General features: G+C 44.2%; 4 protein-coding genes and 1 gene segment (V, D, J or C); 3 read left to right on the forward strand and 2 right to left on the reverse strand.

Moving 5' to 3' along the window:
* Positions 1-21,487: 21,487 nt before the first annotated feature.
* On the forward strand, positions 21,488-48,591 carry LOC106488036 (T-cell receptor alpha chain constant-like). The segment is given in 5 exon segments: positions 21,488-21,521; positions 45,001-45,264; positions 45,727-45,774; positions 46,982-47,087; positions 47,585-48,591. Coding segments are annotated over 5 exon segments (468 nt in total).
* On the reverse strand, positions 42,437-55,472 carry DAD1 (defender against cell death 1). 2 transcript variants are annotated; one of them, XM_067316804.1, is made up of 3 exons: positions 55,170-55,472; positions 53,701-53,851; positions 42,437-42,758 (listed from the first exon to the last, which is right to left on the reverse strand). In XM_067316804.1, exons 1-2 carry the CDS (start codon positions 55,420-55,422, stop codon positions 53,721-53,723), a joined length of 384 nt encoding a protein of 127 aa, XP_067172905.1. In that variant the 5' UTR covers positions 55,423-55,472; the 3' UTR covers positions 42,437-42,758; positions 53,701-53,720. The 2 variants fall into 2 exon arrangements, with proteins under 2 accessions (XP_067172905.1, XP_013802335.1); XM_013946881.2 differs by lacking the exon at positions 42,437-42,758 and adding an exon at positions 52,966-53,164 and having other exon boundaries at positions 55,170-55,470.
* Positions 55,473-64,801: 9,329 nt separating this feature from the next.
* On the forward strand, positions 64,802-65,743 carry LOC106488037 (olfactory receptor 6E1-like). Its single transcript, XM_013946869.1, has one exon. The coding sequence runs from the start codon at positions 64,802-64,804 to the stop codon at positions 65,741-65,743; it is 942 nt and encodes a 313-aa protein (XP_013802323.1).
* Positions 65,744-83,195: 17,452 nt separating this feature from the next.
* On the reverse strand, positions 83,196-84,152 carry LOC106488038 (olfactory receptor 14A16-like). Its single transcript, XM_013946870.2, has one exon. The coding sequence runs from the start codon at positions 84,150-84,152 to the stop codon at positions 83,196-83,198; it is 957 nt and encodes a 318-aa protein (XP_013802324.2).
* An 8,122-nt stretch (positions 84,153-92,274) lies between these two features.
* LOC136995597 (olfactory receptor 6E1-like) lies at positions 92,275-93,216 on the forward strand. Its single transcript, XM_067316805.1, has one exon. It carries the CDS (start codon positions 92,275-92,277, stop codon positions 93,214-93,216), a length of 942 nt encoding a protein of 313 aa, XP_067172906.1.
* Positions 93,217-143,881: the final 50,665 nt, after the last annotated feature.

The raw sequence follows: 143,881 nt of genomic DNA on the forward strand, positions 1-143,881 counted from the left end.
TCTCGGGGAGGAACAAGGAACTGGTGGCAGCCCCATTTGGGAGGAGCGAGTGGTCACTGTGTGAGGCGAGAGCTCTTTAGCTGTCTCTCAAGCTGCTCTGTGGAGAGGTGATTGCCTTGCCTTATCGAGGCTCCTAGGTACCTGGGTCTTTGTGACCGATCAGTGGGTTTTGGAATGAGTTATCAGCCTGCCAAAATAGCGTTTGTTAAGCTTCGATACCCGCCCCGCCCCCCTTTCTTTGTTCTTTTTTCTTTTTTTTTTAGGAACTGGGTTTTAATGTAGTAACTGGGAAGCCACCAATACCAGCTTTCCTGAGGTCATCATGCTGTTTGCAAACAGCACCTCTCTGCTATAGGCGGTTGTTGTAAAGCAGTAAGCTCCTGGGTGAACTATGGAGGAAGTAGCAGAAAGCTCATCTTTGGGAAAGGCACAGAACTCTCTGTAAATCCCTGTAAGTGCTGGAGATGATTGTTTTCTTACCTATCCACCTAGGCACATGGGCTAACACCCAGAAATAGGTGGGTCTGGTTTCCCACTTAATACCTTTCAGACCTGTTTAGATCGGGATTTCTGTGGATAGGTCAGAGAAAAGTGAACAGAAAGATGCTGTAATTTGGAGCCAGCGGCACGTGGCAAGGGTGAAATCTTTTTTTCCCCCTTGATCGCTTTGGAAGAAGTCAGATACTTGTCTGGAGCAAAAGTTGTGCGTGGTTTTGGTTAGCGGTTGTGTCACGGTGTGACTTCGGCATCCACCTGGAAAGTCACCTTTGGCAGAGGGACAAAACTGACAGTGAAACCTGGTAGGTAGGAACCCAGCCTGAATAAGGAAGGACTGGAGAGCATAATTCCCCTTCCCGGGGAACAGCCATCAGCTTTCCGCCGGCTCCTTTAGAACTATCTGCATAAGACGTGGCAGAGGATCAAAGCTGGCCCTAGGTTTTTTGTTTGTTTGCCTGCTTTTTTCACTGTGGGCAACAGAAGTCTGAGCTTGACCTTGCACTGGGGGCAAAACTCATTCTAAGGCCACAAAGGTATTGGAGGTGATGGGGAAGCAGAAGGACTTTTGCTTCAGAAGCAAAATTGGACTCTCCTGGAAGGGTTACTGAGAGCTAAACGCCTTATTTCACTTGGGGAATTTTCCAAAATGAGTCAGTGCGGGTTCTGGAGCAATGCTTAGAATTGTTTTCTGGGCAGCTGGCTTGGAGGTCGACTGCCCTTTCTGTAGATTAGAGTGAGAGAGTCCACCTCCATGGACCACATGCTGGCAGTGGCTTTCTCTCCACGGAGAATGAACAGCTCACCCCGTTAGAGCTTTCCAGGCCTGGAGAGAGGAATCCCACCCCAAGTACTGCTTTTGTTCACCTCTGTATGTTCCCAGAAACCTCCCAGACCTTCAGGGACACTCACTGTCTTTCTGCTTCCACTGCCCAGAACCTTGTCCTGGTTAATCTTCTGAAGCTCCCGGTTGTTCCTCTGCTGGGAACATTCTCTTGCCTTCCGCTCTGTTGCTCCTACTCGTGGCTGCAGATAGGCTTCTGTCCACGTTTTCAGTCTTTGAGAAAGCCAGCTGGGCTCTGTTAGAAACTGGTCTGCGCAGGGAGGGAGTTTGCGTGCGTGTGTTGGGGGGAAGACATGGCAGTCAGAAAAAAGAAAGGTATTTTGGAGTGTGCCGGAGGGTCCGGCAAAAGAACTGTGCTTTTAGGGTTGATCAAAGGCTGAAAGTGGAATTTTGCTGGTAATCCCCGCGTCTTTTCTCTGCATGGAGAAAGGAGAAAGCTTGCAATCAGTGGTCATCTCCATCAAAGCTGGAAGACATCCCTAATGAGGAGAACCTCTAGGGGAATTCCAGGCTAGAGTTCCCAAGGAATTAACTTGGGAAGACTGTCTTAAAAGAAATGTCAAGTGAGCAAGCCCACAGCTTTGGAGGTAATAAGGTGGTGGAGGGGAGAAGTGACTTACAGGGTTTTTGCTGTGAAGCCAAACACTGTGTGAATAATTATGGAAACAAAGTCATCTTTGGAGGTGGAACTCGCTTAAGGATAAGACCAAGTAAGTTTTAAAGCCCTTTTCCACTCCATTGTGCAGAAAAGGGAGATACACACGTTGATCCAGGGTGTGTTGTGGGTTTTTTTGTTTTTTTTGTTTTTGTTTTGTTTACAGTAGTGGTATGTTGTATGAATTTCAAGCAAGGTCTGCTAAGGTGTACTCTCATTTATTCACTTCTTTCAGTTACCTGCTTCCTTCCTTTCACTTTAAAAGACACAGGTTTTAAGCCTTCCTGCTTGGGAACGGCCCTTGCGTGCCATGACCGTCCCTGTCTGATGTGGGGCGGGTCAGTTTGCTCTCTCTCGTACAGCTCGGGGTGGTTGCCCGTCGAAGTGCAGAAGAAAGGCTGAACGCTCTTGGCTGCACCAGAGTCCTATCGGTCATCACTCCGCTAGATGAGCTTCTCTAATGGCAGCTCCTTAGCTTGCAATTGGTTGCTGTAACAGCTGTAGTAGTTGAACAGCTGAAACGGTAATAGTGGTAACTGCTATAGCTGTGACAGGTGACTGTTTTCCTGCCACGCATGGAGCAGTTCCAGACTTTCTGCTGCTCTAAACTGAGGCAGCACCATTGATTCAGCCGCAAGGACACTGGCACGAGCTGAAGTTTCCAGAGCTGTAATTCGGGAACAGCCACCTCTGCTGGAGAAGTTCCTAGCCCAAGTGACCTAACAGGCGCTAACTGGGCTTGGAAACAGCTCACGTTGTATGGGTGAAGAGAGGGTAGATGTCCAGAAATGACCACTTCTCCGTAAGGCACCAGTGTGACCATCACACAGTGCAAGCCAAGGGGTTCCTTGTCTTGTTCTGCACGCCGTCTTACCAAGGCTAGTGCTATTCCTGGCTTTAAAAGGCTGCTTCCGATGGGAAGGAGCTCTTCTCCTGGCGTTTATTTTGTGGAGGGACTGGAATAACAGCTGATGGTTTTTGCTGTGGTGCGAATGGCTGTGTGAACACAGGAAACTACAAACTGACACTGGGGACAGGGACACGTCTGGTTGTGAAGCCCAGTAAGTACGCCTACTGCCTAGGTACCGTTATTTCTTTTGCTCAGGTATCAGAACTAGCCCTTTTAAATTCCCTGAGCAATTATCATTACCTGATCGTAGCGGGCCCATTCCTGGCTCTGAAAGGCTCCTGGATGCCCACTCCCTTTGCTGAGCTGGGCTCTGCTGTGTCCTTTTCCTCCAGCTTCCCCTTCTCCTCATGAGCAATGGGATCAGTCCATTCTGCCGGCAGAAGTCGGAACCATTGAACAGTGACTAAGTCCAGAAGACAGATGTTCTGGGTGTCTGCCCAAAGTATTCCACATCTGGAGGGCAAAGGCAGGGCTCGGCTACCCAAGGGCAAGTGCTGCCTTTCTCACAAAGGAGGTAGCAGAGCTTATGTTCTTGTTGAGATGAAAACCACTGTGTGAATTACAACAAGCTCACATTTGGAAAAGGGACACGACTTCATGTTTTGCCTAGTAAGTGCAGCCAGATTCTTGCAGTCTCTTTCTACTTGGGCTAAAGCTACGCACTTTCCAGCTGGCAGCTGGCTTCCCGGCTTTTCTCCTCTTAGGCTTGTGGTTCTGCAGATGCTGGCTTAAATGCAGTCCCCTTTCCTTCTGGACAGGCTTGGGTTCTGGCCGGAAGCAGAAGTCCCTATGAATGGGCTTTACAGCCTGTCAGTCCCATAGTGCTCTTGATCCCACAGACCACCCAGTGGGCTTTCTTCGCTTCAGGACCACAGGGGACTCTGAGTCAAATTCAGTGCTGTCTAGCCAGGCTCTGGATGCCCAGCCTTCCCAAGCGGTGGCAAGGTTTTTGTTGAGAGAGGAAAGGCTGTGCAAAGGTGGAAGCGGTGTGTATAGACCTGTCTTTGGCTCTGGAACGAGGCTCTTTGTTAGGCCGTGTAAGTCCTCCACCGGGCCTAGGATTTCTGTTTTCTGTGGGGTTTTTCTTTGGGTGTCTGAGAGCCACAGCGTGACTGGGCTCTTGGTAATTTATGTGTGAGCGTATCTAGCGACTGACTTTTTGTTTTCAGGCAAAATGCCATGGGGGGGGGGGGGGTCCAAAGCAGCCCTTCCTTGTTGTCAGTTTGCCTGGGTAGCAAAAACTGACTGCATGTCTGCGCCTAAATTTTAGGGACTGGGGGTCTCCACAAAGTCCAAGCAGAGGCAAGTCATGCTTTCCTGGATTAGCCCAAGGGAATTCCTGCCCCTGAGCACCTCCTGTGCAACTAGTCCTGTTCCAGGGGCGTGGGGAGGATCTCCGAGGCCAGTGCTTCCCACTTGGGTTTTTGTTGCAGTAGGAAGCACTGTGTGAACGATGGTGCCTACAAATTCACCTTTGGGAGCGGGACAAGGCTCCTTGTGATGCCCAGTAAGTGCTCTCTAAATGCGGCAGGCAAGCCTAGCGCTTTTAAAGTTGTCCTTGACCTCCAGGGAATGTGCTCTGTCAAGCCGGTTTTCTCCCATCTTGGGGGAGATCTGCCATTCTAACTGCAACCGGTGGGGTGGACTGGACTGGAGGAACCGCAGGGGAAGTTTGGTGGTTGCCCATCAGTTCTGGCCCCCAGCACCGGCCTCGTCTCACATAGCTAGGCTGTTAACTTCCACTCCCAGCCCTGGCATTCTCGGATTCTCCTACCCCACGTCACTTTTCTGGTGCCCCTCATGTCCTCGGCCGCAGTGGGCAAAGCCTTGGGGAAAGAGGGTGCTTCTGAAGTGGCTTGCTAGACTTTTTGCTATGGAAGGAAATGCTGTGTGATTACAGCTCCGGCTACAGCAAGCTTACCTTTGGCTCAGGGACCAGACTGTCTGTCAAACCAAGTGAGTGTTCAGCTTTCATGTGTCTCCTTTTTCAAAAGACCTTAAGTGTCCACTGGAACTCTATGTAGACTTAATTGTCATATATAGGATCACCTTACAGAGGACAAGGAGAACATACGAGCCAAGTCACTTAGTGCAGACGAGGTAAGCCAGCAGAGAAGTTTTGAGACAATGAACTTGTGCCCAACCCCCCCAACAAATGAGCGACCGGAGCTGAAACACGCTGTCATGGGTAGAAACGTGGCTAGGTGCAGCACTTTTGCTGTTAGAGAAATGTGCTAAGAACACCACACAGAGGTAGTTTAAGACAGGCAGACAGATCAGTCGTGAGCAGCAATAGAGGTGTGGTTTAGGACGGACGGACAGATCGATCGCCAACTGTCCAATGCCTGAGTGGGGCTGTGGAAGGCCAGGGTGGGGGTTCGTAGCCTGGGTTCAGCTCTGGTTCGTACGCTGCGATTTTTGTGTAGTTTGGGCAAGGCTCGGAGTATGCTTTGGTTTAAATGTCTCTTGATGGGCTAGCTCAACAGTTGTGCGCATTATTGTGATTATTATTTTTTTCCCCCGAACAAAGCCAGAGACAGAAAAATTGTGGGACATAATGCTAATTGTTTCCAGCCTGGATAAGGTGTGGACACTGAAAGGAACAGGAGGAAGTCTTAGGCCTGGTTGCGTGCATGGAAGATGGAATTGCGGGTGAACTGATAGTCAGAAGTGGAAGGCCTCTCCATAAAGCCAAGCAAGCGAAGTTACCCACCGCAGATGCAATTGGCAGAAAGGCAGCAGGTTTCCCTTTGAACCTGTGGACGCCACTTGCCCAGGGTGTAAGCGAGGAGACGTCCAGTAAAGCCAGACCAGGGACAGTGTTGCCAGCTGGGAGCTAGGTTTGTGTAAGGTGCTCTGCTGTTGTGAGAACATCCGCAAATTCACCTTTGGCTCAGGGACTAAAGTGACCGTCTGGCCAAGTAAGTGGGTCAATGTTTGCATGCTGCAATACCATCCGAATATTATTTCCCAATACCTGTGCTGCGGGAGCAGGAAGGGAAACAAGCACAAGCAAGAAAAGCAAAACAAAACAAACCCTCGTGCTCTCAGTGAAAGCCTTGTTTTGTTGTTAAGCTGGGAAAGTGGTGGAAAGAATGCTCTTTTTGGTTTCTCAGAGCAACACAAGACCCAGCCGTTCTGCCAGTGTGTTTGAAAAATCCCTGTGCCAGTGAGCGACTGGTTTTCTCAAAGGAGCCGGAGAAGTTCATCTCTGAATTTTACCTGGCCGTCCTCTCTGTGTTGTAGTCTCTGATGCAAATCCCACCTCCTGCCTAAGGAGTTCATCTCACTCCTTGCAAAATGAATAAGGAGGGGATTCAAGAGCGGGCTGATCCTGGGTGGTTTCTTGTTAGGCCGTGTACCACTGTGTGAACAGCAACGTGGCAAAACCCCAGTTTGGGCCAGGGACACGGTTACACATCCATCCAAGTATGTTTGCCTCTCCTGCTTCTCCATCTTATCCTCAGTCCTTTTGCTGCCTTTCCGCTTTAGCCAGTTTAAGACCAAACAGAGAAATCTGAGGAGCGGCTGGCAGAACAGGAGGTTTCTGACACTATTTGAAACGCTGTGTGTACGGCAACAGACAATTCACCTTTGGGAGAGGAACTGTGCTAATTATCAGACCCAGTGAGTATGGGGGCAGTGTCTCTTCTGTCTCCGCGCCAGCCTTTTCAGTTTCTGACTCCTGTCCTTTTCTTCCTCGCTAAACACCCGCGTTTTAGCCCCGGGCTAAATCCCATGGCCAGCTTGGACTGTGCTGCAGGCTGCAGCAGGTGAGGGAGAGGAGACCTTGTTATCCCTGGCTCAGTTTTCCAGGCCTCCGAGAATTTCAAGGGACATTCTGGGGAGCAGAAGCAGCGGTTTACTGTTGAGCTCCGCAGCACAGTGCCAAGAGTGGTACGGCCCGAAAACTGCAGTTCGGGATGGCGACAAAGCTGTCCGTTCAGCTGGGTATGTTGCGGAACTGTCCCTTTTGCCCCAGTTGCAGTGAGGCCGATCCCTATGTGCCATCCATGTGCATCTACCCCCGTTTTACTGGCTTCCTTAGGAGCTCTGGCCATAAATGGGGGGTGGTTACTTTGTGGATGCGGACAGCTTTAGATGGGTGGAAGGCCCTGAACTGAGTCCGGGGCTGCTGAGGGAGGATAAAACACTGCAGGTCCAATACGGCAAGTGGGAAGATGACATTCGGGGAAGAAGCATCATTAACTGTAACACCCCGTGAGTACTAGCATTAAGTCACCACTAGCATTTCACAGCAAAAGAGGTTACCAGGAGTCTGCTTTACCTTGGGGGTTTCCCCCCTCCCCCTTTTAAAATCTTGCGTGCTTTATGACCAAATGCCTTTTCCACAGCTTTTACCGACCAGGTTAAAAGCTACCGTCCAGACATGCCTACATCTGCTAGGGACGGGTCATTGGAAAGCCGCCTCTGAAGCCCGTAGATACCCAAACTTGTTACATTTCCCGTGGACCTGGTGCGCTTAAGCAGGCCTTTCGCTTGCACGGGCTTCTCAGTTCCGTGCCACTGTTGCCGCGGGTGAGATTCGTTCCTCATTTGCCCTGAAAATTATGAAAGGCAAGTGAACCGGGAAAGAGATTTTCCTTTGTTCCCAGCGGCAGCACTGTATTTGAGCCTGCTGTCAGACAGCTGTGCAGCGCCTTGAATCCAGGCACGTCTTCTGCGAGATCGCACGCGGGGCGGACAGAGGCGTTTTTGTAATGAGCTGTGTCAGCGTGTGTATGGTGTAGACAGAGTGACTTTTGGAAAGGGGACCGTGCTTTCAGTCAGAGCCGGTAAGTAAGCGACTGCCCTGGAAAGTGGAATTGCTTCATTTTTCTCTTCTTCCTTATTGTCTTGTGGGGAAGAAGCTTGGGAACCGAACTGTGAAGTTCTCCAGAGGCCCCTGGGACTTGATTTAGCAGCGTGCCCCACTGCTTTGCCCTCCTGTGAGGTACGTTAGGGCACCTAAGCTACCTGAAATGACCGATTCTCTCTCCCATCACTCACTCCCTTCACTCGCTTCACATGATTCTCACTCCCTTCACTCTAGGTGGGCATGGGTGCGGTAGATAAGGACACGTCAGATAGATACCTTTGGAAGCCTGGTTCAGTCCTAGCCAGAGTTGTTCAGGAGGCTGCAGCGAGGCTGCGGAACAGCAGTCTCAAAACGTGCCTGTGAGAGTTAGGTGCCTACAGCTCTAATGTTTCAAAGATGCTTCAATACCTACTTTCTGTAAAGCACCTAATAAGCTCCCTGCGTTTAGATGAAACAGTTGTGCATCTGCAATGTATTTTTTTTCCCCCTCTCTAAACACCGCTGATGCTTTCGGTGTTTAAATGTTTGAAACCTCTTTTTCCAAAGGTCCAAAAGCACTTGGGTTCTTTGGAAACAGTGTAGTTCCCCTGGGTATTCTTGGTGCTGCTCCGGCAGGGCTTGCTACAGACACTGGTTCTGTCCATCCCTCCGGATAAATACGTGAGAAGTTCTGACCCTTCGTGTTCCAGGGAGGGCCAACACGCTGGCCCCTTTGCAAGGGCCCAGCAAGTTACTGGAAACGGGGGGAAGTGCTGCTAGTTTTTGCTGGCTCCTAGATCACTGTGTGAGTGTTGGTGGGGGCAAGCTGACGTTTGGCCGGGGAACGGTTTTAACTGTGAGACCGGGTGCGTAGTGTGGCACAGCTGGGAAAAAGTGTGATTGGTCATCAGCCTTGGCAGATCTGAACTGGGGAGAGTGCTCAAGTTTGAGGCACACTGTTGTGAGTCCTAACCTCACTGAGGCTGACTGAGAATGTCACAACAGGCTGCCGTTGAACTTCTTACGTGCTTTCAAAGAGGCGGCTTGGACCAGCATGCCTGAGAACTCTGAAGGATTTGCAAGTGTCCAAGGGCCCCAGTTCCACCACAGCACAATAAGAGCCTATAAAGCACCTGCGCGGAGCAGGCACCAAGTCCTTTGGTTGGTAGGCACCCTCAGCGTCCGATGATTCAGCTGCTGGACAGCTTTCTCTGAGACACTTTTTCTGAGCTATAGCCTTGGCGCTGGTGTAGGAAAGAGCTGAAGGCAGATGACGCAGCATGCTTGGACCTGAAGGGGCAAGCAGGAGCTCCTCAGGGGTAAAACAATCTTATCAGGGGCCCAGTTGACCTGGGACAGTTGGGCATCATTCCTCCCACTCTGTGGATGAATCCCAGTAGTAGCCCAGAGGACAGCTGCGTCTGTGCCGAGTGAGGTTTTGACAGGGTGTGTTGCACCGCGTGCAGGACGCAGGAAGAAAGGTCGTCTCTGGGACTGGAACAAGATTTTCCGTGCGACCCCCTGCTCCGTTCTGCTGGGGAAAAGGGACTTAAAGGAGCCTGAAGGACAGAATGCACTACTGAATTCAAGGGTAGGGATGCAGGCAGTTTTATAGGCATCTTACCATCCCATGCACACCAAGCTTTTTCTCTCCCCCTCCAGAAGAAGCTTTTGGGGGGATTGAGGTGTGTCACCGCTTACTCTAAAGGCTGTTAGTCTAGAGGAGATCTTCCAAGGCACTCCCAACGGTGCTTAGAGATGCAAATGGTAATTTCAAAAGCTTGGGAGTCCCAAACCCAATTCTTTCCGAAGCCAGGGACCTCTTAACACCAATATGCATTTCCCATGACAAAGGCAAGGCTGAGGTTCTGCTGTCCTCCTCATTATGGCATTAGGTATTCTGCTGAGTTACGCTGAAGAGTGGTGGGAGACTCTGTACATTGTATCTTAGCATGCCTTTAAATGCAGTCACTTGCTGAGACTGTTTAGAAGTCTGCCGGGAATCCTTGCAGTGAGAGTCTGTTTTGCCAAAGACAGGCTTTCCCTAATCAATAGGCTGTCCATCTCTGGGGAGCAGCCATCCCCTCTCCTTTCCAGTCTCCCTATATTTCAGCCGTATAACACCAGGGGATGAGCCACTACAGTTCAGGTGGTCTACAGAGGTGCATGCGACATTCCTGCACACTAGTCAAATGTCCTTTAGAGACTGGAAATCTCTTCTCACATGTTCTGGGTCCCTAAAATACCTGTGGTGTTGTATTTAATGATGTTTAGATTTTAGAGAGCAAACCTAAACCTCTGAGGTCAGTTCGTTTGTTTGAAATGGGTACCCCCGCTTCTGCCTTGCTGGGAAGCTCCTCTTGTCAGCTGTGCTAGAAGGCTTCCTTGTTACGGGGGGATGAGACAGTTTGTGTAATGGCTTTTGTTGCTGTGAGTACCAGTGGCTACAGGTACACCTTTGGAGCTGGAACAAAGCTGACAGTAAACCCTTGTGAGTACTGTAAAAGCCATCCTTTACCCCCCCGTAGGGCAATGCAAAAATATCCATAACAGTAATGCGAGAGAGCAAATGCTAGGAAGTCTTCCTCCGAGCGTGCACAACCCTGTGCCTTTTCTCAGGGCACTGCAAAGCTGTGAGCAGCTGTGGGAACACACTGGGGAGAGGGCAGTAAGCTTGTCTTTGGAAAGGGGAGGAAGCTTTTGATAAAGACATATTTACAAAAATGTCGTGGGATTGAGAGAAATGCAAACATCTCAACACACGTAGACTGAGCAGAGTGGGGGGTGCCTGCAGGGGTTCTAATGCAGCACTGCAGTCTTTCTGGACACGGCCACTGTCTGGCGAAGAGAAGCTGTGTGTTATGCCGGCGTCTGGAGAAGGATGTAGTCGTAGATCAGGAATTAGTGATTTGATTCTGCCTTTTGTCATTTTTTTCTCTACTCAGCAGGGAAAGACACATGTCAGCCTCTTCAGAAGGTGAGACTGTTTCCTTTCTGCTAGCTGTAGGGTTGTTGTAAGGCTGTGTGGGGCTGTGGCAATCTACAGCGGCAGGTCTTGGCAAGCTCACCTTTGGACGTGGAACCAGACTTTCTGTGAAACCCAGTAAGTGCCTTTGTGATAACGGGGTTGTTGACTGAAGTCTCGGGGAGGAACAAGGAACTGGTGGCAGCCCCATTTGGGAGGAGCGAGTGGTCACTGTGTGAGGCGAGAGCTCTTTAGCTGTCTCTCAAGCTGCTCTGTGGAGAGGTGATTGCCTTGCCTTATCGAGGCTCCTAGGTACCTGGGTCTTTGTGACCGATCAGTGGGTTTTGGAATGAGTTATCAGCCTGCCAAAATAGCGTTTGTTAAGCTTCGATACCCGCCCCGCCCCCCTTTCTTTGTTCTTTTTTCTTTTTTTTTTAGGAACTGGGTTTTAATGTAGTAACTGGGAAGCCACCAATACCAGCTTTCCTGAGGTCATCATGCTGTTTGCAAACAGCACCTCTCTGCTATAGGCGGTTGTTGTAAAGCAGTAAGCTCCTGGGTGAACTATGGAGGAAGTAGCAGAAAGCTCATCTTTGGGAAAGGCACAGAACTCTCTGTAAATCCCTGTAAGTGCTGGAGATGATTGTTTTCTTACCTATCCACCTAGGCACATGGGCTAACACCCAGAAATAGGTGGGTCTGGTTTCCCACTTAATACCTTTCAGACCTGTTTAGATCGGGATTTCTGTGGATAGGTCAGAGAAAAGTGAACAGAAAGATGCTGTAATTTGGAGCCAGCGGCACGTGGCAAGGGTGAAATCTTTTTTTCCCCCTTGATCGCTTTGGAAGAAGTCAGATACTTGTCTGGAGCAAAAGTTGTGCGTGGTTTTGGTTAGCGGTTGTGTCACGGTGTGACTTCGGCATCCACCTGGAAAGTCACCTTTGGCAGAGGGACAAAACTGACAGTGAAACCTGGTAGGTAGGAACCCAGCCTGAATAAGGAAGGACTGGAGAGCATAATTCCCCTTCCCGGGGAACAGCCATCAGCTTTCCGCCGGCTCCTTTAGAACTATCTGCATAAGACGTGGCAGAGGATCAAAGCTGGCCCTAGGTTTTTTGTTTGTTTGCCTGCTTTTTTCACTGTGGGCAACAGAAGTCTGAGCTTGACCTTGCACTGGGGGCAAAACTCATTCTAAGGCCACAAAGGTATTGGAGGTGATGGGGAAGCAGAAGGACTTTTGCTTCAGAAGCAAAATTGGACTCTCCTGGAAGGGTTACTGAGAGCTAAACGCCTTATTTCACTTGGGGAATTTTCCAAAATGAGTCAGTGCGGGTTCTGGAGCAATGCTTAGAATTGTTTTCTGGGCAGCTGGCTTGGAGGTCGACTGCCCTTTCTGTAGATTAGAGTGAGAGAGTCCACCTCCATGGACCACATGCTGGCAGTGGCTTTCTCTCCACGGAGAATGAACAGCTCACCCCGTTAGAGCTTTCCAGGCCTGGAGAGAGGAATCCCACCCCAAGTACTGCTTTTGTTCACCTCTGTATGTTCCCAGAAACCTCCCAGACCTTCAGGGACACTCACTGTCTTTCTGCTTCCACTGCCCAGAACCTTGTCCTGGTTAATCTTCTGAAGCTCCCGGTTGTTCCTCTGCTGGGAACATTCTCTTGCCTTCCGCTCTGTTGCTCCTACTCGTGGCTGCAGATAGGCTTCTGTCCACGTTTTCAGTCTTTGAGAAAGCCAGCTGGGCTCTGTTAGAAACTGGTCTGCGCAGGGAGGGAGTTTGCGTGCGTGTGTTGGGGGGAAGACATGGCAGTCAGAAAAAAGAAAGGTATTTTGGAGTGTGCCGGAGGGTCCGGCAAAAGAACTGTGCTTTTAGGGTTGATCAAAGGCTGAAAGTGGAATTTTGCTGGTAATCCCCGCGTCTTTTCTCTGCATGGAGAAAGGAGAAAGCTTGCAATCAGTGGTCATCTCCATCAAAGCTGGAAGACATCCCTAATGAGGAGAACCTCTAGGGGAATTCCAGGCTAGAGTTCCCAAGGAATTAACTTGGGAAGACTGTCTTAAAAGAAATGTCAAGTGAGCAAGCCCACAGCTTTGGAGGTAATAAGGTGGTGGAGGGGAGAAGTGACTTACAGGGTTTTTGCTGTGAAGCCAAACACTGTGTGAATAATTATGGAAACAAAGTCATCTTTGGAGGTGGAACTCGCTTAAGGATAAGACCAAGTAAGTTTTAAAGCCCTTTTCCACTCCATTGTGCAGAAAAGGGAGATACACACGTTGATCCAGGGTGTGTTGTGGGTTTTTTTGTTTTTTTTGTTTTTGTTTTGTTTACAGTAGTGGTATGTTGTATGAATTTCAAGCAAGGTCTGCTAAGGTGTACTCTCATTTATTCACTTCTTTCAGTTACCTGCTTCCTTCCTTTCACTTTAAAAGACACAGGTTTTAAGCCTTCCTGCTTGGGAACGGCCCTTGCGTGCCATGACCGTCCCTGTCTGATGTGGGGCGGGTCAGTTTGCTCTCTCTCGTACAGCTCGGGGTGGTTGCCCGTCGAAGTGCAGAAGAAAGGCTGAACGCTCTTGGCTGCACCAGAGTCCTATCGGTCATCACTCCGCTAGATGAGCTTCTCTAATGGCAGCTCCTTAGCTTGCAATTGGTTGCTGTAACAGCTGTAGTAGTTGAACAGCTGAAACGGTAATAGTGGTAACTGCTATAGCTGTGACAGGTGACTGTTTTCCTGCCACGCATGGAGCAGTTCCAGACTTTCTGCTGCTCTAAACTGAGGCAGCACCATTGATTCAGCCGCAAGGACACTGGCACGAGCTGAAGTTTCCAGAGCTGTAATTCGGGAACAGCCACCTCTGCTGGAGAAGTTCCTAGCCCAAGTGACCTAACAGGCACTAACTGGGCTTGGAAACAGCTCACGTTGTATGGGTGAAGAGAGGGTAGATGTCCAGAAATGACCACTTCTCCGTAAGGCACCAGTGTGACCATCACACAGTGCAAGCCAAGGGGTTCCTTGTCTTGTTCTGCACGCCGTCTTACCAAGGCTAGTGCTATTCCTGGCTTTAAAAGGCTGCTTCCGATGGGAAGGAGCTCTTCTCCTGGCGTTTATTTTGTGGAGGGACTGGAATAACAGCTGATGGTTTTTGCTGTGGTGCGAATGGCTGTGTGAACACAGGAAACTACAAACTGACACTGGGGACAGGGACACGTCTGGTTGTGAAGCCCAGTAAGTACGCCTACTGCCTAGGTACCGTTATTTCTTTTGCTCAGGTATCAGAACTAGCCCTTTTAAATTCCCTGAGCAATTATCATTACCTGATCGTAGCGGGCCCATTCCTGGCTCTGAAAGGCTCCTGGATGCCCACTCCCTTTGCTGAGCTGGGCTCTGCTGTGTCCTTTTCCTCCAGCTTCCCCTTCTCCTCATGAGCAATGGGATCAGTCCATTCTGCCGGCAGAAGTCGGAACCATTGAACAGTGACTAAGTCCAGAAGACAGATGTTCTGGGTGTCTGCCCAAAGTATTCCACATCTGGAGGGCAAAGGCAGGGCTCGGCTACCCAAGGGCAAGTGCTGCCTTTCTCACAAAGGAGGTAGCAGAGCTTATGTTCTTGTTGAGATGAAAACCACTGTGTGAATTACAACAAGCTCACATTTGGAAAAGGGACACGACTTCATGTTTTGCCTAGTAAGTGCAGCCAGATTCTTGCAGTCTCTTTCTACTTGGGCTAAAGCTACGCACTTTCCAGCTGGCAGCTGGCTTCCCGGCTTTTCTCCTCTTAGGCTTGTGGTTCTGCAGATGCTGGCTTAAATGCAGTCCCCTTTCCTTCTGGACAGGCTTGGGTTCTGGCCGGAAGCAGAAGTCCCTATGAATGGGCTTTACAGCCTGTCAGTCCCATAGTGCTCTTGATCCCACAGACCACCCAGTGGGCTTTCTTCGCTTCAGGACCACAGGGGACTCTGAGTCAAATTCAGTGCTGTCTAGCCAGGCTCTGGATGCCCAGCCTTCCCAAGTGGTGGCAAGGTTTTTGTTGAGAGAGGAAAGGCTGTGCAAAGGTGGAAGCGGTGTGTATAGACCTGTCTTTGGCTCTGGAACGAGGCTCTTTGTTAGGCCGTGTAAGTCCTCCACCGGGCCTAGGATTTCTGTTTTCTGTGGGGTTTTTCTTTGGGTGTCTGAGAGCCACAGCGTGACTGGGCTCTTGGTAATTTATGTGTGAGCGTATCTAGCGACTGACTTTTTGTTTTCAGGCAAAATGCCATGGGGGGGGGGGGGGTCCAAAGCAGCCCTTCCTTGTTGTCAGTTTGCCTGGGTAGCAAAAACTGACTGCATGTCTGCGCCTAAATTTTAGGGACTGGGGGTCTCCACAAAGTCCAAGCAGAGGCAAGTCATGCTTTCCTGGATTAGCCCAAGGGAATTCCTGCCCCTGAGCACCTCCTGTGCAACTAGTCCTGTTCCAGGGGCGTGGGGAGGATCTCCGAGGCCAGTGCTTCCCACTTGGGTTTTTGTTGCAGTAGGAAGCACTGTGTGAACGATGGTGCCTACAAATTCACCTTTGGGAGCGGGACAAGGCTCCTTGTGATGCCCAGTAAGTGCTCTCTAAATGCGGCAGGCAAGCCTAGCGCTTTTAAAGTTGTCCTTGACCTCCAGGGAATGTGCTCTGTCAAGCCGGTTTTCTCCCATCTTGGGGGAGATCTGCCATTCTAACTGCAACCGGTGGGGTGGACTGGACTGGAGGAACCGCAGGGGAAGTTTGGTGGTTGCCCATCAGTTCTGGCCCCCAGCACCGGCCTCGTCTCACATAGCTAGGCTGTTAACTTCCACTCCCAGCCCTGGCATTCTCGGATTCTCCTACCCCACGTCACTTTTCTGGTGCCCCTCATGTCCTCGGCCGCAGTGGGCAAAGCCTTGGGGAAAGAGGGTGCTTCTGAAGTGGCTTGCTAGACTTTTTGCTATGGAAGGAAATGCTGTGTGATTACAGCTCCGGCTACAGCAAGCTTACCTTTGGCTCAGGGACCAGACTGTCTGTCAAACCAAGTGAGTGTTCAGCTTTCATGTGTCTCCTTTTTCAAAAGACCTTAAGTGTCCACTGGAACTCTATGTAGACTTAATTGTCATATATAGGATCACCTTACAGAGGACAAGGAGAACATACGAGCCAAGTCACTTAGTGCAGACGAGGTAAGCCAGCAGAGAAGTTTTGAGACAATGAACTTGTGCCCAACCCCCCCAACAAATGAGCGACCGGAGCTGAAACACGCTGTCATGGGTAGAAACGTGGCTAGGTGCAGCACTTTTGCTGTTAGAGAAATGTGCTAAGAACACCACACAGAGGTAGTTTAAGACAGGCAGACAGATCAGTCGTGAGCAGCAATAGAGGTGTGGTTTAGGACGGACGGACAGATCGATCGCCAACTGTCCAATGCCTGAGTGGGGCTGTGGAAGGCCAGGGTGGGGGTTCGTAGCCTGGGTTCAGCTCTGGTTCGTACGCTGCGATTTTTGTGTAGTTTGGGCAAGGCTCGGAGTATGCTTTGGTTTAAATGTCTCTTGATGGGCTAGCTCAACAGTTGTGCGCATTATTGTGATTATTATTTTTTTCCCCCGAACAAAGCCAGAGACAGAAAAATTGTGGGACATAATGCTAATTGTTTCCAGCCTGGATAAGGTGTGGACACTGAAAGGAACAGGAGGAAGTCTTAGGCCTGGTTGCGTGCATGGAAGATGGAATTGCGGGTGAACTGATAGTCAGAAGTGGAAGGCCTCTCCATAAAGCCAAGCAAGCGAAGTTACCCACCGCAAATGCAATTGGCAGAAAGGCAGCAGGTTTCCCTTTGAACCTGTGGACGCCACTTGCCCAGGGTGTAAGCGAGGAGACGTCCAGTAAAGCCAGACCAGGGACAGTGTTGCCAGCTGGGAGCTAGGTTTGTGTAAGGTGCTCTGCTGTTGTGAGAACATCCGCAAATTCACCTTTGGCTCAGGGACTAAAGTGACCGTCTGGCCAAGTAAGTGGGTCAATGTTTGCATGCTGCAATACCATCCGAATATTATTTCCCAATACCTGTGCTGCGGGAGCAGGAAGGGAAACAAGCACAAGCAAGAAAAGCAAAACAAAACAAACCCTCGTGCTCTCAGTGAAAGCCTTGTTTTGTTGTTAAGCTGGGAAAGTGGTGGAAAGAATGCTCTTTTTGGTTTCTCAGAGCAACACAAGACCCAGCCGTTCTGCCAGTGTGTTTGAAAAATCCCTGTGCCAGTGAGCGACTGGTTTTCTCAAAGGAGCCGGAGAAGTTCATCTCTGAATTTTACCTGGCCGTCCTCTCTGTGTTGTAGTCTCTGATGCAAATCCCACCTCCTGCCTAAGGAGTTCATCTCACTCCTTGCAAAATGAATAAGGAGGGGATTCAAGAGCGGGCTGATCCTGGGTGGTTTCTTGTTAGGCCGTGTACCACTGTGTGAACAGCAACGTGGCAAAACCCCAGTTTGGGCCAGGGACACGGTTACACATCCATCCAAGTATGTTTGCCTCTCCTGCTTCTCCATCTTATCCTCAGTCCTTTTGCTGCCTTTCCGCTTTAGCCAGTTTAAGACCAAACAGAGAAATCTGAGGAGCGGCTGGCAGAACAGGAGGTTTCTGACACTATTTGAAACGCTGTGTGTACGGCAACAGACAATTCACCTTTGGGAGAGGAACTGTGCTAATTATCAGACCCAGTGAGTATGGGGGCAGTGTCTCTTCTGTCTCCGCGCCAGCCTTTTCAGTTTCTGACTCCTGTCCTTTTCTTCCTCGCTAAACACCCGCGTTTTAGCCCCGGGCTAAATCCCATGGCCAGCTTGGACTGTGCTGCAGGCTGCAGCAGGTGAGGGAGAGGAGACCTTGTTATCCCTGGCTCAGTTTTCCAGGCCTCCGAGAATTTCAAGGGACATTCTGGGGAGCAGAAGCAGCGGTTTACTGTTGAGCTCCGCAGCACAGTGCCAAGAGTGGTACGGCCCGAAAACTGCAGTTCGGGATGGCGACAAAGCTGTCCGTTCAGCTGGGTATGTTGCGGAACTGTCCCTTTTGCCCCAGTTGCAGTGAGGCCGATCCCTATGTGCCATCCATGTGCATCTACCCCCGTTTTACTGGCTTCCTTAGGAGCTCTGGCCATAAATGGGGGGTGGTTACTTTGTGGATGCGGACAGCTTTAGATGGGTGGAAGGCCCTGAACTGAGTCCGGGGCTGCTGAGGGAGGATAAAACACTGCAGGTCCAATACGGCAAGTGGGAAGATGACATTCGGGGAAGAAGCATCATTAACTGTAACACCCCGTGAGTACTAGCATTAAGTCACCACTAGCATTTCACAGCAAAAGAGGTTACCAGGAGTCTGCTTTACCTTGGGGGTTTCCCCCCTCCCCCTTTTAAAATCTTGCGTGCTTTATGACCAAATGCCTTTTCCACAGCTTTTACCGACCAGGTTAAAAGCTACCGTCCAGACATGCCTACATCTGCTAGGGACGGGTCATTGGAAAGCCGCCTCTGAAGCCCGTAGATACCCAAACTTGTTACATTTCCCGTGGACCTGGTGCGCTTAAGCAGGCCTTTCGCTTGCACGGGCTTCTCAGTTCCGTGCCACTGTTGCCGCGGGTGAGATTCGTTCCTCATTTGCCCTGAAAATTATGAAAGGCAAGTGAACCGGGAAAGAGATTTTCCTTTGTTCCCAGCGGCAGCACTGTATTTGAGCCTGCTGTCAGACAGCTGTGCAGCGCCTTGAATCCAGGCACGTCTTCTGCGAGATCGCACGCGGGGCGGACAGAGGCGTTTTTGTAATGAGCTGTGTCAGCGTGTGTATGGTGTAGACAGAGTGACTTTTGGAAAGGGGACCGTGCTTTCAGTCAGAGCCGGTAAGTAAGCGACTGCCCTGGAAAGTGGAATTGCTTCATTTTTCTCTTCTTCCTTATTGTCTTGTGGGGAAGAAGCTTGGGAACCGAACTGTGAAGTTCTCCAGAGGCCCCTGGGACTTGATTTAGCAGCGTGCCCCACTGCTTTGCCCTCCTGTGAGGTACGTTAGGGCACCTAAGCTACCTGAAATGACCGATTCTCTCTCCCATCACTCACTCCCTTCACTCGCTTCACATGATTCTCACTCCCTTCACTCTAGGTGGGCATGGGTGCGGTAGATAAGGACACGTCAGATAGATACCTTTGGAAGCCTGGTTCAGTCCTAGCCAGAGTTGTTCAGGAGGCTGCAGCGAGGCTGCGGAACAGCAGTCTCAAAACGTGCCTGTGAGAGTTAGGTGCCTACAGCTCTAATGTTTCAAAGATGCTTCAATACCTACTTTCTGTAAAGCACCTAATAAGCTCCCTGCGTTTAGATGAAACAGTTGTGCATCTGCAATGTATTTTTTTTCCCCCTCTCTAAACACCGCTGATGCTTTCGGTGTTTAAATGTTTGAAACCTCTTTTTCCAAAGGTCCAAAAGCACTTGGGTTCTTTGGAAACAGTGTAGTTCCCCTGGGTATTCTTGGTGCTGCTCCGGCAGGGCTTGCTACAGACACTGGTTCTGTCCATCCCTCCGGATAAATACGTGAGAAGTTCTGACCCTTCGTGTTCCAGGGAGGGCCAACACGCTGGCCCCTTTGCAAGGGCCCAGCAAGTTACTGGAAACGGGGGGAAGTGCTGCTAGTTTTTGCTGGCTCCTAGATCACTGTGTGAGTGTTGGTGGGGGCAAGCTGACGTTTGGCCGGGGAACGGTTTTAACTGTGAGACCGGGTGCGTAGTGTGGCACAGCTGGGAAAAAGTGTGATTGGTCATCAGCCTTGGCAGATCTGAACTGGGGAGAGTGCTCAAGTTTGAGGCACACTGTTGTGAGTCCTAACCTCACTGAGGCTGACTGAGAATGTCACAACAGGCTGCCGTTGAACTTCTTACGTGCTTTCAAAGAGGCGGCTTGGACCAGCATGCCTGAGAACTCTGAAGGATTTGCAAGTGTCCAAGGGCCCCAGTTCCACCACAGCACAATAAGAGCCTATAAAGCACCTGCGCGGAGCAGGCACCAAGTCCTTTGGTTGGTAGGCACCCTCAGCGTCCGATGATTCAGCTGCTGGACAGCTTTCTCTGAGACACTTTTTCTGAGCTATAGCCTTGGCGCTGGTGTAGGAAAGAGCTGAAGGCAGATGACGCAGCATGCTTGGACCTGAAGGGGCAAGCAGGAGCTCCTCAGGGGTAAAACAATCTTATCAGGGGCCCAGTTGACCTGGGACAGTTGGGCATCATTCCTCCCACTCTGTGGATGAATCCCAGTAGTAGCCCAGAGGACAGCTGCGTCTGTGCCGAGTGAGGTTTTGACAGGGTGTGTTGCACCGCGTGCAGGACGCAGGAAGAAAGGTCGTCTCTGGGACTGGAACAAGATTTTCCGTGCGACCCCCTGCTCCGTTCTGCTGGGGAAAAGGGACTTAAAGGAGCCTGAAGGACAGAATGCACTACTGAATTCAAGGGTAGGGATGCAGGCAGTTTTATAGGCATCTTACCATCCCATGCACACCAAGCTTTTTCTCTCCCCCTCCAGAAGAAGCTTTTGGGGGGATTGAGGTGTGTCACCGCTTACTCTAAAGGCTGTTAGTCTAGAGGAGATCTTCCAAGGCACTCCCAACGGTGCTTAGAGATGCAAATGGTAATTTCAAAAGCTTGGGAGTCCCAAACCCAATTCTTTCCGAAGCCAGGGACCTCTTAACACCAATATGCATTTCCCATGACAAAGGCAAGGCTGAGGTTCTGCTGTCCTCCTCATTATGGCATTAGGTATTCTGCTGAGTTACGCTGAAGAGTGGTGGGAGACTCTGTACATTGTATCTTAGCATGCCTTTAAATGCAGTCACTTGCTGAGACTGTTTAGAAGTCTGCCGGGAATCCTTGCAGTGAGAGTCTGTTTTGCCAAAGACAGGCTTTCCCTAATCAATAGGCTGTCCATCTCTGGGGAGCAGCCATCCCCTCTCCTTTCCAGTCTCCCTATATTTCAGCCGTATAACACCAGGGGATGAGCCGCTACAGTTCAGGTGGTCTACAGAGGTGCATGCGACATTCCTGCACACTAGTCAAATGTCCTTTAGAGACTGGAAATCTCTTCTCACATGTTCTGGGTCCCTAAAATACCTGTGGTGTTGTATTTAATGATGTTTAGATTTTAGAGAGCAAACCTAAACCTCTGAGGTCAGTTCGTTTGTTTGAAATGGGTACCCCCGCTTCTGCCTTGCTGGGAAGCTCCTCTTGTCAGCTGTGCTAGAAGGCTTCCTTGTTACGGGGGGATGAGACAGTTTGTGTAATGGCTTTTGTTGCTGTGAGTACCAGTGGCTACAGGTACACCTTTGGAGCTGGAACAAAGCTGACAGTAAACCCTTGTGAGTACTGTAAAAGCCATCCTTTACCCCCCCGTAGGGCAATGCAAAAATATCCATAACAGTAATGCGAGAGAGCAAATGCTAGGAAGTCTTCCTCCGAGCGTGCACAACCCTGTGCCTTTTCTCAGGGCACTGCAAAGCTGTGAGCAGCTGTGGGAACACACTGGGGAGAGGGCAGTAAGCTTGTCTTTGGAAAGGGGAGGAAGCTTTTGATAAAGACATATTTACAAAAATGTCGTGGGATTGAGAGAAATGCAAACATCTCAACACACGTAGACTGAGCAGAGTGGGGGGTGCCTGCAGGGGTTCTAATGCAGCACTGCAGTCTTTCTGGACACGGCCACTGTCTGGCGAAGAGAAGCTGTGTGTTATGCCGGCGTCTGGAGAAGGATGTAGTCGTAGATCAGGAATTAGTGATTTGATTCTGCCTTTTGTCATTTTTTTCTCTACTCAGCAGGGAAAGACACATGTCAGCCTCTTCAGAAGGTGAGACTGTTTCCTTTCTGCTAGCTGTAGGGTTGTTGTAAGGCTGTGTGGGGCTGTGGCAATCTACAGCGGCAGGTCTTGGCAAGCTCACCTTTGGACGTGGAACCAGACTTTCTGTGAAACCCAGTAAGTGCCTTTGTGATAACGGGGTTGTTGACTGAAGTCTCAGGGAGGAACAAGGAACTGGTGGCAGCCCCATTTGGGAGGAGCGAGTGGTCACTGTGTGAGGCGAGAGCTCTTTAGCTGTCTCTCAAGCTGCTCTGTGGAGAGGTGATTGCCTTGCCTTATCGAGGCTCCTAGGTACCTGGGTCTTTGTGACCGATCAGTGGGTTTTGGAATGAGTTATCAGCCTGCCAAAATAGCGTTTGTTAAGCTTCGATACCCGCCCCGCCCCCCTTTCTTTGTTCTTTTTTCTTTTTTTTTTAGGAACTGGGTTTTAATGTAGTAACTGGGAAGCCACCAATACCAGCTTTCCTGAGGTCATCATGCTGTTTGCAAACAGCACCTCTCTGCTATAGGCGGTTGTTGTAAAGCAGTAAGCTCCTGGGTGAACTATGGAGGAAGTAGCAGAAAGCTCATCTTTGGGAAAGGCACAGAACTCTCTGTAAATCCCTGTAAGTGCTGGAGATGATTGTTTTCTTACCTATCCACCTAGGCACATGGGCTAACACCCAGAAATAGGTGGGTCTGGTTTCCCACTTAATACCTTTCAGACCTGTTTAGATCGGGATTTCTGTGGATAGGTCAGAGAAAAGTGAACAGAAAGATGCTGTAATTTGGAGCCAGCGGCACGTGGCAAGGGTGAAATCTTTTTTTCCCCCTTGATCGCTTTGGAAGAAGTCAGATACTTGTCTGGAGCAAAAGTTGTGCGTGGTTTTGGTTAGCGGTTGTGTCACGGTGTGACTTCGGCATCCACCTGGAAAGTCACCTTTGGCAGAGGGACAAAACTGACAGTGAAACCTGGTAGGTAGGAACCCAGCCTGAATAAGGAAGGACTGGAGAGCATAATTCCCCTTCCCGGGGAACAGCCATCAGCTTTCCGCCGGCTCCTTTAGAACTATCTGCATAAGACGTGGCAGAGGATCAAAGCTGGCCCTAGGTTTTTTGTTTGTTTGCCTGCTTTTTTCACTGTGGGCAACAGAAGTCTGAGCTTGACCTTGCACTGGGGGCAAAACTCATTCTAAGGCCACAAAGGTATTGGAGGTGATGGGGAAGCAGAAGGACTTTTGCTTCAGAAGCAAAATTGGACTCTCCTGGAAGGGTTACTGAGAGCTAAACGCCTTATTTCACTTGGGGAATTTTCCAAAATGAGTCAGTGCGGGTTCTGGAGCAATGCTTAGAATTGTTTTCTGGGCAGCTGGCTTGGAGGTCGACTGCCCTTTCTGTAGATTAGAGTGAGAGAGTCCACCTCCATGGACCACATGCTGGCAGTGGCTTTCTCTCCACGGAGAATGAACAGCTCACCCCGTTAGAGCTTTCCAGGCCTGGAGAGAGGAATCCCACCCCAAGTACTGCTTTTGTTCACCTCTGTATGTTCCCAGAAACCTCCCAGACCTTCAGGGACACTCACTGTCTTTCTGCTTCCACTGCCCAGAACCTTGTCCTGGTTAATCTTCTGAAGCTCCCGGTTGTTCCTCTGCTGGGAACATTCTCTTGCCTTCCGCTCTGTTGCTCCTACTCGTGGCTGCAGATAGGCTTCTGTCCACGTTTTCAGTCTTTGAGAAAGCCAGCTGGGCTCTGTTAGAAACTGGTCTGCGCAGGGAGGGAGTTTGCGTGCGTGTGTTGGGGGGAAGACATGGCAGTCAGAAAAAAGAAAGGTATTTTGGAGTGTGCCGGAGGGTCCGGCAAAAGAACTGTGCTTTTAGGGTTGATCAAAGGCTGAAAGTGGAATTTTGCTGGTAATCCCCGCGTCTTTTCTCTGCATGGAGAAAGGAGAAAGCTTGCAATCAGTGGTCATCTCCATCAAAGCTGGAAGACATCCCTAATGAGGAGAACCTCTAGGGGAATTCCAGGCTAGAGTTCCCAAGGAATTAACTTGGGAAGACTGTCTTAAAAGAAATGTCAAGTGAGCAAGCCCACAGCTTTGGAGGTAATAAGGTGGTGGAGGGGAGAAGTGACTTACAGGGTTTTTGCTGTGAAGCCAAACACTGTGTGAATAATTATGGAAACAAAGTCATCTTTGGAGGTGGAACTCGCTTAAGGATAAGACCAAGTAAGTTTTAAAGCCCTTTTCCACTCCATTGTGCAGAAAAGGGAGATACACACGTTGATCCAGGGTGTGTTGTGGGTTTTTTTGTTTTTTTTGTTTTTGTTTTGTTTACAGTAGTGGTATGTTGTATGAATTTCAAGCAAGGTCTGCTAAGGTGTACTCTCATTTATTCACTTCTTTCAGTTACCTGCTTCCTTCCTTTCACTTTAAAAGACACAGGTTTTAAGCCTTCCTGCTTGGGAACGGCCCTTGCGTGCCATGACCGTCCCTGTCTGATGTGGGGCGGGTCAGTTTGCTCTCTCTCGTACAGCTCGGGGTGGTTGCCCGTCGAAGTGCAGAAGAAAGGCTGAACGCTCTTGGCTGCACCAGAGTCCTATCGGTCATCACTCCGCTAGATGAGCTTCTCTAATGGCAGCTCCTTAGCTTGCAATTGGTTGCTGTAACAGCTGTAGTAGTTGAACAGCTGAAACGGTAATAGTGGTAACTGCTATAGCTGTGACAGGTGACTGTTTTCCTGCCACGCATGGAGCAGTTCCAGACTTTCTGCTGCTCTAAACTGAGGCAGCACCATTGATTCAGCCGCAAGGACACTGGCACGAGCTGAAGTTTCCAGAGCTGTAATTCGGGAACAGCCACCTCTGCTGGAGAAGTTCCTAGCCCAAGTGACCTAACAGGCGCTAACTGGGCTTGGAAACAGCTCACGTTGTATGGGTGAAGAGAGGGTAGATGTCCAGAAATGACCACTTCTCCGTAAGGCACCAGTGTGACCATCACACAGTGCAAGCCAAGGGGTTCCTTGTCTTGTTCTGCACGCCGTCTTACCAAGGCTAGTGCTATTCCTGGCTTTAAAAGGCTGCTTCCGATGGGAAGGAGCTCTTCTCCTGGCGTTTATTTTGTGGAGGGACTGGAATAACAGCTGATGGTTTTTGCTGTGGTGCGAATGGCTGTGTGAACACAGGAAACTACAAACTGACACTGGGGACAGGGACACGTCTGGTTGTGAAGCCCAGTAAGTACGCCTACTGCCTAGGTACCGTTATTTCTTTTGCTCAGGTATCAGAACTAGCCCTTTTAAATTCCCTGAGCAATTATCATTACCTGATCGTAGCGGGCCCATTCCTGGCTCTGAAAGGCTCCTGGATGCCCACTCCCTTTGCTGAGCTGGGCTCTGCTGTGTCCTTTTCCTCCAGCTTCCCCTTCTCCTCATGAGCAATGGGATCAGTCCATTCTGCCGGCAGAAGTCGGAACCATTGAACAGTGACTAAGTCCAGAAGACAGATGTTCTGGGTGTCTGCCCAAAGTATTCCACATCTGGAGGGCAAAGGCAGGGCTCGGCTACCCAAGGGCAAGTGCTGCCTTTCTCACAAAGGAGGTAGCAGAGCTTATGTTCTTGTTGAGATGAAAACCACTGTGTGAATTACAACAAGCTCACATTTGGAAAAGGGACACGACTTCATGTTTTGCCTAGTAAGTGCAGCCAGATTCTTGCAGTCTCTTTCTACTTGGGCTAAAGCTACGCACTTTCCAGCTGGCAGCTGGCTTCCCGGCTTTTCTCCTCTTAGGCTTGTGGTTCTGCAGATGCTGGCTTAAATGCAGTCCCCTTTCCTTCTGGACAGGCTTGGGTTCTGGCCGGAAGCAGAAGTCCCTATGAATGGGCTTTACAGCCTGTCAGTCCCATAGTGCTCTTGATCCCACAGACCACCCAGTGGGCTTTCTTCGCTTCAGGACCACAGGGGACTCTGAGTCAAATTCAGTGCTGTCTAGCCAGGCTCTGGATGCCCAGCCTTCCCAAGTGGTGGCAAGGTTTTTGTTGAGAGAGGAAAGGCTGTGCAAAGGTGGAAGCGGTGTGTATAGACCTGTCTTTGGCTCTGGAACGAGGCTCTTTGTTAGGCCGTGTAAGTCCTCCACCGGGCCTAGGATTTCTGTTTTCTGTGGGGTTTTTCTTTGGGTGTCTGAGAGCCACAGCGTGACTGGGCTCTTGGTAATTTATGTGTGAGCGTATCTAGCGACTGACTTTTTGTTTTCAGGCAAAATGCCATGGGGGGGGGGGTCCAAAGCAGCCCTTCCTTGTTGTCAGTTTGCCTGGGTAGCAAAAACTGACTGCATGTCTGCGCCTAAATTTTAGGGACTGGGGGTCTCCACAAAGTCCAAGCAGAGGCAAGTCATGCTTTCCTGGATTAGCCCAAGGGAATTCCTGCCCCTGAGCACCTCCTGTGCAACTAGTCCTGTTCCAGGGGCGTGGGGAGGATCTCCGAGGCCAGTGCTTCCCACTTGGGTTTTTGTTGCAGTAGGAAGCACTGTGTGAACGATGGTGCCTACAAATTCACCTTTGGGAGCGGGACAAGGCTCCTTGTGATGCCCAGTAAGTGCTCTCTAAATGCGGCAGGCAAGCCTAGCGCTTTTAAAGTTGTCCTTGACCTCCAGGGAATGTGCTCTGTCAAGCCGGTTTTCTCCCATCTTGGGGGAGATCTGCCATTCTAACTGCAACCGGTGGGGTGGACTGGACTGGAGGAACCGCAGGGGAAGTTTGGTGGTTGCCCATCAGTTCTGGCCCCCAGCACCGGCCTCGTCTCACATAGCTAGGCTGTTAACTTCCACTCCCAGCCCTGGCATTCTCGGATTCTCCTACCCCACGTCACTTTTCTGGTGCCCCTCATGTCCTCGGCCGCAGTGGGCAAAGCCTTGGGGAAAGAGGGTGCTTCTGAAGTGGCTTGCTAGACTTTTTGCTATGGAAGGAAATGCTGTGTGATTACAGCTCCGGCTACAGCAAGCTTACCTTTGGCTCAGGGACCAGACTGTCTGTCAAACCAAGTGAGTGTTCAGCTTTCATGTGTCTCCTTTTTCAAAAGACCTTAAGTGTCCACTGGAACTCTATGTAGACTTAATTGTCATATATAGGATCACCTTACAGAGGACAAGGAGAACATACGAGCCAAGTCACTTAGTGCAGACGAGGTAAGCCAGCAGAGAAGTTTTGAGACAATGAACTTGTGCCCAACCCCCCCAACAAATGAGCGACCGGAGCTGAAACACGCTGTCATGGGTAGAAACGTGGCTAGGTGCAGCACTTTTGCTGTTAGAGAAATGTGCTAAGAACACCACACAGAGGTAGTTTAAGACAGGCAGACAGATCAGTCGTGAGCAGCAATAGAGGTGTGGTTTAGGACGGACGGACAGATCGATCGCCAACTGTCCAATGCCTGAGTGGGGCTGTGGAAGGCCAGGGTGGGGGTTCGTAGCCTGGGTTCAGCTCTGGTTCGTACGCTGCGATTTTTGTGTAGTTTGGGCAAGGCTCGGAGTATGCTTTGGTTTAAATGTCTCTTGATGGGCTAGCTCAACAGTTGTGCGCATTATTGTGATTATTATTTTTTTCCCCCGAACAAAGCCAGAGACAGAAAAATTGTGGGACATAATGCTAATTGTTTCCAGCCTGGATAAGGTGTGGACACTGAAAGGAACAGGAGGAAGTCTTAGGCCTGGTTGCGTGCATGGAAGATGGAATTGCGGGTGAACTGATAGTCAGAAGTGGAAGGCCTCTCCATAAAGCCAAGCAAGCGAAGTTACCCACCGCAAATGCAATTGGCAGAAAGGCAGCAGGTTTCCCTTTGAACCTGTGGACGCCACTTGCCCAGGGTGTAAGCGAGGAGACGTCCAGTAAAGCCAGACCAGGGACAGTGTTGCCAGCTGGGAGCTAGGTTTGTGTAAGGTGCTCTGCTGTTGTGAGAACATCCGCAAATTCACCTTTGGCTCAGGGACTAAAGTGACCGTCTGGCCAAGTAAGTGGGTCAATGTTTGCATGCTGCAATACCATCCGAATATTATTTCCCAATACCTGTGCTGCGGGAGCAGGAAGGGAAACAAGCACAAGCAAGAAAAGCAAAACAAAACAAACCCTCGTGCTCTCAGTGAAAGCCTTGTTTTGTTGTTAAGCTGGGAAAGTGGTGGAAAGAATGCTCTTTTTGGTTTCTCAGAGCAACACAAGACCCAGCCGTTCTGCCAGTGTGTTTGAAAAATCCCTGTGCCAGTGAGCGACTGGTTTTCTCAAAGGAGCCGGAGAAGTTCATCTCTGAATTTTACCTGGCCGTCCTCTCTGTGTTGTAGTCTCTGATGCAAATCCCACCTCCTGCCTAAGGAGTTCATCTCACTCCTTGCAAAATGAATAAGGAGGGGATTCAAGAGCGGGCTGATCCTGGGTGGTTTCTTGTTAGGCCGTGTACCACTGTGTGAACAGCAACGTGGCAAAACCCCAGTTTGGGCCAGGGACACGGTTACACATCCATCCAAGTATGTTTGCCTCTCCTGCTTCTCCATCTTATCCTCAGTCCTTTTGCCGCCTTTCCGCTTTAGCCAGTTTAAGACCAAACAGAGAAATCTGAGGAGCGGCTGGCAGAACAGGAGGTTTCTGACACTATTTGAAACGCTGTGTGTACGGCAACAGACAATTCACCTTTGGGAGAGGAACTGTGCTAATTATCAGACCCAGTGAGTATGGGGGCAGTGTCTCTTCTGTCTCCGCGCCAGCCTTTTCAGTTTCTGACTCCTGTCCTTTTCTTCCTCGCTAAACACCCGCGTTTTAGCCCCGGGCTAAATCCCATGGCCAGCTTGGACTGTGCTGCAGGCTGCAGCAGGTGAGGGAGAGGAGACCTTGTTATCCCTGGCTCAGTTTTCCAGGCCTCCGAGAATTTCAAGGGACATTCTGGGGAGCAGAAGCAGCGGTTTACTGTTGAGCTCCGCAGCACAGTGCCAAGAGTGGTACGGCCCGAAAACTGCAGTTCGGGATGGCGACAAAGCTGTCCGTTCAGCTGGGTATGTTGCGGAACTGTCCCTTTTGCCCCAGTTGCAGTGAGGCCGATCCCTATGTGCCATCCATGTGCATCTACCCCCGTTTTACTGGCTTCCTTAGGAGCTCTGGCCATAAATGGGGGGTGGTTACTTTGTGGATGCGGACAGCTTTAGATGGGTGGAAGGCCCTGAACTGAGTCCGGGGCTGCTGAGGGAGGATAAAACACTGCAGGTCCAATACGGCAAGTGGGAAGATGACATTCGGGGAAGAAGCATCATTAACTGTAACACCCCGTGAGTACTAGCATTAAGTCACCACTAGCATTTCACAGCAAAAGAGGTTACCAGGAGTCTGCTTTACCTTGGGGGTTTCCCCCCTCCCCCTTTTAAAATCTTGCGTGCTTTATGACCAAATGCCTTTTCCACAGCTTTTACCGACCAGGTTAAAAGCTACCGTCCAGACATGCCTACATCTGCTAGGGACGGGTCATTGGAAAGCCGCCTCTGAAGCCCGTAGATACCCAAACTTGTTACATTTCCCGTGGACCTGGTGCGCTTAAGCAGGCCTTTCGCTTGCACGGGCTTCTCAGTTCCGTGCCACTGTTGCCGCGGGTGAGATTCGTTCCTCATTTGCCCTGAAAATTATGAAAGGCAAGTGAACCGGGAAAGAGATTTTCCTTTGTTCCCAGCGGCAGCACTGTATTTGAGCCTGCTGTCAGACAGCTGTGCAGCGCCTTGAATCCAGGCACGTCTTCTGCGAGATCGCACGCGGGGCGGACAGAGGCGTTTTTGTAATGAGCTGTGTCAGCGTGTGTATGGTGTAGACAGAGTGACTTTTGGAAAGGGGACCGTGCTTTCAGTCAGAGCCGGTAAGTAAGCGACTGCCCTGGAAAGTGGAATTGCTTCATTTTTCTCTTCTTCCTTATTGTCTTGTGGGGAAGAAGCTTGGGAACCGAACTGTGAAGTTCTCCAGAGGCCCCTGGGACTTGATTTAGCAGCGTGCCCCACTGCTTTGCCCTCCTGTGAGGTACGTTAGGGCACCTAAGCTACCTGAAATGACCAATTCTCTCTCCCATCACTCACTCCCTTCACTCGCTTCACATGATTCTCACTCCCTTCACTCTAGGTGGGCATGGGTGCGGTAGATAAGGACACGTCAGATAGATACCTTTGGAAGCCTGGTTCAGTCCTAGCCAGAGTTGTTCAGGAGGCTGCAGCGAGGCTGCGGAACAGCAGTCTCAAAACGTGCCTGTGAGAGTTAGGTGCCTACAGCTCTAATGTTTCAAAGATGCTTCAATACCTACTTTCTGTAAAGCACCTAATAAGCTCCCTGCGTTTAGATGAAACAGTTGTGCATCTGCAATGTATTTTTTTTCCCCCTCTCTAAACACCGCTGATGCTTTCGGTGTTTAAATGTTTGAAACCTCTTTTTCCAAAGGTCCAAAAGCACTTGGGTTCTTTGGAAACAGTGTAGTTCCCCTGGGTATTCTTGGTGCTGCTCCGGCAGGGCTTGCTACAGACACTGGTTCTGTCCATCCCTCCGGATAAATACGTGAGAAGTTCTGACCCTTCGTGTTCCAGGGAGGGCCAACACGCTGGCCCCTTTGCAAGGGCCCAGCAAGTTACTGGAAACGGGGGGAAGTGCTGCTAGTTTTTGCTGGCTCCTAGATCACTGTGTGAGTGTTGGTGGGGGCAAGCTGACGTTTGGCCGGGGAACGGTTTTAACTGTGAGACCGGGTGCGTAGCGTGGCACAGCTGGGAAAAAGTGTGATTGGTCATCAGCCTTGGCAGATCTGAACTGGGGAGAGTGCTCAAGTTTGAGGCACACTGTTGTGAGTCCTAACCTCACTGAGGCTGACTGAGAATGTCACAACAGGCTGCCGTTGAACTTCTTACGTGCTTTCAAAGAGGCGGCTTGGACCAGCATGCCTGAGAACTCTGAAGGATTTGCAAGTGTCCAAGGGCCCCAGTTCCACCACAGCACAATAAGAGCCTATAAAGCACCTGCGCGGAGCAGGCACCAAGTCCTTTGGTTGGTAGGCACCCTCAGCGTCCGATGATTCAGCTGCTGGACAGCTTTCTCTGAGACACTTTTTCTGAGCTATAGCCTTGGCGCTGGTGTAGGAAAGAGCTGAAGGCAGATGACGCAGCATGCTTGGACCTGAAGGGGCAAGCAGGAGCTCCTCAGGGGTAAAACAATCTTATCAGGGGCCCAGTTGACCTGGGACAGTTGGGCATCATTCCTCCCACTCTGTGGATGAATCCCAGTAGTAGCCCAGAGGACAGCTGCGTCTGTGCCGAGTGAGGTTTTGACAGGGTGTGTTGCACCGCGTGCAGGACGCAGGAAGAAAGGTCGTCTCTGGGACTGGAACAAGATTTTCCGTGCGACCCCCTGCTCCGTTCTGCTGGGGAAAAGGGACTTAAAGGAGCCTGAAGGACAGAATGCACTACTGAATTCAAGGGTAGGGATGCAGGCAGTTTTATAGGCATCTTACCATCCCATGCACACCAAGCTTTTTCTCTCCCCCTCCAGAAGAAGCTTTTGGGGGGATTGAGGTGTGTCACCGCTTACTCTAAAGGCTGTTAGTCTAGAGGAGATCTTCCAAGGCACTCCCAACGGTGCTTAGAGATGCAAATGGTAATTTCAAAAGCTTGGGAGTCCCAAACCCAATTCTTTCCGAAGCCAGGGACCTCTTAACACCAATATGCATTTCCCATGACAAAGGCAAGGCTGAGGTTCTGCTGTCCTCCTCATTATGGCATTAGGTATTCTGCTGAGTTACGCTGAAGAGTGGTGGGAGACTCCGTACATTGTATCTTAGCATGCTAGTAAAGTTAGAAACTCTCAATAAAACCCCGTATTTAGGTCATGTAATGAAAAAATGATTAAAGAGGGACCTGAGGAACTGAGATCATTTCTAGCATTATTATATGGGATTATTTACTAAAAATATCTAATATCTAGTTATTCCCAGGAGTTTGAATGTGGGAACAACTATTTGGCAATTAAAGGCTAGAGAAAATCTGTGGAAATGTTTATAGGTGTTAGCAGCTTCTCTCAGAGACAGACACATGGCTGACAGTATTATCCCATGCCTCTTCCCCATCACTTGCCTTCCAAGACCCACCACGTTGAATGAAGAGGCACATTTTGCAGAGACCTGTCACACAGTGCTAGTTCTGGCAGATGGGAAAAACTCACATGGGGGAGTGGAACCAAACTTCTCATTACCCTAGGTAAGCAGTCTCTTTTCTGAGTCAAGATGGACTAGATACAGATGAAACTAGAATCTAGCTTTAAAAATAACAGTGGTAGTTGCTCTGTAGAGCAATTCGGGTGGTTTTACTTTCCCCCAGAAAGTGGAAGTCTTTCTATTTACCACTGTGCCCTAAGAATGGGTCTATCTTGGGGACGGAACCAAGCTGAAAGTGAAACAAAGTAAGTGAAATACAAGAACACAGATGTGAAAAAAAATTTAATAATCTTTATTGAGCAGTGAAGGTATGATTTTGTCAAGGATGGATGTGGGAAGGGAATTGATTTGCGGATCATCCTTGTGGTATTAATGATACTACAGAGTGGGGAGGAGGAAGAATAACTAATGGACGTAGAGGTAAGACACAATGCACTGCAAGTGTATGGGTGCAGAAATGGAAAGAATATAAGGAAAAGTGCTTATAATCCTTGCTACTGGTTCAAAACTTGTTGAGAAGCCAAGTTGGGGTGGATACACAACTGTAAATGGACTACATTATCATTCATTGTATAGAAATTTATCTTCCTTGGATTTAGTAGAAGTCATGACACACATGAAGCACGGTAGTCTGTGAAACATGGGAGAAGAATCTGGTTCAAGATAATGCCACTATTTCCAAGGCACTTCCTTACAATTCACAGATCTGGCAGAGAAACTGAGCCCAGTATAGTATAATGAAGCAACCAGGGCAGTGGGGAAGTTATTTAGGATGACTGGAGTTGATAGGATTGTATAAAGTAGGTTTTGTTATAGCAAACAATACAGCATGTCTGTGAATACCTACCAAATTACCTTTGTCCATTGAACCTGGCTTGTGGTAAAATTCAGTAAGATTTCTGAGATTTGGGGCTTTAAGTTGCACAGTGGAAAAATCCAATCCACTTAAAATTGTAATAAAGGAAATATTTGCTAAGACAATAGCAAAATGTAGTTCAGAGGTAGGTTACTGCCTAAAAGTAATGACAGTAATCTCTTTGTTACTATAGTATCTGATGGATATCATAGAAGATGGCCTTCAGTGCAATTATTTAAATTTCATGAACTGTGGAGCTTTCCTATGAGAGAAAACTTAAATCTAGCAGCTGTTATAGATACATGCAACTTATTTTCCCAGTATCAATAGTTTCGCACTTGCAATATTTTGAAGTAAGCTTTGTGTCATGGTGTTTCTTACAGAAATCTTAGTAAACTCACATTTGGAGTAGGAACCAAGCTTTTTTTAACCCAGATATGTGAACTTGCCAAGTTAGGAAAATATAGGGTTTGAAAAATACTCACTAAAAACACTTTAGTCTGTTCACAGAATCACAGAATCACAGAATCACTGAGGTTGGAAGGGACCTCTGGAGATCATCTAGTCCAACCCCCCTGCTCCACCAGGGTCACCTAGAGCACATTGCACAGGATTGCATCCAGGCGGCTTTTGAATATCTCCAGAGAAGGAGACTCCACCACCTCTCGGGGCAACCTGTTCCAGTGCTCTGTCACCCTCACAGTGAAAAAGTTTTTCCTCATGTTAAGATGGAAGTGTCTGTGTTTCAGTTTGTGCCCATTGCCTCGCGTCCTGTCGCTCGGCACCACTGAAAAGAGTCTGGCCCCATCCTCTCGACACCCTCCCTTCAGATACTTATACACATTGATAAGATCTCCTCTCAGCCTTCTCTTCTCCAAGCTAAACAGGCCAAGCTCTCTCAGCCTTTCCTCATAAGAGAGATGCTCCAGTCCCCTAATCATCTTTGTGGCCCTTCGCTGGACTTGCTCCAGTAGTGCCACATCCCTCTTGTACTGGGGAGCCCAGAACTGGACGCAGTACTCCAGATGTGGCCTCACCAGGGCTGAGTAGAGGGGGAGAATCACTTCCCTCGACCTGCTGGCAACACTCTTTCTGATGCAGCCCAGGATACCATTGGCCTTCTTGGCCACAAGGGCACATTGCTGCCTCATACTTAACTTGGTGTCCACCAGCACTCCCAGGTCCTTCTCAGCAGAGCTGCTTTCCAGCAGGTCAACCCCCAACCTGTACTGCTGCATGGGGTTATTCCTCCCCAGGTGCAGGACCCTGCACTTCCCTTTGTTGAATTTCATGAGGTTCCTCTCTGCCCACCTCTCCAGCCTGTCCAAGTCTCTTTGAATGGCAGCACAGCCCTCTGGCGTATCGGCCACTCCTCCCAGTTTTGTATCATCAGCAAACTTGCTGAGTGTGCACTCTGTGCCTTCATCCAGGTCATTGATGAAGAAGTTGAACAAGACTGGACCCAGTACTGACCCCTGGGGGACACCGCTAGCTACAGGCCTCCAACTAGACTCTGTACCACTGATCACAACTCTCTGAGCTCTGCCATTCAGCCAGTTCTCAATCCACCTCACTGTCCACTCATCTAACCCACACTTCCTGAGCTTGTCTATGAGGATGCTATGGGAGACAGTGTCAAAAGCCTTGCTGAAGTCTAGGTAGACAACATCCACTGCTCTCCCCTCATCTACCCAGCCAGTCATTCCATCATAGAAGGCTATCAGATTGGTTAGGCATGATTTCCCCTTGGTGAAGCCATGCTGACTACTCCTGATCACCTTCTTTTCCTCCACATGCGTGGAGATGGCTTCCAGGATGAGCTGCTCCATCACCTTTCCAGGAATGGAGGTGAGGCTGACTGGCCTGTAGTTCCCTGGGTCCTCCTTCTTGCCCTTTTTGAAGACTGGGGTGACATTGGCTTTCTTCCAGTCCTCGGGCACCTCTCCTGTTCTCCAGGACCTTTCAAAGATGATGGAGAGTGGCTTAGCAATAACATCCGCCATCTCCCTCAGCACTCGTGGGTGCATCCCATCAGGGCCCATGGATTTGTGGGTGTCAAGTTTGCTTAAATGATCTCTAACCCACTCCTCCTCCACCAAGGGAAAGTCTTCCTCTCTCCAGACTTTCTCTCTTGCCTCCAGGGTCTGGGGCTCCTGAGGGCTGGCCTGAGCAGTAAAGACTGAAGCAAAGAAGGCATTCAGTAACTCTGCCTTCTCTGCATCCTTCGTCACCAGGACACCCACCCCATTCAGCAAAGGGCCCACGTTTTCCCTAGTCTTCCTCTTGCTGCTGATGTATTTGAAGAAGCCCTTCTTGTTGTCCTTGACATCTCTAGCCAGATTTAATTCCAAACGGGCCTTAGCCTTCCTCGTCGCATCCCTGCATACTCTGACAACATTCCTATATTCCTCCCAAGTGGCCTGTCCCCCTTTCCACTTTCTGTATACTTCCTTCTTCTGGTTGAGTTTTGCCAGGAGCTCCTTGCTCATCCATGCAGGTCTCCTGCCTCCTTTGCTTGACTTCTTACTCATAGGGATGCACCGCTCTTGAGCCTGGAGGAAGTGATGTTTGAATATTAACCAACTCTCTTGAACACTCCTTCCTTCCACTTCCACTCCACTTCCTTCCACTCCTTCTGTTTCTCCCTTTCATTCAGAATAAAATTATGTGTAAGAAATTTGTTCCCTAACTGTAATCAAGCAGAGATTTCCTGGTAGCTGCTGAGATTTGGAGATATAAAATAAAATAATACTAAAGCTAATCAGAAAATAAAGTAGGCAGTTTTTAAAGGAGGCCTGCAAAGGAGGGTGGGCATTTTATTAAACAAGGGGAGTGGAACAGAAAGATAACACAGACTGGTCAGACTCAATGGCAACAGCTGGAAGGCTTCTAGATGCTATCCGAAAAGTTGTATATGCGTGCACAGATTGACAAACATATGCTGCTAGGGTGTAGAGACAGATGAAAGAATAAACATGACTAGATGGTGGACAATAGCTAGATTAGTGAGTGTCAGGAATGACTAAGCAGGCTGAATGTGGCTGAAGGGAGCGTTTATTTCACCGTATATAGTGAGGAGGTGTCCAAAAACTTGCCTTGATTAAATTATTCCATTAGGCATCTTGCAGTCCCATGTTTATAAATCTTAATTCAGCATAGACTGTTACGTGCATACCTTTTTGCAAAGCAGTGTGTCACAGTGTAATACTGGGAGTTATGGCAAAATTGCATTTGGAGCTGGAACCAAACTTATGGTTTCTCCAGGTACGTCTGATTTCTCAGAGGTGGCTCTTCTTGAAAGTACTTTTGTTGCTTTACAAGGTATTTTGTGTGTCCAGTCTCTCCACAATATATTAAGAACAGGATTATAAATTTTGATCTGGTGTAAAAGCAAGCGACTTCCATGACAGCATATATATTTTTTCCCTTCGTTACTCCTGCTGATGAGCTGGTCAAAGCAGGTTTTGCATATGCAAGAATTTTCTTGGAAAGTCAACAGCAGGTGGGCTCCTAAATCCTTCCCAGACTAGCAAAAATCTTTGGAGAAGAGGCAAAGGGAAATGGTGAAAACCAGCATGGGCTAGCAAAATGAAGAGTGATGAGAACTGCCTCATAAGGTTGAACTAACAGGGCCTTTGCTAGCATGCAGATGTTAATTCCTTAAGATAATGAGGCTTCTCGTTCTGTGTTGATGTAAATTATGAATATGTATTTAGCTTTTGCGTTCACGATCTTGAGTAAATTGTTATAAATGGGAGACGAGTTTCTGTCTTATTGTGAAGTGCTATATAAATACTGGAAGCTCAGGATACAAGTTCATCTTTGGGAATGACACCAAGCTCGTAATCACAGACAGTAAGTGCTCAGTACTGGAGAATTATCTGGGCCTTCAACATCCACATGAAGTTTGGAGCACATAAGAAGTGAAGCCTGAACTGCTGGAGAGCAGTGCGACAAGTTTGAAAAGCTAGGGATGGAACAGATGTTCAGGCAGAGAGGAAAGAGGTTCATTTTTGAATGGCTTTTGTGAACAGTCGGAGAGGTGATCTTGATCAAAAAATAATTTTGTCTAGACAAAAAAGATTGAAAAAATAATGCTGTGGGTGTTGCTGCCACAAGACGGTCACACAATGTCAGTTTAAACAAATGTTTGTAATAAACTCATGAAGGGTAAGTTCATGGTTCATGAAACCCTTCAGCTCAAAATCCCCAAACCACTTATTGAGAGAGACTGTAGGGAACAGCAGAGCCTGCTCTCCCATGTGTGACCTGTTTCTTATATTCTTCCTCAAATAACTTGTAACAAGGTTGGGCAATACTTCCCTGGTTGCCCTGTGCTGACAGCTTGGAGGCACCCGCACATCAAAATTCATAATTCATAGCAGGAAAAAAAACAATGACAGGCAACTCCTGCAGTTGGAAAAATGGATAAACAAATCCAGTAGTCCAAGAAAACTAGGTCTCCAACATCTTTCTCTCCCAGCTTTGTTGATCAGATATTTTTGTGTACCTTAGAGAGTCTCTTCAAACTATGCACCATATTTTGAGGGCTGTGTACTGTGTAATACTGCCTAGGATAAAATTGTGTTTGGATGAGGGACCAAGCTCCTGGCTTCTGTGAGTAGGTTTCATTTCCCAAACATATGATGTATGTTTCTTTCATCCCTCCATCCCCCTCTCTCTCCACCCCCTTTTCACTGTTTCTGGAAATATCTGAAAAAATAAGAACTCTTCTTTTGTTTGAAACTCTTTGGGAAAGGAAAGAAAGAAAGTTAGATCCTGAGACAACAACACAGAGAAATGCATACCAAAAAGTATGTTTTCTACTTATAGGCTAAATGGCAGACTTGCTCTGGGGTCACCCTTGACTAATTCAGCTGGCAAATTCAAGCAAATAGGATAATGGAGTTTGTACTAAACCACTCACCATGAGGTGAGCTATGAAGTAACAGTAGATAAACTAATTTTGGGGAGGGGAAATTGGCTAACAGTGAGACCAAGTAAGTAAGGAATGATGGTGAAGAACAGAATTTATTTTGCAGGCGACTTTCTGGAAGCAATGAGATAAATATCGCAGAATCACAGAAGGGACCTCTGGAGATCATCTGATCCAAATCCTCTGCTCAAGCAGGGTCAGCTAGAGCAGGTTGCCCAGAACCATGCCCAGTTGTGTTTTGATGGAGAGAAATATTAAGAAAGAGTTGTGTGAGAGCTGATGACAAATGAAATGTTTGAAAGACATCATACAGCATACTGTTTGATAAAAGGAATGCAAAAAAAAAGGTTAGATAGAAGAAAAGGCCTAGATAGACAGATCAATCTAATTATGGATCTAAATAGAATTTCCTTTCATGGAGTATTTCATAGTTGAAAGTTCCATCCAAAGACCTCTGGATATTGTAGAGACCTGTACCATTGTGTGACTATGGAAGTAGTTACAAACTCACATTTGGGTCTGGGACAAGACTTGCAGTTTCACCAGGTTGGTTTTTCCTGAATTTTGCCTAATTTGCAAGTTTGTTGTAAACACACACTAAGATTTGCAGCTGTCAAAATTTTAGTAGACTGTGGTTTCATTCTAACCAGGGGAATTAATTCCAAGGCAGCTGTCCAAGCAGTGTTCCTTGAGGCAAGTGAAAGTAGACTTTTGCTTTTGAGGTTCTTCGGTCAGTTGTATTCCTGTAATAAGCTAAGACAAAACCCCACTCTTGCTTCTCTCTCAAGTAAGTCATGTGCATTTGTTCTATCCTAAGGGTAAATACATGTCACTACCCTTGACCTCAGGCAAAGTCATGGTTGATATAAGTCAGCTGAAGATACATTGAAGTACAAGAACAGCCATAGTGTTTAGAAAACATCCATTTATGGTGACTGTCACCATTTTATCTCATCTTTACTTGCAGCAGAATCCCACAAAGGAAGAGTGTACCCATAACTTTTTTTAATATTAGTGTTGGAATAGGAATTGACATGCTTTTTAGCCTGGGTAGTCTGATCTGTACATTCTGTATTATGCACAAATGCTGCAAGTGGGTTCTGTACATGATTGGGGCTTGAATACTGATTTGCAGAGCTGTCACAGCTACACAACCATACCTACTTCAGCTACCATATATATGAGTAAGTGAGGATTTATGAATCCTGAAGTTTGAAGGCTCAAATGCCTTCGTAATTCCCCATGAAGGTCTGATATCTAGGTAAGGTTACATTGTGCAATGGAAGCCTTGAAGAACATAACTGTAATCAAGTCAAAGTGGTTCTTGTAAAGTTTTCCTAGGTTGTGTGAATTATGGGGATGGAGAATACAAGCTCACATTAGGAAAATAAAATTTCCTGGTGGTCAAGCTAGGTGGGTAATAAATGAGGAAATCTTTCTTTAAGAGAAAACACAGACTGGAAGGCAGTGATCCTAACTATGTGGTGCATTTAACAGGAATTCTAGGTGATGTTACAGAGGAAAAAATGCGAAGATTTCTCTAGTGTTGCCCCAAAAGGTGCAATATGCAATTGTAACCAGTGAATGAACATTAGTTCATTTGAACTCCCTGTTCCTGACCCTGCTTATTTTCTGGTAGATTTCTCTAGTACTTTGAGAGTCACTTAAGTCAGTGTGCTTCCTCAATGTTCCTTTAAGCTATGCCCTAGTCTGGAACATCTGTCGATCTGGTTGTCAGGATGACATTTTTTTTTAAAGGTTGACATCAGTGTGCTGCCACGGGTTTGCGAAACTCACGTTCAGCTCTGAGACCCAGTTTATTGTTACCCCAAGTGAGTTTGATCTTTCTGTACTACATCAACACCAGGATCAGTAATCATTTGAACACAGAGTAGGTGGACTAGAGACTTTAATGGAAGCAGATTCCCAACTTCTTTTAGGCTTCTCTTCACAAAAATCATTTGGAATAGTCTTAGCATACAAGGACTGCTTGGGTATGGTGTGACAGTGATCCACAGCAGAAAAGACAGCTAGACAAGATGGTCAGGTTTCTTATGGGTTTCTCTTGATAAAGAGTTTACATAAGTTTAACAGTCACAACATGTTGCAGTCATGCATACATGCTGCAAGCAGTTCACACACTGCTGAATGCTACAAAATAAATCTAAGACTTTTATAGAGCTCTGGGCTATTAAAGTTTCCAGACTTCACGTTTGCATCTTTAAATGATAATTATGAAATGCCTGTGGGTTATTTTGGCTAATGGCTCAAAGAATGGATTTTCCATCTCTCAGCCTAAGAGCAAATGTTATGATGTTTTGGTTTTAAAATCCAAAAGTGAAGCCCCCTTCCATATTTGTATAAGTTAATATTACAGTGTGAACAGTCAGGGATTAGAAAAGCTGAATTTGGAAGGGGATTCAAACTTACAGCGATCCCTGGTAAGTCTCTTTCCTTCCCTCAGTTATATTTCAAAATGCTTTAGGAATCTTTCTGGAAAGAATCTGAATACTAGTCTAAAGTTAATTTCTCATTGAAAAGGAAGCAGAAAGGCCTCTCCAAACTTTGGCTTTTGATTGAAAGTAAAAGGACAATGTGACCGTAGAAGGAAACTAGTGGAACATTGTCTTTTTTTGAAAACTAGTAGCATTAAACCTACTTCAGCAAGGATCAGAAACTGAAAAGATGGAATGAATTTTCAAATAACTTCGTGTTTTATCCTTTGGTAGACAGCTTTCCCACATATTTGGGATGAGGAGTTATTGGAATATACAACAGGCATATTACAATAGGCATATGCAATATGGTAGGTAGGAAGTTATTGCAAAGGCCTCTTGTGAGGTGGGAAATTGGAAGACACAGTAAACTCATGTTTGGAAGACAGAGTAGATTTGAAGTCAACCTAGGTGAGTAAGATCTGGAGGATAGGCTGTGAAGAGGGGAGCAGTGTCCTCTGACTTGTGTTTCCAAATAGGTCTACCTTCATGAAGAATGAACATAAACTCTGGATGAGGAGGGAGGAAGGGAGGCTGAAAGAAAATGAACTCAGGACTATTGCTCTACAGGATGCTAGCGAAGATGAAGCAGGAAGCCTGGAGATATTAGGAAATGAGACAACATCAACAATTTCATAGGTTAATGACCATGCCATATCATTGACCTTAGCCACTGCTGAGGCTTGTCAGACAGTAAAAATGTGCGTGCAATAAATATGAGAAGCAAAATATTAGCCTTGGCAGGACTAACTTCATTATACAGACACCAGTGTCTGCATTTTTGCTTTAGGCTGAGAAGTTTCGGAGACACCTTGGGGTTCATGTTTAAGTCATAGTTTCATATTGCATCAAGAAGAAATTTCCCAGATAACTTAGACCATGGTATTTGCAATGATTCAAACTGGGGTGTGTGGGACGCTACAACTAGAAGACTAATTTTTGGAAATGGCACAAGGCTATCTGAAATCCCAAGTAAGTTGTTGAATTAAAAGTAACCATTAAATAGACTCAGAACAGGAAAGGATATGCTTTTGGTGCAAAACAGGCAACTATATCTGAGGCAATCCTATAAATGTAAGATTGAAAGTTCTTCTGATGCTTTCATATAACACAAGAAAGATCTACCACCTGCTTTTAGACAGGGAATTTGGACTGATTCTTTTGGTTGCTATTTGTTCTTTCTCATTAAACAAATGAGAACTTATTTACTGATACTAAATGAATAATTAATCTTTAATTCAGAAAGTTTCTTTTTTTCTGAATTGAAATTATCTGATTTTTTTTCTGGAAACTAAATCTCTGGCAAATAAAATTGAAAACTGGTTCTGGCAACAGAAGCCCACTCTGGTTTTGAAAAAAAACAAAAAAAAGCCATGTAAAAAATATTTTGCAAAAATGACAGAGGTTAGCAGAGGAAGCTAATGAAAAACCACTCCAAGCTATGCTGTTGTTGTTGTTTCCTAAGGCAGTTGTGATAAGCCATAGAATTTCATCCCATTCACACATGAGCTTTAAAGACTGGATTAGATAAGTAGAATTGCTCCTTCTGGTCCCCCAGAAACTTTCCTTGGCATCTTCAAAAGGAACAGTACAGGAGATCATAGTAAATCTCTCACACAGTTTAGGTAATGCATGAATAAATCCACATATGAACACAAGTAGGACACTGCCACTAAGAAATCTGGGAAACTTCATCCCAACTTCTTCTTAGCGGGAACTCAAGTGTAAGGCCAGGATTCATACTGTCTGGTGTTAGAGAACAATTTAGTCCATTGAACACTTGATTTCTCCTAGGATAATCGATATCTTCCTCTACTAACCCAGCTTAGGTTTTGCTTCAGGGAGAAATCTTCCCTTTCAAAGGTTTGTGAGTAACATCTTGAATGGTTTTGGTAATTTGACATCCCTGAGTGTAATTTCAGAGGCAATGGCAATCTCATTTTTGGGAGGAGGACCAGAGTTATGACTGAACCCAGCAAGTTAAACCACATATTCACTTGTGCAAGTACTGAATCTTGGCACAGGTACCTTATTCTTTGGGTGACTTGGCTGGGGCTGAACTAGGACCTAGCATCTTTTATCTGAACATCTTCAAATCCAGTGCACTGGGAGTCTAAGGTGGGAATCAAGTACCTAAATACAGACTTCTAGTGCTGCTGTAGACATCTAAGCATCCATGCAGGGCTGGCAGATATCACATAGGACCTGCAGGGGACTTTTTGGAACCTCCATTGGAGGCCAGCCAGCAAACATCACTAGATGTGAATGTTCAGTCATAGGAATTACTCCTTCAGGGTCAACATTAACCTATGAGTGTGTGTCGGGGCGTATCTTTCCTCTGAGCTGGGGGATAACTCCAGGTTGACTCTAGCCTGTGGAATACCACATGGCTTCGGTTGAGGAATGGTATAGAGGATCAAATTATATCCCACTGATTCCAGTCTGACCAGAGATTGAGAAATTTTACTTTGGAGGCAATGGAGACCGAGATGGATCAATACATAATCCAAGTTGTGTGTTAAGTCAGTTTAAGATTTCTACTGCACCTGCTTTGGAAAAAAAGGTACAGGTCTTGGTCTGATGTTGAAACAGGCTTCTGTTGCTCTCTCCCTGAAATCACCCTCTGAAGTTGGCTTTTTCTGTTGACTAGCCAGGAATAGCATTCATATATCTCCTCTTCTTCTACCTGGAAGATGTCCTTCAGTAAGGATGAAATTAGGCAGGTGGATGGCTCAGATCACTGAGCATCTACTCCTCAAACTTTCCTGTAAATTAAGAAGATCATAGATATCAATACAGCATCTCCAGCACACCCACCAATTCATTAAGACAGAATAACAGGAAACATGGGTCACAGCACTGTGGTTATAATAGTTGATATTTATCAAGACCGCGCTCTGCAAATTTTAATAGCAATGTGAAAATCTGCAAAGGAACTTATCAGAAAACAGCCTCTGGTGTTGAAACAAAGCCAGCAGTCACCCTGAGCAAGAATGAGAAACAAGTATGTTGCAAAGCAGTTGCTGCCGAAGCTGCCTGCAAAAACAGGCATTAATTTGTATTTGCTCAAGATAAAAGCATTGCACAGTTTGAAAGGAAACAAAACACCCTAATTTGGAGAGAGGTGGACATGTAGCTGAGCATTCACTGTAAGAGGGAAGCAAAGTAGCTCTATCAATTCATCCTCTTTTCTTTAGTATCCCTAATTAACTAACAATGACATCTTCTGTCATCTGTATTTTATGCAGGGATCCACTATCCAACTTTTCATCTGTTCTTGTCTTCCTTTCCCTAATAAATTACCACAGAATTCCAAAACAATAAGTAGGAATGGGGGTGGGGTGGAGTGGGGAGAAGGCAGGATATACAACATTAGGCCAAATTCTTCATGGTCAGGAAAGTGGCAGCCTTATTAGGTTTTTCAAAGCCAGAGCAACCTGGGATAGATGAACTGTAGTTCGTGAGAAAGGCCAGAAAAAGGACCACTTGGCTTTGTAGATGATGTCCTTTTGAGTTGACACCAGTAAATCATGGATATTTCTCTAAGGTGTTGACAGTTGGTAATTGAATAGACGAGAAACATTTCTCTCAGTGATGGAACTAGGAACCTATGCTTCAATAAGATTTTGAGACAGTTTCTAAAAGCCATACAAACTTTCCCAGCGAGAACTGAAAACTTCTTAATCTGGGAGCTGAACTACCTTTGCTGTTTCTATAATAATACTTATCAGCTTTGTGTGTGAGCAGGACCTAAGCAAACATTAATCTAAGCTCTGAAACCTACACAATAATCCTTTGTAAGTTTATAGATGTGAACTGAAGCTCAGGTTCAAACCTGTGATTGAGGAGTGCAACTGAAAAATGCAGCCAGGGGTTGCTCAGAGCCTCAAATATACATGTTGGCTCCAGTATGTCTTTAATCATGTTTTATCTATTCACCATTAGAGTATTGCAATACAGATAACATTTTATCATTGTGCATGAACAAAACTTTGGGAAAACACCTTCTTGAAGAATCAGAAGATTTTGAGAGTTGGACAAGAAGAAATGCGTGCCTGGGGTACATGTTTACCAAATTGAATGTGCAAAAAGTTTAACCACAGGTAGTGTTTTGAGATGTGTGGAAAATCCTAGTCTAACTGACTTGCAAGCAGAATTTGAAGCCAGAAAACAGAAATCAAAACCAGGTGTCTTAGATTTGCAGCCTTTAGTAACAAAAACCTTCTTTCACAGGGCAAAATTTAGCAGTTTCCCTCCCCCCCCAGCCCTGCCACATATACTACACTCTAAGGTGTCAGAATATAGTGAAAGCTTTATTTGTTTAATCTTTCTTTCCCTAAAAGGAAGCACATGTTGCTACTGTGTAATAGCTTTCCTTGCTTTTTCTTATAGGAACAGAGTTAGCTAGACTGGTAGTAAATGTGGACAACTTTAAGACTTCTTAGTTAATCCACTGTCCTTCAGTATTGGAGGTAGTGGGAATTTGAATGCCAGTGATGGATTTAATAATACATTTGTGGAAGAGAGGAAGTCAAGAGTAATGTCAGTGTTCTTCAGTAGCCCCACACTGCTCAGTCCTTTCCAGGCACATGTTTTCTCAAGTCAGTGAAGCAAGAATGGTGTGCTCTCTCTGCCTGTGTCATCTAGGACCCTAAATTCTTTCAGGTCAAGATCCAATAACAATCCCAGGTTGCATGGTAGAGGTGAACGAGCTGTTACAGAGAGGAATGAATAAGTCACACATGGACATCTAGTGTTTGGATGCTCAACTAAGTGTCATTAGAAATGCTCTAGGGATCCTGCCTCACCATTACCTGTGGTTCCAGCACAAATCTCTGCTGCTCCACTCTGAAAGCCTTTGATCTCTGAAAGTGTCTTAGCACAAGATGCCTATGATCAAACAACTTCTCACTGAGATCATGGAGGAACCTCCATACTTCAAGTGTCTGTAAATTAAGGAACTGCAACTGTGAACTGTCATCTCTCTCTGCTCTTCTCCCCTTCCAGATGTTATTCCATCTCCTTCAGTCTATAGGCTGACCTCTAAAGATGATGAAAGTTTGGAAATGTGCCTTATCACAGATTACTCCCCTGGAAACCTTACATCTAAGATGAATAAAACGAAGACAGATGCTGTTGTGGAGGTGGTAACATCTGAGAACAAACAGGAAGCAAGCTACGTGTCAACCTACTGGACCAAGAAAAATGAAACGCAGTGTGGCGCAAAGCACGACGGGTTTGGAGAGCTGGAAGGCGAGGATCCTGAAAGTGGTAATGTCATTGTGATATGTGTGCATGGGGCTAGGGATGATCTGTTCTCTGCACAATTAGTATGAGCAAGACTTGAACAAGTCCCACAAACCCTGCAGGCAATGCTGAACTATATTCCCTCGTGGAGGAGGAACGTTGTCCTGTTGCTTCTAAAAGGTTTTCTTTTACCCTCTTCCTCAGTGGAAACAAGACTAAGGGTCAGTAGATTGGTACAGTCACAGGAGAGAGATCTCAAAATCACATTGTGGAGGATATAAAACTTGAAGTTGCTTTGTTTGATGCAACACTAGTGCTTGATTAGATCTTATCCTAGACTTGCCCAGAAAATAGCAGAAGTGAGTGTTTATGGGAGGTGGTAATGGCTGGAGACTCTAACCCAACCCTTCTAAGTAGAAACATCTTTATAAACTTCTGACGAAGTCCGTTACTAATATTAATTAACTTTGTTTTTACTATCTGCAGGTGCCCGCACTGTCTGTGTAACAGGGGTGTCTCAACACTTCAGGACAGGTACGAACAAAGCATTTTAAGTGTAAAGCTTGACCTGATTAGACTAAAAGCCTTCCTATTTTGGCTAATATTCTCTTGCCCTCCCTGTTTGCAGAATTCCTGTTGCAGGAAAAAGCTCAGACTGTGAATTTCCAAATGGGTACCACAGGATTTAAACATCAATCCTGGAAGTCATTTGGTTTAATGTGGACTTCCAGATCTGAGCTGGTCATTTTACGTGACCACTGTAGTCAGTGGACATATATTCTAGCTGGGTCTTACCAAATAACCATTCCCTACCCTACAAGCTTCTGTAAAATGATTTAAGGCAGCTTCAGTGAATGTCTGCATTTCAGACTTCAAAAGAGCTGTTTTTATTTTTGGGTGCACAAACACCCAATGAACCAAAAGATAAGCAGGTGGTTTCTACTGCGTGTGTTCAGAAGCAATGTTGCAATAAAGACAAGGTGTATCTGAGCAGGCTCTAATTCAGCTCATTGTGGCTGCGGGCATATATTAGCCAGTGCTGAAGCCCAAGCAATTGCTGTTCCTGCTAGTTCAAAGCAGCTGGGCCTGCCTGTGCATTAGCCCTGTTTGCAGAATAGCTGTACTTTTGCAAACCTGAGGCCTGCTGAAAAGAAACCAGATAGCCAAATATTTCCAAAATACCACTTCAGAAAAACACTCATCAGTAAACTTCGCTGACTCAACCAATCTTTTCAGAGAGAGATTTTCAAAGTTATATATAAAGCGTTTTTTTGATAACAAGTTTCCACTTCCCAAATACAGATCAATGTATTTTTGGGTGAAAATGGCTTTGTCATGAAGACAAACATAACATCCAAACAGACTTTATGTTTTCTGAATAAAATTTACATTGCTTTCCCCCTGCCCCTCTTAAAGAAATACATGGGGAAAGGGAGGAGGCACTCTTCCAGCAACCTGGTTTCATAGCACACTGCTTCTAGCAATAGCTGGATGATTGGCATACTTGCCTATTGGAAAATCAAATAGTTATTGGATGAAAACATGGCTTTTGAGACATGAACTGGAAGGAATGAAAGTCTCCCACTGAGACAGTTCTGCTTACTGTCTCTTTAGCTATTCTAATAGCTAATTCTATCATGCACAGTGGAACAAGCTTCATTAAAAGCACTATTAAGTCTGCCTGGAAGTTAGAATATCTCTCTTCTCTGGTGACTTTCATTCTCTATTATTTCTTTTACAGATGAGAAGCTGAACCTGCTGTCATTCTCACAACTGGGCCTGAAAATAATTTTAATGAAAGGAATAATTTTTAATGTACTAATGACAATGCTTATGTGGAAAAAAAAGTGAGTGTTCACAGAGGGTGGTGAAGACTCTGACAGAAAATGTTTGGATCAGTGCAATAGCTATGAGTGATCCTCCTCTCTGTAATAGCTGTTTATGCAGTCTGTCCATGGACCATTTATCTACCATTAATTCAGTCCCTCCACTCCTTTGCAGATCTTTACTTGGCCATATAATTCTTTCCCCACCTCCAAGTATATTTCTATTTATCCCTCTTTATCTGCATGCAAATTTAACTTTTTCTTCTTTCTAGGCATATATCTCTCCTATTCCTACTTCCTTTCCTTGTCTGTCCTCATCCATCAGATTCATTCCCTGATCAATCTCCAGCCAGGAAAGTTTGATGCTTAGTGGCTTTAAGACCTCACACCTAATATGTTAGTTTTGGCCCAGTGTCCCTTTCTCCTCTTTCTATTGCCAAGACACACCCAGTCTATGATTATTTAGCTGTGACTGTAACCCAAATCATGATTTAATAAACTGTTATTTTTTGTTTCAGGAATGAAAGTAACCAGAGAGCACAGACTTGAAGTACCAAAAAAATTTGCTGAGATTGCTTTGCCGTAGCATCACGTGCAAGAAGGAACAAATGAATTTCTGTTGCAACAGATAACACTTGCTGTTTCTGTATATCATGCCAGCCATTATATGCTAAGTTGCTTTATTTGCATTATTACAAAGCTACTCAAAAATAAGCTTAAACTCTCGGAATTCTGCTCTCCTACATACCTGAATCATTTAGCATGTCAATTTTTCATGAAGCACAGATTGCTATTAATTATAGATTGTCAAACATCCCTTCTACTTGCATTAAAATGACCTGTACAATTTCTGCTTGGGGGAGCGTTGCTGAAAGCTGCAAGCTAAATATCTCTTGAGTGTGAATATTTCATATTTTGACAGCTTTCACATATGCATATCTTAGAGAGGACACTTCCTGCCCTGCCCCGCCACCCCTATTTCAGTTGCGAATGAAAAATTTTGAAAAACAAAGGAAGTCTCATTCAGGGTGCTGTGCATCGTGTCTTGCTGTCTTTTGCTAGATAGGAGCAGGGTATCTTTTTTTCCCTAAAAGATATGCTGCTAAATCTCCAGAAGTACTGAACTTAGTGAAATTCTCACTTCATTATCATAGAAGAAAAAAAATGCTCTTTAATATTTTTTTAATCTGTTCTTCCTTAACATTTCCTGAATTTCCACCAGCTTAATATTTGGCTTTGCGTTTACTACAAATACAAACTACTTCTGTTCTTTTTGTTTAGGTCTAACAACCTTAGATTTCCTAATAAGTTTTTCTTTTTTTTTAACCATGATATAAAACAATACTGAAATACTTATCTCTTTTTGTGTGTGTGCTCCTTAAAAATAATGCATTCATGTGAAATTTGCATGCTGCTAAGTCTTGAATTGTACTGCCAATCACTCTGATGTACTGACTTTTCTTCAAGCCTTTGGCAACTGTTAAACAATTCTTATCAATAATAATAAACTTGCTTGTCTTTTGTATATTTAGCTTGAGGAACTTGTTTTACCCTTCAGATGAGCTTTGGAAGTGATCTTAGCCTTTGGGATAAAGAAGGGAAGGGGTAACAGGAGGGACAAAATACAACTTTTCCTTCAGTCTGACTTGCCCACAGTTTGTGGTGGTGTGGTTTGTGATGGCTAGCTTGTTCCACTGTGGGGGGAATGGCTACAAACTTTCTTTTCTCCGTAAATCAGACACATTTTCTGACTGTATTCGGTGGGGGGGAAGGACAGCTTGGCTGGCCTGGAGGGAGGCAGAATGGAGGAAAGCAGGTCTCCTCCAAGAGTGGAACCAGTGCTATGTGGAAGAAAGGATGAAACATGGCTTGATCACACTGAGAGGATGAGGAAGTGATCCAGGTTCTTAAAGGCAGATGTCTAGTGCTATGGGGGATGTAGTAGCCTGTAGTATCCTGCTTCTAACTGTCCCCCATTCACAAGCTTCACTGGGGAACAAGGTGCCTGGTTTGTGTTAATGATACCAAACTGACTGGCCTGTGTCTTAAGGTTCAGCCTGTCATTGGGAAGATGAGAAAGGCATTTTCTTCTTTTGTGACAACTGTTTCTATCTTCTTCTGAAGCACCAGAGATTTCTCCGGAGGGAGAGATGAGAAGGGTGCTCTGAGGGAAACATGCACTCTCAGCAGGACTCGAAACTCACTTGTACCTTCACACCAGCGCCCAAATTAAGTGGCAGCAAAAACTCACCAGACTGGTAGGGATGTTTCTCTTTCACTGGCTATTTCTCACCCTACTGGATTCACAGTCATTGCAAGGGTCTCTGATTTTGGAAAGTCTAATGCTTCAAATGCTTTTAATCAAAAGCCCTGGTGCTTCATGCAGGAGAGTTTCTCTGTGTGCAGCCATTGCACAGCACATGCCAAGTTACCTACCACAAGATATGAGTCCACAGTGCTGAACAGCAAAACATCAAAATCTCCCTGATCATGTATCATGCTGTTGCCACCTGACCACTGAGTAGGTGGCCTGTCACAGAATGACAGAGAGTCACTAACCCCTCCTGCTCAGCAACAACTTCAAAATTTCCAGGCCTATTGCTCTCATTAGCTTAGCACAGATTACTCGGATTAGTTTAGCACAGATGCTGAGGGATTCATTCTCCTACCCCTTCCTTGGCAGAAGAGCCAGTCTCATTTTTCCCTAGCTGTAGAAAGCCCATGGGTATTTAAACTCCTAAATTCCAGTCAGCAAATGCTCTTGAAGCTTCAACTTTTTCGTTATTAGGGCTACTGCAACACGGAAAAAGAAAGCTTGATGCAGCTGTCTAGACCATTTTGGAGTTACAAGGCAATATCGGTCCCACTTTCACACACTCCCAACTGATTAACCTTGCTTTAAAAACTTCAGGGATGTGCAAGAGCAGTTTCCACATTCCCTTACCTTTTGCAACATCTTTTTATTTATTATCCATGCTAAATCTTTTTTGTTGCACTTCAAACCCACTCCTGACCACAGGGTCAAGAAGGACTGTTTGCTTGTAAACCTCTGTTTACACACCTCAATCTTTTCTCCTCCAGGGTAAATGACCCCAACTATAAGATTGGCTGAGTGAGGGGATGAGCGTATACATGAAGTTAAATGTGTTGACTGAAATGAATGTTAGCATGTGATCTCCAAGACACTGAATTTGTAGGTCTAGTTTGAAGATACTTTCAGATACTGGGGTTTCAGTCTCTCATCACCATCATCTGTGACCCCATTGCCCCTTTGTGCTTTCTTGTTTATTTCATAAGAGAGCAAAACCACAGTGGAAAATGAGGGCAGGAAAAAACAAAGTAGGACAGGAAGCAGAATGGGTCTCATGGCCCAGGCGGTGAAGGGAAAAGTATGCATAACAAGTTCCATGACGACACAACCGAGATCTGGGTCACCTTGTTCCCCTCAGCCCTATCGCAAAAACCGCTTCCTCCGGAAAGCGGAGCACAAAAATACAAGGTAGAGGGAGTAGGGCTGGTATGGCAGATGGCAGGGAGGCAGAAAAACATGTGGGAGAAGAGAGCAGACGTTAGACCACAAGCCAAAGTGGAACGGGGTTAAGACACCCTCCTTTCCTGCCCTCTCACCACAGCCTAATCTTGGGTGGAGGGAGTTGTTGTGGGCAGAACAGGAAAGACTGAGACATGTATAGTGTAGGTGGGGGAAAGGAGGGTAGAAGAGAAATTGAAAAGAGTGTTGGGGGGCAGGGAAGAAGAATTTAGTGGCATGTAAGATTTCTGCATTTGCTGATAGGTCTCTGTACCCCATTATATAGGCAATGAATCTATGCAGGAAAATCCTTCTACTTCTCCCTAGTCAAAAGAAAAAGGAGGAAAAAGCAGCATGCCAGACAGTCATCTCACAGTGGCAGGGAAAATGTTGCCATGGTCCATCCTGTCCACCTGTCCCCTATGTCAGTTCTGGCCCCCTAACTATGGGTTGGAGATGAAATTGCATCTTTTGTAATGGCTTTGTTGGAGAAAACACCCTTCCCTGCCTCTGCTACCCCTTATTAAACACGACTTTGTCCAAGAAACAACCTCTTGGCCTCTTTACAGGATGAACAGGGACCCTAACATGGAATTCCTAAAGAGCAGAGTCTGAAGATCCCTATAAATTTGGTGAAGCTCATTCAGGTGTGGAAGTAGCTCTAATAAGACCTGAAATCTTGGGCTGAGGTTATGGCAACCAGAGGCACTGAAAGTCAGTAAAAATCAGAAAAAACAAAACCAAAAACATTCAGAACATACTCAATTCTTCTTTTTTCACATGCTACTGTGCAGTTCTTACAAGTGGCCACATGGAGGCCTAGCCTCTAAGGTTCTCTCTAAAACAAAAGGACAGGGTAGACTGAGCTAGACAAACCCACAAGGAGGCACTCGCAGCTTAGAAACAGCAGCAGAAGGAATGGCAAAGGGGAGACCCTGAGTGTGTTCCTCCTCCTCCTGTGAACAAGTTAGCTCTGTCTGTCACCTGTCTGGCTCAGTGAGGGCTCTTCTTATGAGGAAAAAAAGCTCAGTAGCTCATTTACTATCTCTGCATGCTGTCCAGTCCCATCTCTGCTACCCTCTAGCACCCTAACATCAGTTTAGAGCTCATACTTTCATGAACAAATGCTGCTTAATGGCCTGAGGGAGCTAAGAGCTGGCACAAGTTCTCTGTACTCAGCACAGACCGGGACAGCATCCGTCAAGAAAAGGGAAAGCCCTGTGCCCTCAAACCTTACTCTTCAGAGTCTATATTAGGCAAGGGACTTAGAAGCTCCAGGTTTCAAGCTTTTATGGACTTAATGGCTGCAGCACAGCCAGAAGTGCTAAAAGGAAGAAAGGTGGTAAACAAGAGCCATAATCTAGTGCTGAGAAGCTGAAGCTATTGGACCCCATGTTTTATTTTCTGCATCTCAGCAGATAAGGATTTCTTTGCACCATAAGCTGAATACACATTTTACCTATCCAGTGTTTCAACTGTAGAACAAACCAGACAAGCGTGAAGCAGGATCAGCACAATGATTGAGCCCCACACCCTAAAGTAACACAGGTTAACTCTGTGGCCAAAGCTGGGGAGGTTATTGCTGGAGTTACCCCAGCAGCACATAATATCCCAACCTGTGCCCGTAATCTGATCCTTACAGGGCTCTAACTTTCCTGTCAGGGCAAAGGTGCAGTAGGCCTCAATGCAGAAGTCAGCCTCGGCTTAAGAAGGCAAAGGCCAAGAGCCAGAGCCATTGAGTTTAAGCATTTCATCATCCCTTAGAGAGGAAAGATTTTCAGGAAGGTTTATTCTGAGGAGTGGCCTTCTTCACAGAGCTGGAACAGCTTGAGTGCAGCTCTGCCCAAGGCACTGACACAGCTTGGCAGCTCTTTTCACCTGCGTTTATCAGCACTTTAGGCTGCAGAAAAGCCAACACTGTGCTAAGGTGGCTGTATCACTACCAGGTCATAGTGAGGCTGTAAGACAAGAATGGGGCATATGCCTTTGAGGGACATGGGAGGGCCTGGGGGGAGGGGAAGACAGATAATGCTGGGGATGTGCTAGAGGACTCCCTTGGCTCCTTTCCATTCATGACAGCTAACCTCAGTCTAAAATGAGTTTTCCACAGCTTTGAAACCTGGGGGCATTTTGGCAAGATGTTTTCCATGAGATAAAGGGGCAGGAAACACGGAGATGAAAAGTGTGGCTGACATATGAGTTTCCATGGCAACTTGTTTCCTGCTTCCCCCTGAAAGTGGGACACTGAAAAAAAAGCCTGCTAGGTAGAACGGCAGAGGAGGTGGGGGTAAAAGCAGGGAGTTGTAGCTGAAAGGACCTAGAGAGTCAGAAGAACCTCTGTATCTGTCATCAACAGGGAAGAGACAGCACTATTATGAAGGGCTTTATTGAAGGAAAGGATTACAGTAACTGGAATGAAACAGAAGACCCCTCCTCCATAGGAGAGTCTGTGGAAAAATCTTTACTCCTGCTTCCCCTTCTCCCACCAAGGAAGTAGGTAAGAGTCTGCTGGGGAAGAGCACTTCCCAGTGTGAGGCTTTGGCATCAGAGCACTAGAGGAATTCAAGACCTGGAAAGAGAGAAAGATAGCATGAAGAAAGTTTCTGCACAGGGAGAGGAAATACCCAACAATCTCCAATGATCTTGTGGTCCCTTGCAGCAGTAACTAGAGTACGCTCTCCACTCTCTAGCTTCAAACTCTCCCTGTTCCAAATTTCCTTTGCTCATCTGCTGAGAAACTTCAGGTTTGGACATTAGCCTTACCATGGCCTCCAAACAGGATCCACCCTCAGGGACAGAACCCTGAAGTCCCAGCTCCCAAAGCTCCTCTTTCAAAGGAAAAAGGGGAATTTCTCTTCTCAGAGAGAAATGTGTAGATTTCTTTCAGGTTAAACTGTCCTGTAAATGATAAAACCTGAAAAAAACACATACAAAACCAAGGAGCCCTATGTCCAAGTCCTAAATCAACCTGAGGACAATGACTTAACCGCATTTGGCCAAGAGGGAACCGGGAGCTAGGATTCCTGGATTCTCTGTCTTTCTACTCCAAAATACTAAAGCTGTGTGAGCTGAAGCTGCCCCTTGCACGGCCCCATGGGTCAGTACCTCATAGTATCTTCTAGAGCTCAGCCAACAAAATTGATAACGACAAGATGCAGGATGGTGTTGGCAAAGAGGAAATCAGCAAATGCCCGCTCCGGTGAAATGCCTTGGAATTCGCCTTTGTTCTGGGGGTTGATCTGGATCCGGAGGCACACTGTATGTCAGGGAGAGAGAATGAGACGTTAGGGATCAGAAAAGAAAGCTGTGGCAGGAAGCAAGGCCTTGCTGGGGCAGTCCACCACAGCCTGGGTCACTGTTCCACCAGGGTACTACAAAAAAAGATGACTCTACCTTTGTTACAGGGTGAGCAGGACACAGGCATAGGATATGCACGGGGCTGATACAGGCTCAGCTCTTCCAGACCACTACAATATAAGGGGTGGCCAAGTAGGTCCTGAGGAGAACAGGCTTACCATGAAATAGCACTGTCATGAAAACAACTGTGTGTTAAGTAGGGCAGTGCAGGAACAAGGTAGTTTTGTGTGTATTATGGGAGAGCAGCATCCTGAAACAGTTATTGCCAAGGGCTGGGGTCACCATGGGATCATTGTTAAGAAACGACACCAACACAAGATGCTAACTGGGAGGATTCCTTGACTGCCAGAGAAAAGCAGGGACACTCTGGGGTTGCTAAGAAAACTGGGGTGTGACAAGGGGGCAGGTTTTGCGGTGAGTTTTGGGCAGCACCCAGCAGGTTCACAGCATCTGTGGAACATCCTACAAAGAAACAGTCTGAGGCTTCTATGATTTGTCCTACAGCTGCTAGGCAGTGCCTCATGTTTGCTAGGGGGCCACAGCTTGGGGATGTTCTGTAGTTGCCAAAAACTGAGCAGTTGCTAGGGAACAACCTTTGAGGTTGCTAGGATGCAGAGATCAGCAGGCAAAACTCAATGTTCTAAGGTTACCAAGGAGAATCCCAGGCTGCTACACACAGCCATGAGCTCTAGAGATGTCTAGAGCTGGTCCTCTGTTTGTTAAAGGAATTTCATGGCTGCTATAGCAACTCCCTTGTTGTCAGGAAAGGTTTGGGATTGCTAGAATCCACAGTTACTAAAAGGATTTCCTGGCTGCCAGAAGAAATTCTGAAAGTTGCTAAAAAGATTCCCTAGCTGCCAGGGGAGGTTTGAGGGCCACTAAGGCTCTTCCCAGGTAGCTAAAGGCATTCGCTGGTTGTCAAGGAAGGTTTGGGGGTCGCTAATGGCATTTCACAGTTAGTGAGGGGATTCCATGGCTGCCAGGGAAGGCTTGGGCATTGCTAAGGGTATTCCCCAGTTACCATGAAAATTTGGGTTATTTCTAGGGGAACAGTTTGATCGCCAGGGCAATATGGGCATTGCCGGGGATTCCAAGGTCGCTACAGAAGGTTCGAGCATCGTTAAGGGGAGTCCGCAATTGCTAAGTAGATTTTGTGGTTACCAAGAAGGGCCGCGCGGGGGGAGGGGATAAGAGGGCGACTGGCCTGGCGCACTGACCGCCAAGGATGAAGCTGCCGACGGCAGAGATGAAGCCGCTGAGGAAGGAGTTGAAGGGGAAGGTACCGACGCCGAGGCAGTAGCCGAACTGGAGCGCTCCGGTGAGAAGCACATACAGCAGGTAGGCGTCCAGCACCTTAAGACGGCTCGGCGTGCCGCTACCGTACTCCACCAGGAACCGCCGCACCACCGAGCCGACCGAGCCCGCGGCCCCCGCGCCGGAACCGGAGCCAGAGCCCGCCGCGCCCGACATGGTTCCGCCGAGCCAGTAAGAGAAGGTGAGGTGGACGGAAAGGACGTTTACAAGCACTTCCGGGACACTACTATACAGCGCATGGTCACTATAATACTAGAGTTGGTACGCATGCGCAACTGTAACTGCGCTTCTACTTCATTTACTAGTGCGCAGGCGTATTTCCTATGCCAGCAAAAGGGCGAAACTCTGGGACACAGCCTACGATTATACGCATGCGCACGAGTACGTGCTGCAGGGGAGAGACAAAACGGGGATCTCAGCAAGCGCATGCGCCGAAGCTTTATTGCGCCACACCCCCCTGCGCTTTCCAAGACCAATGAGAGCCAAGCGGCGGGTGTTGCTAGGAAGAATAGAGAAACTCGCTGGCTGCTCCGGGTGCGCCCGTTCTGCAGCACAGGCGTGTGGCTATAGTGCGAACACCAGTGTTGCGACGCAAAGGCACCAGCACAACTGTAATGCGTTCATCCAGGGGACCCCATTCCCTCCTAGAATTGCACCCCTGAGACGCTACTGACCACAAGCAAGCACACCTGACCTCCCAGCAGCAGGCAGGCTAAATATCCAGTCATAAATCCCATATGCCATGGGTGGTCAGTGGCCCAGCAACAGTCATCAGCCACCATCATCTGGAGGGACAGGGGTGTCTTGCTGCCCGTTAGGGGTAGTTACTGCTCTACAAGAGGCTTTTGGGACACCAATGCCTTTGTTTGGGGGCACACTATTCTCATTCAGTGGAACACGAGGAGCAGCTGGGACCATTCTCCCCATGGAGGGGGCAGTCTGGATCTGGGTGTTTCGGGACAGCGCTGCATTTGGGAGGGGAGCATTGCAATCCCAGTGCTGCTCCTGTGTGTATGGGGTCCCATATATGACTTTTGGCAGGTTTTGGGGGTGTCTCATGCAGACGGCGGGAATTGTAACAGGCTGAAAAGGCCCAGGATCTGGAGATGGGGAGGAGGAAGGGCTTTTGCCAGTCTCACAGCTCTGGAATGTGAGTAATGGCCTGCTTATACACTTGGAGGTGCATGTGTGCTATCTGGGGGAGGCAAAGTCTGCGCAGTGGCAAAGCCACAGCAAACATCCTCCTGGCCTCCCACCAGCACATGCTCTTTCAAACCCTACTACTGTGTCCCTTCCTATAGACAGGGTCAGGCAAGGTGTGTGAGGTTGACTTATCCAAAAATGGCCTGTTTAGAGAAAAAACATCATAGACAGGAACAGAATATCTTGCTGGGAGATGCTTTGACCTCAGGTGACCCCAGCTGAGTGGGAAGGGAGAGACTCTGTGTGTGTGTGTGTGTGTGTGTGTATTTGGCAACTGTTTGGTGGAAAGACTGTCCAAATTCCTACAGCAGAGTAGTGGAAGCCTGGCCCCCTTCTCAGAGCTGGGAAAGACAAACCAGTGATTTCCTTAGTTTTGATTAAAAACTATTTTTATTTTTAATTTTTTATTATACCCCTGGAAAGGCCAAAGGAGCTGTAACAAGGATGAAGAGCAAAACGTGTCTCCTTCTTTCAGTTTGAGGGGAAAATAAAAGAAAAAAACTTTTCAAGAGACCCTATACCTTGCTTCTGTTTAAATCATTCCAGCTTTCCTGTCATTCTCAAACTAGGAATGCTCTTGATGCAGACAGCTGATACTCCCTAACAGGTTCCTGAAACAAAAGTAGGGTGGGGACTATCTCTTATCCCCTCACTTCTGACTGAAGTGATATTTGTGTCTCACTCAACCAACATCAAGGCATCAACCCTGTAGCATGACCCTTTGGAGCCCTGCTCCCTTCCAGCTCCCATACTTGCCCCCTGTGGATGTCTTATCTAAGGGCTTGTATGTCTGTGGGATGGGGATAGAAATTCCTCCAAAAAACAGCTTATATTTTTATGTGGTGGAGAATGGAGCCCTCTGTGGGGTAGACAGGGGAAGTGGGTACACATTCCCCTTTTTCATTTCAAGATATGCAGGGTGTTTCCCCTTTGAAGGGTGTGCTTGTAAGTGCTAGGGCTGAGCTGGGGTGTGTGCAGGTGCCCTATCCTCTGGTCATGCCCCCAATACTTCTTGAAGGGCTGTGGGGGAAGTGATTTGTCTCATACTCTGTTTTTGTCTCTAAGTCTCCTTTCCTCTACTGCCTGTGCAGCTCTCAGTAGCTGGGCGATGGGGCCTCTGGGTGCTGAACTTGGATGTCCTGGTCTCCCAGGAGATCCTCCACATCTCTGAGCTCAGTTTCTGTTGCTGGGAGGTAAGGATTGACAGAATGATTTTGCTAGGACATAGTCTGGGGGATTACCTTGTTTCCTTCTGCAGCCTCCAGTACCCTCACTGGTGAGAGTTCATCAGTCCCAGAGGGGAGTGTGACCTGAGCATGCAAGTTCTCCTGGCGATTCTATGCAGAGCCCAGGAGGGAACCTGGGACCCTTTTGCTTTGGTCACTTGCTCATTCTCTGGACATCTCTTGGTTCTCTGGGAATACTTGTTTGCCTAGGTCCCCTCTCTTGTCCAGCACAGCAGCAAAGGAGTGTCTGGGAATGGCCCCACAGCCATGTTCCCTGCTTCTTCATCCAAATGCCAGCACCTGTTGCTCTTGGGGAGGTCCCCCTGCATATTCACATATTCCCCCAGAATGAAGCACCTGAAACTCTAGGGGTTTCCTCTGCACCCTCCCAACCCCAGCCAGCTCTGTGCCACCATGACTTGGGCAAAGATGATGGCTGCAGTCCTGGGGCACTCCAACATCTTCATAGTGCTCAGGATTGCTGAGACCTGTAATAAGTTGCCTTGCTGATATGTGAAGAAAAACAGGCTGGAAGACATTCCTTTTCCTCAGAGAATGCCTGCATTCTGTGTCCCCTCCATAGCCCTGAAGAAGGATGCTTTGTGGGGAGTTAACAATTACTACCCCAGAACTAGACTGAACAAAAATATTGGAGAGCTACAGAATGGACATGTGAATTATAAAGTGGTGGAAAATTAGCTAGACCTCTAGGCTCAAAGGGTGGTGATGATCAGTGATGCAAAGTCCAACTGGTGGCTGGTTACTAGTGGAGTCCCTTAGGGATTGATACGGTGGCCAGTTTATTGTCTTTATACAGTTTATTGTCTTTACGATGGGACAGAGTGCACTCTCAGCAATTTTGTGGACAATACGAAATTGAGAGGAGCAGTGGCTGTACTGACAGGCAGGGCTGCTTTCAGATTGGCCTTGAAAGTTTAAGAAATGGATCAACAGTAACACCATGAAGTTCAGTAAGGTTTAGAGCAAAGCCCTGGTCCTGAGGTGGAATAACTTCATGCAACAGAACAGGCTGGGGGCTGATTGGCTAGAAAGCAGCTTTGCAGAAGACAGCTTGGGGCTTCTGTGAATAAGAAGTTAAGAGGAATCACTGAATAAACCATACTCTGGGCTGTCTTATTAAAAGTGTAGCCAGCAGGTTGAGGGAAGTGATTCTTCCCCTCTGTTCAGCACTTGTGAATCCCTGTCTGCAGTAGTGGGTCCAGTTTGGTACACCCCAGAACATGACAAACATTTTCATGCTAGAGCAAGTCCGCCAGAGGTGGGTGATGCAGAACAAAACACATGAGATGAGGCTGAGACAGTTGGGTTTATTCAGTCTTAAGAAGAAAAGGCTCAAGTGTGATCTTATTGCGGCTTTCAACTACCTTATGAGAGGGTATGTAGAAGGCAGAACTAGCTTCTTGGAGGTGCACAAGAGACAGGATGAGAAGCAATGGACGCGAGCTACAACAAAGGAAATTTTAATTAGATATTCAGAAAACATTTTCCACAATGTAGTTAAATATTGGAACAGGGCCCCTGAAATGTTGTTGAATATTTTGGAGATTTTCAGAACTCAGCTGCACAGGACCTTGAGCACCCTACTCTGATCTGGTTCTGCTTTAGGTGGGAGTTGGCCCAGAGATCTCCAGAGGTCTCTTCTAAACCATATTATTCTATGATTTATGATCATCTAATGATTCTACAGATAATGAGGCAGCCAGGTAACTCTCATCTTTTATACTTTTAACCCCCTTGCAAGTCCCACAGAGATTCTTTGCCCTTTTTTCTGCAACACCTTTTTCTCCTGGTCCCCTTACGTATCTCTCTGTTTTTTGCCTCTGTCCAGTGATGCTCTTCTCTAGAATCAACATTTATCCTGCACACTCGAGGTTTAATATCAAATATACTCTGTATTCCCCATGACTGAGTCAATCAATTTAGCAGCTGGGAAAAAATAAAGCAAAACAAAAAAATGAACAAAACCCAAAAAGCTAGCTATGCTAGCCTTAGTCCTGCCTGTCCTCTCTGCTAATATTAGTGTGTTTCCTTTACTGCACTTTTGATGCTGTAACTCTTATCCTCTGTGCAGGGAGTATGAGGAAACACACCCAAGCAGCACAGACATGTGCCTTTTGCAGGCAACAACAACAACAGACACTTCTTTTTTGTGGTCTATCTCATTTTAGAATTCTGCCACGGGGTGACAGTCACCTCACCATAGGTGTGTCTGGGTGTATGTCATGGGAGTATCACCACCTTGCCTTTCACGAATTAAAAAACTTAAGTACAATGAGCCAGGGCCAACAGGACAATGCAAACATTGACCCACAGGCCTTGGTACAGGTCATTGATCAACAAGTGACAGAGGAACAATACCTGTAACTGCTGGAAAGGCATACCATGATATCTTTGTGGACTGATTTGATTGTCAACCTGGGCCCACATCTGTCTATAAAACCCACAGTGACAGAGATGATGGGGGAGCCACTGGTACACAGGCACTCTGTAAAAGTGGAGGACCTGAGGCGGAATGATTATATGTTCATGCTGAGCTGCTACTAGCCCCCAATAGTGAGAGGTAAGAGCAGATGTCTCAATAGCATGGCCTTCCCAGAGTCCACAGTTCCAATAAACCTTGGACTGATGGACGCTGGGCATCTGTGGTGTGAATACTGCACTCTCAATGGGCCACAACATCCGTAATAGATCAAAGGACAGGAAGTGACAAAATCCTATGAAGTTTGAGTTATATATTGAATGACTCTCTGGCCAGCTTTCTCAGAAGAAATAGTACATAAAACTTAGTACAAGGTGAATACAGAAAAGCTGCTTTCATAAGGGTTAAGATTACTAGGACATGACGGTGATTGATTGGCTTGCACCATATTAGCTTTTATTCTAATTGTTTTGTGTGCAATGAGTGGGTACACACGTGAAAGCTTAATCTCTTTGCTCGCTAATGATGTATAATGCAAGTGAAAGTATGAGTGCATGTATGTTTGAAACTAGGTATTTGCCAGATGGAGGCAAGGCAAAAGCATGGAATGGAAAGGGAATATCACAACCTTGCCTTGATCAAGAGCTGAGTAGCAGACAGGACAACACAAACAAGAGCTGAATGTGATGAGCCTTGGTACAGGCCATGGATCAACAAGTGGCAGGAGAACAGTATCTGAAACTGCTGGAAAGGTATACCACGATATCGTGGATGATTTCCCACCATTGTTCAGAACTTCCTCATTGCAAAACATCCTATGGTGCTGATATGTTACTAACTCCAGTAACATCATCGAAGTAGAGAAACACATGTTACAAATAAACAGATAAACAGTCTGTAGTTTGAAGTCACCCTCTCTCCTTCTATGCAGAATGGTTAATGATCATCATCTTTATTTCCCCTTGGTGCCTGGCAAAGGATTTCAACCCAAATTATGAATTGCAGGAAGAGGGAAAGTGTTAACAGTCAAAACTGAGTTTTGAGTGAGGCCACATCTGGAGTACTGTGTCCAGTTCTGAGCTCCCCAGCACAAGAGGGATGTGGCACTACAGGAGCAAGTCCAGCGAAGAGCTACAAAGATGATTAGGGGACTGGAGCATCTCTCTTATGAGGAAAGGCTGAGAGAGCTGGGCCTGTTTAGCCTGGAGAAGAGAAGGCTGAGAGGGGATCTTATTAATGTGTACAAATATCTGAAGGGAGGGTGTCAAGAAGATGGAGCCAGACTCTCTTCAGTGGTGCCCAGCAACAGGACGCAAGGCAACGGGCACAAACTGGAACACAGGAAGTTCCATCTGAATGCGAGGATAAACTTCTTCACTGTGAGGGTGACAGAGCACTGGAACAGGTTGCCCAGAGAAGCTGTGGAGTCTCCTTCTCTGGAGATATTCAAAACCCGCCTGGACGCGATCCTGTGCAATGTGCTCTAGGTGACCCTGCCTGAGCAGGGTGGTTGGACTGGAAGATCTCCCGAGGTCCCTTCCAACCTCAACCATTCTGTGATTCTGTGATCTTTGCAGAACTGAGATTTGCAGTAATGCACATATGTAATGTCAGTTTGCCCATTGCTTGTCTCCACAGCTGCAAAACTGTCTGATTGAGAGGAGTGAGTCCTACTTTAAGTAAGGATTTGGGAAGCTGCATCTCGCTGACTTAGAAACTTATGTGTCTTACAAGTTCTTACAAGGACATGTTTTCTCCACTAGCTTTAGATCTCTGCTTTAGGATTCCATGTTAGTCACTTTACTCCTAATAGTGGTAATAGAAAGATGGAGATAGTGCCAAAGGGTAGTTTAATATTCCTTGTTCCTTTCTATTGTTAGTGTCTCCTGGCAGTACCCACACTGAGTAGCTAGGGAGCTTGATCAGTTCAGGTACTAAGTGAGGTGGAGTGGACTTGCTCCAGTTGTCTTGCACATGGGATGGAATAACCGTATACGTAGGTGTAGGCTGACCACTGAATGGCTGTGGAGCAATTCTGCAGAAACAGACCTGTGGGGTCCAGGTGAATGGCATGTTGAACATAAGTCATCAGTGTGTCTTTGTGACAGTGAAGGTTCACTGCGTACTGGGCCACATTAGGAAGAGTGTATGCAGCAGTTCAAGAGCAGTGAAAATTTCGTGCTGCTTGGCACTTGTTAGACTGCATCTGGAGAAATGTGTACAGCATGAAACCCCACAAGTGAAAAAACAGATGTCATCAAGCTTGTGTGAGTCTAATGGAGGAGTCAGAGCTAGACTTCTCAGAAGCACATAGTGAAAGAACAAGAGGTAAGGGGCATGATCTGCAGCAAGGAAATCTCCGCTGGACACAAGTGAATAACTTTTTACAATGAAAGTGGTGGAGCACTGGGAGGTGCCCAGAGAGGCTGTGGAATCTCCATTCTTGGAGATATCCAAGCTTACCTTGGACAATGTCCTGAGCAACCTGGTCCAGCTTTGAAATTAGCTCTGCTTTTAGCAGGGGTTTGGACCTCCAGTGGTCCTTCCCAGTCTCATGGTTTTCCTTTGGTTTGATTATATTCTTGCCGTTCCTTAAGATTTCAGAAGTGTTTCCCCAGAAGGTCTTTGGCAGATCTCAGTACCTAATTGGTCTCTGAGGTTTGAGTCAATGAGGAAGTACAAGAATGTAATATGCTACCACCATTATAAAAAGGAGCTGAAAAGAGAGGAGATTTATTTGCCAAGTGACAAATTAAATGGAGGAGGAAGGTCAGACATAGACCCCTTTTTGAAGCATCTTGGACTTTTGTGGATGTATCAGTAAATATTTGGAGTATTCCTTAAAGTTTGGGTGTGATTTTTTGGGGAGACAAGGAAAGGCGAAAGGGATAACGGTTTGGAAAACGGAATGGTTTAGTTTCCAAACTAAAGTAGAAGCTTTTAGATGTTATTCAGAGAGTTTCTTGTTTTAAGGGACCAGTCTCGGCTTCCAAAAAATGTCTGTTGTCTGTGGTATTAAAAAAGGATGTTCTAAGTTTTATGTTTCTGTGTTTTTGTTTTTGTTTTGTTTTGTTTTGGTGTAAAATGAGAAACAACCATGAGATGATGCTATATGTCCCTGTGTTTGCTGGAAAAAGAACACTGAAGGGGAAAGAGTTGATGGGAATAGTGTGATAAGGAAGGTAATAGCATCCTAGTTCATCTGTAGCCTTTTGTTAAACATATTGTAAGGAGCCTGTCAACAAGATAGGTTTGAAGAAGGAAAATAGAATGCCATGTTTTGTATAGGCTATGAGCTATGTAAGACGTATGCTTGTCTTCCCTGGAAACTCATTGTGCTAGTGGCCTTCTACCCCTCCTTCCCCCTAGCCCCCATTCATTTAGAAATATACTTATTGGTGGCATTGTGGGGCAGAAATAGCATCCAGGGTTTCAGGGTCAGATTTCAGAGTCAGGGTTTCAGATTCAGAGATCAAGACACAGTAGATAAAATCTGGGAGATCTGAGTGCAAGTACAACTGTGCAAAGTATGTCTCTCTTCAGGGCAAGGAGGCCTGGCGTCCGGGAGAGGAGAGAGGAGAGAAGGAAAATGCAGCTGAAACACCATAGACCGGACCTTGTAAACCTGAAAGAAAAGAGTGTAATTGAGGGGCGTCGCTGGATGCTATTTCTGCCAGAGTCTTCAGGTTGCCTTTCACTTCCACAAGGTAATGGCAATTGCAGTGGTGACTGTCGTAGTAGCACCATAGGGTAGTGCAGTAGGCACGGTGCCTTGAACAGTGTACAGCATGCCTGAGCTTGGGGTAGGATGTTGTAGGGTGGAGGAATACTTGGAGAGAAGTGTCACGGGGAAGAAAGAATTGCCATCAGCATCAGAGCTGATCCAGCGGAGCTGTAGAGCTGAGGGTAAACAAAAAACAAATAAACAGAATTTTTTCTGATACTTTTTCCCCTTCCCCCTCTTATATTCTCTCTTGCTTAGGGTAATATCCATGCATTTTTCTGTGCATTTCGCTTCCTTCTGTGGTATCCAGCCATCCTTCACTTTGCAGCATCACTTTTCTTCTGTCCAGCCCTTTCTCTATAGAGTCTCTCACTCTCTCTCTTTCCCCCTCCCCTCTCTCTTCCCACCCCTCCATTTTACTGCAGTAAATTTCTCTTCTGCAGTACTAATGTATCCATCAGCGGCTCTGTCTAATCTTCTTCTGTGTCAGTCTACAGTATGATTGCATTCCTCTGCAGTATTGCTTTTGAATTAATTTCAACTAGTAGGTCTTTGGGCACTTAGTCAAAGTACTCACTGTGTGCATTTTGCCTTTTCTATATTTGACGGAGGGTGAATGCTGTCATTCCATTCAAAGATTCATTCGTCCTCAGGTCCTAAACAGTTTTTGCACATGCACTTCTCTCAACTAATCCAGTGTGGAACCTGTATGAATCATTTTAACTGGGATGAGGACTCTGAGCTTGGGACTGTATTTACATGAACAAGACTGTTAATAATGTGGTTCCTGTGGCTGCTCCAGTCTCTCACGGGGGGTTCATTACTGGCATACCCCTTTTATGTCAGCAGAATCAGACTGACTTTTGTTCTTATGTTGTTTTCCACTGGTTCTCAAAATAGGCTTTTTTGTTTTTTTCTTCTTCTGCTAGCCATAAAGTCTCAATGAACAACACAAGAGTAGTGGAATTCATCCTCCTGGGACTGACCAACAGCCGCTGTTTGGAGATTTTCCTCTTTATGTTTCTTGTGATTGCTTACTTCTTGATCCTGCTTGGAAACATCACTGTCATCACCATCACTCTGGTGGACCACTGCCTTCAGACCCCAATGTACTACTTCCTCAGGAATTTTGCCCTTTTGGAAATCACTTTCACCTCCACATTCATCCCAAATACTCTCTACAGCCTTCTGACAGAGAGGAAGACGATTTCCCTGCCTGGTTGTTTTCTTCAGATGCTGCTTTTCTTTTACTTGGGCACCTGCACATTTTTCCATGTGGCAGCAATGTCCTTTGATCGGTATGTTGCTATTTGCCGCCCTTTGCATTACACAACCATTATGAACAGCAGGTTTTGCCTCCAACTGGTCCTGGCTTGCTGGGCAGTGAGTTTCCTCTTGATGTTTCCTCCCACCATTATGATTGTCCAGTTGCCGTTCTGTGGTCCCAATGTCATGAACCACTTTTACTGTGATACCTCCCTGTTGTTGCAGCTGTCCTGTACAGACACAGGTTTCATCGAAGAACTGATGCTGATCGTAATAATTATCATCATACCTGGTACCTTAATAATAACTGCCATTTCTTATGGCTGCATTATTGTAACCATCTTGCATATCCCATCTTCCACAGGTAGGAAGAAAGCATTTTCTACTTGCTCAGCTCACCTCATGGTGGTGATGATATTTTACAGTACCTCCATTTACAGGTATATCCGCCCAGCACAGCGAGGTGGGCAGCATTCTGACAAAGTTCTTTCTTTCTTCTTTTCTGTGGTGACTCAGATGCTTAACCCATACATCTACTCACTCAGGAACAATCAGGTCAAACAAGCCTTGAAGGGGAGCATGTTGAAGGCATTTTCTAGCTCCCTGAGGCAGTCATGAGAACTGGAGTAGCCCTTCCATGACTGAATTGTTGCCCAGTTGTGGCATCAACACTGTGTAACTGTGAATTTAAGCCTCTAAATTCAAATGTTTTTTGCTTTATACATGTTGTGACGTTGCTTCTTCTGTTAGCAAGACAAATATGCCAGCAAAGAAGGGATATACTAGTCCTTCAGTAACTTGACTCAGTTTGCCTGTTTTTTTTTTTTTCTCTCTCTCTTTGGGAAAATCATGCAATAGCGTTGGAAACCAGCTGGAGCAGTCCAAGAGTTTATAATCGCAAGCTGTTTACTCCTAGCCTCCACTTTGAGGTTGCTACCTCCTAAGCAACTGTATTTAAAGAACATTTGCTCACCAAGGCTCATTCCAACAAAGACACTGCAGTATCTTAGGTAGCATTCAGCACTGAACAGCACTAAATGCACACAACTTCCTGAGAGAATCTCAGTGGGAGCCATGGAGTCTGAATTCCCAGTACAGTCAGTGGAGATCTAGTCACTGCAGTCACTGGAGTCCAGAGAACTGTTCATCTGTCCAGACATTGTCTGATTTAGGGAGGACTGGGCAGCTCTCAACAGTAGTGACTGTGTTTGCTAGATCTCCAGTGACCAGGAAGGTAACTAAAGCACCCAATACACATGGCATTATGCATACCTAGAGTGCCATTTCAGTCTCGAAATATAGGTCTTCAGTGATATTTTAGGGTAAAGAAGATATGTGCACGGGGCTGACAGATATGACACTGGCTCTAGAGGAAACATGCACTTCTGGAGTGGTAGCTGTAAGCCAAATGAGACAGCCATAGGCATTAAAATGTTATCAGATGACTCTCTTGAGGTACTGGTGTTGCTCCCAGCTTAGAGGTTGAACAGCTCAGCTGGTAACAAAAGCGTATCAGTCGTTCTCTCAGAACTTTTTTTGGTCTGCAAAAGAATACTGACTTTAAGAAAGCAATATTGACACTAGCTGATCTATTCTGGAGAAAACAGATGTAGAGTTGGGGGGGGGGGGGGGGACGGGACCAAAAGATCTCAAAGGAAGAGCTGGGCACACTTTAGAGTCTTAGGAAACAACCAAGTACCTCTTGAAGAAGCGCTGGAAACAACAGCAATGAAGATGATAATTCACTACTACGACTCTCCTGTTTAAAGACAAGGCAAATAAGTGAATCAATCTCTTTTATTATTCCCATCAGATATCCTTATTTTGCTCAGTCTGCCTGTTTTGAAGCCACATCCTTCTCCGGCCCTATGATACAGTGTTCCGTTGTGTTTTCCTCTGCCTCATCTCTAATCCTTTGCTGCCATCTAAAGGCCAAAGCGATTCAAATGCATTTCCCTGGTCGAAGTATCCCATGAGGACCAGGGCCTGCGAACACAGGGCCTCTTCCAGTTGTCTGAAGAAGGCCTCATCTTTTTCTTCTTCCTGATCAGGTGTTCTATAGCAGACACCCACTACCATGTCACCCAAACTGGTTTGCCTGCTAATCGTTACCCATAAGCTTTCAGCTGGCTCATCATCCAGCCCTAGCCAGAGCTCCATGCCTTCCAGCTACTCTCTCACATAAACAGCAACTCCCCCTCCTCGCCTTCCCAGCCTGTTCTTCCTAAAGAGCCTATCTCTATTCATTGCATCCTTACCAGTCGTGTGAGCTATTCCACCACATCTCTGTGATCCCACTGAGACTGTAGTCCTGTAACTGCACAGAGACTTCTAATTCATCCTGTTCATTCCCTATGCAGCATGCATTACTTGACAAGCATTTCAGAGAGGATCCCTAGCATACTGATTTCCCATAAAGGGCATGAGAGCTTTCCCATAATGTGGTCCTATGCACTTCCTCAGTTACATGCATACACTTGTAAATAGATGATGACCAGTTTTTCTATAACCCAGAATAGTTGACTGGTATGTGCCTTGAGAGCAGTCTGCAAACATCACAAAATGCCCATTTCCTAAGTTTCTGAGCTGTGTAAGCAGCTGGTCCTTGGAGAGGATGACTCTTCATCCCAGCAGTGGTGTATTGCATATGAAAATTGACTTTGTTGCCTCTTCTTTTTGGCACTTGCAAAGGAGAAGAATGGGTATTAGTACTGTGGGTATACAATACTATGGGTATTGTAGCTATATGGAGAGCAGGCAGATAAAAGAAGTCTTCTAGGACTCTTATATGAATATATATTTTATTAGCAGATTCATTTACACTACTAAACATAGTTATCTTTTAAATGAATAGGTCTACTATTATACTATGTCATCGATGTACAAAGTGTCCTGTTTAGAACTTGCAGAATAGATGAGTTAAGTTATTTTTTTTTACTCACATGAAGGCGTTCCTTGTAAAAATGGCAATATGGGAAGGAAAGTCATGCACACAGGAATACTTCTTCATGCAAACTTCCTTACAGAGCTTTTCAGAGATGGACCAAAGTTTATGGAGAAAGTCAGGACGCATGGAAAATTTGAGAATGCTTGGCATTGGCATGGAGTCAGCTTGGCAGACTTCTGTGGCTTCACCTTGGCAAGAAGTTCTTAATAATGAAACAGGAAAATGTTTGAATGCAAGTGTTTTCTTAATCCTGGTAGGTATCATTAGTCAGAGTCTGGGAGGGGAGACTTCAACAAAGTGTCTTTCCTTCTAAATATGGATTTTATTAGCAGGATGGTTTGCACTGTCGCATTAATATGGGGTAGAAGCTTCTACCTGTAATCTAAAAGCTATCATACAGTAATTTAGGTTGGAAGGAACTTTTGTATGTTTCTGCTCCAGGTCAGAGCTAACTTCAAAATTAGGTCATATTATTTAGGGTTTTGCCCAGTCAAGTTCTAAATAACATTAAGAATGGAAATCCCACAGTGCCCTGGTCCAGTCTTAGCAGTGCTCACAGGATTTTATTTTTTACTCCTATCTAGTTAGAATTTCTCTTGCTGCAATTTTTTTCCTATTGCCTCTTGTTCTTTCACTGTGCACCTCTGAGAAAAGTGTGGCTTCATCTTCTCCATGACCCCCTGTTAACGGTGGTTACTAATACTTGGAATACACAGAGGTAGAAGACACCACTCTGGAGTAAGGTTATTAGATGTTTATTACCTTGAAATCCCCGAACCGCAAGGGGAACCCCAGGAACCTTGCGGGGAAGTGATCGGGCTGTCCCAGGCACCACAGAGCACCAGCCCATGGTGAGGTTCAGGGGGATGTGGGTTTAAGGTGAATTAATAGGTTACAATATGGGGTACAGCTACAGATAGCAAGGGAAGCAGTAATCCTTTAGGTATACAGATAACAAGGGAAGCAGTAATTCTTTAGCAGTATGCAAGTTCAGACTGATGCCTAGGTGGTGCAAGTCTAAGGGTTGTGGCCTGCTATTCCTTATGGGTTCTGCACACCAAGTGTTTTGGCAGCTGGAATAACTGGTTGGTCAACATGCTCCTGTCTCCTCTCCAATCTTTTGCTGTTTACCCACCCCCCCATTAAGAAGTTAAGGCTGATACTAGCTTCCAGCAACCCCCCTTACCCCTGCCCCCACCCTCTCTTTTCCAGGCTAAACAAATTCAGTTCTCACTGTCTTTCTCCTCATATACTCAGTCTTCCACCACCCTAACCCTCTGATGCTTCCTTCTGATGGTCCTTCCACTTCCTCCGCCTTAATTTTTTGGGGGAAAACCAAACATAATATTCCCTTCTGTAGCCTCACTATTGCCAAATAGAGGGGAACAATCAAGTCCCTTTACCTCATGGTTCTTGGTAATACAGCCTAGTATGTAGTCAGCCTTCATCAATGAAAGGACATCGTGCTGAGTATGATCAGTTTACCATCAACCAAGACTCCCACATCCTTTACTAGAGGTCTGCTGCTTGGTAAGTTAGTCCCCAGCTCGTACTGTTACATGGGGTGATATATGCAAAACTTGTGACCTCATCCATTTGTTCTTTTCTTTAAGCTGTCCAGAATCAGTTTGCATAAGGACAATACTGTCTGTACAGCTACTGCTGTGTATGCAGTGTCCAACAACTGCTGTCTGAAGGGACACTGAGACAGGGAGGTAAAATATCAAGAAAGAACAGGGAATTCCAGGAGTGAAAATAATAGAAGTTTATAATATTATTATCTTTATGGTCACCCTCTGAATCAAGAAATGACCATTGTGATACCATTGTTTTCCTCTAAATGCTTAGCTAGACAAATGCTTGTGACAATAGGTGTTCAGAAAGATACAGAGAAACAACAGTCTAATAGCACATGAGAAGAGATTCTTCACATCTAATTTGGTTACCCTTGCCTCTCTTTACGGTTGATGCAGACTATAGAAGTAGTGAGCCTAGAAACTAGTGTTCCTATGAGTCAACATATTTTTGCTGTCCAGGGTGAGATGAATTGCACCCTGGGCTCTACCGCCTATTTCTGAATATTTTGAGGAGCTTTGGGAGTGATGGATGCAGATGTAGGTGCCTCCATGTAGTCAGATGTTTCTAACCTGTAAGCTTATGGCTTTGAGAAGATAGATGACATGAGAGAAGCCAGGAAAGAAAGAAATTAGCTGAAGAAAACATTTTCAAAAGGAAGAATATCTCATAATCAAATCTTGCTCATGTCTTTGAAGCAATTACTTTTAGCCAGTTTTTTTTTAGAGAGACCAGAACTCAGCTGGATGGATGCTTCATTTCATTTGGTATGGTAATTCCTATTATAACAGTCCACCTAATCTATTCACTTTGAAATAACAACACTGGAATGGTGGATATGTATAATGGTTTTCTTGTAATCTAGAATGGCACAGTATGCAAGAGAAAGTGAAGCAGAAGGCTTACTGGATGAGTGAGGGCAGAGGTACTTAGCACTGTGCACTCCAGTTTAAGGCAAGGATACTTTTGTGTGTTGCAGCACTGAGTACCATAACATCTAAATGCCTTTTTACAGGGTCCTCTTAAGATCAGATTCCTGATAATATTTATCCCTCTGACTTTGCTTTAAATCAGTAGGAACCAGGTGCCTCTCACCATGTAGGCCTTAGCATTCTACTATGCAGTAGGAGACATCTATAGGTCATTTCCTCCTTTAACTATAAAGGGTAGCTATATTGCTGGTGGTTGACACTGGTTAAAATTAAACCCCTTGCCACAAAAGTCATGTAGAAGGAGCAAGTGGCGCATGGTACCTTCTGGACAATGAACAAGAGGAAGGGCCTGTCCGCAAAGCATTGTAGTCAGATTGTAGTCAGTACCCTACAGAGAATAGCTAGAAGAGGCAGCCAACAGGCGCAGCAGTTCATGCAGAAGGGTGCAAAGAATGGATCCTCATCATTATGACTAGAGAGCTCTGAGGGCAGTGGTCAGGGGTATGGGGGCCCAGGTAGGCTTCTCCTCAATCCTGCTGGTGAGGGGGAAGTATGGGAGGAGGAGTGGATGGATACTCTGAGTTAACAATTGGCTGCGCAGCTGGTGTTGCAAAGAGGGTTTTGTTTTCTATGACCACGGGACCCTGTTTGAAGATCAACATCTGCTTGGGAGAGATGGGATCCACCCCCCTAAGCAGGGCACAAGCATCTTTGCAACAGGCTGGCCAACCTGGTAAGGAGAGCTTGAAACTAGGAAAGATGGGGGAAGGGAAGAGTTATAGAGACCATGCAGTCAGCAAAACAGGGCTCAAGTGGGGATACCTCCAGCAATTGCATGCAGCTAAGGAAGTACCTATAAGACAACACTATGGGGAAACCTCTTGCTCCTCTTCTGGGAAATCATCACACTCAGATGCCTCTCTGAATTGCCTGTACACTAATGCATGCAGCATGGGAAATAAACAGGAGGAATTAGAGATGTGTGTGCAGTTGCTCAGCTATGATCTCACTGGGATCATGGAGACATGGTGGGCTGACTGGCGTGACTGGAATGCTGTGATGGATGGATACGGGCTCTTTAGGATAGGCCAGGAAGGCAAGGAGGGGACGTCACACTTTATGTGAGAGAGTAGCTGGAATGTATGAAGCTCTGCCTAGGGGTGGATGATGGGCTGACTGAGAGCGTATGGGTAAGGATTATGGGGCAGACTAACATGGGTGACACTGTTGTGGGTGTTTGCTATAGGCCACCTGATCATGAAGAAGTGGTAGATGAGGCCTTCTACAGACAGCTGGAAGTAGCATCACATTCACAGGCCCTGGTCCTCACAGGGGACTTTAACCACCCCAGTATCTGCTGGAGGGACAACACAGCAAGGCACAAGCAATCTAGGATGTTCCTGGAGAGCTGATAGAGGCACCAACGAGGAGGGGCACTCTGCTGGACCTCCTACTTACATACAGAGATGGGCTGGTTGGAGATGAAAAGGTTGGGGGCAACCTTGGCTGCAGTGACCATGAGATGGTGGACTTCAGGATCCTGAGAGAAACGAGCAAGGCAAAGAGCAGGATGACAACACCTGCTTTGAACTAGGCAGGACAGGATTTGAACTACTTTACAGGAGTTCAATAAACATTGGACTGCTAGCTCTCTAAAAATGGGTCTGCTAGCTCTGTTTCATTATTTTTGAATTGCATTGTTGCTCCAGTGTAAGATAGGGAATTCTTAAAACTTCAGATATTTTTGTGGCACAGCAAAATTTGTTTTTTTCTGCTTCTTAAAAAAAAAAAAAAAAAAAGGACCTACCAGGTCATTATTGTTCTTATCTATATCTATCAATAATTAGTTAGAGATTTAGACAAAGAAAAATTTAATCAATTGGACATATACTCCCAGTGTAACTGCAGTTGGACGCAAAACTTTAATTATAAACATGGGACTTGCTTTCTTAAAGGTAAATTATTCATGGTAAATTGTCAGTATCTCTTACATTAATAATGCCTATGCTGAGGATGATTACTAGTAACTTTGGAGTTAAGACCACATTGTCCTTGGCACTGCATATACACAGAACAAAAACGTTTGAAACTGATTGCCACAAAGCATTCCAGTCTAAATATGTGGCAACAAACACATTATTCCTTGAATAGAGAAATACAGAGAGTTTGTGTTTGGTCTCAGTATGCCAGCAGCTTAGCAATCTAGACCAGCAAAGGCATTGGAATTCAGAGGGACGCAGACTTCTTAAATGCTTTTGTAGATCTGGACCGCAAAGACCTAACTCCTCCATGAGCATTTGAAATCTTGTTTATTTCAGCTAGATCCCAGAAGAGCAGTCAGGGCTAGGATTTACCTCACCTAATTTTAGACATCTGAAAGGTAGTTGTACAAGCCTGTGTTATTCACCTTAGCACCTTCTGTAGTTCACACACAGTGCTGGGTACCTCTAACAGATGGTTCATCTGTCTTATATTCTTATCCTTGGGCAGAATGAGTGGCTCCCCAGTACACAGTGAGCAGGCCTGCTGAAACCAATATTCCTTTTGAAAAGGACTTTCTTATTGTCTCTGTTCTCTTGTCCCTCACGCACTTTGTGTCCACGTGACAAAAACTTCAGAGTGGTGGAAGATGAGAATCTCTGATACACTGTAGCAATGCAGCAGCTGGTTCTGAAAGCATAACCTTGCATCTGATATATGGTATATATGAAATAAAATAGCAATTGTAGAGGATAAGTGTCGGAGTGGGGGGACGGACCCGGAGTAACGATGAGTCTCAATATGAGTATGGTCGTTCTCCCTTTATTAGAGCTTACACAGAGTATATATAGACAAGCAATAAGCATGCACTAGCAATAGCTGTATGATTGGTTTACAGTCTGTTCACGCGCCTAAAGCGAATACACGATTGGTGCAAAGTTGCTGTTCACATGGAGGGGCTTGTCAGCCCCCTCCTTTACTTGTTTACCACTACTTGTCTTCCCCTTCTGTAATGGTCTAGGAATGCTCAAGGACAGTTCACATAGCCGTGGGATCCTCCCTTCATCATGAAGGCAGGATTGCTCACTTCTAAGAAAGCATGCCCTCTCTTGCTTAACCATTCTCCCACAGATAAGAATAAGTGAAAAAAGTCACTCTTAGTGTACAAGGATAGACTGCTGCAAACTGAACACACCACAGCAATATACAGTGAGTGAGGTTAAGAAGAAGGAAGTTTTTTTATGGGATCTAGAAGGTAAACAATGCTGTTGTTCTGCAAACTTTCATTTACAGACTTTAATAATTCTGTTTCTGTGCTAATGGAATTTTGCTTTTAGCTTGGGAAAAACAGCCCCATTGCCATTTTGTCAGGTACCCTGATGGGTAATGGGATAGTTTGAGGTGTGTATATTTTTGCAGGTTCTCCAGAAGCCTATTGCCTGCAAGCTCACCTTGTAATGGCTGTGTTGTGTTATAGTCTTGCCTTCTGTAGGAAGTATGGATCTTGGATTAGTAAAAAGCTGCTAGAAATCTATCAGTGTATATTAAGATCCACTTTTTGGAAATGCATTGTGAGTCTAGGGATTGAGATGGCATTTGTAAGGCTTTTTTGGGGCCTTGGGTGAAGATAAATTCAACTTAATCTAGTGGGGAAACCCTTGAACTTTAAACATATGAGAAACTGAAAGACTCCAAACTTTTTTTGAAACACCTCACAGTTCCCAAGCTGTTTTCTGGGGGAATGTTGAGTAAAAAGGAGAAAGCAGAATTGCTGTTTGATCCAGTGCTTAGTCTAGCAACACAATGCATATTAGAAAAATAGCGTTTGAGAAAACTTCTGAAGATTTTCAGGATGGCTGCTTTTAAAATCTGAAGCCAGAATTCAGATGAAGAAAACCTTATACTTTTTGCGTTCCTGTTTCTTCTTCACCATCTTCACCTGCTGTTGAGGCTGTACCTGGTTGGACTTATTGAAAAAGATAAAGGACATAAGGGTCATATTGAATTGCTTACAACCAGCTCTTTCCAGATGAATTTTCTCTCCTAGCCTCAGTTTTGTTTGGCCTCTGTGGCCTATCCTGTTAATTGCAAATTTTTTTAGTGCCTTAATTTTTGAATCTGACTTGGAAAAAATATAAAATAAAATCAGATCTTTTGTTATTTACTTTTTTCCTCAGGAAAATGAGCATTTTGGCCTTGCCAAAAGACAACCTCCTTTTCTGTTTTCTCAAAATCACTATTTAAAAAGACATATCACCTGTTTCTACCCTGATGCCAATTATGAAAATTAGAAAAGTTTTCATTAGTGTAGAATCATCATTTCCAATTATAGCTGCCAGGTTTAAGAAAAGTCAGGAAAGTGTGTTAATTGAATGGTTTGGAGCTAATAAAGTTTCTCCAGTTATTTTTTAAAACTACTTTTCTTGCACAAGAGGGAAACAGTAACCAAGTCTAGTAAAAAAGGAAAAAAAAGAAATCCACTTAAAGCTGTTGCAGCAACAATTCCAGGCCAGGATTTTAACAAACACTTGAAATCATGAGCTCAGTCTTTAGCTAGTGTCTCTGAAAAAACACTTTTGAGTCATACTGCAAGTCAGTCTACCTAGTGGGTCTTATCTACACAAAGTAAACATTAAAATGCTTTTGGTAATCTCTGTAGTAACCAGTTCACATTCCCACACCACTAGAGTTAACAAAACCACAAAACCAAAAGTTCCACTTCCAGGAAAAAGGGTTGTTGCAACATCCCCTGAAATGGAGAATAATGTTGGTGAAATGTTTATTCTAATATTTTGTGCTTTGTTATATTTTTGCATTTTCCCCTTAGCGCTTGTCAGTTCAAATTTGGATGTGACCTGAAACTTTTTTTTTTTTTTTTTTGCTAGAGAGGAAATAGAACTGTTAACTGATTAACTATGTGTGTCTCTGTTCTAGACTTCAGGCTGATACTTCAGGCTGATACCTGCAATAGGATTTCATTTAACTGCTAAGGAAGAAATATATGGGTACCTGGAGGTGCTGGCCAATCCAGATGATGGAGATGATACCAATGTCGAAAGGTGAGTGATCAGTAGGACTGTAAAAATGAAAACATGGAGTCCTCACATGCCTGTGAACTGCAAATGGTGAATTCCCTCTGGGTGGTCTGATTTTCCACCTTACCTTCCTAGTTTTTTTGGGGGGAAATGTTGTAAGTGAGATAGATAGGGCCACCAAAACCAATATATATTCCTATAACATCTTTCCGTCCATTTTACCACTACTTTACGCAGAACATTTTCATTTCACATTGCTATTCCTAAAAAAAAAAAAAAAAAAAAAAAATCATGCAAGCAAAACCTTTCTTTGCTACACCTCTCTCTCCTGTGTCACAAACAGTACATACTCTTGTTTATCAGTCCATGCTTACTCCCTTCTGCATTATCTCTCTGTATATTCAGGCACTCTCTCTTAAAACACCTATCATGATGGCAATTACTTCATTTCACTGAGACATGCAAAGATACTTGTCTAAAGTCAGCATTTTCAGCAATGCCTAAGTTGTTTAGGAAATCAGGGTCACACTAGCACTCCAGATAGCTCCAACAGATAGCTTCAAAGCATTCCCAGAAGACCAAAAAGAATACTCATGCTCTCTGACAGGTGATTGTTTTCAGAAAGTCTCTTTCTGTTTCTGGCAAAAGACACATTCACACATTTTTGTTTAAGTCTCACTTATCTTGTCCAATTTGAGGGACATACCTGTGTGCTTAAGGATCCCAGTTATCAATGTTTCATGCCTTTCTGTCAGTGAAAAGAGCTGGACACTTCTGGAAGGCAGTTCATCCCACTAATGCTGTGAGTAAACAGGAATATGTCGTACTGAGGCTCGTAATTTAAGTGATGCAACTAAGCATCTGAGACTGTGCAAGGTAAATGTAAATATAAATAAATAAATACATAGATAAATAGATAGATAGATAGATATTCACAGTGACAGTGACTGTAAACACTTACAGCACTTCCCCAAGTGTCTGGTTCCCTCTGCAGTAATAATCTTCAAACAATGCAGGTTATTTTACATAATTACCTCTGATTCCTGGGAACTAATGTCTATGGCCTAGAAAATCCCTTTCAGTATTATGTTCTTTTGCTTTTCTACTGTATTTTTAAAATTTAAAATTTATTCTTCTTTTCCCTACTTATATTATTTCATTAAACAAATTCTACTCTTAATAGTTCCATAGCATCCCTATTTTATCTGCATATTTACTGTTGAATTTTGTTTCAAACTAAGCCATTCAAAATATGAATCTAGTGCAAGATTTTCTGACTAAAAGGGTTACTGATATTATAAGATTATATTATGTTCCTTCTCTTTTGTATCTAGGTCATATATCATCATTACATAGTCATAAAGCGTGCATTTAAAAATTAATGTACATATCAGTTATCTTAAAAATAGAATTAACAGCCTTGTTCAGACAAGGAATTAAAAGGAAAAGAATCATTTACACTGCTTTTGTCTGGGTCACAGTGGTTCTGATCTGATTCGAATCCTGTCTGCTTACTGTGGGTGTGGAGTCTTACTCCAGCTTCCCTTTCTATTTATCCTGTTTCTTTTCCCTGCATCAATATGTTCTTCTTAGTTATTACATCCTTTGTTTCCTTGTATTGAAAAGTGCGTATGGATAGATTAATAAAGGTATGAAAAACATATTCAGTAGACAATCACTTTGTTCATGCTCAGAGATGAATGTGTACTGCTGGCTCCACATACATGAACTCTTCATGCATGTATCGTATAATCCTAACAATCAGATGAGATACTCAAGTGGAGAAAGCTTTCTGTCTGGTGGATGCTAAAGAAATGTTTATGATGGTGGAGATGATGACGATTTAAAAGACCAGAAAAAGCAAGGAAGAGCTGAATAAGACAACAGTGGCAACAACAAAGATAATCCTTTTGATGGTATTTGTGCCTTTGCAAACCAGGCTAATTAATGGCATAACAAGACAGTAGAAATGGTTGATAACATTGGGGCCACAGAGTGTAATGGAGTTGATTGCATATAACTAAGGATCAGCCAAATGAAAGAGCTGTGAGGAGAAAGGCCTCAGGGTCTGCCAGGAATAAAAGTGAAAAGGCCTATGTTTTTCCATTATTTAAGCTAATAAGTTTCTTTAGAGTGAAGAAGTTGGCCAGCAGTTTGGGGACAACGGCTCACATATCAAATTCCCAAGAATGGAAGGTTCCCAAAAAGGAAATATGAGCTTGTGGAAGGTGATTTGGGATACAAGAGAAGCAACGACTATAATGTTCCTGCTGGCAGTCCAGATGTAAATCACCAGAGCACGCACAAAGAAGACAGCTTACACCTTTTGAATGTGGGGAAAATCCATCATGATATAAATCTTAAGCAATAAGTTTAGTCAGAGACTGTTTTTTCATCATTGCTTTTTACTCTTCACATTTCTACAAGAGAGCAAAAGAACTGTAAATACATGGTTTCTAAGACATATTTTAAGCTGGCGCTTTCAATGACTCTTCACAATTGCTGCCCACTGAGTGGGAGATTTTAAAGAGAAGGAATGTATAAAAATCCGTGTAGAGGTATAAAAACTCTAGCCATCACTTTTAAAGGTTTTTTTTTCCTTCACAAACAAATTCTGATTTGCTTGAGAACTGAAGGCCAAATCACTCCCTGAACTGCTTTTGTCAGTGAATACCAACTGAGTCTTTCATTCAAAGGTGAATTGAATAGAGAGACTAAAATGACTGTCTTAAATGGTTATCTGTCTTTTAGCCACAATTAGTCTATCCCTAAAGGATAAAGGTAAATCTTTGTTTTAGTTCAAACAATAATTAATTTAGGGAAATCATATGGCTTAAATTACACCCAAGATCAGGCAGATCAACAAGAGAATCAATATGCTCAATTAGGATCATCACTTTAGAAACTATGTTTAAAGGGAGGCATCACATATCAATTGCACAAATGATGCAGAACATAAATAAAAAGTAGGATTACATAATTTCATGCGTTAAATTTAATCTTCGAGGTCAGTAAAGCTACAACAAACATGAACACAAGCTCCTCAAATCACTTATTTTAGAAGAAATAAGTTTTGCAGTCACAAAACATCTCATGCATAATAACAAATGAAAAACAGAGACAGTCAGTGGAAGACAGCCTTTTTTAATTTTTACTTTGACAGATAATGAAAATAATAAATCTTTGGAAAAAGACTTGAAAGCATGATTTCAGAATAACCAAGGGGAAGAATGAGCAACTGAACGTGTAAGTCAAATATTGTCCATAGTCAGAAGGCAATAATCCTGTTTTCTTAATCATAATTGCTTCTGTTTTCTTTTTAATAATTATTGGCATTTGCTTCCCCAAGAGGTTTCTAGAATCAGGTTGCTACAGGAACATCCAGAAAAGTCTACATTTTAGTCCTCATTTTTTAACCTCAAATATATTATTTCTGGCCACTGCTGTTTTCAAGGCAGTCTTTACCTCTTTGTTTCTTAAAGGATAAATGAAAGGGTTGAGCAGTGGTGTTTCAAGGGTGTTCAGAGGACTCACCACTTTGTTCATATTTAGTGATGCGTGTCCTCTTGTCCTGACATAAATAAATATGACAGCTCTATAAAGCATGATAGCTACACTCAGATGAGTTATACAGGTGGAGAAAGCTTTTGTCTCCCAGAGGGAGATGGGATCGTCAATATGGTGAAAATGATGAAGAAGTAGGACATAACATTAAAAAAGGAAGTGCTAAAAAGAACCACTGAAGCGGTGATGAAAATAATCCATTCAATACGGTGGGCGTCTGTGCAAGTCAACTTCAGCAGTAGCCCAACATCACAGTAGAAGTGTTTGATGACATTGGGGCCACAGAATGACAGTCTAAACACCAGAATGCTTTGCATGACGACAGTCAGAAAACCACCATCCCAAGAGCAAAATGAAAGCTGAGCACACACTCCTCCACTCATGATGGTGGTGTAATGGAGAGGGTTGCGTATGGCTATGTATCAGTCAAAGGACGTGACCATGAAGAGGAAAAACTCAGTAGCACCAAGGAGAAAATGGGAGAAGGCTTGAGCTTTGCAGCCATCTATGATGGTGGACTTTTTGACATCCAGAAGACTGGCCAAGAGCTTGGGAATTGTAGCTGAACCCCTCAGTGATTTCAAGCAGCCCCTTCTTTTCTCCATGTAGGAGAAATGGCCCTCCTCTGACCACAGCTAGTGCACAACAGAAAGACAACTCTCAAAAAAACAAGAAATTCAGATTATAGCTGAGACATAGAAGATTCCCCAAAATGAGAGTTTTTTCAAGAAAGAAATAGCAAGAAAGAAAGTCCAAGGATGAAATGAGTTTGTGGAGAGTGATGTCATTTACCACTGTGGCAATGATGATGACATTCCTAAGGATAGTCAAAATGTAGATGACCAAAAAAAAAGTGTAGATGACTCCCACAAAAAGCAAATATAAACACTTTAAAAGCTGGGGAAACCAAGAAGAATGAAATCAGTCACAAAAGTATGGTCTTCCATCCTCTGCTTCCACTTTGTATATTTCTGCATGAATAAATATGGCAATACAAATAAAGGAGCAATCAAATGTTTTTATGTGATTAGGAAAAGGGGAAATGTATGTATATTTTCATGCATATCTATATATATGAGGCATTTTGTTGATTGATTTTAACATTTATTTTAAAGAACCCAGAAGATTTGAAATCCTTATAATAGCTTTCCTGTTTCTTTTGTTAGTTTTGTTTTCAGCACTGAAAATGCATGTGTCTTTTATGCTAGAAGACCATATGCATGATTAAAGAATTTATAAGCAACAATGATATATAATGGTAATGTTCTCTCTAGCAGTTACATTTCTAGGGGTGGGAGCCATTAGCCCAATTTATGTCTTCTAAGAGATGGATGCCTAGTCAGAACTAATTTAAGCTCCTATTTTCAAGCCAAGACTGTACCTTCAAAAGGTGATTAACTTCATCTGGACACAGGCAAGATGAACTACCCCTTACCTTGGGTGTTTCTTCCTCCATTATCCGTAGAGGAGAACAGAAGATGGAATAGATATCAGAAAATTGAGATGTTTAAACATAGATCAAACAAATCCCACCTTTTGGCTTATAAAAAGCCGCTGCAAGTCTGTCTCAGCCTTAGCTTGATGTAATAATTTGTTTTCTTTTCAAAGGATTCTTTCATGCTAAAGAAATAAACTAGGTAGAAAATAAATTTACCCATTACTTTATGAAACTTTATATCACTTGTGTTTTGTTATCTTAATCTTTTTCACTCCCACAGGTTGTTTTCAAGCAGTTCTAAATGAAGGAAAGAAAGCATCTTTACATCTGAAACCTATTAAATGCTAACCCATTTAGTTTTACTACAAACAACAAAAAGTCAAAATGTTGGGGCTGTCCTTCATATATATATTTATATATATATATATATATATACACGTGTGTGTGTGTGTGTAAGTATATATAAATATACATGACAAAATGAGCATTCAGTTAAGGTGGGAGTAGAAACCATTTTCTTCCTAGCTAAATATATTTTTTAAGCCAATCAGATTTCTGTCCCTCCCTGCTTGGGGATAGGAATACCTTACTAATATATTACTGTCAACATAATCTGTCCCTATTCACCCTTATTTCTGTCAAACAGTCTAATTACACTTACATGTAAACAGTCTAGATTTCTTGGACAACAAATTTTTTCTGAAATGCTTTTTTTTTTTGTTCCTAAAAAACTTAGAGCATAATACCCACATATGTTTGTCTCTTTAGGGTCTGGATTACTTTCAGAAGCCACCAGTGGCTCTCTGAATAATGAAAAAAGAAAACCAGAAGGAATATGTTCACATTTGTGAACAAACCATCAAAGTTAAAATCTGTGTCCCAAACAACAGCACAAAACCTTTAGGGAGAAAAGATCACTTAAGAGGCATAAAGGATCTGCAGAACCTTACAGAAGCCTAAGTGATAAATCAGCGTGGAAAACCACAGTGTCTCTTAAGTAATAACAGCAATAAAATCTTGTATAGACTCATGAAGAGAACCCCAAATCCTCAGACAGACCTGATAAATCAGCTGCTGAAGAGTAGGACAGTTCTATCTTTGTAATCTTAGTAATTTTTCTACGTCTACAAATATTAAAAATAGACAGACTTTAAAAATAATGAAAATCAGAATTCCTTTAATCCATTTGAGGAACATTGATGTCATTTATCTTGACTTTAGTAAAGCTTTCAACATTGCCTTCCAAAACTCTCTTATAAGCAAGATAGGAAGTTATGGTCTTGGTGCATGGACAATTAGGCTGGCAAAAAATCTGTCTGGATGATGGGGCTTAGGAAGTAGTAATTAATGAGTTTTACTCTACCTGGAAGATGATAACAAGTGGAGTGCTGCAGGGGTCTACACTAGGACCTGCCATGTTTAATATCTTTATCAATGACCTGGAGGAGGTGGCAGAGTACTTTCCCATAAATTTTGCAGATTACACAAAACTGAAAAGACCAGTCGATACACTTGATGACAGGGCTGCCATTCAGATGGACCTAGGCAGGAGAAATGGGCCATCAGGAACTGCAAGAAGCTTAACATGGACAAATGCACTTGCACCTGGAAAGGAATAACCCTTTGCAAAAATACAGGCTGAGGACCGACTGTCTTGTGAGCAGCTTTGCAGAAAAGGCCTTGGGGACCTGGTGGAGAGCAAGCTGACCATGAACAAGCAGTGTGCCCTGGCAGCAAAGCAAGCCATGAGCGTCCTAGGCTTTGTTAATAGGAGCATAGCCAATAGATCAAGGGAATTGATCATATCCCTCTAACTGGCACTCATGAGACCACATCTAGAATACTGCAACCAGTTGTGGGCCCCCCAACTTAGGAAAGACATCAAAAAAAAATGAATTGAGTTCAGCAGTGTCACCAAGATGGTCAGAGGGCTTGAGCACATGTCCTGTAAGGAGACACTGAGGAAACTAGGATTGTTCAGCCTGGGGAAGAGAAACCTAATAACAGCCTTGCAGTGCGCATGGGGAATGCCATCAGGAAGATGCAATTGAGCTCTTCACAGTGGTGCATGGTGGTAGAATGAGAGACAATGAGATGTTCAGACTACTAAAGGATTTTTTCCTTTTTTTCCTTTTTTTTTTCTCCCTGTGGATAGTGAAGCATTGGAACAGGTTTCCCAGAAAGATTTTTCAAATCTTCATCCTTTGAGAGTTTTAAGACCTAACTGGATAAAGCCCTGAGCAATCTGGTCTGGCCACATAGCTGACAGTTCTTTGAGCAGCCTGTTGGACTAGATGACCTCCTGAAGTTCCTTCCAACACGAATTATCCTATGATCCTGTAGAAGTTTTATGTGGAATTAGCCTCAGATAGTTTATAAATGGCTGGTAGGATAAAACCCTGGTATTTAGAGAGAAAGATTTAAATTATGCTTCTAATGGTGCAAACTCAGAAGAACTCTGTTGACTTCAGAAGATAAACATGAACATTTTTAACTGTTGTAATTTCTTGCAGATAGGAGAAAATTCCACAAATGAGTCCCAAGGAGAAAATGCCATCAGATTCCTACAACTGTGCAGAAGATATTCATTAAGGCATAGTCATAGCAAAAAGCTGAACTGTTTTCTTTTTGGGAAGAACTTCCAAACCATCAATTTCCTTACGGCAGCTTTGATCTCTTTGTTTCTCATGCTGTAAATGACTGGATTCATCACAGGAGGCAGCACAGAATAGAGAACATCCACAATGAGATCCAGAACTGATGGAGGGTGGGAGATGGGTATGACATAGGCAATGATCCCAGTAGAAATGAACAAGGAGATCATAGTGAGATGTGGAAGGCATGTGGTATAGGCCTTATGCCGGCCATACTTTGAGGGAATTTTAAACACTGCAGTGAAAATGTTAATGTAAGACACAACTATGAAAAGGAAGGCAATGAAGAACAAACATGCACTTAAGACCAGAATAACAAGTTCACTGACATATGCATCAGAGCAGGAGAGTTTGAGGATCTGTGGTATGTCACAAAAGAATTTATCAATAACATTTGAGGAACAGAAAGATAACCAGAATGTGTTACCAGTGTGCATTGCCGAGTACAGAAGAGCACAGATCCAGGCACCAGCAATCATCTGGGCACAAACTCTCAAGTTCATGATTGTTTTGTAGTAGAGTGGCTTGCAGATGGCAACATAGCGGTCATATGCCATGATAGTGAGGAAGATGAAGTTGTCTGTAGCAAAGAAGAAGAAAAGAAAGACCTGGGCAGCACATCCAGAATAAGAAATTTTCCTGGTGTTGAGTAGGGAATTCCCTATGGATTTGGGGACAGTCACAGAGATGGAGCTGAGGTCCAGGATGGACAGATTCATCAGGAAGAAGTACATAGGTGTGTGAAGGCAGTGGTCAAAGGCTACAGCCATGATAACGAGAAGATTGCCCATCAGGGCAAACATGTAGGCAATTAGGAAGATGACAACATGTAAGATCTGCAGCTCCCTCTGGTCAGAGAATCCCAGCAGGAGAAACTCAGTCACAGTGGTTTGGTTGAACATTTTCCTTTTCTGCCAAAACCTTGGACTGGAAAAGCAAAGCAGTCACAGAAAGATGGTTTAGTGTTCTGGATTGTCATATCTTTAACATCAAATGATCTTAATTTCAAAAAGTGCATAATGGGTTCTGTCCATTTTTCATTTTTCTTTTCACCTGAACAGTCCTAGCAGGAGCCTAGAAGAATATTTAGACTTTTGTCAGCAAGCTGAACTCTTCTCAATGTTTGCAGCTGGCATGAATGCACAGCACCCATGAGGACATTTTGCAAAAGCCACACTTCTAGTGTCATGTATGATGACAACTTGAGCTTGTCTACTCAGAACTTCCCCAGAATTCTTTGAACCCCATGTACACACATAGAGACACCTTATGTATAAAACCTGTGTACAGAGAGATTCATCTGACTTAAGTACTGAGGGATTTCATCCAGACATTGTGCATGTCCCCATATAAGCTAACAGGTTTAACAACTTTCTTAGCCAATAGAGAGAAACATGTATTTCTATGGTTTGATACATCTCATCCTGTGGTCATGATCTAAAAAAGGGCATCTGAACCATACTGCAGATGTGTATTTTACTCTCCTGTGGTAATCAAAGGTGATAGTGGGTCCTAGCTCTGAAGTGCACATTTACAATGGAGAAGTCTTTAGTAAGCTGTTCTCAAAGGGAGGTTATTAAGAAGATGGAGCCAGGCCTCCATTGCTCCACCTATATTTCTAAGCTACTGCAGTTTTCTGTTCTGCTTTCATTCCAGAGTCTGCAGTGTAATAATCAAGAGTGGACAAGGAATTCCTACAGACTCAACTGTTGAACGCTAGATCCATAGTTCCACTTCAGTCTATCTGTTATTGAATTTTGATAAACAAGAGTGAAATACATGTCAGAAGTTCCTTCAAAACACCACCTTATGACTTGTCATACCTTTCTCCAATTCCTTCCAGGCAAGAAGAAAGGAGTTTGGAGAAGAAGGAAAAATCAGTCACAGTCTGCAATTTCTTTCAAACAACCCCCTCTAACTGAATCTTACTCATTGCTTCTAGATACCGTACTCTTCAAGTGGTTGAGTTCGTCCTCCCTCCTATATCCAGCCATTGACAATCAGATTCATCCCACCTAACTTTAGGCACCCACATTATTCTGTCTGAGCGTATCACTTCAAACTCACCTTACAGACATATCTGGTGGGGGGGAAGCAGGGGGGAACATCTACTGGATTTTTTCCCAGACATTTTCGTTAAGATGAAGTGAATCCCTTCCAGAAAGGTTTGTTTTTCTTTATTGCCTGTTTTTTGGCCAGATGAATTGTACCAGGCACACAAGAGCTGGCATCTTTGCTGGCATGATTGTCTCTCTGGCTTTACCTGCAGAGCTGAAAGAACTTAGTAAACAGTGACATTTACAGCTTCTTGGGAAATCAGAGATCATATCTCTCACCTGTCTTGAGATCTTCTTTCTTGGCTGCAGAGGTTCCAATAGTTTTTGTTGTCAAACACATCCACAGATGTGAACTCTCATGAGTCATCTCCTAGTAACCAACAAACAACTGACTTGTCTCCTTTGCTTGCTTCTGTGAGCAGGAGGCAATTTAAAATAGTTTTCTAATTATTCCACAGACTGTAATTATCCATCACAGTAATAATTAGAGGGAAGTTCTTGGTTCTTTATCAGTAGGTGCTATTCACTGCACCCAAGATTAGGCGGTAGGTTTAGTTCCTCAAAGGGACCCTTATTTTTTCCCCCCGAACTGTTGTAATCCTGAAATCTTTCATTGCATCCCTGTTAGGCATTTGTACAGGATATTAAAGCGAAACAACAAATTTGCAGAGTAGAGTGAAATTGGACTGACTGAATGGTGAGGACAACAATTCACTTTTTAGCTCAGAGCACACCTACTAAAAATGGGGAATGTATCTACAAAGTGCCCTGCAAAGCAATGGCATGTAGAACTCTTCTTTTCAGCTGATTTCCTACTTACAGATTAACCTAAAAGAGTACTTAAACGTAATTCAGAAACCTCAGATTAAGTCCATGCAAACCTTCTGAAGCTGGAGTGGATTTCACCTCCCTTGTCTGTAGGTATCTACACTGTAACCTGCATCTACACAGATAAAAGCATCAGTTCCAGAAATCAGTCTCTGGCCAGCCCTTGGGTACTGAGTGGCTTGTGTCTCCAGTCTCTTAGCTTCTCTGCAATAATCTGTCAAGGTAGATGCTATTTGCTGAAACACAGGCATCTGCAGCCAGTTGAGAGGGCCATGAGAGCTGCATGGAGCTGGCAGATACATCACAGGACTTACAGTAGACTTGCACTCATTTGGAGCAGCAATTGGAGGCCAGGCAGGAGACTCCAAGTGTCTAAAATACCACTGGAGTCTACATAATTCAGTGTACCTGGTCCACATCACACAGTAGTAGCCTGAGTCTCCCCTAGGGCCTAAGAGAAATAGTTGAGAAATAGTTTGATTTTTCTCCCTCTCTTCTCCCCTTCCCCACTCCCTTCCTTCCTTCCATTGTTTCCTTTCTTCCATTCCTTCCTTCCTTTCCTTCCTTTCTTTCCTTTTTGAATTCACTGAAATAAAGGGAGTGCTGTATGGCAGTCAATGAGACTGATGATTTTACAGTGTAAAACCAAGCAGGGTCTTTCCATATCATGGGATAGAGTATAAGTGCATATGGAAACATTTCTAGTATGGTGTTGGAAGATTGCTCTAGTTGGGAGGTGACAGGGAAGTCAGGTAAGGAATCACTGTATGAATGCACCTGACTTCTCTCCTGGATTGTGCTATCTCTCCCAAGGATCAGGGAAATTGTGTAATTCATAAAATTTCATGTAACTATGATTAAAGTGTTTTGGTATGCAATTTAATCTCCACACTGTCATTTGGTCTTAAAGTGTGACATGATGTCCTGTAATTATTCTGCATTGAAACAGTTGAAGAGAAATAGGTTTCTCGTACTGAGATATTGAAATTCTCTCAGGTATTGTGCGGGCTTATCCTGATCCCTTTGAAGAGCATAGCTAAATTTCAGCAACCTAACAGACAATCATTTCCATTAGGAAAAAAGCAGGAAGTCCTTTGCAAGACAAGACTGTTTTTGTAGTATTATAAAAACTCACACCACAATTACATATTTAACAATCTATTTTTAATATGGTAAAGGTACTATTGGGACTATAAATTCAACAAAAGAGAAAGTCTTGAAGTCTCAGGAACAAGCTAATGCATTTTTCATTTGAGACTCTTCTAAGTTGCCTTGAATGGGAAGCCTTTTCTATTTCAATAGTTATTGAAAAATTTTGAAAGAATGACAGATCGTCTTCTTCAAAATTCCCATTTCTTTTCTGTGAATGCAAAAGTGACTAGCTCAGATGACTAATGTTCCCAAAGTTGACTCTCAGATCCTCAACTTCAGGACCTGGGTGGTAGACACCAGATTCTTTGCTGGAACTCAGTGGACACATAGTGTGGAACTGAGCTCTAAACTCTCTTTAAACCCACCTGCTCTGACTGGGTGCAATCACCTGGAGTGCTTTCTACCTGTCCTCCCTTCTGCCTCCAGCAGAAGACAGGAACACAAAGGGGCATTGCACTGAGCCACAAAAGTTTTAGGGTATTCCCAACCTGGTTTTCCAGCTCTCTGACTGAACAATATAACTATACGGCTATTACCTGGAAGGAAAACCACATTTCCAACTACACCTCAAAGCTGTTCTTAGAAGAGTTCTCTAGATGCCAACAGGGCAAAGATTTTAGGAGAGGGAGGGATGTCAGCCACATTAAATGGAAGATGTCTAAGTTTTAGCAAGAGTGTATCCAGCAGTTCAAGAGAAGTGAAAATTTCTTGCTGCTTGGCACTTGTTAGACTGCATCTGGAGAAATGTGTACAGCATATGGCTTGCACCATATTAGCTTTTATTCTAATTGTTTTGTGTGCAATGAGTGGATACACACGTGAAAGCTTAATCTCTTTGCTCGCTAATGATGTATAATGCAAGTGAAAGTATGAGTGCATGTATGTTTGAAACTAGGTATTTGCCAGATGGAGGCAAGGCAAAAGCATGGAATGGAAAGGGAATATCACAACCTTGCCTTGATCAAGAGCTGAGTAGCAGACAGGACAACACAAACAAGAGCTGAATGTGATGAGCCTTGGTACAGGCCATGGATCAACAAGTGGCAGGAGAACAGTATCTGAAACTGCTGGAAAGGTATACCACGATATCGTGGATGATTTCCCACCATTGTTCAGAACTTCCTCATTGCAAAACATCCTATGGTGCTGATATGTTACTAACTCCAGTAACATCATCGAAGTAGAGAAACACGTTACAAATAAACAGATAAACAGTCTGTAGTTTGAAGTCACCCTCTCTCCTTCTATGCAGAATGGTTAATGATCATCATCTTTATTTCCCCTTGGTGCCTGGCAAAGGATTTCAACCCAAATTATAAATTGCAGGAAGAGGGAAAGTGTTAACAGTCAAAACTGAGTTTTGAGTGAGGCCACATCTGGAGTACTGTGTCCAGTTCTGGGCTCCCCAGCACAAGAGGGATGTGGCACTACAGGAGCAAGTCCAGCGAAGAGCTACAAAGATGATTAGGGGACTGGAGCATCTCTCTTATGAGGAAAGGCTGAGAGAGCTGGGCCTGTTTAGCCTGGAGAAGAGAAGGCTGAGAGGGGATCTTATTAATGTGTACAAATATCTGAAGGGAGGGTGTCAAGAAGATGGAGCCAGACTCTCTTCAGTGGTGCCCAGCAACAGGACGCAAGGCAACGGGCACAAACTGGAACACAGGAAGTTCCATCTGAATGCGAGGATAAACTTCTTCACTGTGAGGGTGACAGAGCACTGGAACAGGTTGCCCAGAGAAGCTGTGGAGTCTCCTTCTCTGGAGATATTCAAAACCCGCCTGGACGCGATCCTGTGCAATGTGCTCTAGGTGACCCTGCCTGAGCAGGGTGGTTGGACTGGAAGATCTCCCGAGGTCCCTTCCAACCTCAACCATTCTGTGATTCTGTGATCTTTGCAGAACTGAGATTTGCAGTAATGCACATATGTAATGTCAGTTTGCCCATTGCTTGTCTCCACAGCTGCAAAACTGTCTGATTGAGAGGAGTGAGTCCTACTTTAAGTAAGGATTTGGGAAGCTGCATCTCGCTGACTTAGAAACTTATGTGTCTTACAAGTTCTTACAAGGACATGTTTTCTCCACTAGCTTTAGATCTCTGCTTTAGGATTCCATGTTAGTCACTTTACTCCTAATAGTGGTAATAGAAAGATGGAGATAGTGCCAAAGGGTAGTTTAATATTCCTTGTTCCTTTCTATTGTTAGTGTCTCCTGGCAGTACCCACACTGAGTAGCTAGGGAGCTTGATCAGTTCAGGTACTAAGTGAGGTGGAGTGGACTTGCTCCAGTTGTCTTGCACATGGGATGGAATAACCGTATACGTAGGTGTAGGCTGACCACTGAATGGCTGTGGAGCAATTCTGCAGAAACAGACCTGTGGGGTCCAGGTGAATGGCATGTTGAACATAAGTCATCAGTGTGTCTTTGTGACAGTGAAGGTTCACTGCGTACTGGGCCACATTAGGAAGAGTGTATGCAGCAGTTCAAGAGCAGTGAAAATTTCGTGCTGCTTGGCACTTGTTAGACTGCATCTGGAGAAATGTGTACAGCATGAAACCCCACAAGTGAAAAAACAGATGTCATCAAGCTTGTGTGAGTCTAATGGAGGAGTCAGAGCTAGACTTCTCAGAAGCACATAGTGAAAGAACAAGAGGTAAGGGGCATGATCTGCAGCAAGGAAATCTCCGCTGGACACAAGTGAATAACTTTTTACAATGAAAGTGGTGGAGCACTGGGAGGTGCCCAGAGAGGCTGTGGAATCTCCATTCTTGGAGATATCCAAGCTTACCTTGGACAATGTCCTGAGCAACCTGGTCCAGCTTTGAAATTAGCTCTGCTTTTAGCAGGGGTTTGGACCTCCAGTGGTCCTTCCCAGTCTCATGGTTTTCCTTTGGTTTGATTATATTCTTGCCGTTCCTTAAGATTTCAGAAGTGTTTCCCCAGAAGGTCTTTGGCAGATCTCAGTACCTAATTGGTCTCTGAGGTTTGAGTCAATGAGGAAGTACAAGAATGTAATATGCTACCACCATTATAAAAAGGAGCTGAAAAGAGAGGAGATTTATTTGCCAAGTGACAAATTAAATGGAGGAGGAAGGTCAGACATAGACCCCTTTTTGAAGCATCTTGGACTTTTGTGGATGTATCAGTAAATATTTGGAGTATTCCTTAAAGTTTGGGTGTGATTTTTTGGGGAGACAAGGAAAGGCGAAAGGGATAACGGTTTGGAAAACGGAATGGTTTAGTTTCCAAACTAAAGTAGAAGCTTTTAGATGTTATTCAGAGAGTTTCTTGTTTTAAGGGACCAGTCTCGGCTTCCAAAAAATGTCTGTTGTCTGTGGTATTAAAAAAGGATGTTCTAAGTTTTATGTTTCTGTGTTTTTGTTTTTGTTTTGTTTTGTTTTGGTGTAAAATGAGAAACAACCATGAGATGATGCTATATGTCCCTGTGTTTGCTGGAAAAAGAACACTGAAGGGGAAAGAGTTGATGGGAATAGTGTGATAAGGAAGGTAATAGCATCCTAGTTCATCTGTAGCCTTTTGTTAAACATATTGTAAGGAGCCTGTCAACAAGATAGGTTTGAAGAAGGAAAATAGAATGCCATGTTTTGTATAGGCTATGAGCTATGTAAGACGTATGCTTGTCTTCCCTGGAAACTCATTGTGCTAGTGGCCTTCTACCCCTCCTTCCCCCTAGCCCCCATTCATTTAGAAATATACTTATTGGTGGCATTGTGGGGCAGAAATAGCATCCAGGGTTTCAGGGTCAGATTTCAGAGTCAGGGTTTCAGATTCAGAGATCAAGACACAGTAGATAAAATCTGGGAGATCTGAGTGCAAGTACAACTGTGCAAAGTATGTCTCTCTTCAGGGCAAGGAGGCCTGGCGTCCGGGAGAGGAGAGAGGAGAGAAGGAAAATGCAGCTGAAACACCATAGACCGGACCTTGTAAACCTGAAAGAAAAGAGTGTAATTGAGGGGCGTCGCTGGATGCTATTTCTGCCAGAGTCTTCAGGTTGCCTTTCACTTCCACAAGGTAATGGCAATTGCAGTGGTGACTGTCGTAGTAGCACCATAGGGTAGTGCAGTAGGCACGGTGCCTTGAACAGTGTACAGCATGCCTGAGCTTGGGGTAGGATGTTGTAGGGTGGAGGAATACTTGGAGAGAAGTGTCACGGGGAAGAAAGAATTGCCATCAGCATCAGAGCTGATCCAGCGGAGCTGTAGAGCTGAGGGTAAACAAAAAACAAATAAACAGAATTTTTTCTGATACTTTTTCCCCTTCCCCCTCTTATATTCTCTCTTGCTTAGGGTAATATCCATGCATTTTTCTGTGCATTTCGCTTCCTTCTGTGGTATCCAGCCATCCTTCACTTTGCAGCATCACTTTTCTTCTGTCCAGCCCTTTCTCTATAGAGTCTCTCACTCTCTCTCTTTCCCCCTCCCCTCTCTCTTCCCACCCCTCCATTTTACTGCAGTAAATTTCTCTTCTGCAGTACTAATGTATCCATCAGCGGCTCTGTCTAATCTTCTTCTGTGTCAGTCTACAGTATGATTGCATTCCTCTGCAGTATTGCTTTTGAATTAATTTCAACTAGTAGGTCTTTGGGCACTTAGTCAAAGTACTCACTGTGTGCATTTTGCCTTTTCTATATTTGACGGAGGGTGAATGCTGTCATTCCATTCAAAGATTCATTCGTCCTCAGGTCCTAAACAGTTTTTGCACATGCACTTCTCTCAACTAATCCAGTGTGGAACCTGTATGAATCATTTTAACTGGGATGAGGACTCTGAGCTTGGGACTGTATTTACATGAACAAGACTGTTAATAATGTGGTTCCTGTGGCTGCTCCAGTCTCTCACGGGGGGTTCATTACTGGCATACCCCTTTTATGTCAGCAGAATCAGACTGACTTTTGTTCTTATGTTGTTTTCCACTGGTTCTCAAAATAGGCTTTTTTGTTTTTTTCTTCTTCTGCTAGCCATAAAGTCTCAATGAACAACACAAGAGTAGTGGAATTCATCCTCCTGGGACTGACCAACAGCCGCTGTTTGGAGATTTTCCTCTTTATGTTTCTTGTGATTGCTTACTTCTTGATCCTGCTTGGAAACATCACTGTCATCACCATCACTCTGGTGGACCACTGCCTTCAGACCCCAATGTACTACTTCCTCAGGAATTTTGCCCTTTTGGAAATCACTTTCACCTCCACATTCATCCCAAATACTCTCTACAGCCTTCTGACAGAGAGGAAGACGATTTCCCTGCCTGGTTGTTTTCTTCAGATGCTGCTTTTCTTTTACTTGGGCACCTGCACATTTTTCCATGTGGCAGCAATGTCCTTTGATCGGTATGTTGCTATTTGCCGCCCTTTGCATTACACAACCATTATGAACAGCAGGTTTTGCCTCCAACTGGTCCTGGCTTGCTGGGCAGTGAGTTTCCTCTTGATGTTTCCTCCCACCATTATGATTGTCCAGTTGCCGTTCTGTGGTCCCAATGTCATGAACCACTTTTACTGTGATACCTCCCTGTTGTTGCAGCTGTCCTGTACAGACACAGGTTTCATCGAAGAACTGATGCTGATCGTAATAATTATCATCATACCTGGTACCTTAATAATAACTGCCATTTCTTATGGCTGCATTATTGTAACCATCTTGCATATCCCATCTTCCACAGGTAGGAAGAAAGCATTTTCTACTTGCTCAGCTCACCTCATGGTGGTGATGATATTTTACAGTACCTCCATTTACAGGTATATCCGCCCAGCACAGCGAGGTGGGCAGCATTCTGACAAAGTTCTTTCTTTCTTCTTTTCTGTGGTGACTCAGATGCTTAACCCATACATCTACTCACTCAGGAACAATCAGGTCAAACAAGCCTTGAAGGGGAGCATGTTGAAGGCATTTTCTAGCTCCCTGAGGCAGTCATGAGAACTGGAGTAGCCCTTCCATGACTGAATTGTTGCCCAGTTGTGGCATCAACACTGTGTAACTGTGAATTTAAGCCTCTAAATTCAAATGTTTTTTGCTTTATACATGTTGTGACGTTGCTTCTTCTGTTAGCAAGACAAATATGCCAGCAAAGAAGGGATATACTAGTCCTTCAGTAACTTGACTCAGTTTGCCTGTTTTTTTTTTTTTCTCTCTCTCTTTGGGAAAATCATGCAATAGCGTTGGAAACCAGCTGGAGCAGTCCAAGAGTTTATAATCGCAAGCTGTTTACTCCTAGCCTCCACTTTGAGGTTGCTACCTCCTAAGCAACTGTATTTAAAGAACATTTGCTCACCAAGGCTCATTCCAACAAAGACACTGCAGTATCTTAGGTAGCATTCAGCACTGAACAGCACTAAATGCACACAACTTCCTGAGAGAATCTCAGTGGGAGCCATGGAGTCTGAATTCCCAGTACAGTCAGTGGAGATCTAGTCACTGCAGTCACTGGAGTCCAGAGAACTGTTCATCTGTCCAGACATTGTCTGATTTAGGGAGGACTGGGCAGCTCTCAACAGTAGTGACTGTGTTTGCTAGATCTCCAGTGACCAGGAAGGTAACTAAAGCACCCAATACACATGGCATTATGCATACCTAGAGTGCCATTTCAGTCTCGAAATATAGGTCTTCAGTGATATTTTAGGGTAAAGAAGATATGTGCACGGGGCTGACAGATATGACACTGGCTCTAGAGGAAACATGCACTTCTGGAGTGGTAGCTGTAAGCCAAATGAGACAGCCATAGGCATTAAAATGTTATCAGATGACTCTCTTGAGGTACTGGTGTTGCTCCCAGCTTAGAGGTTGAACAGCTCAGCTGGTAACAAAAGCGTATCAGTCGTTCTCTCAGAACTTTTTTTGGTCTGCAAAAGAATACTGACTTTAAGAAAGCAATATTGACACTAGCTGATCTATTCTGGAGAAAACAGATGTAGAGTTGGGGGGGGGGGGGGGACGGGACCAAAAGATCTCAAAGGAAGAGCTGGGCACACTTTAGAGTCTTAGGAAACAACCAAGTACCTCTTGAAGAAGCGCTGGAAACAACAGCAATGAAGATGATAATTCACTACTACGACTCTCCTGTTTAAAGACAAGGCAAATAAGTGAATCAATCTCTTTTATTATTCCCATCAGATATCCTTATTTTGCTCAGTCTGCCTGTTTTGAAGCCACATCCTTCTCCGGCCCTATGATACAGTGTTCCGTTGTGTTTTCCTCTGCCTCATCTCTAATCCTTTGCTGCCATCTAAAGGCCAAAGCGATTCAAATGCATTTCCCGGCTACTACAGGTATTCCCTGCTTTTTCCTCTTGATTTTCACTTAGGTAAATAGACTTCTTTCAGACAGTGACTTAGTAATAGCCTTAGGACCAGGGTCAAAAACGTTTCTTCTCAGAAGTTGTTGCTACGGTAGTAATTACACATTCCCAGTCACTGACACTCAAAGGTCCATACTCTTAAACTGTTAGTGTGCTTCTGGGCATGGCTTTGGGCCAGGAAAACTGCCAGGCCCAATTCAGGATTTAGCATGTGTCAGAGTTCACTCTCAAGAGGCAACTTGGGTGGGCATCTCGTTTTTGGGAACTAACAAAGTTTGGTAGAATGATGCTGCCAGACTGTGTCAGTCAGCCTCTGGACCAGAAAATGGGATGTGGGACACTGAATTTACTTAAACAAACAAACAAATGAAAAATGCTGAAGAGATTTGGCATGTTTTAGCACCTGAGGCTGAAATAATCTCACTTAAGTTTAGGGAAGCAATTCATGTTCCTAAGCATAGGAGTCTATCATCTTTCAAGTTTGTCTTTCCCAGCTGGCCTCCAGCTGCTGGTGTGGAAAGTGTCTGGAGGCCTTATACCATGCCTGGAAGCCCTGTACACATGCTTGAGACACTTTTGGGTGTCTAAGTTGGTACTAGACCCTTATGTATAGGCTTCTGAATGGTTCCCTGAGTGCTTTGCCTAAGCTCACTGCTTTTAATGAGAAGAAATATTCATATACAGTGCACTAGTCATCTTTCCACAGAGCTGTTCCAGGCAGAGATATCTCCATTCTGATATGTAGCATGTGGCTGATACTGGCGCTGTTCAGGAAACCTGGCAGTTCTTTATGAAGAGTATCCCCCAAGTGCAAGACTAGTTCATCCTGATACTCAGGAAAACAAGGAGACTTATCAGGAGACTGGCAAGGCATTCATGACAGAGCTCCAGTACAAAAAAAAGGCAACATACAAGTGGTGGAAGCAGGAACAGGCTACAAAAAAAGATTTAGAAACATTGTCAGGGCATGTAGGGATGGTGTCAGGAAAACCAAAGCTTACCTCAAGCTGAGATTTGCAAGTCTCTTAGGAGCACTAAGAGCATCTACCACAACATTAGTAGTAAAAGGATAAACATGGAAAACGTGGGACCACTGCTAAATGGAGTGGGTGGGACACTGGGCACAGAGAAGACTGAGGTACTCAATGCCTTGTTTGTCTCTGTCCTCATGAACAGGGTCTTCCAGGCCTCTATGAAGGAGTTCAAGGAGGACAAGAACTATCAGCAGTGCATAAGGATCCAGTCAGGGATTGCTTGAGAGCACTTGGCCCTGCAAGTCCATGGGACCCAGAAGGCTGCATCTAAGGGTGCTGATAGAACTGATTGGCATTCTTGCAAGGCTACTCTCATTTATATTTGAAAGGCTGTGGAAATCTGGGGGATCCTTGATGACTGGAGAAAGGCAAATGTTGCACCCAACTTCAAAAAAACCCAAAAGTCAACCTGAGGAACTACAGGACAGAGCCTCACTTTAGTCACTGGGCTCTCCCACAGGTAGAGATGAATCCCACCCCTTCTACCAACAGCCTAGTCCAGCAGATCTTATTCCCTGAGATTCATGGTCTATGTCTTGTGTTCTGGGACAGCAAGGAGGCCTTCACGTGCCGCTCATTGTGCTAGGAATACTAGCTGTAGCGTCCCTGCTGAAGTCATACATGTCATACATGTAGGATGTGGCCCCCAAGCCAAAGTATTCACACTCCTTGCAGCTGGACTGCTTCAGAGAGTTTTGCGGCATTCATGTTGCACAACCTTTTGTCCTGGTCTGGCCCAGAGGGCCCAAAGATATTCCCCTGCCCCAAGTTAAAATTACCTGAAAACATGTGAGGATTGTATTGCAGTCCATTAGAGTGAGACTTTTGTACAATAATGACAGGAGTCTGTGCTACAGCCATTACAATATGTGAACAGGGGTACCTGAATTTGCAACACTTGATGGGATAGTGATGGATAACTAGAGGGAGCCAAATGAGGCAGTCTTGTCCCTATTGCCTATAACGATGGTCCCTGGAACACGCAATCCCAAGAGTCCCACCACAACACAGAGGGAATCTGTGGGTTTATTGAAGTCCAGAAGCGAATGAACTTTGACTCACTGTGGACAATCAGAATTTAGAATCCAAGAATGAAGTAAAAATAATTTACCTCACCATGTGGTTGCACCCACTGTATCTAGAGGAACTCTGCAATGCGACAAGTAAAGGTCAGCCTCAGTGCAGCTGAATAATATCAGTCCCACAAATCTAGAAGTGTAGTAGAGAACAGGGTGTCCAGCTCTAGTGTAGTGGTAACAGATTTTTTCAAAGACGTGGAATGAGTTGTCTTCTGGAGGTGGCACTCTCTCACCAATACTATAGCTGGAGCCAGCATAACTATTCTAGACATATATCATCTTTGTAATACTGTAGATGGAAAAGATATATCTTATGCCAATTCTCCTGATCTAGTTGTGACTATTACAAGCGTCAGAATGGAATGAACAGTGTTTAGCACCTGGAATTCAAAGAGTGAAAATCATTACACCTGTCTTTGTGTTGTCTAATGCAGGCTTACAAAGTTCACTTCAGATTCCCAAATATATCTGGTGCCATTTGAGGTGCCATAGGGTACCTAGACATTCTCATCAGGCTGGTAAATATGATATAGGACCTATAAGAAACCCACACTCTTCTGGATAGACGATTGGATACGAGGTGGGGTACTCCAGGGCATCTCAAACTATGTCCAAGCCTGTATTCTGGTTTTGTTGTGGGCTGAACTTGAGTTTTCTCTCCAAAAGAGTGAATAAACTCTGATTCAGTGATGGTAATCATGTGTGAGTGTGCTCAGGGAGTGGCAGGGAGCAGAACTTTGGAATCAGAGGGACAGTGCCAAGGGGTCATTTGTTGGGTCTGTTTTTTCCTCCTTTGTAACAAGAAGATAATGAGCATCAGTTGTTTATGGTTGGAATATGTCATTATATCAGTCTTGAGGTGGAGTATTGGGGTTTCCTACTCACACCAGCAAGTGAGAACTGGGAGAGGCACCAGCAGAGCTTTGGCCAGAAGTATTGGGATACATAGACATCAAGAAAAACCATTAATCCCATAGTTTTGATTGCACTGAGCGGAGCTGGAGGTATTCAAGGGTTAGGGTTACAATGGACCGGGGTTGACATGCAATATTTCAGTCTATATGTGTTTAAATTCAGGAATGACCTGGATTGGAGTGGACGGCAGGGACCTGTGAGCTAGGACGGAGCCTGTCAGCAGGGCTGTGGTTGATGACCATGTCAGGAAGCATGTTTCAGTTACAGTATCTTGCCTGATCATTATCAGAGGCCTAGAGAGCAGGTAGCTGCCTCTACCAGTCTCATGAGAGCTCAGGTTTGGAAAGGAAGATCTGTGGAGTTTCCTTTCCACATTCGCATGTGGGGATGACTGAAAGGATCACCTTTCCCAGTACCTGAAGATTAGTGTTTGACTTCTGGTTTTTGACAGAACATACTGAGAGGAAGCTTGCTACAGGAGAACTTTCTGTTCTCTGCCTGTAATCAAAGCCTGTGAGTTTCTGCACTAATGAGCCCCCATGGGAACATGTTGTCTGACTCAGCTTCCAGTTTTGCTTCTTACTCTGGGATCCATTAAAACTCCAGGTAAATTTTCTTTCTGCTTCTGCCAGTCATTTCTTCAGGCGCCTTGCCAGATTTTGACACAGTTGCAAAGTAACAGGGAGGCAGCACCAGATTCCTCGGGAGACTTATTAAAGTGCTGGCAGCCATAATGAGCTCTGTGTTTGGTGTTTTGCCTCTCCCTATAGAGTTGTGTGTTGTGTAGTGAACTAGAGAGCTCTCAGATGTGTTTCAATGAACATGTAAAATGTAATTTTCATTTGTCACTTGTTTTAATTAGGTACTACAGGAAGAATGGAAATAAAGATATTTTGAAAGGAAATTAGTTTGGCTCATGTTCTGGTGGGAATGAAAGAGAAGAAGAGCAACTTTATGATCAAGCAGTGAGTGGACAGAGACACCCTTTGATCCAATGATATAGTTCTTTTTAGTCCAGTCTCTTGCCACTGCACCCCACAGAAGTGTCCCAGTTAGTTTGCAAAGTCTTCACCTGCTCTAATTACCACTGATTTTATATGTTGTACTAACTATGCACAAAAGCAGCAGGAATATTTATCATAATTACCAAAAAAAAACCAAACAAAAAAAACCTCATGGCCTGTTTTGCTGAAAGGAGGACATATATTAATTATAACAAAATATAATGTCATGTCTTTAACTTTGGTCCCAGCAAAGTCCAGTTTCCTCAGAAAACGAACCTTGAAAACAGCTGGATCAATGGAGACATGAATAGGTAATAGAAATTTTCAGGGGTAATTAGTCTGAAAAATGCCTAAACAACAGAATGAACAGAATTAGATTAAGAGAAACTGAATGTTTGTATAGAAGGAAAATATCCAGCTAGATCATTGACTTGTGAGATAATTTAGCAAATGGAAAAGGCAATCGGCTATCAACTTGTTTGACTAGTTCAGGAATTAAAGAGTTAATGCGATACAGCTATGTATAGGAGTATTTACTTGGGATGGATGTTTTCCTCCAAAATTAACAACATTTTTCAACATTTCCAGGATAAGAGACTGAGAAATTGTAACAAAAAGTTTCAGACATGAACAATGGATTCAGCTGATAAAAGTGGAATGAGGGTTTTTTTGGAAATGTCAAACCAACTGTTGGAACTATTCATTTAAAACTCATATCCCATTTACAGCCAAAAGGAAGCTCAGAACCATTACCACCAAAACAAAACAAAAACATGACCATGAAATAAACAATAGAAAAATAGAAAGGTGTAAATAGCAACACTTTTTAAAGTTAGAAATATGTGGATAAAATAAAAAAAAGGGGGGGGGGTGAAGTCATATTTTCTTTTAAAGTTTATTGCTTATTTCTTGCTTTTATTATTAAAGTGTTCATAACATTTTGTTTTGGGTATCTGTACCCATTTCAGTCATGAACTACAGTAGCTCTCTTTACCCTGGGATTGCATGCAATCACCTTTCTAAGAAGGGTGCACAAGACTCCAGTTATGCTATTCTCAGTAGACTCACTTTTGAGAGACCCTATACAGCCTGCTTGGACTTGAGGGTTTATTTTGGGTGAACTTAAGAGATTCAGTTGAAATCCACCAAAAGCCTTTTTTAGAGTGTTTTAGCCATACAAGAGCCTATTGTTATTTCAGTATAGTTAGTCATATGAAGTCATGGGCTCTATTCTCCTCTTCCTGATGTAATGTAAACCAGGACTGAGTCCATTCCATGTGGTGGAAGGTCTGGGATCTATCTACGAACTAGCACGGGTGAAGTTCTGCCAGAACATCATGACCTTCAGCAAAGACAAATGCAAAGTTCTGCACAGGGAACAAAATAACCCCACTCCACAGGACAGGCTGGTGGCCTGGTGAACCAGATGTTGAACATGTCTCAGCAGTGTGCACTTGAGATGATGAAGGCTAACTACATATGGGACAAGATATTTATAAATTGCTTGTCTTTTATGCTGAAGTGTCTCTTATCATTGGTGGGTAAAAACAGGGAAACTGCCTTTTACATTTTTCTGTGTTCAGTTTCTGATTTACTTTTGGACCCAATGGAAAATGTTTGCTTGTCTCCTAGGGTCTACACTGATGTCTTTGCCAGGTGCAATGTTCAGATTGTATTTGGGGACCTGCAGCACTCTTTGAAGTTCAGAAGGAATGGAATTCATCTGATCTCTAAGGGCAGGATTTAGCTCAAGATTAAAAAAATCTACATTAAGACATCTATACACACATTTCCATGTAAGTTGGATGTCCATATAGTCAATGGAGACCCAGTCAACATAGCCATCAGAGTTTCAGGCATGATTTGTCTGATTGGCAGGTAGGTTTCTACTTCAGAGTGAGCTGTCTAGGCTCTACATGAGGTTTTCAGTTTCCTACAGAGAGGTGCCTGGCACCCTTTGAGATATCTTAGGGTATCTGACACATCCCAATGGGTCTGGACCAGTAGGAGCAGAGAGAAGACCTTTGTTGTTCTGGAGTAGCATCTAGGGGCCAAATGTGATATCACAAGGCAATTCCAATGGCAACAGATTTCTTTTTTTTTTTTTAGAAGTTTTGGCACTTGACTCATTTTCCAATATGTGCTGTTCCATTACTGTCAATGGAGAACTTGACATCACTGGGGACAGTGTGAGTCGGCTCTGCAGCCAGCATGGGCATGATTCAGGTGAGTCTGAAGATACTTGATTTTAGACATCTAAATGAAGATGTAAGTTAGGCATTTAAATCTTCATTATTATCCCTGGAGGTCCAGTCAATACAGTTGCAGGAATCTAGTGTAGCCACCAACTGTATTCTCTCAATCCAGATACAGGTGTCTGAGCCATTAGAAGTGCCCTTAGGTAGCTACCACGTCTGCAAGCAGCAAACAAATGTTATACAGGATTTATGGAAAACCTGCAACATTCTACAGCAGCAGCTGAATGCCACACAAGATACTATAGAGCATTTGAAAGATACAAGATTCTTATGTGACAGAAACTGAATTGCACCTTGGGCAGGAGTTCAGACACCCACGGCAACACCTACTTTTTGATGTCTTAATCTGAGAACTGAAGACCATTCCCCAAAGTCTTCACACACAACTTCTAACATGCACACTCTTGGTTATTCTATGAAGAAGATTATTGAGCAAGATGAAACTTCAATCTGACCTTGTATGGATGTTCTGGGTGGACTCATAGCTGATCTGAGGAGAACTTAAAAGACCTGAATACGGGCACCCAAATCCTGGTATTGACCTGTGAGTCAGGCATCTAAACTCTCAGTACAGTCAACTGAGCCACAGAAGTGATTCAGCTGATCAAATATAGGTGCTCATGCTAATCTGAATGGTTCTCTAAAGTCCTTTCATTATGTTGCTCTCCAGTGAGTATAATTGAAGCTTAGAGACATAGCTCATATGGATACACCAATATTACAGAACCCAGCTTCAAATGAAATGCATCCTTGAAGTCATGAAATGATTTCCACACATGAAATGAATGAACATATTCATAAGAAAAATTACAATAGAAAGCAAAACTCCAACAGATTCCCAGGTCACTGGAAGAGAAAAGAGCAAGAAGCTTGTATATTCAATATAAGACTTTGGAAAAGGCTATATATTCTTTCTGTGGAAGGTTCACAGAATATCTAGGGAAGACTGAGAATCATACATATTGTGAGACAAGAGAGACATTTTAACCTTCATTACAGTTGCATAAATTTATAGAAACTATAAAGATTTCAATGGAGCTGTAATCCACACATGAATATATACCTGTTCTGATGTATACACAGAACTGATGAACTATATAACCACAGAGTGGGGAAAGAAGTGATCAGAGAATGTGGTTAATCAACAGCTTTTGCAAAGGCCTGTGCAGTTCAACCAAAATCATGTGGAAAGGTCTTTTTATTGGTGAACAGAGTCTATTGGATCAGTTTTCTCCATGCAGCTTTGATCTTCTTGTTCCTCATACTGTAAATAACTGGATTAATTAGTGGAGTCATTATGGCATATGGAATAGCTATCAAGAGATCAAGGGCTGAGGAAGAACTGGATATGGGTTTCATGTAGGCAAAGATGCTAGTTTTAAAGAACAAGGAGATCACAACGATATGAGGATGCAGGGGGAGAAGGCTTTATGCTGACCTGCCTCAGAAGGAATCTGAAACACCATAGCAAAAATTAAAGCATACAATGCAATGGTGAAAGCTACACACCCTAAAATAAAATACATGCTAATTATGAGAACCCAGACTTCACTGTTGTAGGAGTCAGAGCAAGTGAACTTAAGGAGCTGTGGGATTTCACAGAATCGATTGAGAGAGCTGGACTGGCAGAAGGGTAAGCAAAAGGTATTACTGGTGTGCAGTGCAGAGTAGAAAAGAGCAGTAATTCATGCACTGACAACCATTTGCATGCAAGCTGTCCTGTTTATGACTGTCTCAGAGTGCAGCGGTTTGCAGATAGTGACATAGTGGTCACAGGCCATTATGGTGAGCAAGGCTAAGTTGGCTGCAGCACGGAAAACAAAGACTTGTGATACAACCAAAATATGAAATGGAAGCAGTGTTCAGAAGGGAATTATCTATGAATTTTGGGATGGTGACTGAGATGGAGCCAATATCAAGAATAGACAGATTCATCAGAAAGAAGTATTTGAGTGTGTTGAGATGGTGACTATAGCCTATAACCAGGATGACAAGAAGGTTCCCATCAGAGCTTCCAGGTATGCAATTAGGAAATAATGGAATGTGTTACCTGCAGCTCCTGAGTGACAATCCCAGAAGGAGGAATTCAGTTGAGGTGGCTTAGTTGAATATTTTCCTTCTCCATCCATTGTACAATGGCTGCAGAGGAAAGGAAAGAGATTATGTATTGGTCACAACTGACCCGTCCATGTATCTCCTCCCCAAAAGCATTCAAGTCTTAAGAGGAGGTGTAAGAGTCATGAAAAGACCCCCAGTGGGCACTATTTTCTGATGGCCAGACAGGTCACTGAAGAAATCATGTATTAAGTGAAGAGTGCTTCCACTGTAGCAAAAAACTTGATTTTATGACTACACCCATAAGAAAGGTCATGTGCTGTATTGCAACACAGGCACAAAGGAGTCATTTAACAGCACTTGTCACTTCCTTTGAGAAGCATCTGCCAATGCTTAGGATCTCTGTATCAGCTCACAAATGTAAAGTTCAAACCCTGGACATGATTGAAGTAAACTATTACAGACTCTTAGAAGAGTCTATTTCCTTCTGTAATTCTCACTAGGAGGGGCCTCACTTACTGTACTGCAAGATTCTTGGTTCCTAGAGAAGACCCTAGACAGTCGCCAAACAATACAGTTTGTCTCTTACATCGACTACAAAGAAGAAACAAAGATTTTGGAATTGATTTGTACTCAGATAACTGCTGAGACATATTTTGTTTAACAGGAAGAGAGTCCTGAATAGAAGAAGGGTATTTTAGGCATGAATTTCATTTTTAAAAGTGTTTTGATTCTGGATTTAGCAGAGTTTTATCTGGCATCAGTCTGGCTGTACATGAGAGGAGCAGACAAATCCAGCAATACACTGATGTGCTGCTATCAAGCCATCTCTTAAACAGCATTTTGAGACTCCAGATAAGTGGATCTGGAACTTCCCAAAGGTCTGCTTCCCCTCCAAAAAAAAAGAAAAAGAAAAATAGAATGTACAAAAAAATCATGCTTAGGTATTGATAAAATGTCCAAATTCATCAGCACAAAGGCAGTATAAGAATCCAAAGAAAGCAGAGAAGAATCTCTGACCCACAGTCAGGAATCTAAAAATCATAGCAAAAATTGCCTCAGAATGGTTAAGCTACTATGTTGCCCAAGAAGAACAGATCATGGCAATGGAGATAACAACAGATAGGAGCACTTCAACAGCTGAAGCAAGTTCATGCCCAGACTCCTGAATATCCCAAACATTCTCATATCTATATATTGTGTTCCTGCAGTACAGGGTTTGCCTCCTCACATAGGAAGTGGCTGGCTGTGAGAACAACTTAGACAATAAGAGCACTTAAAAAGGGTGCCTTAACAACAGTGGATTGATCGTGAAACATTATATGAATGCAGAAAAACTGATTGTGTTGGTTATGATTAAAACTTTGGTACAAGTGCGTGAAAATTGTAGTTACCCAATAGCCCTGGTAAGTCTTTTTTGGTTTGTTTTATTGGGTGATCCACTCAGTAAAAGTAACTTTAGGAGAAACAGGTAGACCTAGTGGTAATACTGTTGATTTCAATAATGCCCTTTTCGAGCAAGTTTATAGGTATAGAAGAAATATAGGACAAGTGAATAATGAATAATAAAATAACTGAACTAGGATACTAGGAAACACTGATAGAAGGGTGTATAAATAAGTATTGAAGGATATTTACAACTGTCAAGCAACAAGAGCTTAACCACAGCATGTAATGTTTCCAAAATCTAGGCATGCACAATTTTAATTGGTAAAATTGTTTAGTGTTAAAACCAGCATTTCCATTAAGTTAAAAACAAGAATGGTAAAGATATCCATGAACATACAAATTGCACTGACCACCCAAATAGCAAAATTTTCTTATGAGCTGTAACAAAGCATTACAGAACTAATATTAACAATTCGCAGCAATAAGATTGTTCTTGCCAAGAAAATATAGTGGCTTTAGAACTCAGTATTCTATGTCTGCTATATTAGAATGCTACCTTAGGAGTAATGATTGCTTATTTATGCTAAATATAAAGTTTATTTATTTGACAGAAAGAAAAGATGAAACCAATGGATAGTTAGCAAAGTGGCAATGAACAGAAGATTGCAGAAAGCTGTAGGATATTTGCTGGAATATTAGCTAACAAAAAAGATAGAATGAGAGGTTTTCTTTGCTGTATGAAATAACTTTTAGTAAGACAAACTACTCAATAAATAGAAAAGAAACCCTGATAACATTATTATTACAAAATACTGATATTTGTACAGGTCACTGATGTTTTGCAACAAGAGATGACAAATGTATTTTATGTAGGTATTAGAACATCATATGCATATGCAAATGCAAATGTTACTGTCATTGAAGACCAAGCATTTAGCAACAGTGTTTTTCTGTAATTAAAATTATTGTATGATACACTGTTTTATAGTATGCATACTAGAGATAGCTTCTCACAAATTAATTTTTAATGTATCAAAATAATAATCTTCATAATATTGTCAAATGTTTGCTAATATGGCTGGCTTGTTTAATAAAGCTAAAATATCACAGCTCAAGCCCTTGATACACAGCAGAATGACATCATGAATGAATCATGTGAGCAAGGGTAACACAGGGTTTACTTATGAACACTAACATTAAGAAGAGCTTAGGTCTTCTGGTCACTGCAACCTGCCAAGTAAAGGTGTAACAAGAGGTTCAGCCTGATACCAGACTCTAATAACAAACACAAGTGATAGCATTATTGATCCAAGATACTGGGCCATCAAGAGAGGGATCTGTAACCCTGTGTTTGTTGACCCGGCTGTATGCTCCCACCCTACCCAGGATTCAGCTGCTAGTGTTTCAAAGATTCGAGACTCCAGTCTGTTATGACACAGCTGCATAACCATGGCTGTGAGAAAGTCTATAGAGACAGAAGAAAGGTGGGATTGTCTGATTACAGACAGAAGTGGGATTGTTGAGATAGGATCATTGGTAGCTCAAGGATTCAAGAGGGAAAACAATATGAAAGGTACAAAATCTTAAAGGAAAATAAACGGGGAGGTTTGTCAGGCTAGTCAGGGGCTAGTCAGGAATCATCAGTTCATTCAGTCCAGTCATTAGTGTCATCACTGTTGATAGAGATGGTGGCAGACAACAACTCTGCAGCACTAAGTGTAAGGGCCATGAGTGTATCTCTGTTGCTCTGCCCTTAGAATCCATTCCAAGAAGCCGTGGAGGCTGATTCTGCTCCTTCTGACTGATGCTTATTTGGCCAGCACAGACTTTTTGGATTGCCTTATCAGGGGCATAAACACAACACACAAGAGTAACAAGTTATTACATCCTAGCTATCTTTTATGTGCACTAGACCAAAATAATTGCTTCATACTTTAAGTTATGCATATACTTGTTTAGTTTCTTTGTGCCCAGCTAAAGATGCCCTAATGGACTGACCCAAGAAAGAGGCTGAAGCACTTTCCTTCATGTCTTCTACTTTGCGTTCTTTGCCCTTATTCCCCCACCCACATCCTGTCCTGAGCTAACAGGCAGCGTGCACCCTACCAAAAAGTTGGTGCTTAAGTGAGGAAATGGATCGAGTTACCCAAGGCTTATGATCATGGGAAAAAGCTCCAGCATTTCTGAGATGGGGTGGCTGTTCTCATTACGGAGGTGGTTTAGGACAGCTTCACTCCGAAAGGTACAATTTTTTGAGGATATATTTTTTTCTGGTCATTCTTATCTGTTCAAAGGTTCTGGGAGGGTCTCCTCATCCCTACAAAAGGGTTCAAAATGCCAGGTGTCCAGATCTGAGCCAACTGTCTTAAACTCCTTTTATTGCAACACAAAGAACAGAAGTTTCCAAAAGACATGAACTGCACCAAAAAAAAAAAAAAGAAAGAAAAAGAAAAACAGGTGCCAAGGACAGTCCAGTGCTGTTCACCATTGACAATGGAGACAGTTTAAGGGTTAGTGGGTCACATTTTGACACTGGCATAGTAAATATCAGCAGTCAGGTGAGATCAATTTTAAAATAACATTCAAATGTTTCTTGCAGAGCTCATCTTGCACAACCTGAGACGCTCACTCAATGCTAGATCAGTTGACATCAACCCCAGTGGGAAGAGGATGTGTATTCCAGCCCTTATTACTGGAAGCACTGAAGTTCTGCATCTCATGTTCTGTCTGCCTTTGAACTTCTTCAGGAAGTTCTTCAAATAGGTTTAGTTAAATAAACAAGGAACTTACTGAGCTGGTCTTTACACCCTTCTCTTCCTTTCACATGTATTGTGTTCTCCAGCATCAGTATTCATGGCTCCTGTCTTCTGTTGATCTGACTTTCCTTTCTCTTCTCACAGTGCTGCCTACAGGACAAGGGAGATAGCTCAAATCCCCCACTGTTCCTTTTCAGTCTGAACTGAAAGAGTAAGATTCAGACTGAATTTTTCTTTAAATGAACAGTGTATGTTCAGCTTCTTGGGTTTCAGGCATGAAATGGGAGGCTTGCTTTCTAAGGTTTAGTTCAAAACATTCTCTGGAACTGTGCACTACTCACAAGCAGAGATTCAGAGCAAAATTCTACTGTACTCATAACATATAAAGCAGAAAATATTCATGTGCTCTACTTTGACGTTTTCAAGTAAATCAGGCAGATGATCTCACTAAGAATTCCCAATTCTCTGTGTGTGCAGGGACTTTTGAGGGTCTAGAAGGCCATGAGAAGTGTTAGCCAGGATCTCAAAAGCACTTGTGTGTCATACAACTTGGATACACCAGATGAGCTCACAGTCCTCTACTCACCTCTCTGCAGCCTTAGCTATATGAACACTACTGTAAACTTTTCAATGTGTCTTGATTCCTGCTTCACAAGTCGTATTTAGTACTCTTCAGCTGAAGAAATATGAAGTTTGGGACTTCAACATTGTCCTAAAAGAATAAAGGAAGTGCAATACTGAACACTTACCGTGTAATCCATCCTACCTAGCTTTAGGATCTCAATTTTCTTGTTCACAGAGATGTGTATGGCAATTGGGAATGCTCCAAGGTATCCCAGCATGTCATACCTTGCCACTCCAAAAAGGTTATTTCTTCTGGGTCCTGCACTGTAGCTACCAGTCTTGTATTGATTCCTCATATACCCTTTGCCATCTCAAATGACACTAGATTCCTGTGAAAATAAAGAAGTGAGTCCTCTTGGAACACATGTATGGCCACATGAAAGAAAAGAATGTAATTTGGAACAGTCAGACTGGATTTGCCAAGGGTAATAATGCTTGACCAACTTGATTGCCTTCCATGATAAAATGAATGGATTTGTGGACCAGGAGAGAGTACTGGATGTCATTTACCTTAAAGACTTTCAACATTGTCTCTCACAAAATTCTTATATCCAAGTTAAGATGCTATGGTCTGGATGGGTGGACAAGTATATGGGTAAAAACTGGTTGGATGGCTTTGCTCAGAAGGTAGTGATTAATCATTTGTACTCTATCTGCAGGCCAATAATACGTGGAGTGCTGCAGGGGCCTGTGCTAGGACATGTCCTTTTAAACATCTTTATGAACTGAAGGAGAGTCAATGGAGCATGTTCTTGTCAATTTTTCAAATTAAATCAAATTGAGGGGACCAGTCAATATGCTCAAAGGCAGGTTTGCCAGTAAGGACAAGCAGGAGGAACAGGCCAACAGGAACTGCAAGGAATTCAACAGCAAAAATGCCAAGAGCATCCTGGGCTTTGCTAACAGGAGCATAGCTAATAGATCAAGGGAAGTGATTGTCTCCCTCTAGTTGGCGCTCATTAGGCCACATCTAGACTATTTAGGCCACATCTAGACTATTTAATCCAGTTCCCCCCCCCCCCCCCAATTTAGGAAAGACATGAGTAGACGGGAGCAAGTTCACAGGGCGGGCAGCAAGATGGTTGGAGGCTTTAGCATGTGTCTTGTGAAGAGAGGCTGAGGGAGGTGGGCTTACTGATCCTGCAGAAAAGGAATCTTCAGAGAAACCTAATAGCAGCCATGCAGTACCCACAGGGATGTTATCAAAAAGATGGAATGAGGCTCTTCATAGTTGCACAAGGTGGGAGAATGGGAGACAACATGCATAAATTTAAACAAGACTATATTTAAGGGAAGCCTTTTTCACCTTGAGAACAATCAGTCATCGGAATGAGTTATCCAGAGAGGTCCTTGGAGGTTTTCAAGGCCAGACTAGGCTAAACCCTGAGCCACCTGAAGCAAGTCCCTGCAGTTCCACATTTACATTGAACGGTCAAACTCTCCAAGCTTTCCCCTAGCCTAAAGCTACATCTGCACAATATTCCTTGATGTGGTTTCAGATGTTTACTGCTTCTCTCAGCCATCTGCTCATGAATACCCTCCACTGGATAGGTCTAGTAACATGAAATATGTACAGTGCTTCTAGCAATCTCTGGTTGGTACTAATCCTGCAGGTCTTTGTATTTCTTCATGTACCTTTCAGTCATCACATGCATGGTCAGGTATTTCTCCTCATCTGTTACCTCATGGCAATCTTGGGACTTAACATAGTTTACTCCAAAGTATTTTTTTTTTTAAATCCAAAGGCACTGCTCAGCACTATGCTATAATTATGCACTGTAAAGGTCCCTTCCACATGCCTGGAGGATCAAGGGCTTTTCTGAAGGTATGAATTCTCTGAGACTAGAAAAATTTGAGGGACACTATCGGCTTGGTCTAGCTTTCCTCTGGGTCCTCTTTGGCCTTCCTTGGCTTTGAGACAGCTGAAGAACTTTCTAAATGGATGTAGAAAACAACCCTGGAATGGCTTCATCCATTCATTCTCTTTGAGCAGTCATTGAGACTAATCAAACCACTAAAACACTCCAAGACTTCATCTTGAGAATTGCCTTGTATTTTGCTGCAAAATGGATCCTGAGAACCATCTAATTATCCAGCAAAGTGGAGAGTCAGAGAATTCTACAGTGAAAAGGGAGTGACCCAAACTGGCAGCAAGGACACACTCCACAGGTGGGACTAAATTGCCTTAACAGAAATGTCTAATGGCATTTGAGATTCCCTAGGATATTCAAGACTTTCAGATGGGACAGAAGATCTGACCCATCTTGCAGGATGGTCTCAGCTTCTCACACTCTGAAGCAGTATTTGGAGGGCAGGTGGGATCCATGAGTGTTCAAAATGTCACTAGATGTCAATATTCAGGCAACTGACTACTCCTACCTCTGATGTCTTCCATGTTGCTGTTCCTGTGTTTGCTGAGTGCCTGAGTTCTGATCATAATCAGAACGGGTCAGTACAGCCAGTGAGGAGAAGAGAGTGTTTTATGTCACTTTAAAGGAGATCTACATTTGATCAGATTAATTTCTGTACTGGCTTAATTGACTTTACTGAGTGGATCTGCATTGGCAATATCACGTGTTGAGACACCCACCTAACAGGGACACAGCTGCCCAGTACTAAATCCAGGTGTCTATATCTGGAGTTGATTATCACCCTCTGCAAATTACAATGGCTTATGTAGGTGCTTCATGTACCCATCACCCATTGGCTGAGCATTAAGGGTCAGCATCATTTCCAAAGAACACAACACTTATATGAAGCCAAGAAATAATACTCCGAGGATGGCATAAATGTTGTTACGTTTTTGTAGCCTCTGACTTACACTTCTAAGTTTCAGTTGCTTGCCCAATGGCCAATAAGGATATGGAATGTGGTTTAGTTTTCTTAAGACTGATGACTAAAATTATTGGGATGAATCACCCTTTTGAGGGCCCAGTCTTCCTCTCTTGACTGAAAACAGTGCCTGAACCACTATCATGGACTTAGACCATCAAGTGAGATGAATCTTGTCCTTAGCGGGTTTTATTTCAGCATCTAGCTGTTGGTGTTGACAACACAAGTAACATAGAAGGTATCTGTGGACTTTGGCTGAGATTCTTGTAACCTTTTGTAAGTGCAACAGAAGCCTGAATACCTTAAAATATAAATTATCATTAGGTATCTATGCGTAGGGAACAGAATCAGCCCCCCACCCCCAGTGCAGATATCAAAGTTACATAAAATAAATCATTCCCAGTGGTGTCTAAAATTTTGACTTTTTTGTCTGAACCATAAGTCCAGTCAATTGACTAAGCCAAGGAAAAGGTATTTCTGTGATAAATAATAATTTCCCAGAAGACCACAAAAGATCTTTCTAAGGAGATTATCACAAGTCATTTTGAGAAGGGAGAGAACTATAATAAACCAGATTAAATAGCACTGATGTAATGAATGACACAAGAAGAGTTCTGAGAAAAAGCTAGACCAGCATCCCTTAAAGGACATGCAAAAATAGAAGCAATGATAACTGCATTAAATGTTGGGGGGGGGTCTTTTTTTCTTTCTTTCTTTTTTTCCCCCTCCTCTTAGGCAGTCAGTGTTGAGCCTTTTAGTAGTATACACTGCACTTGCAAAGGCAGGCTGTAGATATTATTAGCCAGCCTACACGCTATAGATATTTTTGATGTAGCTCTTGTGACATCTGGGATACAGGCTATTTTTGTAAGAAGCTAAGACTTGAAATGTCACAAAATAAGATTTGACTTCTTATGTACCTCAAAGCACTTACAAGACATGTCACAGTGACCTGTCCATATGAAAACCTCCTTGATTTGGTTCCTTTCATACTGGTGTCTAGTTCTTTTTGAAATGCTCTGGAGTAACCTGAGCAACCTCACATTAAGCTCCAAAAGGGCAAGGGTCTTCCATAATTCCTGTGTTGTATCTGCCAGTTCCCTGTTGATGTCTCAATACTCTAGGAAGTCAAGTGAATCCTTCTATAAATATTTAAAAGTCAGTAGAATAATTCAGTGGCACTTTAGATGCTTTATGATGTCCTGCCTGGTCTCCAGCTGCTGCTCTAGTAGGTTGAAGGGTCCCATAAGTACATGTCAAATCTGCCAGCACTTTGTGGATGTCCTGGATACTCAATGTTGTATAAATGTCATTGGACATCCATGTTTAAGCAACTGAATTCCATCCCAGTTGTCCAAGTGTAAGTTACTTACCAGAAGTGGGATTTTTCTCAGTTAAGCTGAAATCTAAATCTCTGTCTTTTTTCGGTTAAGAGATAATTGTAGGAAATCCAAGAAACCATTTCTTCTGATTTAATTAAGGTATCCAGCTTAGCGTGGCACGAATGATGTCCTACAAATGCCTTTTTATCTCCATTGCTCATAAACAGTATCTAGATTATTTGCTCATGTAGAGATCTTCAAAAAAAAAAAGATGCTTGAAGGTGGATGAGAAGGATCTTATTTTCTGGTTCCCTCTGTCAACAGAGATTGACTTCTCTGTTCATTGAATCACTCCTCATCAAATCCAGGGGCTGACCGTCAGGTTCATTTCATCAGGGAACCAATTCCCCTCTGGAAGTACCAGATATTAGTACTAGGCTAACCAGTTTAGATTTGACACCTTAGCTTTAGGCAGGCAGGGTTATGTAAAATAAATGTAATTAAGAATCTGACACCAAAGGCCAGGAATCATGCTGGAAGATTTGATCACCATAACACAAGCTTTGACAGCTCACTGAAATGAAGGAGGGATGAATAAGAACCTTCCCAGTCCAGATGCACAGAAGAGTTCTCCCAAAGTTCAGGTGTCCTACTGAACATTGATTTTGTGAAGTATGAGACTGCATTTTTTTTTTAACATTCTTTGAATAACAAGATCTCTTGCAGCTTATTAGATACAGAAAGTACCATTTCATTACCTAACAGACGCCTCAGAAATACCCATCACATTTTTGACAGCTTTTCTCAGGGTCTCTTTGATTTCTCTGTTCCTCAGGCTGCAGGTGAGGGGGTTGACCAGTGAAATCAAGATAGTGTAAAACAGAAAGAAAACTTTATGTAACTCTTTTGAAATGTGGTTAGATGGGACCATGCATGTGGTGAGCCATGTCTCATAGAATACTATTACCAGCATGAGGTGGGAAGAGCAAGTGGAGAAGGCGTTCTGCCTTCTTGTGGCAGAATGAATGCTCAGGATGTTTCTGATGATGCAGATGTAGGATGACAGTGTTAAAATGAATGGGATCAGTGGTGCAATGTTAGAGAGTATGAAAACAAGCTGAGTGTCACTACAGGAGAGTTTCACAATTGGAGCTAAATCACGGAAGAAATGGTCAGTTTGATTGGACTTACAAAGTTTTCGCTTGGAAATTAAAATAATTTAAAGGGTGCTGCCCAGAAAGCCTGCTGACCATGAATAGGCAGCAAGGTGCACGCACACTTGGCTATTCATCAGGGTGATATATTGGAGCGTCTCACAAATTGCTAAATACTGATCACAAGACACCACAGCTAAAAGGCAGCATTCTGTGGCTGTCAAGACACCAAAGAAATAATAGTTTGAAGCAGCCCCCAACATAAATGCTTCTTTTCCCAGTGAAGAGACTAGTGAGCACTCTGGGAAGGATGGTGATGCTGTAGCAGGTTTCCAAGCAGAACAAGTTGCCCAGGAAAAAGTACATAGGGTTATGGAGGTGCTGATCAGCCACCACCAGCACAACAGTTAGCATGTTTCCAGTGACAGTTGCAAAGTAAATAATCAAGAACAGCAGGAAGAGAAGATTCTGAGTTCAAGCTTTTTCACAAATCCCAGGAGGATAAACTCAGAGACTGAGGACTGATTTCTCCAGTCTGATCTCAGTTGTACCTGGGAGAAAAATAGCATGAATAAATGTTTTTTCAATTCAAAATAAGAAAAAAAAAATCAACCTTTAATGATATGTAGCAGGTGTCTAAATGAACATTAAATATGAACATTTTAGCCTAATAGCTGTATGAATTCCCCACCCTGAACTTTAATCACCTCAGTATTACAGTGTTAGAGTTATCTCATCTGAATTTTCATGTCCAATATGAAGATGTCTCTATGGTCACCTAAACATCATGTTTTCTTTATGGCCCATAGAGAATTGTTCAAGCAGTCCTTGGAACAATCACAGAATCACAGAATGGTTGAGGTTGGAAGGGACCTCGGGAGATCGTTTAAGTCCAAACCCCCTGCTCAAGCAGGGTCACCTAGAGCACATTGCACAGGATCGCGTCCAGGCAGGTTTGGAATATCTCCAGAGAAGGAGACTCCACAACTTCTCTGGGCAACCTGTTCCAGTGCTCTGTCACCCTCACAGTGAAGAAGTATTTCCTCATGTTCAGATGGAACTTCCTGTGTTTCAGTTTGTGCCCATTGCCTCGCGTCCTGTCGCTGGGCACCACCGAAAAGAGTCTGTCTCCACCCTCTTGACACCCTCCCTTCAGATATTTGTAGACATTAATAAGATCCCCTCTCAGTCCTCTCTTCTCCAGGCTAAACAGGCCCAGCTCTCTCAGCCTTTCCTCATAAGAGAGATGCTCCTGTTCCCTAATCATCTTTGTAGCCCTCCGCTGGACTTGCTCCAGTAGTGCCATGTCTCTCTTGTATTGAGGAACCCAGAACTGGACACAGTACTCCAGATGGGGCCTCACCAGGGCTGAGTAGAGGGGGAGGATCACCTCCCTCGACCTGCTGGCAACATTCTTCCTGATGCAGCCCAGGATACCATTGGCCTTCTTGGCCACAAGGGCACATTGCTGCCTCATGCTTAACTTGGTGTCCACCAGCACTCCCAGGTCCTTCTGCAGCAGAGCTGCTTTCCAGCAGGTCAACCCCCAGCCTGTACTGGTGCATGGGGTTATTCCTCCCTAGGTGCAGAACTCTGGACTTGCCTTTGTTGAACTTCATGAGGTTCCTCTCTGCCCACCGCTCCAGCCTGTCCAGGTCTCTCTGAATGGCAGCACAGCCCTCTGGGGTATCAACCACTCCTCCCAGTTTTGTATCATCTGCAAACTTGCTGAGGGTGCACTCTGGGCCTTCATCCAGGTCATTGATGAAGAAGTTGAACAAGACTGGACACAGTCCTGACCCCTGGGGGACACCACTAGCTACAGGCCTCCAACTAGACTGCACTGCTGATCACAACCCTCCGAGCTCTGCCATTCAGCCAGTTCTCAGTCCACCTCACTGTCCACTCATCTAACCCACACTTCCTCAGCTTCCTATGAGGATGTTATGGGAGACAGTGTCAAAAGCCTTGCTGAAGTCAAGGCAGACAACATCCACTGCTCTCCCCTCATCTACACAAGCAGGCATTCCATCATAGAAGGCTATCAGGTTGGTTAAGCATGATTTCCCCTTGGTGAAGCCATGCTGACTACTCCCGATCACTTTCTTATCCTTCACATGCTTAGAGATGGCCTCCAGCATGAGCTGCTCCATCACCTTTCCAGGGATGGAGGTGAGGCTGACTGGCCTGTAGTTCCCTGGGTCCTCCTTCTTGCCCTTTTTGAAGACTGGAGTGACAGATTTGCTTTCTTCCAGTCCTTCAGTAATCCCTAGCCCAGTTCTTCTCCTCCTCCACCAAGGGAAAGTCTTCCTTTCTCCAGACTTTCTCCCTGGTCTCCGGGGCCTGGGATTCCTGAGGGCTGGTCTTAGCAGTAAGGACTGAAGCAAAGAAGGCATTCAGTATCTCTGCCTTCTCTGTTCCCTTCGTCGCCAGGGCCCCTGCCCCATTCAGTAGCTGGCCCCCATTTTCCCTAGTCTTCCTTTTGTTACTGATGCTTTTAAAGAAGCCCTTCTTGGTGTCCTTGACATCCCTTGCCAGATTCAACTCCAGATGGGCCTTGGCCTTCCCAGCCCCATCCCTGCATACTCTGACAATGTTCCTATATTCCTCCCAAGTGGCCTGTTCCCCTTTCCACATAAGGTATACTTCCTTCTTCTGTTTGAGTTTTGCCTGGAGCTCCTTGTTCATCCATGCAGGTCTCCTGCTCCCTTTGCTTGACTTCTTACTCACAGGGATGCACCACTCTTGAGCTTGGAGGAAGTGATGTTTGAATATTAACCAGCTCTCTTGGACCCCGCTTCCTTCTAGGGCCCTATCCCATGGGATTCCTCCAAGTTGGTCCCTGAAGAGGCCAAAGTTTGCTCTCCTCAAGTCCAGGGTTGCGATCCTACCTACTGCCCTTCTGTCTCCTCACAGGATCCTGAACTCCACCATCTCATGGTCACTGCAGCCAAGGCTGCCCCCAGCCTTCACATCTTCAACCAGTCCTTCTTTGTTTGTTAGGACAAGGTCCAGCAGCACACGTCTCCTTGCTGGCTCCTCCACCACCTGTGTCAAGAAGTGATCCTCAGTGCTCTGCAGGAACCTCCAGGACTGTTTGTGCCTAGCTGTGTTGTCTTTCCAGCAGATATCGGGGTGGTTGAAGTCCCCCATGAGAACCAGGGCCTGGGATCGTGAGGCTACTTCCAGCTGTCTGTAGAAGGCCTCATTGACTTCCTCTTCCTGATCAGCTGGCCTGTAGTAAACACCCACAACAGTGTCACCCATGCTAGCCTGCCCTTTCATCCTTACCCATAAGCTCTCAACTCGCTCTTCATCCACCCCTAGGCAGAGCTCGATACATTCCAGGTGCTCTCTCACATAAAGAGCAACTCCACCACCTCGCTTTCCTGGCCTGTCTTTCCTAAAAAGCACGTAGGCATCCATGACAACACTCCAGTCATGCGAGCTATCCCACCATGTCTCTGTAATGGCAATGAGATCATGGCCCTGCGACCGCACACAGATCTCCAATTCTTCCTGTTTATTCCCCGTGCTGCAAGCATTGGTGTACAGGCATTTCAGAGAGGTAATCAAGCATGCAGGTTTCCCAGGAGGGATACAAGAGGATCCTCCATAGCCACATCCCACGCGCACTTCCCTGGCTGCATGCACCTGCTGGAGGCATCCCGACTTGAGCCATGTTTGGCCGACTACCCTGTCACTATAACTCTCCCCTTCCCCCATCTTTCCTAGTTTAAAGCCCTCCTTACCAGGCTGACCAACCCGTTGGCAAAAAGACATGCATGCACCGCTTAGTGAGGTGGAACAAATTCGTTTGAAAAAAATCCAAATGTCTGTTGTGGGATGGGATGTTTGCTCTGGGCCTCTTTTTTGGCTCTTCTTGTTAAATCTGTGCCAATCATGAAAAGAACTGAAAATTCCTGCTGGAAAAGGGACAAAAGCATCTGGGTGTGTTGGTATATCCTACGCAAGAAGGGAGCAGGTCTGTCTCCCATAGGTCAAGTCTCCCCTAGATCTGGGCAGATGTCTTGGAATCACAGAGCATCTAATGTGTAACTATTTTTCAGAATTCAAATCCATCTCCCTCATTACTGATGAGTTAGTTGAGGTGAATCTTACCCTCAATGTTGTCCAAGTAAACAGCTTCATCTGAGCTCCTCATCTGAAGTCCACAAATGATTCATACGGGGAGAACAGAAATCTCAAGGAGAGATTCATCTTTCCTGAGAGCAAATTTCTGAAGGGGTCAGAGAAACTGTGTTGATTGAGTCATCTTGCAGCCAGGGGACAGCAGGACATCTAGCTTAGTGGTAAACAGGTAGGGTGAAAATAGGTCACTGAAAAAGAGGTGGCTGATGCAGACTGATGCCTTCTGGAATGAGACAAACATTCCCACAAGCTGGCAGATAAGAGAAAGGACCTACAGAAGGCCAATATCTTCCAGAACAATAGCTATAGGAGGAGTGGAATACAGAAAAGCAGCTAAGCGGAGAGTCCACAGCTCCAGTAGGGAACAGAGGAGAGCCCAAAATTGCCAGTAGGTAAACAAGAGGACTCACCTGTCACTGTAAAGACAGATTAATCTTACCCTGTTACAATATCCCCCTTCTGTATGACAGAATCTTTTCCTGTCTCTAAAACTGAGGAATTGTCTATTACTGCTTGCAGATTAATATCAAGTGCCTAACCTCTAAACAAAAGACATTGGCTTCTAAGGTCCTTTCTTAACAGGTGTTTCCAGTCATCCCACTACCCCAGGGTTTTTCCTCATCCTAATTCCTTCCAGCACTATGGATCGCTAACCACAAAATTCAAAGTTTTCCCTCCTCTTCTGACCTCTTTGTAGATTCATTTCTTGCACCTCCAGAAAGTTCTTGGCTCTGCTGACTTCCTAGCTACTTTTAAGTGAAATAATAATTCCTTCTCTTAGTCATGCTTTCCTGTTCACATCTTACTGGACAATCACTGAAGAAAAAGAATCTGTGCCTCAGGGAAAAGGCGGAAGTAGATGTAAACATCCAGCCTTGAAACACAACCATGAGGAATAGAAACACATTGCATCTTAGAGGGGTAGGAATGGAGATAGAGAAACACAACATATGTCAAGCATTCTTGACTAGGGTTTTCATGCATAGCAATCCTTCAATTCTTTTCTTAATTCAAATTCCTACCAACACTTCAGGCCAATGACTGCAAAAAATAAGCTACTAGTTAGTCTTCTGCCCTCTTTGAAAATGATCCTCTTGTGCCTTTTTCTGGAATGTTTTATCTCATCTTACTTCCTAGCTACCACTGTATGACTAGTGCAAAGTCTTCTCCTGAGGGCCATGTAAAAGGACTAGGGAAGGGTTGTGTGAGATTGTCCCTGAACTGTTCAGTCCTATCTCACCACCTTTGTTCTTTCTCTTCTCCAAGACAGGCTTGAGTAAATGCAGGCATTTCACTTCAGATATAGGTGTCCAACTGGTCAAATTAATCTCACCTCTCTCTGGAAGCATTCAGTTTGGACTCTTTTTATTGCCATGGAGAAAGATTAGCACCTCCACTGGGTGATTCAGTCTACCTGTGTTACACACCCACTGTTGGATGATATGGTTAGGGCTGTAAGCAAATAACTAGGCCACTGACTAGGCCCTGGCCTGAGACTGACCTGACTGAGCAGGACAGGAAAAAATATTGAACGTGACATAAGAAATTGTCAGACGTGGCAGATAACTGTGAGCAGCTGACAAAGGGTACAAATAGTACCCATGAGGTGTGGCTGTATTTCACAGGTGTCTAAGGAACAGCCAAACTTCACACATAACTGAAGTGTAGTAATGGGGAACTTTTGGGGAGCAGAGTCTTCCAAGACCAACAGTACTTAAGTAACCATATCAATAATACCATATCAGCAGAGATTACCTAGGTAACAGTATCAGAAATGCCAAATATAGGTGTATATGTAGCAAAATTGGAACCAGTGGAGAAAGACTACTGAGAAGTATAATTTTTTATCTGAGAGGGGATTGGGACAGAGAGAGTGAGGATCAATAAAGAAGAAAAGGATTAATAAGGTATGCAGATAATGTAATTGCAGCTGCGGTGGAGTACCTGCTACACACCCCTGTGCTTGAGCGCTTCAGCTTGGAGCAGAACAATAAACCAAACCTGTTGTTCTGACTGTTCCACACCAGTAAAATCTGATTCTTCAGTCTGAAAGACTGAGTTGGGTATGGTACTTTCCCTGGCTAATAGGAAAAAACCTGGATGGATGGAGCAAGCATCCTGGTATCACCATTTCAGTGCGTGTTACAGGCCTGATGACATCTACTCAACAACTTCCTAATAGGCATGAGTCACACTGTGGAACATCCTTTCGCTGTTAGCCATCTGGGGATACCAAGGCAACTAGCTTAAATATAGACAGCTGGCGGGGGTGGGGGTGGTACACAGTCATGCAAACAGAAGTGACTAGTGTAAACCAAGATGCCCTGATGTGACTGAGGCTGGTACAGATTTAGCAGATGCAAGACAAAACTTACAGGAGACTCTCATACCCTAACCCAGGAGATGGAGGACAAGTGGGATACTTCAACATATCTGAAATAACACTACACATCTCTGTTTAGATAAGTGAAGCATCCCCTTGATGCCTAGGTTCTGGAAACTGAAATCCACCTCCTATTGTTCTATATTTACAGCAGGACATATACATCTCATTCAAATGACAATGCTCCTTTCTAGAAAACATAAATACTTGCTGGCATTTAAAATGATGTATTGCCTTTTTGCCCAGTAGGACTACAAAATGCTGCTAAACTCTTCCTGACCCTCATTGGCAGCTGGAATTTGTAGTGTCATCTCTTATATAGGGTTTACATGAGTGAGCTTGATGGAGTTGACAGTAATACAAGCTTTAATAGTTAGCTTTGAAAAAAATGGCTAGGGAACAGGAGCCCTCCTGAACACCAGTGTCTCATAATGCAAGAAAGGTTATGGTCAGTGAACAAAAATACATTCTTGAAAAATTTGCAATTAGAGTGTGGAATTTATAACTTCAGCTGATGCTGAATTCAATAAGGAGCAATGTTTGTGTCTAAAAGATTCTCCAAAATCTGTCCATTGTATGGGTTTTGTCCCCTTTCTCTTACTAATTTGACTCTGAGAAATATCTGTTTCTGTGCACTGACCAGAAAGAGAGTCCAGATGTATACAACAGATGCAGATATTTGTATAGTATACATCTAAAAATGTCACAAATCTCACCTAACATGAATGTGTCTGTGAGCCAAAATTAGACAGATGTATGATTCTGTATAAATAAACAACATCTTCTTGTTCCCTCCCCCCCCCCACACACAATACCTTGACCTTTTCCTTTGACATGTTCTTTTCTCTGTGGAATTTTCTTTTTTTCTTTCAAAGATTGAAATGTCAGAGTGATTCTACTACAGAGAAAAAAGTATGATGGTTTTTCATCTTGAACACCAGGTTTTCAAAGGAAAAATGAACTTTGAAATCCTTTTACGGGGGAGAGGTACATTTTAGTTCATTTTTCATGTAAGACCCTATCTTTTTTTCCCCCCAGTTCTTGGAGAAAATGGAGTACATGTGGATATATGGGCAGAAGTCTAGCAGGGTGATGAAGTTAATGGCAGAGTTCCCCATCAGGATAAAGAGGTGAATAAGAGCAGGACCTGCAGCTTGAGGTATCAGTGAAGCCCAGGAGGATGGGGCTCCCACCATTTCGCAATTGCCCATTTAAAGAACAGCTTTGAGCAGGGAAAAGAAGAGCAGTTATTGGATCAGAGTCCAAAGAAGAAATTGAAGACTACAGTCAAAATGTTTTGCACAGCAGATAATGCATGATAGCGAATTTTGATGTACATGGCAGCATGTTCTGCCCTCTCTTTCTGGAATTATAATACTTATTTTCCATGTTCTTCAGTATCAGTTGTTGAATCAGGTCAATCTGTGATTTCTTTTTCATGCAGTTAGAAAAAGTAAGTCCAGATGGATATATGCAGCATGGCACACTGAAGGAGTTGCTATCTGCAGACATGCTTGATTGAAAAATAAAAACATTTAGGATGAGGTCAGCCTGGCCTATCTTTAGATCTCCACCATGTGGGTGTCTGTGGGATCTAATGGTCGAGGCTCCCATTAAAGTTACAGGAGACCTAATCAAAGGAATGCAAAGAATGATTCATCTTGCCAGATGAAGACCTGCTTTGACGGCATTTACTGCATCTCCACTGCCTCCTGCTAGTAGAGGAACATGAGCTGTCTTGGGATAATATGCACTAGTCTGCTTTAGACCTCTGCTTCAGGATGAGAAGAATTATGCTCGAGATGTTTCTTTCTGCTCTTTGATCAGAGGGGAAACTGAGCTCAAAGTCCTTCCCAGGTCTCAGGCTTCCAGCCATGGGCATCAAAACATGGACAGACAATGACTAGGCCTAATGCTCCCCTGAGGTGCTGTCTTAGAATCTTTGGGAAGGTCTCTCCATGTCTTTAGGTCACTGCAGAACACAAACTTTCTTTGTTGTCATTTCAAAGCCTCTATTAAAAGCCTGTATTCAAAAAGATGTAAACGTGATTGTTCATGATGTCATTTAAGACTCATCTGTGAACATTTCTCCTCACTGAAAACGGGCTCAATCTAGATGACAGACTTTCATGACACCCTCATTGTTGAGGCAGAAGGGTAGAATAGTGCTTACTTAATTCTTTGGTTGGGTCTCATCTCAACAGGTATCTAAGTAAGAGCTAGTCATCATGGACTCCCTCTGGAAGCACTGGTTTCTCCAGAAGGCATAGTAACTTCAGACCGAATGAATTTGCCTTCTGGAAGAAAAACAAAACAAAACAAAACTCCTTTTTCTGACTCTGAGTCCTGGGTGGCTAGCTCATATGCAGGCATATGATTTCCCACCTGTAAAGGTAGATGAGGTCAGCAGATTAGTCAGCAGCAATGCCATTATTTTTTTCCTTATTTCCTGTGAAGATGTAGCTGATGAAGGCACTTCAGTTTGAAAATGAAACCCCTGTGAATCTGATGATACTTGTGGCTTTAGTGAATCAACATGATCTGCAGATTTGCCTCTTTCTGCTCTTTCTGGCAGCGCATCTTGTAAGCATGGCAGGCAGTTTCCTTGTTGTAATTGCTGTCTCCATTGATGGCAACCTTCACACTCTGATGTACTTCTTCCCGAGTAACCTATCCTTTCTGGAGTCTTGCACATGGCCAACATCACTCCCTGAATGCTATTGGACTTGCTGAGAGAGGAGCAATACATCTCTTTTCCTGGCTGTATCACATGGCTGTGTGTCTTCTGTGCCTTGGGGACTGCTGAATATTTCCTCTTGATGTGGATGTCTTATGATCAATATCCAGCTATTTGTAGTCCTCTGCATTATCGACATTTCATGGGTTGGGAAAGTTCTGTCAAGCTGGTAGCTGGTACATGGACATGGAGTTTTGATGGCTGCTGGTTTGCAAGTCATTCTGATCATTCTGTAACACTTTGTTGCCCAAATGCAGTCAACTGTTTCTTTTGTGACTTGACACTCCTGTAGAAACTGTCCTGCTCTGACCCCTACACGGCTGAGGTAGCAATTTTGATCTCATGTTGTGTTGTTGTTCTGATCTAATTCCTCTTATCTGTCACTTCATATATATGTGTGGTCATTAAACTCCTATCTGGAATTAAAACACAGAAAGCGCTTTCTGGCTATAGTTCTCATCTCACTGTCACAACCTTCTATGGGACTCCCACCATAACGTATGATGTTTCCACAGGAACCTCAGAAACTGGTCTCAATAAAACCCTGTCCTTCCTGTACCAAATGGTGATTTCATTGCTGATTCTCATTGTACACAGCTTGTGGAACAAAGAGGTTAAAGAAGCTCTGAGGAAACTTCTATACAAAGTTATTGTATTTTTCTAATGTTAGGCAAAATTTGTCTTCGACATAGAACTTGAAGTGCTCCATGAGAAAGAAAATGTTCTTATTATTTTACTCTTTTATTAAAAAAAAAATACTTTTTTACACAAAAAGGGATGTGTTGGAGACTCAGAAACTAGACAGATACAGAAGGGTTTTCCTCTGGTTATCTGCTCGTGAGTGGAGCAATGCTCCAGGCAGTGGATCCTACAAGGCCTTAGGCAGAGGTATGGGCAAATCAGTGCCTTTTGGCTTGTGCCCCTTCAAGCTAAAGGAACTCCAAGAAGAACATATAAGGATAATTTAAAGAAAGAATCCATGCCAAGTACACTTCCACCAGTTCAGACTTCAAGGAAGGAATGAGGAAGTTATTTTCATTCCCATGTAGGTCACTCAGTAAGATGAGAAAAGGTCAGACTAAGAGCAGCCTTGAATACTAGTGCCATTGGGGAGTCCCAGGGGGAGCCACAGAGCTGGTGATATGGCACAGACTCAACAAAGCATCTGACCCTTTCTGGTGCAGTGGCACAATGCCAGGCAGGACAAACCAATGCATCTCCAGTAGCACTGTGTGTCTGTATTTAGGTAACCAAAACAAGTCCCAGTCTTTGCAGTTAATGGAAGCAACACAGAGAATCATCCGGTAAAATGTAGGTGTCTGATCTAGCGAAGATGAGTCAATCTCAGTTTCACTGATTATGTTGACAAGATCTCCACAGACTATGGAAAGAACCTAGAAAAGCAGCTCCCATGGGAACACTGGTATTGCAGACAACTGGGATGGGATTCAGTCATCAAAACATAAGTAACTATTGTCACAGGAGCCTGAAGAACAACATCAACCTAAATTCCTTACCTAATCAGGTGGCTAAAGAGGGAGATGCTGTCTCACCCAATGCTAAGAAACAGGCACACAACATTTGAGAGAACTGAGAAGGAGACTGTGTCTTGCCAAAACAAGTTCTTTATTTCTTGATGTTGTGAACAACTGGATCGGTAAAAACTGGTTGGACAATTGGGCTCAGAGGGTCGTGGTTAATGGGTTGTACTCTACCTTGAGGCTGGTAACAAGTGGAGTACTGGAGGGGGGGGTCTATCCTGTGACTTGTCCTGTTTAACATTTTTATCAATGACCTAGAACAGGTGCTGGAATATGTTCTTCTCAAATTTGCAGATGTCACCAAGTTTGGCTGGGGGGAGGGGCCGGGGGAGATGCCAAAGAAGAGAAGGCTTTGGGGGTACCTAATAGCAGCCTTCCACTACTTGCGAGGAAGTCATCAAGAAGGCAGAGCCAGGCTCTTCACAGATGTGCGTGATGGAGAGTGAGTGACAACAGGTTTAAATTGAAATCAGAGAGGTTCAGACTGGGTATAAGGAAAAACGTTTTTTCCATGAGGACAGTGAAGCATAGGAACAGGTTGCAGAGAGAGGTTCTGCAGTCTCCATCCTTTGAGGTCATGGTCATGACCCTGCTTTAAGCAGGAGGTTGGGCTAGATGACCTTCTGAGGTCCCTCCTAACCTGAATTATCCTATGATCCTCTTTGCTTTCAGATGTACCCCACAAATCCCAAAGCCAGGACAGTTCAAAAGAGAGCTCTCTGATTGACAGCCCCATCTATCAGCCTGCTTTTTAAGGCTTGCAGGAGTACCATAAAAAAAGACACTTTTCAGCAGAGAAAAGGCCTCCAGGTTATAATTATTGCAGACTGTTTGTGATTGACAGATGTCCCGTATGATCTGGTTTCTCAGAAGAATATGTATTCTCATCTTTGAGAAAGTAAACATTCTTTCTCTCCCTTCTCCCAGTTATTTTTTCTTTGTCTCATTATAAATAACAGCATATTTTATACCAAAGATTTTTACAAAGTATATAACTATCAATTTTTTATTAACACCATTTCTTGTGGTCTTAAATTGAAGAAAGTGCGCAAACAGAAGAGTTTTGCCTCAGACTATTCCATGTGTCATAACATCACCTTGTTTCTAATTACCAAGTGACAAGGACAGAAGGTTGATGAGCAGACCTTTCTCAGAAGTCAGGTATTACTTTAGCTTTTCTGTCACTTTTCTTCAAATTGTGCTCTTTCCCCTCCCTTTCTTAGGCAGGGAAAGCACCCAGGGCCTGACGGTGCAAAGTGTTGCCCCAGCTAGCAGGAGTGTTTGCATAGATGTGGTATGGGGTGGGAGGAAAGCATTCCAGGACAGATGAAGATGTGAGTGTCCCTGGGTGCTTGAACAAGAAAACATTGCCCTGACGTGACACTGAACAGCAAAGGGAATGACCAAGGCCCAGAGATGAGAAATTATTGTCCCCATATTTGTTCATCATGAAAGTACTGTAGCTGAAAAAGAACACAACCATCTGTCTCCCAGTCTGCTCTTCCAGTGCTGCCCCACAGCTCCTTGCCCTTGACCCTTCCCATCACAACCCTGAGGATCACTAGCCACTTTAACCCTCCTTGTGCTCATCCCCCCTCCCCTGAGGGCTGGGAATACAGCACACAGGAGTGTTGCCTGGGCATCATGTTATGTTTGTGTGTGTGTGTGCATGCACTGTTTGTGTATGTGGAGTGCCTGGGTATGGTGTCAATGGTGTGACAGGGTTGTGTTGTTACACTGCAGGGGATGTGTTGTTGTACACAGCCTTGACTGTACATTATGGGAAAGTATATGTGTGCTGTTATCCATTTAGGATGGTATGTGCATGTGCTCCCATGTTCATGTGTGTGTACCACAACGTTCATGTGCATTGCCAGGTTTATGTATGTGTGTGCTGTGGGGTGTATGTGTGGACACTATGTCATTACTTCTACATCAATAACTATGGGATAGCACATGGGGTCTTTAACAAATCTTCCCTTAACCGTTCCTGCAGAGACACCCATCACAAAGCACAGTCTGTGAACAAGCACCAACCATCTTTATTTTGCATTGTTTGGGTTTTAGCAGGTGAAAGATTCTCCTACCACCACCTTTGCTAACAGTTGTATTGCTGCAAAGAGGACAACACTGACAGCAGCAGTGGGAGCTCCGTCACTAACATTCTTTCACTCATCCCTAGAAGTGATAGCTCTTGGGTTTTGCCAGTCTTTAGGTCCAGTCAGTCTTCACTCTTTAGTAAGAAGGTGTAGGATCCTCCCTTTGATCTCTGCTGAAGTGCTCATATCTCATGCATCTAGCAACTTCTAACACCTTTCAGTTCAGTTCCAGAGCTGTATCTTCTCCCCAGAGCTAAGGAGTTAAAAGAAAAACTTCAGTTTTAAGTACAGGTATAAAGGCAGAGAAATACTGGTACCCAATACAAGGTATCCAGTGTAACTAATCAGTCTTGGGTTTAGTCAGGCAGAGGCTGAGACCTTGGGCTGAAAAGTATCAAGGGCAGGGCAAGGGTTTTTTGATGTTATTATACTCTAAAAGGAAGGGTACATTCTCTGGCTTGAGAAGGGAGGAAAAAAAGTGTTGCATACTGAAATCTTTATCTGAGTGCCCAGCAAATACCCCCCAGATGGAAAGGATGTCTGATTGAAGACTGGACTCAAAAGTCTGCTGCTGTCCATCATGTGAGTGGTGTTAGTGAAAGACCCTCTTTCCCAAAGGGGCTGCTGACAGTGAGAGGACGGTCGTTGCAGGGGAAGGAGAAACACCATCCATATTTAGAGGTACCTACCAGAGGAACTTCTTTTCGTTCTTCCTCTGCTGATTCAGCTCAACTCTCTTTTGCCACTCTTCCCTCCGGGCTCTGTGTGTTTCTAAGACCTGGAGCATCTGCCTGGATCGTGTGGAAAGCTGGCTACAGGAGCACAGAGGAAACTTACTTGTCACATGCTGGTTGTGAGCCCACCCCTTCCTTCCCCCAGCTACTGCACACACATGGTGCCATTTGTACTCACAACCACTTTAGCTCAGGACAAATTTTAGGCATTCTCTCTGGGCTTCAGATTGGCACTTGGAGGGAGAGTCTAACCAAGGTTATTCCCAATTCATGAGAAATCAGAGGATGCTCTATCCAAACCCATGCCTGAGAGATTTGGAATCTTGACTACACAGGTGGGTCACTGTCACTAAACATTCCAGGACTTTGCTGGATCTGGCACACACTTACTCTTTTTGTAGACTCTCCAGCCTTTCTGCCTCTTTATTCTTCTCTTCCATTACAGGTGGGAAGTGAGGACTCATCCTATTTTTATGAACTGAGGGAAGCAGTAAGTTTGACTGAACCTTTGGCTGGGTTGTGGCAGTCCACTTTACCTGCAGTGACATTAAAGGAAGATTTGGCCCTGGTTCTCACCTCAGTCAGAAGCTCTGAACATTCAACAGTATACAAGCCTATGATCACAGGACCTGTGCAGTCCTCCAAACCATTTGGTCTGATCTGGTTTCAGAAACCCCCAGTGTTAACAACTGCCCCAGACAGATACAATGTGGTCACAGATGGAAAACAAGGAGAATCACCTCATCATACCCCTGAAGCTGATGCCATAGCCTGAACAGAGGTTCACACAGAATCACAGAATGGTTGAGGTCGGAAGGGACCTCTGGAGATCATCTAGTCCAACCCCCCTGCTCAAGCAGGGTCACCTAGAGCACATTGCACAGGATCACGTCCAGGCGGGTTTTGAATATCTCCAGAGAAGGAGACTCTACAACTTCTCTGGGCAACCTATTCCAGTGCTCTGTCACCCTCACAGTGAAAAAGTATTTTCTCATGTTCAGATGGAACTTCCTGTGTTTCAGTTTGTGCCCATTGCCTCACGTCCTGTCTCTGGGCACCATGGAAAAGAGTTTGGCCCCATCCTCTTGACACCCTCCCTTCAGATATTTGTACACATTAATAAGATCTCCTCTCAACCTTCTCTTCACTTCAATTTCCCACTGGCCCCCTCTATCTCATTCTGACATCAGTCATCATATCATAGACAAGGGGAGGTGGTGTGAAGTGAAGAGCAGGTGCTATGAAGTGAAGTCCTTCAGAAATGTTTGACAGGTTAGACTAGATGATGCTAATGACCCTTTCTAGGCTTGACTTTCTCCCGGAGCTTCAGTGGTCACTGCTTTCACTTGCTGTTTCTTCAAAAACTGACAGCCTATGGAAGTCTTTATTGGCCAGGAGACCCTGTTTCTGATTTTTGTTTGCCTGTCACATACTTCTGGAATACAGTTCCAGCATTTTGACAAAGAAGTTACAAGCCTGGGAATTATATATTCATTTATTTTAAAAATCTTGTCAGTTCTCTGCTCTGTTCGAATTTCCCCTTCTTTCCATTTCACGAACAGCAAGATTAATGCCGTAATCTTTCCCTGGCTTCGGTTGTTCTGCCTGAGGTCTCAGCCGTTATACAAGGAATAAAAAATATATAATGAATTTTGCACTGAGGTATGAACCGAGGAACTGTCACTAAACAGCAGGGAGGCATCTTGTTGTAAAGCCTATCTCAGGACATTTATCCCAAAATTCTTTGTCCAACCAGGTGAACATAAAGGCTTTATTCCTTGGCCAAGAAAGCTGATGGAAATATTTTTGTTGCTGTTATGTCACTGTCCTTGAGAACAAGTACTAACCCTGTAAAAATATTATACTGTTAAAAAATACAGTACTGATTGTAATAACACAGACTTAGTAAATAAGAAGACTGCCTGGAGCTCTTCCCCTACAGGAAGTCTGCATACAACTGTCTCAAGCCATTTGGCTGCAAGTATTTGTGCTCAAATGGAAGTATAAGCACCTTAGGATGAAGTTTTCCTAAGTTCAAGGGAGGGATATATATATATATATATGTGTGTGTGTGTTTATACACACACACACACACACACATCAATATATATGAGTGTATATATATAAGCATATGTATGATATAACATAATATATGTGTTATAGAGGGTGTGTGTGTATATATATATTTATTGACAGATTCTCCCTTGTAGCAGTGAGCAAGCATGCATGAAAGACAACAGTCACACACTTTGCTTTTTTGAGGCATCAGTGCTATTGAGACTTGAAGACCTTCAAATCTCATCTCCCCTGGATGAGAGATATGATGTCTTTCAGTGCTGTCAAATGCTTCCAGTACCTGCAGCCTTGGGAGCTCCTCTCTTTCTACCCCAGCTTTGTATGCTGCCTAGTTTGCCCTTTCTTTCCTTTGCTTTTCTTCAGCAGACAATGGGTGGAGATACTTTTGGTCCTTCTGAACAGATGGGAGGCCTGTTCCCTGGAGGGCAACAGAATGCAACAGCATGCAGTATTACTCTCACCTGTTTGGGGAGGCTGGTTCTGGATGGAGGGAAAACTTTTTTTAGTTCTCATGCTCTCTTCTGAACCTTTTTGTCAGCAGGGCTAACTGAAAGGCCTGTAGTGCCTACAAAAACTATTATGACTAATAATCTAAGTGATCAAATATCTAAGAAAAAACTCCCTGTTTACTATCCCATAAAAGCCTAAGAGTTAACATTTCTAGCATAAGCAATGCCTAGAAAAAGTATTTGTAGAAGTTTCACAAGAAGGTAGAAAAGTAAACTACATTGTGAAAATATAGTCACTTGCATCTTTTAAACTAAGAACTAAAAGTAATAGTTCAATATTAAAATAAACACATCAGAAGAGATCTTTTAAGATTAATATCGATATGACTATGTTTTTTCTATAGTCAAATATGATACAGTAATGGCATCAATCCATATCATGTACCTGTCTTGCTCCCTCATGGCTGGTGCAAACTGGAAAAGCAGTTTTGCTTCTGGCTTGAGAAGCTGGTTTCGGCTTGATTCCATCTGGGGACCTGCCCAGACATGGTGGTAGCTGGCTGAAAGTAAACACCAGGTTGCATTTGTATGAGCACAGAAGGAGTTTGTTCTCCTTCCTGTGCTCACAAGCTCCTTCTGCAGCATAAAGCAATTGAAAAGAATAGTTGGGTCTATTCTAATTTTGTTCAAGTACAGGGAGATGAGAGGGAGTTGGGTGGGAGAGGGGAATTGGGAGAGCAAGAGAAAGAGAGCAAGAGAGAGTGAGAGAAAGAAGTGAGAGAAAGAAGTGAGAGAAAGAGAGACAGAGAAGTCTGAGCTGTAACATTTAGGTGTGCCACAATATTCCCAAAGTAAAGCTCAGTATTATTTACATTATAGCAAAAACAAGTTCATTGAAATCTCAAGGAACTGAGTAAAAGACTCTTAATTGTGCAACAAATATTTGCACCATGATAAGTCATTGGACTTGTCTCTGCAACTTTTCAATGTTACTACAAAAAGAGAAATATCTTTGGTCGTTCCGCACAGGAAGGATGTCCAAGGGAAACATCTCACTCATGGATACCAGAACACAAGGTCAGCCCTCATCCATTTCTCCTACAGTCTTACCTGGCAGAATGCTCTGATATGACATTCCTGTCATGCTGCTTTTCTGAGACTGTTTTTTCCACTCCACTTTCTTGGTGAGACTTTACAGATGCTTCTACAGATTCTTCTCCACCTGGTAGCTCATGCTGAAATCTGGGAAGAAGAAAACACCACTTTGAAGAAAGGGCACCACATTCTTTTGCAGCTTGCATTAATCATCTGGTCAGAGAGATATTTTAAAGCTTCTGTGCAGGCCATTACTTTCCAGGGCAGAATATACTACATCCTTGAGGACCGTGTTAGGAAACTGAATGATACAGCAAAGAACTGCAGTGCCTGGAAGATCAGAAGAGCCCCAGTCAGTGTGTGCCAGTGATTCACTCTCCTTTTTCTCAGAAAGGTCATTCTAACACAAATCCTACTTGCTGCTATTTGAGATATCTCTCTTCTCTTACTCACAGTGTTCATGGAGAACAGGCTAGTCTCTTGCTCCAATTTGCAAAGTGAATTTTAAGTTTTGGTCTTGCCCTCCAGCTCACTTGCAGCCACTCCCCAGTTAATGTCAGGGTATCTGTAGAGAGTCAAAGCTACTTTCTAAGTCATTAAGCAGTCAGAGCCCCAGGAGGGCATGGAAGTTGGCAGAAGCCCACTAGATGTGGATTTCTATTTGAGAAAAAATCTCTCCTGCTTGTTTGCTGTGACATTAGAACATCAGAGTATGGATCTGATCTTTGAGACACCTTCTAAGAGATATTTTTCATGCAGGTACAACACATTGGGAAGATTAGAAACTTTATTCCCCTATTTATTGATTTATTACAATCTTAACCAAAAGAAAAAGAGTGAACAACTGAAACTTCATGGAAAATGTTGCCAGAATTCCTCTCTGTGGGAAATTTAGGCAGAAAAATGTAAAGCACAGACATTATTCTGTTTTTCAGAATATTTTTCTGTAATATATCAAATATTCACATCCCCAAACCAGTAAGAGCAAGCACAGAGTTAACTGGGAAGTGTTTATTTGAAATGGTTGTTCTTGAGGAAATTCAGGAATAGACAAGCCATGGCAAGACAGTGCTACTAAGCAAGAGCTGAGAAATGGCTAGCTTTGTTAGCAAAGAGCTACAACAGCAAAGATACTAACCTGGGAAACATGATGACACCATCAGGATGCATCTCAAAGACTTCAGTTTCTGGGCTGAGAATGGCATAATCCTTTGCCTTTGGTGCCTGAACAAATGCATAGATTCATGAGAGGGTTTCAAGGAAATTATCTTGTTCAGAAAGGCAGCAAACCTTTCTACCGCACAAAGAAGGAGCTGCCTTTCAGAAACCCCCCCTAACCAGACGTACTTTCATTAACATTAAATTGCCATCTTAGTCAGCAGAAGTTGCACAACAAAGAATTGATAATGGGTAATAACACAGGCTTTTGTCAAGAACAAGAATCAGCAGACTCAATCAGGAGACTATTTTTCACTAGTGGAAATGTCAGTGGAGGCAAGCACAGAGGAAGGCGTTTGATTACCCTTACTTTTTGGCTGTTGGGCTTTGTTTCTTGGCTTCTTTTGATGAGTCTTAACAGAAATCAGATGGTTCTGATGTGCATGGAAGGTAGGTGAGTCTAATGGGAAGTACCATGGTCTACCATCCCTATTCTTCTCTTTCCTTAAGTATTTGGGAAGGATACTGGACTAGAGATTTCTTTTACATAACACAGTATGACTTCTAAATTTTCCTATTTTGCTAATAAATCTGAACACTAGAAAAGAACACTACAAAGAGCTGGCATTCTTGTAGATCTAGTCTAGCCCTAGTGGCTGGACAGGTTGGACAAGCCAATAGAAAGCAGTTCCGTAGTCCTGTGATAGGACTTGGAAAAACAAACAAACAAACAAAACAACAACAAAAGAAACCCTTTTAGTAGCACTGGAATAATGAAAAACTTACAGCTAGAAGAGTTTGGACAAGATTTCCAGCCTTATCCATAGCACGGAGAAAGTCAAGGTAAAATCTCATTTTCACAACTTTTTGTCGTATGGAAAGAATACCAATGTCATTGAAGACAAAATCAACATCTTTTCTGTTTGCTAGGGCCCAAGAAAATGACATTGCGGTCTCATCTATACAGCCTCGCACAACATCTCGAGGAAGGTTGGTGCTCCAGGCTATCTCTGAATAGTTCAGAGGAACAATTTGTGTATTATCTAGAAAAAAGGCAAAAGAGGAATTAAATTACTTAGACAGCAGTTCATCAGACTGGAAGAATGTGCCAGGAACTCCTAGACTCTTTGGCAATACATTGCTACAGAGCTGTATTTTTTAAGTCTCTGGTACATCTCAGAAAGGTAGCTGATATAGTTCCTGTCTGGAACAAGTGTGGAGCACTCCGTGAACAGAGGTGCTATGTGGACAGCTTACATGCAGAAACAGATCAAAAGGAAACTGATCAATCTGGTATGAATATGAGATTTGATGGCAGAGCAAGTAAGAATTAAACCACTTCCCATGGCAGGGTGGAAAGTGCTATGCCCGCTCTGCCTGACTGTGTTACTGTGCATACACTAATTATGCTCTGGGTTTGAAGAGACATAACTATACCATGTTAAATGCCTTCAGTGAAGAAGTAAAACTGAAAGACTGCAAAACAGTTGGGAGATTCCTCTGGTCACCCCCACCTCTCCCCAGGACACTCAGAATTGAGCAGCAAATTGTCAGGGCCCTCAGTGCACTAACAGGCCTAAATGGCCCTGAGCCTCACCTGGGACCTCAACAAACACCCTCTGTCCATGGGCCCAGTAGCTCCATTTAAACTCAGGCCTGGGCCTTCAGTCCCTGCCTAAGCTATGTTGTAGGAGTACCTGGTAACCTCCAGGTTAGCCACAGCGGCTATCCCTGGCCATGAACCCTATTGATCTTGACCTTGGACCTGCATCATCACTATAGGACTTTCTAGCAGTCTCTGGACTGTGTCTGACCCTGGTTACCTTCATCAGACCTGATCTTGACTCTGACCTGCAGATTGGCTTTTTGCTTGACCATAGACCTGCCTCACAACCATAACATTCCTCATGATCTGGACTCTTGTTTGAATCTGGATGCCGTCTCTGGGTCTGCCCTGCTCATCTCACTTGGTACTGTGGGGCTGAGCTCTGACTGGTGAGATCTCCACCCTGCCAATCATGTTATCTCCCTCAGCTCCCCGTCCCTTAGGGAACAGTCAGTCCATCAATGCAGCTGGGACCCTTTCTCTCAAAAACAAGTCTCTTATGCCATGTCCCTTTCCCAGTTCTCTGTCTCTGCCCTCACTCTGTGTCCCCTGAAATAGCCCACTGACAATTCACAGAAATTAAATCACTCTACAGCAAGTCACTTCTGAACCCAGAGCTCTGTAAGGTGTGAGGACATATCTTGCTGGGAGGGGAGGCTGCTGTCAGGGTCTCAGGGAACTAATAGGCCTTAATGGCCCTGACCAGCCTCACCTGGGGCCTCCAGCCACACTCCCTGCCCATGGGCCCAGAAGTGCATTTAAGCTCAGCCCTGGGCTTTCACTCCCTACTAGAGCCATATCATAGGAGTACTGCTCTCCAGCTATGCCTGTGCCCAGCAATGGACCCTATTGATCCAGACCCTGACCTGTAAACTGACTTCCTGGCTTGACTTTGGACCCATCTTATCACTATGGAACTGCCCAGTGGTTGCTGGACTATGTCTGACCCTAGTTACCCTCACCACACCTGACCCTGACCTGCAGGTTGAATTCCCAGCCTGACCTTGGACTTGCCTCATCACGATGAACTTGCCTCATGATCTGGACTTTTGGTTAAACCTGAATACCATCTCTAGGTCTGCCCTGCTCACCTTGCTCGGTTACTGTAGGGCTGGGCCCTGGTTGGTGAGGCCCCTACTCTGCTGGTTGCATTATCATGCTCTGCTCACCATCGGTTAGGGAGCAGCCAGCCTTTGCTGCTCCCTGAAACAAATGTCTCCGTGCTTTTCTGTGGTGCCAAGTCCTGTTCCCAGGGAATGCCAGTCTGATGCTCACATCACAGAGAAGATGGAGTCATCAGAAAGAAAAGAATCTTTCAGAGCACCAACTCAGCTCTTGGTGCTTCTTTGGCATCATTAGTGTTGTACTAAGCTACAATGATGGCAGCATTGATCAAAAATCTTAGGGAACATGGCCAGTTGATGGGCTTTTGGAAAGACTCTCACGTCCATCTCTGTTTCCAGTCTGTTTACAGGTGACTTTTAACTAGGAGGAGGCTTTATAAGGCAGCACAAAGTCTGGTGTTTGCCTTTACAATGTCAGGCATAATCTAAATATGAAACATTAGTTCAATTTATGATTTATGAGATGAAATAGGTTCAAGAAGTTTCCCTCAGACAGCAGTCACCATACCCCTGAGTAAGTGGAAATGATGCAGAGTTAGTATTTTAAAAGATGTCAAAGAGAGTCTAACTTTTTGCCTTACCACTACAAAATATTCCACCAAGAGTTTTTTCTACGCATTGCCACTTAGTGGTCTATTTGAGTAAATTCTCAGAAACTTTTGAAGGAGTGCTATAGTTCTACCAATCACTTTTAAAGAGATATTATCATACAACCCGAAGATGTCACAAAGGAAAGAGAAGGTTCTAATCTGTCTTCTTACCAGGGATGTCTTCAGGGCGCTCACGAAGAACATATTTGAGACTGTAATTCTTTATGAAAAGTCTATGAAACCGAAACTCGGATTTCTCAACAATAATTTCCTTATTACCTCTAGTACGTATGTGTTTCTTAGTGATGTAAAAAATCCCAAGCCTATGTATTCTGACACCCTGAAAACAGAAGAGGAAAAAACAGGAACAATAGTAAGTATTTTTAGATGGGAAAATCTGATCGATACCTTGCCAGAGCATGATGATGGTATTTTGTGACCTGCCTGCTCCCAGGGCACACAGTGTGACACTTTGGAAATCTTTTGAGAAGACTGCCCTATTCCACAGATTTCCTTCTCCATCCTTTATCACCCTCTGAGAACTTTTTGGTGAAATAAAAGCTGAACGGACATCACCAGCTAGATAAGATCCAAGGGATTTTCAATAATTGGATAAACCCTTAAGAATGTACCACGTTGTCATTTGGTCTTTCCACTGTAACACTGGGGACTGGAGAAGTCCAGAAAGTGTCTAATACTTTCTTCCACTAGACTTGGGAATTATTTGTTATCTCAGGTGACAAAAGTCAGTCTCTGCTACCTTTATCAGTTGCTATGTGCCTTTATGATGCCTTTTTTTTTTCTTTCTTTTTTTTTTTTCAAAGAAGGGGAAGATGAATTGCAATCAATGGCATGGGGGTGTTAGGTGTGTGCAAACTATCAGGGTACAATGGGAGGAATAGGATGCAAGCCCCACCTTTTTCAGTGCCAGCTGTTGTTGAATGTAGTCAGACACTTTATCCCAAATGTCAACAATCTCTGGAAAACAAGTGAAAGACACGTCATGCTCCAGTTTAGCAAGTTTACAATCATTCAGCATATTTCTAACCAAGGAGACAGCAGATTAAGACCTTACATTCCCTAATAAATAATACCATTAATGACCAGGCCTTTGACTGACTTCAGATTATCATTCTTCTTCCGAGTATAGGACAAGTCTGGAGCTGAAATAAAGATGTTAGAAGTGCATTGGGTAAGAGGATCCTCTCATCTGACATCCAAATTGGATTATGTGTCCATAAAGTTTAAAACATATTCTGCCAATCTGGAGGCACGAAAGAGAGAAGAAACCAGAAGGAGTGGCTTGGTTCCTGGACAAGAGGACAATCTGAGCTGATGAAGAGTCAAATAATTTGAGACATTCACATTTCAGGCAATATGTCTAGAACCCAGCAGAAGTTGCAGGACACTGCCTTCTTGAAACAGGACTCCTTTCCTTTCAGTTGCACATCTCCAAGTGTGAGCCACTCCCTGGGGGAAAATGGCAGTGGATTTCTACCACATCACTTCAGGTGCCTGGGAGGCTCAGGATATTGCAGATCTTTCCTGTTTGTGGGCTAATTTCCCCAGTATTTGACCTGTGCACAGATAGATTTAACACTTCCACCTGAGCAGTTCCAGCACTTTCACCCAGCAAGGATCTCAAGGTGGACAGTCCCCACTTCAAGGCAGGCATTAAACCCTGGTTCCAGGGACTTCTACCTGGTGGTACAACAGGAATGCAGAAACAGAGTCAGGAACAGAACCCAGGAGTCCCATCTGCCAAATTCACACTGAAGCTAGAAAGGGATGGTCAGCCAGATCTGTCTTTGCAGCCACCAGTTCTGTCCAGGGCTCTACTATAGGCCCCAGGATTTCCACAACTGTTATTTGACTTAATATTCTCTAAGGCAACACTCAGAAAAGGACTTCTGCTGGTCTTACCATCCCTTCCCAAACACATCAGTGACGTAGGTATGGTAGGGAGAGGGTTTGTGATTATTTTCTGTTTTCTTCTTTCAAAACTCTTTCCCTCCATTCTTCTTCTCCTGCTTCTCTTCACTTCACCCTACAGCCTTCCAACACCCTTCCACTGCCTTCCTTCACCTTTTCCTTTTCACTGCAAAGCAGCTCCTGAAGAGAAAAGCAGTCACAAAAGCAGCCACTAGTGACTGGGCTCAGCCAAGACTCGAAGGGAAGTGTGAGGAGAGGTCAGTGGGACCACAGGGAGAAGGAAGCTGTCACTGTGATGCTGGATGTCGCGCTGTGACCTCAGACCATGTCACAGAAGGGTTCCCCCCGCCCTAAGAGCCGGCCAGGTTTTGCCCCACAATGGGAAGGTGAGCTCCACTAGCTATTTTCAGGCTCTGCTCCCCTTCTCTCAGTGTTCACCTGCAGTGTTCATCTCTTCCTCCCATCCCCTCCCCAATGCCCACTCCCCAAGGAGAACCATGAGATGGTTTCTCCAGGCTAAGGCTTATTCTGTTCACTCTGAGTGTGCTGACCCCTGTGATTACTCCAAGTGTGGGAGAGAACGTGAGCTACAGCTGCAAAGAGTGAGGGGACTGTCTCTTCCCTGGAAGAATGGAAGGAAATCAATGAATGAATAAACAAGAAAGTAGTAGTATTCAGCCTCTGGAAGGGGAGGGTTGATACTGGTTAATGTTTCATTAGGTCATGGGCATGGATATAGCACAGCCTGGGGAAGGATGAGAGGGATTCCCTCTCTTGCCCTGAGAAACTTTTTCTACCATTCACCACAGTTAATAACAAAGAATTTAAGGCAATTCAAACAATGCCAAACCTATAACAATTTAAAATAGGATGCTGAAGGATTCACTTCTATCCCCCTCTATGCTAAAACATCTTTGCACTGGAGAAACCAGTGTGTGTGTGTGTGGGGGGGGGGGTGCTGAGAGGGCGAATGTTTTGATTTTTGTTTTGGTTTGTTCTCTTTTTTGTTAGAGTGAAATACAGCAAAGTTCAGGCACAGGCTGAGACTATTAATAGGGCCTGAACACTAAATCTTTTTGCAAGTCACTCATTTTGCAGAAGTACATGAAACACAGTTGCAGCCAATAATTCCCCTGTCACTCTCATGTTGCATGAGTTCCCTAGGGCAGAGCTTTAGAACATTTGCTGTTTATTTACTCTCCTAGAAATCAAATCAGTGCTGAGGTTGGACACATTCTTTCTCCTCATGGCAAGGAAATGCTGAGAAAGCTAACTGCCAGTAACCATCAAGTAAGCTATAAACTGAGCTATAGAACCTCTTAATGGAAACTTTTTTTTTCTTTTTAATTGACCAGCACTTCTCTGGAACTTATCTTAGTCACAAGTTCCGTAATTTACCACAGGTAGTGAAAGCCACAGAATAACTCCAAATGCAGAGATAAAAGTATCAAATTTCTTAATCTCTTTGGTGATTGCAGTGGGAGTTGTCACACGTGACACAGAGATCACAGTGGAGATACCAGTTATCTTCACAAATTGCAGATAAATGAGCTTTTCACAGTCTCTGCAGTGAGATGTGGTGAACTGACAACAACTGCAACCTTCAGATATGTTTTGACAGAAACAGGTTTCTGACAAAATTTAAGGTTAGGAGGAGCTGATCTGGGTCAAAGAGCATGCGGTTCAAGGTAAGAGAGGATAGAACAGCACTGTATGATTTCCAGTGAAAAAGGAATATCCTGAATGTGATCGTAATTGAAAGCTCATACTTATCTCTGTATGTAATACTTCCCACTGACTTTATAAAGCATGAGCAAATTAGGACATAATGTAGAGACCAAATGCACTATAAATGACTAACGTTACCATAAATGATTTTTTCTTGGGGAAAAAAGGATATGGCAAAAGTATATGAAGTTCAGTTAAGTCACAGTAAAGAACAGCCTCAACTAATAGATCTCTGATTAAACATAACACAGAAGAATGAACAGTATGCTAAAGCAAAAAGTGAATTTATCAGTGTTATGTTATATCAATGTTTTGCTGCCTAATGATTTGTCAGGCTCTGGTAGTTTCTGTCATATCCTTTTATAGTCAATTAAGAAAAATATATCCATCTAGACAACAATTCATCACATCCTAAAATATCTGGTTAGAATAGCTGGACTAAATCTCTCTCCAGAGAGATTCCCATTCTCCACTGATGATATGAACATCCTAACAGACAAGATAAACTGAACATATAATTCGTGCCTGACTACAGTAATGTGAGGAGGAGACAGAGACAAATGTCATGAATATGCCAACACTGAAGGTCGTAAAGTGCATATAAGTTGACTAGAATATCTATTTTTAAATAGTGATACTAACAGAAAAGCTTAACAAGAGGAAGATAATTAACAAGGAGAAGGACAGAGCATAGCAAATAAGGCATAGTAGTTGTCACAGCAGTTTCTAGGCTTCTTCTCCCTCCAGAATCCTCTTCTGATCTCCAAGGATCATCTTCTGGGAGCTTCTTAAAGATCTTAAGGAAAACTAGAGAAAATGTGGGCCCTTTGCTGAATGGGGTGGGTGCCCTGGTGACGAAGGATGCAGAGAAGGCGGAGTTACTGAATGCCGCCTTTGCTTCAGTCTTTACTGCTCAGGCCAGCCCTCAGGAACCCCAGACCCTGGAGGCAAGAGAGAAAGTCTGGAGAAAGGAAGACTTTCCCTTGGTCAAGGAGGATCGGGTTAGAGATCATTTAAGCAAACTTGACACCCACAAATCCATGGGCCCCGATGGGATGCACCCACGAGTGCTGAGGGAGGAGGTGGATGTTATTACTAGGCCACTCTCCATCATCTTGGAAAGGTCATGGAGGACAGGAGAGGTGCCTGAGGACTGGAAGAAAGACAGTGTCACCCTAGTCTTCAAAAAGGGCAAGAAGGAGGACCCAGGGAACTACAGGCCAGTCAGCCTCACCTCCATCCCTGGAAAGGTGATGGAGCAGCTCATGCTGGAGGCCATCTCTAAGCATGTGAAGGATAAGAAAGTGATCGGGAGTAGTCAGCATGGCTTCACCAAGGGGAAATCATGCTTAACCAACCTGATAGCCTTCTATGATGGAATGCCTGCTTGTGTAGATGAGGGGAGAGCAGTGGATGTTGTCTGCCTTGACTTCAGCAAGGCTTTTGACACTGTCTCCCATAACATCCTCATAGGAAGCTGAGGAAGTGTGGGTTAGATGAGTGGACAGTGAGGTGGACTGAGAACTGGCTGAATGGCAGAGCTCGGAGGGTTGTGATCAGCAGTGCAGTCTAGTTGGAGGCCTGTAGCTAGCAGTGTCCCCCAGGGGTCAATTCTGGGTCCAGTACTGTTCAACTTCTTCATCAATGACCTGGATGAAGGCCCAGAGTGCACCCTCAGCAAGTTTGCAGATGATACAAAACTGGGAGGAGTGGTTGATACCCCAGAGGGCTGTGCTGCCATTCAGAGAGACCTGGACAGGCTGGAGAGGTGGGCAGAGAGGAACCTCATGAAGTTCAACAAAGGCAAGTCCAGAGTTCTGCACCTAGGGAGGAATAACCCCATGCACCAGTACAGGTTGGGGGTTGACCTGCTGGAAAGCAGCTCTGCGGAGAAGGAGCTGGGAGTGCTGGTGGACACCAAGTTAAGCATGAGGCAGCAATGTGCCCTTGTGGCCAAGAAGGCCAATGGTATCCTGGGCTGCATCAGGAAGAATGTTGCCAGCAGGTCGAGGGAGGTGATCCTCCCCCTCTACTCAGCCCTGGTGAGGCCCCATCTGGAGTAGTGTGTCCAGTTCTGGGCTCCCCAGTACATGAGGGATGTGGCACTACTGGAGCAAGTCCAGTGGAGGGCTACCAAGATGATTAGGGGACTGGAGCATCTCTCCTTTGAGGAAAGGCTGAGAGAGCTGGGTCTGTTTAGTGTGGAGAAGAGAAGACTGAGAGGGGATCTTATTAATGTCTACAAATATCTGAAGGGAGGGTGTCAAGAGGATGGGACCAGACCCTTTTCTGTGGTGCCCACAAACAGGACGCGAGGCAACAGGCAGAAACTGAAACACAGGAAATTCCATCTGAATATGAGGAAAAACTTTTTCACTGTGAGGGTGACAGAGCACTGGAACAGGTTGCCCAGAGAGGTTGTGGAGTCTCCTTCTCTGGAGATATTCAAAACCCGCCTGGACGCGATCCTGTGCAACGTGTGCAATCTTTAAAAAGAGGCGTTGGGAAATGGGGAGAGAGAGAGAGAGAGAGAGAGAGAGAGAGAGAGATTTTAAACAAAGCTGGGCTACCGGTAATAGGAGAAATGGAACAACCCAAATTTGCCTGAAAATCTGGCTCTTATCTTTGCTGAATCATCTTGTCTTAATTCACATAGAGTTGTAAACGCATATGCAAATCTTGATATGATGACCTTGGTGAAATGTCTGTATACACATTTGCAAAGCGCTATACATTTTCAGTGTTGCCTGTACAGCTTGTAGATTGGGATACAGCATGGGATTAGGAAGTTTCCTTAAATAAAATACAAGACAAAATGCAAGTTTTTATTAATAGTTTTTTTCACTTCAAAGGGTTGTCTTTCATGTTGGTCTGAAATTTTGTGAATCAATATAATACACATACTTTTTAACACATACAATAAAATGGTCTCCACAGTCCCTCCCAAAAAAGAAAAAAAAGCAGAAGATTTTTCATTTACAATAGTCATATAGAGCCTGTCATTATTGTCAATTTTAGTGTCATTTTGGTACACTAGGATGTCCTGGCACAGGTCATATACCCTATACACTGCATCATATCTGCCAGCCCTGTGTAGGTTTCTCAGGTAACCTATGGTGTCACAAATGGTACTAGATGTCTTTCTGTAGGCAGTTGTATCTCTTCTCTGTTGAAGACTAGGATGATCCACTTACCAGCTTGACCTTGACTCTCCACCATTTAGAGACAGGGCTTAGAAAAATAACTTAGGTTTCAAAGACTCATTTTAAACCTATAAGATAACTATATCACTTTAGAAATAACTATCAATTTAAGATTAAGACACCTTAATTTAGATCTTTAAACAAAAATATTTGTGAGCTAGATATCTAAAATCTCATTATGGTTCAAGGGAAGGCTAATTAAGCTGAGATTCTGTTGTCTAATGGCATTTAATGTCATTTGAAATGATCTTGAGATTCCTGTTTGGCCTTCATTTGCCACTCCAGAATGGTAAGCATCTCTTACAGGTTCTGTATCTTATGTGCCAAACCTGTACAAATGACCCAGATGTCATAATGTGTATAAACTATCACTAGATGTCTTTGTTTAGCAAACTGAAACTTGTACTCTAGACTCTATCGGCAATGGAGTGAATATACAGAATGTAGTTTCTTATCTGACTAGGCAAATGTACAGGTACATGCTCTGTGCACTACTCAAAGTGAACGTCTCAATGTGATTCACCTGCGCAGAAAATGCATCTTGTTACCTACATTCTGCATGCTACAAGTATCTATGCCAGTACATATAACTCTAAGGACTATTCTTCAGTTTTCTCAAGGAATTGTTGAGGTTGTCATGGTTGGCATATGCTGTTTCCCCAACAAACACAACTCCACACAAGTCACTGTGCAAAACAGATAAAATGAGGAGGAACCTGTTCTTTAGGACCAGACAGCTACATACAGCCTCACTGAATGTAAGGACTCCTTGATTCACAAACCCTTCCTGTAAAGACATGCCACCATGGAAAAAAAGGGAAGGATTTGACCTCACATGGGATAGTGCAGGAAGAGAAGGTAAGGAGGGGGGAGAATGGAACAGGAGGAACAGCAGATGGAAGGATATGGAAAGAAACATCTGGAGGAACATGACAGCACTTGCATATACTCCCTTGCTCTCTCTCAGGTTTCCAGTCTTGCCAGGCAAAGGACAGGGCTGTGGCATCAGGTCAGGAACACTGCTGAAGTTTCCTTCCTCATCATCCCTGAAAACATTAGGGATGCTCTGAACCACTTAGCTAAGGAAGAGCCATGGTTCTGTGCAGTCATGTTCTGTTAATACTTAACACTTACACTAATAGCAAGTGGCAGCATCTACCTTGGGGGAAGGTGCACAGCAGTGAAGTTCAGTGATCTCATTATCACCCAGAAATACAGGTGTATAGAAAACCACAGCACCCTCATCCCTCTTTCCAAGGGTACTAAGTAGGCTGATGTTTTTACAAGGCCTCTCTCTATTGTCTTTGAACAGTGATGGCAAATAACAGATGTCCCAAATGCCTGGGAAAAAAAATCACACCCATTTTCCAAATGGGCAACAAAGAGAATCCAGTAAAATACAGGCTGGGCAGACTCACCTCATTCTACAGCAAGATTAGGGAAAAAATACACCTGGAAGCCCTGTCTAGCCACCCAAAAGACAAGAAAGTGATTGGGAACAGCCAACATTGACCACTCAAGTGAAAATCATGCCTGAGTAACCCAGGTTTCAAACAAAACATTTTGCATTTTCTGAAATTAACCAGCTGGCTTTGAAAATGCCAAAAATAAAACAAAAACCACAACTATGGTGTCTTTGTGACACTCAGGAGGAAGCATGACACAGTTCTTAGTGCAGAATGGCTCAAGTCCATCCTGTTTGTACAATGAGGACTACAGAGTAAACTATTCTCTCTTCCATGCATACGTTTCCTTTAAGTGGCAACAATTTAGCTCTCTCCACAAGGAAACTCAAGACAGAAATAGCATCTGAACAGTGCAGACAATCAGAGGAGTAGTGCCATCAATCAACAGAGTTGGCAGTTCAGACAAATCTTGAGAACTCTTTTCCCTTGAGAGCTGTTTTATTCAATCCAAACAAAGAGACACCGAACATGTAAACAGCGCAAATGATCACAGTGAATTAGCTGCTACAAGATGTTTGAGTTTCTGGTTGGAAAGGAAGACAATAGCATGTAAAGGCAAGGAATCACAGTAAGGCATCTATATTTGGTCATTTCAATCACTCTCTAGACTCCATTGGCTCTTAGTGTTGGTTAGGAATTTAGGTACCTATACATAGGCATCTGGTGCCTTTTGAATGGCCTAGAATATGTAATTTGTCTTTCAGATGCTGCTCCAGAAAGATTTAGTTCTTCTAAAAGTCCTGCATATGACAATTCAGGTTGGAAGGAATCTCTGGAGCTCTATGGTTCATC

The sequence above is a fragment of the Apteryx mantelli genome, unplaced genomic scaffold, assembly GCF_036417845.1.
Source record: "Apteryx mantelli isolate bAptMan1 unplaced genomic scaffold, bAptMan1.hap1 HAP1_SCAFFOLD_125, whole genome shotgun sequence".
In the NCBI taxonomy this organism is placed as follows: Eukaryota; Metazoa; Chordata; class Aves; order Apterygiformes; family Apterygidae; genus Apteryx; species Apteryx mantelli.

What these genes read in the sequence shown, in the direction of transcription:
- LOC106488037 (XM_013946869.1), top strand. Translation starts at nt 64,802, where the DNA reads ATGAACAACACAAGAGTAGTGGAATTCATCCTCCTGGGACTGACCAAC.
- LOC136995597 (XM_067316805.1), top strand. Translation starts at nt 92,275, where the DNA reads ATGAACAACACAAGAGTAGTGGAATTCATCCTCCTGGGACTGACCAAC.
- LOC106488038 (XM_013946870.2), bottom strand. Translation starts at nt 84,152, where the DNA reads ATGTTCAACCAAACCACTGTGACTGAGTTTCTCCTGCTGGGATTCTCT.
- DAD1 (XM_067316804.1), bottom strand. Translation starts at nt 55,422, where the DNA reads ATGTCGGGCGCGGCGGGCTCTGGCTCCGGTTCCGGCGCGGGGGCCGCG. An exon ending in CGGCAGCTTCATCCTTGGCG is followed by an intron (nt 53,852 to 55,169) that starts GTCAGTGCGCCA and finishes CCTGACATACAG; the next exon opens with TGTGCCTCCGGATCCAGATC.